General features: G+C 40.4%; 1 protein-coding gene across 2 annotated transcripts; it reads left to right on the forward strand.

Annotated features, from left to right (window-relative positions):
* Positions 1–31,265: 31,265 nt before the first annotated feature.
* LOC124798264 (putative phosphatidate phosphatase) lies at positions 31,266–117,961 on the forward strand. Of its 2 annotated transcripts, XM_047261588.1 has the most exons (7): positions 31,266–31,440; positions 36,230–36,381; positions 70,851–71,152; positions 88,380–88,437; positions 99,845–100,021; positions 112,551–112,638; positions 113,935–117,961. In XM_047261588.1, the coding sequence occupies exons 1-7, from the start codon at positions 31,377–31,379 to the stop codon at positions 113,958–113,960; spliced, it is 867 nt and encodes a 288-aa protein (XP_047117544.1). In that variant the 5' UTR covers positions 31,266–31,376; the 3' UTR covers positions 113,961–117,961. The 2 variants fall into 2 exon arrangements, with proteins under 2 accessions (XP_047117544.1, XP_047117543.1); XM_047261587.1 differs by lacking the exon at positions 113,935–117,961 and having other exon boundaries at positions 112,551–113,928.
* The last annotated feature ends 26,218 nt before the right edge of the window (positions 117,962–144,179 follow it).

The raw sequence follows: 144,179 nt of genomic DNA on the forward strand, positions 1-144,179 counted from the left end.
TTACAGTCTGTAAAGGCTTCAGTGAGACCTGAGGTATATTTCGAGAGGGACCACTTGCCACTGCAGACGCGATGGCCACTGGTGGCTAGGCTGTATGGAAGGGACTTCTTGGTATGGAATGGGTGGCAGCTGTTGAAGTGGAGCTATTGCTGGTGGTTGGTAGGTTTGTCATGGACAGAGGTGCTGATGTACCCATCTTTGAGGTGGAGGTCAACATTGAGGAAGGTGACTTGTTGGGTTGAGTAGAATCACGTGAAGTGAATGGCGGAGAAGGTATTGAGGTTCTGGAGGAATATAGATAGAGTGTTCCCACCTTCAATCCAAAACACAAAGATATCATCAATGAATGTGAACTAGGTAAGGGGTTTGGGATTCTGGGTGTTCCTCTAGATGGCCTATTAATAGGTTGGCATTGGATGGTGCCATGCTGATGCCTTCAAAGGCGAAGTAATTGTGTGAGGATACAGTTGGTCATGGTCACTAGGAAGGAGTTTGAAATCTGTTGGGTGCTGGGAAAAGTAGTGTTGAATAGCAGTAAGGCCATGGGCATTAGGGATATTAGTGTAGAGTGAAGTGGCATCATTAGTGACGAGGAGAGCTCTGTGTGGTGTGCAGTCTTTCATTCTGAGCAGTGAGCAGTTGTAAAATTGAATCCAGCTTTGACTCCCAGAAATATGGTCACCTAATTTAATCACATGCACAGTGACAGAAGACAAAGCTTTTTAGGCCATTGCAGTGAGTTTAAATTGAAGCTCGTTGGGCAGTTGGCATGGCTGCACTACACATGGCTCAGTTTTTTGAGTGCAATGGTTGTGGAGATTGGGTGAAGTGGCGTGTGTGGTTGGGGGGGGGGGGGGGGGGGGGGGAGTGTCAGTTTTTGGGTAGTTGTACCCAGCTGACTAAGTGACACGAAAAATTGGTGGATTGTTTGGCCAAAGTGCCTACATATGTCCAATGTCCAGTTGATGCATGTGTAGCTCCCTTCACCCACTTTGCCCTCTTACCTCACCTTCCCTATTTCAGTAACTTCATCAATGAGCACTCTACAGCAGTAACATGTGCCAGCCACTTAAAGGCCAATTCACATTAGCCATCATGCCACATCAGTTACCGTAGTTCCAATACCAAATGATGAAACTGAAGTCATGAGTTACCATCCACGGTATGAAGAATCAGTGTACATTATTAGAATTGAGGAGCCAGCAACAATAGAGTTTATTAGTGGCCAAAGCAAAGTTCATAACGTATGTCCTTGATAAATTTCGTGCTTCAAAGTGCTGAGAAGTGAAACAAAATTACAAAATATTGACATTTATTTGCTAACGAAAACATACACATACGAGCATGTCATACAACAAAAGGGAATAAATGAAACTTTTTCACTTCATCCTTTTTTCTCCCTTATGTAACCAGGAACATCATAAACAACTGTATTTTCTCCTTCTTTAGAACTGATTCTTTCACTTAGAATGTTATGTAATGTACATTTCGTAATCTAATTATATTCTTATGTATATACAGTGTGGGTGTCAGCTCTGCTCTCTTATTGTAAAATGTAACTAATTTTTCACCTTCAGATATCCATCTTAATTGTGGCAACCATGTCACAAAAATGCATGGACAGCCCAAACTACTTACAGCTGGCGTGTACACTTATCGATAGCCAAAATTCTGACAATGATTTGGCATGCAAAGGTGCACATCAGCAAAAACCAATGGCCAGCTTGAGCTGAATGATAATTCTTGACAGAAGTGTTATCTGGATTCCATTTCTGCTAGTCACATACAACATAGAATGGGCTTAACATGAGCTCCCCACCAATGTGTACAGATATTACTTTGGCACATTTTTGTTTGTCTCTTTCTTTGCATCTGCAAAGTACCTCACACCACATGGTCTGAGAAGAAAATCTTGCATTTTGCCCAGACATGCAACATTGTTTTTCCATGGCCACACATTGGGCATATCACTGGCAAGTGCATACCCTCTAGGATCAGTGTTTGACTGGAACTTGTGCTATCGCTAATTACCATGGTCACACAATTGCCAGTGCATAAACATTATGAACTGAAGTCACAGTCATTTGCTCAGCTAATAACTTTTTTTTTTCCTGTATTGAATTTCAATTCCCCCCGAAGGGGGCGGGCTGGCAGCAGCTTAGTATGCCGCTCTGCTAATAACTTGAGGCAAATGAAGTGCATTACTTGACAAATATGCTCTTCATCAATGACCATTATCATACCCTACATCCTGAACACAGTATTTGAGCAACTGTAAATCAAGATTGTAAGTGGCAAAACTGTGTGTTTCTGCTTCACTGGTGACTCCACTATGATCTGTGGGCTAAGCACGTAGAGACGAACTTCATCTATATGAGTGATGCAGAACTGCGAGTGGCCTAACACTTACATCCTCAAGTGTGAACTATAATTTGTTTGTGGACATACCATCAAGAACTACGGTAGGTGCAAAAGCAAGAAAGTGACTTTATAGGAACTATGAAAGACAATAGATGAAATGTTAGCGTGCAACCAGAGGCTGGAGAATGAGTTACAGGCACTTCCTACACACCCGGACTCTGTCCACCCAGAGTCAGCTCAGAAAGAAGGCCAATCCACAAAGCACAGCCTTACCAACACCTCCCACTTTTACAGGAGTGATGGCAAGCAGAGGACAGGTGTTGGTTAGGCCCCATGACCCAATCGTGCTCAGCCTAGCAGAGGTGGTTTTCATGAGCAATAATATTCGCTGCCACTGCATAAAAAAGGGGATATGTCTGATGTCAACAGCTACCGCCCAATCTCTCTTCTGACTGCCTTATCCAAAATTCATGAAAAAGTAATGTGTTGTAGAGTAGCTTCACACCTTTGTAAAAATAAAGTTTTAACAAAATGTCAGTTTGGTTTCCAGAAGGGTTCTTCAACGGAAAATGTTATATATACTTTCACTAATGAAATGTTAAATGCTCTGAGTAACCGGAAGTCACACGTTGGGATTTTTTGTGATCTATCAAAGGCTTTTGATTGTGTAAATCATGGAATACTTCTAGAGAAGCTCAAGTACTGTGGTATGAATGGGACAGTGCTCAAATGGTTTAAATCATATCTAACTGGAAGAGTGCAGAAAGTTGAAATAAGCAGTTCACATAATACGCAAAAACTGGTGATTTCTCAAACGGGGGAACGATCAAGAATGGGATGCTGCAAGGTTCGGTCTTGGGTCCTCTGCTGTTCTTAATATATATTAATGACTTGCCATTCTATATTAACGAAGATGCAAAGCTGGTACTTTTTGCCGATGATACAAGTATAGCTATCACACCCAACAGGCAAATTGTAAACGATGTTTTTCAGAAAATCATTAAGTGGTTCTCTGCAAATGGCCTCTCATTAAACTTTGACAAAACACAGTATATACAATTCCACACAGTAAATGGAATGATACCATTAATAAATATAGACTTCAATCAGAAATTGGTAGCTAAGGTAGAATATTCAAAATTTCTAGGTGTATGCATTGATGAGGGGTTGAACTGGAAAAAAATACACTGAGGATCTGCTGAAACGTTTGAGTTCATCTACTTATGCTATTAGGGTCATTGCAAATTTTGGCGCTATACATCTCAGTAAATTAGATTACCATGCCTATTTTCATTCTCTGCTTTCGTATGGCATCATATTCTGGGGTAACTCATCATTGAGTAAAAGAGGGTTCATTGCACAAAAGCATGTAATCAGAATAATTGCTGGAGCTCATCCTGCAGACACTTATTTAAAGAGCTAGGGATCTTTACTGTAGCTTCACAATATATGTATTCACTTATGAAATTTGTTATCAGCAATCCGAACGAATTCAAAAGTAATAGCAGTGTACATGGCTACAACACTAGGAGAAAAGATGATCTTCACTACTCAAAGTTAAATATAACTTTGGCTCAGAAGGGGGTAAATTATGCTGCCACAAAAGTCTTTGGTCACTTACCTAATAGCATCAAAACTCTGACAGATAGCCATATAGCATTTGAAAGGAAATTAAAAGAATTTCTTAATGGCAACTCCTTCCACTCATTAGATGAATTTTTGGATATAGTAAGTGGGTAATTTCCCCAACCCCCACAAAAAGAAATATTAAAAATATTGTCATGTAATATTTTGTGTAATGTAATATCTTGTATAGACACCTTTTATTAACCTGACACGTTCCACATAATTACGAAGTGACGTATTCATGATCTATGGAACAAGTACTAATCTAATCTAATCTAACCTGCAACCTCACCAACTTTGGATACATAATGAGCCAGCTAGACCAAGAGTATGTGGCCAAAGTGCAGAACATAATCACCATTCTGCTGATGCAGCCTTCACATTAGCGACTAAAAAAGGAGTTAACCCAGCGATTTTCATTATTGGAGGAACAATAGGCGCCATCAGCTACTGTGACGAGGCCATCTCAGTTCCTGTGCCATCTACAAAGCCCCGCACAGTCTGACTTGGCCAGTCGTGTGCATGCCCCACTGGTAACGGTACCCAGTATCACTGATGCGGCAGCCTACAATGCTGTAGCCCCACCAGCAAGGTTCACTCCACAGCAGCACATGTCTCCTGCAGTCACTGCCTCAGATGCTAACCTGCACATCCTAGTTCAAAGCTTGGACATTCAGGTGACAGCATTAAGCACACAGATCGACCAGTTGGCACACTCACGGCCAGAGGGCAGCAGGAACTCCAGCAGTAGCAGCCAGCTGAACTGGCTCGTGCAACCTGCAGTGCAGTACCAGCTGTTCTAGCACTGCTCTTGCATCCTCAAATCAGCTGCTGAGTGGCCTTTGCTGGTATCTTGCTTGCTTCGGCAACAAAGTAACAAACTGTCAGTCCCCCTGTTCACACACAAATGCCAGCTGCAACTGGGCCTACATGCACCTGGCTGCAGTGCAATATCCAGGCTCCTCTTCATAGCGAAATAGGTTGGCAGTGTGAAGTATGTTATCAATAGGGGTGCTGATCTGTATATACTCCCCCAATCTATGTGAAGAGACTACAAGCTATTAGCCAACATTGCAAATGCTCAGCTGATTGATTCAACAATGAATTGGAAAATAGCAGGACAGCAGTGGCAGGCTGCTTTCTTCGGCATAAAACCCCTGAAGTCCCCTGTACTATACCAGACATACTGGACAAATCTCCAGAGCTCATTCGCCAACCTAGTGCACTGAGGGATGTCAAATATTTGATGGTCCACCACATCCTAAATACACCTGGTGTACCCAACTTGTGCTGTCCAAGTCCACTTGTACCCAATGGACTCATAGCAAAGGCCACGTTCGAGGCCATGTCGTGACAAGACATTGTTCGACCATCAGACAGTCCATGTTCCTCTGCCTTGCACTTAGACCCAAAGAAAGACAATTTGTGGTGACCATGGAAGAACTATCGTGCCTTAAATTCATGAATAGTGCCAGACCAATATCCAGTTCCTCACCTCCAGAATTTTACCATGTCTTGGAGGGCTCAGTTGTATTTACAAAATCAACTTCACGAAGATGTGGCACTGCAAGACATTCATAAAATAGCAATCACCATGCTCTTTGGGTATTTCAAGAGCATGTATATGAATGTTCAGTCTTTGTAATGCTGGCCTGAATAGGCACAATTTCCTGGATGGCACCTTATGAGGCTTATCATGTGGTTTTATGTACCTCAACAACCTCAGGTTCTCAGTCACCCGAGCTCCACTGTTATCACAAAACGAGCTTCTTTTGAAACCTGAGTGAGGCCAGAATCATCATTAGCTTCCCAAAGTACACATTTGGGGTCATGGAAGTTGAGTTTTTAGGGAATTTAAACACCCCTAGCTACTACTGGACAATATATACAGGCGGTGTTGAACATGAGCACCCTCATGCGCACAAAGCAAAAAGACTTACACCACTACCTCGGTATGACAAACTTTTATCAGCACGAAATGCCTAAGGCCGCTACAATGCTTGAACATCTGATTGCAGTGCTATGCACCCTCACGTCAAAGGGAAGGGCTCCTGTTATTTTGTCTGCAACTCGTGGTCTAGTGGCTAGTGTTGCTACCTCTGGTTTAGGGGTCCCGGGTTCGATTCCCGGCTGGATTGTGGATTTTCTCTGCCTGAGGACTGGGTGTTTGTGTTGTCCTCATCATATCATCATCGTCATCATCATCATTATCATCATCATTCATGACTGGCTTGATTGGACTGCGTAAACACTGAACTGTGTAAAAAATTGGGACTTTGTACGGGCATTGATGACTGTGCTGTTGAGCACTCCACAAACCAAACATCATCATCATCATCATCATCATCATCCTGTTATTTGGGTGGACAAATGGAGCCTCACAGAAGCAATACTGCTTGCTCACCCAGTGTATGTCACTGAACTGGCCATGGTTGTGGACGCCAACCACACTGCCATAGGCACAGCACTTTGACAACATGTTGATGGTAGCTGGCAGGTACTTGGTTTCTTCCTACACAAGTTATTAGAGTTACAATGCGCCTGGAATGCTTATGACCGTTTGAGGCAGCGAAATACTTCTGCGACTCTGTAGAAGTCCATCCGTCTGTGATTTTCACCAATCACAGGCCTCTAACTAAAGCATTTCAGAACAGGAGTATGAAGTGTATTGCATGCCAGTTCCAGCAGTTGGAATATGTGTCACAGTTCTCTATGGACAGCTGCCGTATTACCAGAATTGATAATATCATCGCTGACTGTTTGTTCTGCACTTGTGCCATTATTTCTCCTCCTGTGAACTTTGAGGATGATACCCAAAAACAAGAGTGTGATAAACAACTGGACAACTTCTGCCAAGACACATCCAGTGGTCTATGACTTGCGCTAGTGCCCATTCCTTGTTCCACCAGTAAGACTGGTATACTGTCTCTAGAGGCACACACTGCCCATTTCTCCCAGGAGAAATTTCAGTGCAGTGCTTTCAACTGTGTCCACAAAATGTAATGCCCTGGTATCAACACCAATTGCCCTGGAAAGGCTACCATCAATAGGCATGCACCTGCACTGCATGTCAGTGTGCCAAAGTTGGGAGGCACACCAATGCACCTGTTGGTGCCTTTCCCAATGTGACACACAGTTTTGCCCACACCATATGGACCTTGTAGGACCACTCCCTTTGTTGCAAGACAAAGGCTGACTGTTGTGTATGAGTTCATATGCAATGGTAAGGAGAGGTAATGTACAGAGTGGTGCAGCAACTGTCATCATAGGAAAGCTGGATAGGAGAAGAAATGATTAGCGAACAAGTTAACACAGTAAACTGAAGATTTACTTAACTTGTGTTTCTCCAAATGTATGAAGCCTCATTACAAATAAAGTAGCAAGAAATAAAGCCCATCTATCAATATCAACAAGAATGAGGGTCTCTACTAAGTATGAACAATGGAGTCTTTTAGCGAAGAGGCTCCGAGTCTGAGTGGGCTGAGTGGCTCCCACAGGCCACCTCATATTGTGTTGGCAGAAGGTGTATGTAGTCCAGAGCTGCTAGAGTTGTTGCGCAGTGGGTATGCTCCATTGCGTCCACCAGATCCCAAATGACTGCTTTTGGTGATTAACAGAAACTTGCAATTCTGTTGCCAATTTTGACACCTGTGGTCGGCCGGAGGCAACACCATAACAGACATCATCACCACGCCCATTGCCACCACCATTTTTGACACCTGGGTGGCACACTTCAGCTGCCCCAATCATGTCATAATGGGCCTCAGTGGCCTGTTTGACTGTGTGTTGTTTAATTGTGTGATGTGCAGCTACACAGAACTTCCACCTACCACTTAACATCTAATGGTATGGTCAAATGGTTCCATCAAGCGCTGAAAATCTCACCTAACTTTCCCATATGCCACCTGGATGAAAGCACTCACATTAGTACTGCTCTGCCTGTGAGTGGCACCAAAGGAAAAGATAAATGCTTCACATGCCGACCTTGTCTACTGGCAATCCCTTGCCATACCTGGTGATGTAATGATGGAGGTACCACTACCCCATGATGCCTCTGTTCCCCCATCTCCAAAAGGCAGAATGTCTGCACACCCACATGGCCGGCTTTGACCTCATGCACCAACGTGAATGGCGCAGGCAAAGTATTCACACATGCCGATCTAGCCACCATGTCATGCTGTGCAGCAGTGTGGTACAGTAGCATTTCAGCCAACCTACTCAGAGCCACACTGTGTCATCTCCCATGATGAGAGAACCTGTGACAACGAGTGCAATAGCAAGCCAACCCAGGTGTCAACTCATAGAGTCAAGCTCGCTTATGTCTTGACTGTCCTGCAGCCATTCACTTCTTTGATCCAGCATGATAAAGTGGCATGTGATGTATGAGAGTCCATTATAAATTTGGATAGGATTTTATTTGCTTGGGTGATCATGACTGAACTTCAGAAAATTTTGACCAGTCATCCACCTGCATTCATCAACCACTCCCATGGTGCCTGGAGATGCTCCATTTAAAAAATTGGGATTCATCTTTATAGTGACAAAGATGAGAAAATGTGGAATGTAAGTCCCAGTAGCATTCATGCCACATAAAGACATGATTGTTACTCGTTGTTCAACAGAAGAAATTTTAAACACATAGCTGTAACCAATGGGTGAGATCACTTTAGAAGTTTTTGTTGACACTGGAAAACTCAGTTTCATCAATGTTGTAGATATTCTAGGCTTTGAGCAAATACTTCAATCTTATTTCCTTAACTGTTCCATAATATTGTTGTTGTTGTTGTTGTTGTGGTCTTCAGTCCTGAGACTGGTTTGATGCAGCTCTCCATGCTACTCTATCTTGTGCAAGCTTCTTCATCTCCCAGTACCTACTGCAGCCTACATCCTTCTGAATCTGCTTAGTGTATTCATCTCTTGGTCTCCTTCTATGATTTTTACCCTCCACACTGCCCTCCAGTACTAAATTGGTGATCCCTTGATGCCTCAGAACATGTTCTACCAACCAATCCCTTCTTCTAGTCAAGTTGTGCCACAAACTCCTCTTCTCCCCAATTCTATTCAATACCTCCTCATTAGTTATGTGATCTACCCATCTAATCTTCAGCATTATTCTGTAGCACCACATTTCGAAAGCTTCTATTCTCTTCTTGTCTAAACTATTTATCGTCCATGTTTCACTTCCATATATGGCTACACTCCAACAAATACTTTCAGAAACAACTTCCTGACACTTAAATCAATACTCGATGTTAACAAATTTCTCTTCTTCAGAAACGACTTCCTTGCCATTGCCAGTCTACATTTTACATCCTCTCTACTTCGACCATCATCTGTTATTTTGCTCCCCAAATAGCAGACCCCATTTACTACTTGAAGTGTCTCATTTCTTAATCTAATTCCCTCAGCATCACCCGACTTAATTCGACTACATTCCATTATCCTCGTTTTGCTTTTGTTGATGTTCACCTTATACCATCCTTTCGAGAAACTGTCCATTCCGCTCAACTGCTCTTCCAAGTCCTTTGCTGCCTCTGACAGAATTACAATGTCTTCGGCGAACCTCAAAGTTTTTATTTATTCTCCATGGATTTTAATACCTACTCCGAACTTTTCATTTGTTTCCTTTACTGCTTGCTCAATATACAGATTGAATAGCATCAGGGAGAGGCTACAACCCCGTCTCACTCCCTTCCCATCCACTGCTTACCTTTCATGTCCCTCGACTCTTATAACTGCCATCTGCTTTCTGTACAAATTGAAAATAGCCTTTCGCTCCCTGTATTTTACCCCTGCCACCTTCAGAATTTGAAAGAGAGTATTCCACTCAACATTGTCAAAAGCTTTCTCTAAGTCTACAAATGCTAGAAACGTAGGTTTGCCTTTCCTAAATCTTTCTTCTAAGATAAGTTGTAGGGTCAGTATTGCCTCACGTGTTCCAACATTTCTACCGAATCCAAACTGATTTTCCCCGAGGTTGGCTTCTACCAGTTTTTCCATTCGTCTGTAGAGAACTCGTGTTAGTATTTTGCAGCTGTGACTTATTAAACTGAAAGTTCGGTAATTTTCACATCTGTCAACACCTGCTTTCTTTGGGATTGGAATTATTATATTCTTATTGAAGTCGAAGGGAATTTCACCTGTCTCATACATCTTGCTCACCAGATGGTAGAGTTTTGTCAAGACCAGCTCTCCTAAGGCTGTCAGTAGTTCTAATGGAATGTTGTCTACTCCCGGGGCCTTGGCCGGCCAATGTGGCCGAGCGGTTCTGGGCGCTTCAGTCTGGAACTGCGCAACCGCTACGGTCGCAGGTTCGAATCCTGCCTCGGGCACGGATGTGTGTGATGTCCTTAGGTTAGTTAGGTTTAAGTAGTTCTAAGTTCTAGGGGACTGATGACCTCAGATGTTAAGTCCCATAGTGCTCAGAGCCATTTGAACCCGGGGCCTTGTTTCAACTTAGGTCTTTCAATGCTCTGTCAAACTCTTCACACAGTATCATATCTCCCATTTCATCTTCATCTACATCCTCTTCCATTTCCATAATATTGCCCTCAAGAACATCGCCCCTGTATAGACCCTCAACATACTCCTTCCACCTTTCTGCTTCCCCTTCTTTGCTTAGAACTGGGTTTCCATCTGGGTTCTTGATATTCATGCAAGTGGTTCTCTTTTGTCCAAAGGTCTCTTTAATTTTCCTGCAGGCAGTATCTATGCTATCCATCGTGAGATGAGCCTCTACATCCTTACATTTGTCCTCTAGCCATCCCTGCTTAGCCATTTTGCACTTCCTGTCGATCTCATTTTTGAGACGTTTGTATTCCTTATTGCTGCTTCACTTACTGCATTTTTGTATATTTCTCCTTTCATCAATTAAATTCAGTATCTCTTCTGTTACCCAAGGATTTCTACTAGCCCTTGTCTTTTAACCTACTTGATCCTCTGCTGCCTTCACTACTTCATCCCTCAAAGCTACCCATTCTTCTTCTACTGTATTTCTTTCCCCCATTCCTGTAAATTGTTCCCTCATGCTCTCCCTGAAACTCTGTACAACCTATGGTTCTTTCAGTTTATCCAGGTCCCATCTCCTTCAATTCCCACCTTTTTGCAGTTTCTTCAGCTTTAATCTACAGTTCATAACCAATAGATTGTGATCAGAGTCCACATCTGCCCCTGGAAATGTCTTACAATTTAAAACCTGGTTCCTAAATCTCTGTGTTACCATTATATAATCTATCTGAAACCTTCTAGTATCTCCAGGGTTCTTCCATGTATACAACCTTCTTTCATGATTCTTGAACCAAATATTAGCTATGATTAAGTTATGCTTTGTGCAAAATTCTACCAGGCGGCTTCCTCTTTCATTTCTTAGCCCCAATCCATATTCACCTACCACGTTTCCTTCTCTTCCTTTTCCTACTGTCAAATTCCAGTCACCCATGACTATTAAATTTTCATCTCCCTTCACTACCTGAATAATTTCTTTTATCTCATCATACATTTCATCAATTTCCTCATCATCTACAGAGCTAGTTGGCATATAAACTTGTACTACTGTAGTAGGCATGGGCTTCATGTCTATCTTGGCCACAATGATGCGTTCACTGTGCTGCTTGTGGTAACTTACCCGGCCTACATTAATTCGAGGCATTTATTGGAAAATTTTTTACTAAAGTAGTGTAATCATAACTTTCCCCTTAGGGACCACATCTCTGTTTCAAATATCTCTGTAGTGTTAGCTCTGGCATGTTATATTTCATTACTGCAACATTTACATCTGAGATTTTATCTCATACTTCAGCAATAGCTGCATCCATTACCTCTTATCTCACTTTCCCTTATCACTTTTTCTGGTGTCATTTCATGGCATTATAACACCTGAAAGGTTAACAGATGAACAGCCATACTTTTGGATTAAAAAATGAAAAAGTGCATCTAAAATTCAGTTTCAAAACCAATTCTTCAATAACAACAAAAGCTATTAATAAAAAATGGCTACTCCAAAATATGTTGGGTAAGATGGAAAAATAGCAAAGTTATTGTTATCTTACCCACCCTGCCATTCATCACCTTGCTCCCACAACACCCTTATGGTTTTGAATTTGTATATTACCCTTGTTTATCCTCAACAGCCTACTCCATGCACTGTTCTTTAAACTAAAGGTTTTATTTTGAAAATAGCTTATGCAATGGCAAAAACAGCTCACCATAGTTAAGTAATGCCTTACACTGTGAAGTCAAAAAATTACAAATCCATGCAAACAAAACACACCATTTTTGCTACCGCTCTGAGAAAAATCTAGTGCAACATCCCTTTTGTGAAATTCGTTACTCATCACCTGAAAATCAGAAACTGTTGGACTGGTGCTGCTATCTATGATGCATCAAGCTCTACATTTGCACTCTGGAAATCATTGTGAAGTGGATGGCAGAGGGTACATCCTGTTGTACCAGTTATTAGGGTTTTTCCTGTTCCTTTCATGTATGGTGTGATGGAATAAATTGCTGAATGTGTATGCTATAATTAAGCTGATCTTGCCCTCATGATTATTTTAAGAGAAATATGTAGGGGGTTGTAATGTACTCATAGCATCATCATTTAAGACCAGTTTTTGAAACTTTGTTGGTTGGCTTTTTTGGGATAGTTTCCATTTATTTTCAATAGTTGGGCATTTCAGTTCTTTGAACATATCTCTGACACTCTCCTTCAGGTCAAATAAACCTGCAACTATTCATGTTGCCTTGTGTATATTCCCCCATCAGTCTAATTTGGCACACACCCCACATGCATGAGCAGTATTTTAGGATGGGTCACATGAGTCAGTTGCTAGCAACCACCATTGTATATTGGTTGCATTTCCCCAGTATTCTGCCAATGAATTGAAGTCTGATATCTGCTTTGTACACAACCTAGTCTATGTGATCATTCCATTTCGTATCTCGAAATTTCATATCCCCACCCCATGAACCATGGACCATGCTGATGGTGGGGAGGCTTGCGGGCCTCAGCGATACTAATAGCAGTACTGTAGATGGAACCACAACGGAGGGGTATCTGTTGAGAGTCCAGACAAATGTTGTGCATATATATATGTAAAAAAAAAGATGATGAGACTTACCAAACAAAAGCACTGGCAGGTTGATAGACACACAAACAAACACAAACATACACACAAAATTCAAGCTTTCGCAACAAACAGTTGCTTCATCAGGAAAGAGGGAAGGGGAGGGAAAGACAAAAGGATGTGGGTTTTAAGGAAGAGGGTAAGGAGTCATTCCAATCCTGGGAGCGGAAAGACTTGCCTTAGGGGGAAAAAAGGACGGGTATACACTCGCACACACACACATATCCATCCGCACATACACAGACACAAGCAAATGTCTGCTTGTATCTGTGTCTGTATCTGTGTATGTGCGGATGGATATGTGTGTGTGTGCGAGTGTATACCTGTCCTTTTTTCCCCCTAAGGTAAGTCTTTCTGCTCCCGGGATTGGAATGACTCCTTACCCTCTCCCTTAAAACCCACATCCTTTTGTCTTTCCCTCTCCTTCCCTCTTTCCTGATGAAGCAACTGTTTGTTGCGAAAGCTTGAATTTTGATATATTTTTCCCACGTGGAATGTTTCCCTCTATTTTATATATGTGACTTACCATACGAAAGCGCTGGCACAAAATTCAAGCTTTCGCAACAAACTGTTGCCTCATCAGGAAAGAGGGAAGGAGAGGGAAAGACGAAAGGATGTGGGTTTTAAGGGAGAGGGTAAGGAGTCATTCCAATCCCGGGAGCAGAAAGACTTACCTTAGGGGGAAAAAAGGACGGGTATACACTCGCACACACACACATATCCATCCACACATACAGAGACACAAGCATGTCTTTAAATATGTCTGCTTGTGTCTGTATATGTGTGGATGGATATGTGTGTGTATGCGAGTGTATACCCGTCCTTTTTTCCCCCTAAGGTAAGTCTTTCCGCTCCCAGGATTGGAATGACTCCTTACCCTCTCCCTTAAAACCCACATCCTTTCGTCTTTCCCTCTCCTTCCCTATTTCCTGATGAAGCAACTGTTTGTTGCGAAAGCTTGAATTTTGTGTGTATGCATGTTTGTGTTTGTGTGTATGTGTGTGTGTGTGTGTGTGTGTGTGTGTGTGTGTGTTTGTGTTTGTTTGTGTGTCTATCGACCTGCCAGCACTTTCATTTGGTAAGTCACATCATCTTTGTTTTTAGATATATTTTTCCTACGTGGAATGTTTCCCTCTATAGATGATGTGACTTACCAAACGAAAGTGCTGGCAGGTCGATAGACACACAAGCAAACACAAACATACACACGAAATTCAAGCTTTTGCAACAAACTGTTGCCTCATCAGGAAAGAGGGAAGGAGAGGGAAAGACGAAAGGATGTGGGTTTTAAGGAAGAGGGTAAGGAGTCATTCCAATCCCGGGAGCGGAAAGACTTACCTTAGGGGGAAAAAAGGACAGGTATCACTCGCACACACACACACACATATCCATCCGCACATACACAGACACAAGCAGACATTTACAAATGTGATACTGTGTGAAGGGTTTGACAGAGCACTGAAAGACCTAAGTTGAAACAAGGCCCCAGGAGTAGATAACAGTCCAATAGAACTACAGATAACCTTGGGAGAGCCATCCCTGCAAAACTCTACCCTCTGCTGAGCAAGATGTATGAAACAGCATATAATTATTCCAGTCCCAGACCAAATAAGGCCTCATGAGTAGACAACATTCCAATAGAACTACAGATAGCCTTGGGAGAGCCATCCCTGCAAAATTCTACCATCTGCTGAGCAAGATGTATGAAACAGATTATAATAATTCCAATCCCACAGAAATCAGGTGTTTGCAGATGTGAAAATTACTGAAGTATCAGGTTAATAAGTCATAGCTGCAAAATACTAACACAAATTCTTTGCAGACAAATGGAAAAACTGGTAGAAGCTGACATCAGGGGAGATCAATTCAGAGTCTGTAGAAATGTTGGAACACGAGTAGCAATACTGACCCTATGACTTATCTTAGAAGATAGATTAAGGAAAGGCAAACCTATGTTTCTAGCATTTGTATACTTAGAGAAAGCTTTTGACAATGTTGACTGGAATACTCTCTTTCAAATTCTGAAGGTGGCAGGGGTAAAATACAGGGAGCGTAAGGCTAATTACAATTTGTACAGAAACCAGACGACAGTTTTAAAAGTCAAGGGGCATGAAAGGGAAGCAGTGGTTGGGAAGGGAGTGAGACAGGGTTGTAGCCTATCCCTGACGTTATTCAATATGTATATTGAGCAAGCAGTAAAGGAAACAAAAGAAAAATTTGGAGTAGGAATTAAAATCCATGGAGAAGAAATAAAATATTTCATGTTTGCCGATGACACTATAATTCTGTCAGAGACAGCAAAGCACTTGGAAGAGTATTTGAACAGAATGGACAGTGTCTTGAAAGGAGACTATAAGATGAACATCAACAAAAGCAAAACGAGGATAATGGAATGTAGTCAAATTAAATCAGGTGATGCTGAGGGAATTAGATTAGGAAATGAGACACTTTAAGTAGTAGATGAATTTTGCTACTTGGGAGGCAAAATAACTGATGATGGTGGAAGCAGCGAGGACATAAAATGTAAACTGGCAATGGGAAGGAAAGCGTTTCTGAAGAAGAGAAATTTGTTTACATCGAGTATTGTTGTGACAGTGCCATGACATTTAACGGGACTAGTGCAGCAGGGGATACAACCCGTCGGCTTTGAACAATGACGTCACAAGTCGCCAGAGAGCATGTATTACAGACATGAAAGAGCTGAGGAGAATGTTGAGAAACAAAGGAATGCGAGAGACATAAACATTGATCTTGTCAAAAGCATAAGTGTTTTTGCCTTTTTTTAAAAAAAAAATCTCACGAGATAGAATAAACTGATCCTACTTTATTAAGCAGCTCCCTTCAGTACCTAATAAGTGTTTTTTGGCTTTTTTAAAAAAAATCTCACGAGATAGAATAAACTGGTCCTACTTTATTAAGCAATATCTTGTCAAAAACCGAGAAGCGATTCTTCTTAGTGTTGTAGCTCCCTTCAGTAGCTAATAAGTGTTTTTTGGCTTTTAAAAAAAAAATCTCACGAGATAGAATAAACTGATCCTACTTTATTAAGCAATAGTGTTTTTTTGGCTTTTTTTTTAAAAAAATCTCACGAGATAGAATAAACAGATCTACTTTATTAAGCAATCAGTAAAAAAACGAAACAAACATAACAGCAAAAGCGAAAATGGTAAACTCTGGCGACTTGTGACGTCATTGTCCAAAGCCGACGGGTTGTATCCCCTGCTACACTAGACCCCATTTAACAGTGCCGCCACGACAGTACGCGCAAACGGCGTTAGAGGCGCTCCGCAGCTCGGCTGAGCGCGGGAGCGCCACCTAGCTACGAACGGCGCCGGCCGCATGTCACGGCACGGCAGTCGAATAAGAGATACTGAGTTGTTATCATGTAACGAGCTATTGTTTCTAAGTGAGTGTGTTTGAATATCCACGCAATTATTGGTGATTACAGGTTATAATACTTTTTGGCGACGAGGTCGGATATTTTCACTGCATTGTGGATTTGTGTGTTCGTGATGGGGCAGACATGGAACAGCTTATGCAAGCGCTCATTGAACAACAAACACAGCTGACGGCTGGTATTCAGACGTTGTCGACGTCGTTTACTCATCGTCTGTCTTCCTCTTCTCCACCTCCATTCCCTCCTTACGACGAGGCCACTGAAGACTGGGAGGATTATGAGAAGCGTTTGCGGCAACACTTCTTGGCTTTCGGCGTTGTCGACGCTCCTATGTGTAAGTCGTTATTTCTATCTTGGATTTCCCCACGGATCTATCAGGTACTATCTCAGTTAGCCCCTCTGCGGGAACCTGCCTCTCTGTCCTTCCAAGAAATGTGTGACTTATTGTCTAACTATTACCGAAAAAACACCCACGTCGTTGCCGCCCGCGTGGCGTTCTACCGGTGTCGTAAACAGCCCCATCAATCTTACCGGGCTTTGGCGGCGGAACTACACGGTCTGAGTAGGAAATGTCAGTTTGTCACGGACACTCATCATGAGTCTTATGCTGATTCAATGGTTAGGGATGCTATTCTACGGCTTGCTCCTGATAAATAAGTTCGGCAACGTGCCCTACAACTGCCAAACCCGTCGTTGTCGGAAGTTCTAAGCATCGCTCAATCCTTTGAAGTGTCTCACGCTGCTGGCGCGCAAGCAGACGCGTGGTGTGATGTACGCGGTGTACAGTCAACTTTCGACACGGACAATTTGCCTGTTTCACAGGAGAACGAAGATGTGGCGGCGGTTCACTCGCGTAAACAACGTCGCGTTGGGCCGCAACGCTCGCAGCGAAAACAGCAACCACAGAAGCAGGTTCGTTTCGCACTTCCTTCTTGTCCACGTTGTTTCGTACAGCATGACGGCCGCGTGTCCAAAACGTTGGGCCACGTGTAATTCATGTAGGAAAAAAGGCCACATTGCTTCTGTGTGTCAGTCCCCTAAAGTCCCCTGTCGACGAGGACGAGGCATCGGACATGGATGTTAACTGTGTGCTTTCTCAAACAAATAAGTTGTTTGTTACTGTTCGTGTTCTGGATAAAGACATTCGCATGCAAGTGGACACTGGCTCTGCAGTAACTTTAATTAATTCTCGCACGTATTTGGAGTTGGGCTCGCCTCCCTTGTCTCCAGTTACGCGAAATCTGAGAACTTACAATAAACAGAAAATTCCTATCGTTGGCCAGTTTGATACTTCCACTGCCTACAAGTCTGTTGTTAGGCCCCTCACGTTTTATGTGGTGGATCATGCGGGCACTGAAAACCTGTTTTGTTATGATGCTTTCCAGTTGTTCGGGTTCTCCATTGATGATGATGTGCACCTCATATCTGAGGATATTCCGTATCAACAGCTGGATGGATTGTGTTCTGAATTTTCGTCCGTGTTCTCTGCTGGTCTGGGTCGTGCCAAGGATTCTGAAGCCCACATTACTCTTAAACCTACAGCTCGCCCTAAGTTTTTCCGGGCACGCCCTATTCTGGTGGCGTTGAGTGCACCTGTCAAAGCTGAGATAGACAGGTTAACAGCTTCAGGGGTTCTCCTTCCTGTTACCTCCAGCGAATGGGCATCGCCAATCGTGGTGGTTTCCAAACGGGAGTCTGCGATTGTGTGGTGATTTGAAAGCCACTGTCAATGCTCAGAGCCTCATTGACACTTATCCTCTTCCCCGTCCTGAAGAGTTATTTACCAAGCTCGCTGGGGGCCAGTTCTTTTCCAAACTTGACTTATTGGAGGCGTACCATCAGTTGCCGTTGGATGCTTCTTCCAAGGAATGTCTCGTCATCAAAACTCCTTGTGGGTTGTATCAGTACCAGCGGTTACCATTTGGCGTCGCTAGCGCGCCGGCCATTTTTCAGCGGTTTTTGGAACAGCTCATGGCTTCCGTTCCTGGCTGCATAAACTATCTGGATGACATTGTTGTCATGGGAGCCTCCACTGAGGAGCACCTTCGCAATTTGCGTTCACTGTTTCGGGTTTTGCATTCGGCTGGGTTGAGGTGCAATCTCGACAAGTCACAGTTCTTCCAACCCGCCATTGTGTATCTTGGTTTCCACTTGTCCCGTAAGGGTATACGTCCTCTACGTCAGCACGTTGCGGCCATTAACGCTCTACCCCGGCCGTCTACGGTCAAAGAACTTCAGGCGTTTCTAGGCAAGATTGCTTACTATCACAAATTCACTCCATCCACGGCGGCGGTAGCTCATCCTCTGCATCAGCTGTTACGCAAAAACGTCCCTTTCTGTTGGTCCGACGAGTGTGAGCAGGCTTCTGTCCGCCTGAAGGCTCATTTGCAGTCGGCACCTTGTCTTGCCACATTCCGTCCGGGTCAGCACTTGGTTCTGGCGACTGACGCGTCACAGTATGACCTAGGGGCTGTTCTCGCCCATCGGTATGAGGATGGGTCGGAACGGCCCATCGCCTATGCTTCCAAGACCCTCAACGATGCGCAACAGCGTTACTCTCAAATCGAAAAGGAGGCGCTCGCTATCATTTATGCTCTAAAAAAGTTCAGCGTTTTTTTGTCTAAGTTTCACCTCATCACCGACCACAAGCCGCTGGTCTCTCTGTTCAGCCCATCGGCGTCGCTTCTGGATAAGGCAGCTCACCGCCTGCAACGTTGGGCCTTATACTTGTCTCGTTTTCACTATGAGATTCACTATCGCCCCACGGCCCAGCACGCCAACGCTGACGCATCGTCGCGATTGGCGATGGGTCCCGACCCGGTTTTCGATCGTGATGAACTACTCTGTTTCCACATTGATGAGGAAGAACGTAGTGCGGTCGAGGGTTTTCCACTTACAGGTTTGCAGGTCGCGTCGACTACTGCGCGGGACCCGGTCCTGCATCAGGTGATCGGTTTTGTTCAACGGGGTTGGCCGGACAGGACCAAGGGCCGGGCATTGGATCCCCTTCGCAACTACCATGCCTTGCACCTTCATCTGTCTGTTCATGATGGTGTTGTTCTTCTGGCCATGGATGACGCATCTCCACGGGTCATGGTGCCAGCCTCTCCTCGCAAAGATGTTCTCAACCTGTTGCATGAAGGCCATTGGGGTATTTCTCGGACTAAGTCCCTGGCCCGCAGGCACGTTTATTGGCCCGGTATTGATTCGGACATCGCCCACATGGTTGCTGCGTGTGGTCGGTGTGCTCAACAACTGGCTGCACCTCATACAATGCCCTCTCCATGGCCTGATCCGGCGCAGCCATGGGAACGGGTGCACGCTGACTTTGCCAGCCCCTTCCTCGGTACTTATTGGCTACTGTTGATTGACGCCTTCTCGAAGTTTCCGTTTGTTGTTCGATGTCCGTCGCCCACCACTGCGTCTTTGACCAAAATCTTTGAGCTAGAAGGTCTTCCATCCACGATCGTCACGGACAATGGCCCTCAGTTCTCTTCGCAGGCCTTCCGTGATTTTTGTACTAGACAAGGGATTCATCATGTTACAGCACCGCCCTTCCATCCGCAAACGACTGGGGAGGTCGAGCGCCTTGTCTGCGCTTTCAAAAGCCAGATGAAAAAATTCCTTAGTGATTTTTCCACAGATGACGCTCTGCTGTAATTTCTGAGTTCTTATCGCTTCATGCCTCTGGGTGATTGCAGCCCTGCTGAACTCTTGCATGGCCGCCAACTGCGCACTCTACTGCACCTGCTTCACCCTGTCAGGCCTTGTGCTGTGTCCCCTAGTGCGGGAAAATACTCGGTGGCCGCTGACGTGTGGGCACAAGGGTATGGATCTTGCCCTAAATGGATTCCAGGGGTGGTCAAGGCTCTTTGCGGCCGCCGGCTTTGTGAAATACGTACGGACGACGGCATGGTTGTTCGCCATTACGACCAGATGCGCCCACGAGTGGTGGCCACGCCGGTGCCACCGCCACTTTCTTTGCCTCCACCAGCCCGAGAAGCCAGTCCTGTCGCTGCTGCCGATCTACCGTACATGTTGATGCAGCCGACGTCGCTACCGCTTCCGCACCGCACCGGCCCCAGTCGCGACGCCGCCTTCTCCGGGACCCATCTCGCTGGAGCACACCCTCAGGTTCACGACACCTATGGATGCTGCTCCGGAGTTTTCACCCATCATATCGTCCAGGAGGCACGTTCCATGCACGTGCTTCCATCCTGGACATTTTCGACCATACTCTCGTGTCTCTCCGCGGGATCTTCTTGGGGCCTCACAAGAGGCCATGGATGTCCCTGAACTGTCCATGTCTCCAAGGAAGTGAGTGTTTTTTTTTCAAGGGGGGAAAAGTGTTGTGACAGTGCCACGACATTTAACAGTGCCGCCACGACAGTATGCGCAAACGGCGATAGAGGCGCTCTGCAACTCGGCTGAGCGTGGGAGCGCCACCTAGCTACGAACGGCGCCGGCCGCATGTCACGGCACGGCAGTCGAATAAGAGATACTGAGTTGTTATCATGTAACGAGCTATTGTTTCTAAGAGAGTGTGTTTGAATATCCGTGAAATTATTGGTGATTACAGGTTATAATAAGTATAGATTTAAGTGTCAGGAAGTTGTTTCTGAAAGTATTTTTGTGAAGTGTAGTGAAGCATGAACAATAAATAGTTTAGACAAGAAGAGAATAGAAGTTTATAAAATGTGATGCTAAAGAAGAATGCTGAAGATTAGATGGGTAGATCACATAACTAATGAGGAGGTATTGAATAGAATTGGAGAGAAGTTTGTGGCACAACTTGACTAGAAGAAGGGATTAGTTGGTAGGACATAGTCTGAGGCATCAAAGGATCACCAATTTAGTATTGGAGGACAGTGTGGAGGGTAAAAATTATAGATGAAAACACTAAGCCGATTCAGAAGGATGTAGGCTGCAGTAGGTACTGGGAGATGAAGAAGCTTGCACAGGATAGAGCAGCATCGAGAGCTGCATCAAACCAGTCTCTGAACTGAAGACCACAACAACAACAACAACAACAAACTGTTATGTCCAGGTATTTGTATGAGTTAACCAATTCCACCTGTGACTCAGAGATTCACAGAATTCTGTGTGTTTTTTTCATTTTTTGAAGTGCACAAATTTACATTTCTGAAGATTTAAAGGAAATTGCCAATCATTGCACCACCTTGAAATCTTATCCATGTCTGATCGAATATTTGTGCACCTTCATTCTGGTTGTATTTCATAGTAGATAATTGCATCATTTATGAAAGATCTGATGTTACTATCAATATTGTCCATGAGGTCATTAATACACAAAATGAACAACATGGGTCCCAGTAGAATTCCCTGTGATTCATCTGAAGTTACTTCTATATCCGTTGATGATTCTCTGTTCAAGGTAAAATGCTGTATCTCTCCACCAAGAAATCCTCAAAAATGGCTCTGAGCATTATGGGACTCAACTGCTGAGGTCATTAGTCCCCTAGAACTTAGAACTAGTTAAACCTAACTAACCTAAGGACAACACACACATCCATGCCTGAGACAGAATTCGAACCTGCGACCGTAGCGGTCCCGCGGTTCCAGACTGCAGCGCCTAGAAACGCCGGCCAAGAAATCCTCAATACCGTCACAAATTTCACTTGATACTTCATACAATCATATTGGTACTGAATCAAAGACCTTTTAGAAATAAAGAAATATTGCATCTAACATACTGCCTTGATACATAACTTTAAGAATATCATGAGAAAGAAGTGAGTGTTTCTTTTCGAAATGCATGCTGGTTGGCATGGAGAAGGCCGTTCTGTTTTAGATGCCTCATTATGTTTCAGCAAAGAGAGCATTCTAGGATTCTACAGCAGATGGATATCAGGTATATTGGATGGAAGTTTTCTGGATCACTTTTGCTAGCCTTCTTGCAAATGGGTGTGATCTGTTCTTTCTTCCAACTACTGGACACAGTTTTTTGTTTGAGGGATCTACAACAGATCTAATTCAGCAGCAAACTGGGTAGACAATCTGATAGGAAAGCCGTGTGGCATTGTTGAGTTTTAATAATATCAGGCACTTTTCAAGGTAACTGATACTAATATCTATTTAATTCATGTATTCAGTGGTACAAGGGTTAAATCAAGGCAATGCTTATGTGTGCCATTGTAAAGGAATGTTTGAAAACAGAGTTGATTGTTTCTGCTTTCGCAGTCTGTCTGTGAACTCTGAACAGTGTGACCCGTGAACCCTGCATCATCCATTTTATTTTCTGTCATTCCACACGATGTGCAACTCATGAATATTTTATTTCATTAACATGCATTAACTGTGCCTTATGAACGCCGTATTTTGTTACATTTTATTATCAGTTTTTTCAAGGCGAAATCTGTTCGAGTGACTGACGTCTTGAAGCTAACCACATGTTTCTACAGAAAGATTGCTGCCAGCACTGCCTGCCACTGCTGTCACTAGACAGCTATGTAAGGACATACTGTGCACCAGGCCAGATCCACATGATGACATCATGTGCCATTATGTAATCACCACAGCCTGGCTCTCCACCATCGTGCTTGTGCTGACATCAGTGTGAAGTGCACAAAACTCAAACATCTGCCACATAAACCAGTCGCAGGCTGGAAGTCTTCACTTTATCTCAGCTCTTGAACTCTTCTTTCCAAGGTGGGATCTGTGTTGCAGTCATGCCACAGAAATGCATGAAGAGATCAGAGCTACTCACAGGCAGCAGAAACTAGTGCTTCCCAGTATTCGCCACCACGCACACTTCCGAGAGGCAAAATTCTGGCAATGGTGTGGCGCACGCTGGCGCAGTTCAACAAAAATCAACGGCCAATGCGAAGTGAACTATTTTCTCGACAGATGAATCGCCTGGATTCCATTTCTGCTGGCTGCGTATCACATGGAACAAGCTTAACAAAAGCTTGTCTGTGAAGTACTTTATGCCCAATGGTTCTGGAGGAAATTTGTTCGTTTCATTTCATCCAGAAACACAACCATTGTATTTCCCCTGCCACGCATTCTCATATCACTGAGGAGTGTATACCTTCCTGGATATAGATGTAGACGTAAATCAGTAGTCAAGCAGAACTTGTGCTAATGCTAGTTACCACGCTAGTGCGATTGGCAGTGCATAAACATTACGAACTGAAATCACTGTTAGTTGGCCGTGTACTCACTTGTTGCAAATGAAACGTGTTTCTAGGCAAATATGCTCTTCATCAATTATTACCATAGACTACATCCTGAACACAGTGCGTGAGTGTAACAGCAAAGCCAGCTCTCTACACGACTGCCTTGTAAGCGGTGAAACCACGCGTTTTTCATCACACTCTATGGGAAAAAAATCCAATTAATCGTAAGACGTTCGCAATTTGCCACAAAGACAAAACTCAAAAATGAAATAAAGTTTAAGAAGGTACGCAAGCACGAAATCCACTAATACAACATAAGCGTTTGCGGAGAAAACAAGTTAATGTCCGATATTAGCAGACGATAATACTGTCATAACTTTCTACCCGAGACCTTGACGTGACGTCACAGTCCGTTGAAGGCCTATGTGAATGCATTTGAAATGCATTGCGGAATGCTTTGATGTGATGTCACGGCCAGTGACTTTCAGGTTTTGCGAACTCATTAATGTTGTCATGCCGTTTTTGCATTATTATTTTAGATTTATGAAATCTTGACGCAGTCGTAGTTGATCAATGACTTAGCATTGGCAGTAAATAGTAATAAAGTAATTATTACTGACATTACAGACGAATGTTTTCCTGTTGCAAAATGACACTTTCATCCATTCTGGTTAGAGAAGATTCTGACTGTGATGGGTAAAGGTGGTAGAATTTTTAATGTTCCACAACCGGTTACAACTCACCTGCTGCACAGTGTAGCATAACAGTCGCAACACTCCGCCTCGATTTTGTTGCCTACTGCGCCAGCAACGCGCCAAGCGGCCAGTAAGTCAAAATGTTGAGTTCGGCGCGATCGTGAAACCGAAAGTGAATAGTAGTTGTTTATTTTGATTTGTACAGGGGTTTTTACAAATGGGAATGCAGCGTAGTGCAGTAAATTGCAGCAACAAGAAGAAGAAGAGACCACATATTTCTTTTTTTACGTTTCCCAAGGACCCTGAGAGCCACTGTATGTACCATCATGTTACTGAACTGTATCGCCAGGATTCGCTTGCAAACTACATGTATATTGATGATTAATGATTAATGTTTCGTGTTAGGAATAGAAAGTGGATAGTGAATAGCAGACGAGAACATCTTATGGAAAAAGATCCTGTTCGGCTTGATAATAATGTTGTGTTTGCTACATGTCAAACAAAACCAGTTCATGAATGCAAACAAGAAGAAACTTGTATGGAATGCTGTTAATCACATTGTTTGACATTCCAAATAAGCCACCTTACTGACGATGAAGAGGAAACTGCCACAGACTTCCGACAATCCGTCTAAATCTGTAAAACACTCCTATTGCACAGAAGCAGCCAGTTCAACTCTCCATTTAAAAGAGCCAGATTCGTCTGAATCGTCAACACAGACCTGCTTTGACAATGAAGTGGTAAAATTGTGTGCAGTTATTCGAGTCTATAAAAAGCTTCCGGAGTATCAGAATGTGCAGACCGCAAGACTTCGTGAGAAACTGTTACACGACAAGGAAAATACATATCATTTTATGTACAGACAGCAAACTGTATCAGAAGGATCAATCGATGGAGAACAAACAAATTTTGAAGAGTATAGCATCCTGATATTTAAAAAAAAGACCCCCTTGACTTGTTATTAAGCCATATTAGCATGCCATTTGCGAGATGAAAAGACAAAAATAAGCTGTTTGAATTAAATTATATTACAGCATTCAGGCATACAGGTTTTGTCATAATATTTTGTATTTCCATCAGTGCACACATTACAGAAGTATGTGGAAGGCATACAAATAAAATGTGGGATAAGTGACAATATGTTCCACCTTTTAAAGCAGAAAGTACAGCATTTCTCTGATACTGATAAACTAGTGCATAAGTCATTGAGTGAATATACTGTAATGGCAAATTTAACATATGGCAGCACTTCTGATAGTGTTATTGGCTTTGAGGACTTGAGATTTACACTTACAGTATATTTCTCCCACTATTTGGCATTTGCTTGTCCCACTTAGAATAATATAAAGATAAAGCTCATACTTGTGGCAACAGGTGGCAATGCTGAAACACAGTAGGCCTATGGAACAACAAATGGGACATCGACCCCTTTTGCATGTAGAGGTACATATCTGTGCTTCTTATGTGTGAATCCATGTGTTTACATTCCTTTGATATCAATGTGGTAAGCTGCAGTTCTCTCCAACGTCACAAGTGTTCCTTCACGAATCCGTTGTGTAGCTTGCCACTGGTTTCATGATTTTTATCTTTGCTTGCGCTTATTTTAGAACCATTTTTAGAAAATTCCATGTCTTCTGATATTATACAAAGTCTTGGAGACAAAAAAATAATTCAAATATTTCGTAAATCACGTAGGAAACGGATGGAAAACAAACATTATGCTTACGACGCACCTGAAGTTCTCCTTTCTCACCACTTGAGGACTAGTGTCGCTCCAGCAGTCAAAGGGTAACAACTTTTAAAACAGTGAGTGTCGCGACTGTTATGTTAGGCTGTGCCTGCTGAGTCATCATGGCGTTCAAAACAAAGATTTCATTTCCATAAAATTTGTAGTTTATAATGTGGAATTATTCCAATCACCTGCAGAATTATGTCCAAAGCTATACTGAATAAGACAGAAGATAGAGCAGAACACCCAATTGGCGAGTACCAAGCAGGGTTCAGTAAAAACAGATCGTACCAAGAGCAAATTTTTAGCTTGAAAACTATCCTCAGGATCAGAACAATGCAGAACCTTAACAAACCTGTTACATTCATTGATTTCAGAAAAACGAACGATTCTGTAGACCAACAGCGTTCTTAACACTGGAAGGAGCAAGTATTGACAAAACCACCAGACAATTAGTCTATTGTATTGTATTGTATTGTATTGTATGTTAACTGGGGGCGTAGAAACGACTGAGAGGCTCCGTCCCCGCAGCAGCCGCAGTGGTCCACAACCCCACGATGACTACCGCAGTCCACTTCACCCCTCCGCCTCACCATACCAATCCATTGTCTCAGGGTTATTGTGCGGTTCGGCCCCCGGGTGGACCCCCCAGGGAACGTCTCACACCAGACAAGTGTAACCCCTATGTTTGCGTGGAGAACTTGTTTGTGCAGCAATTGCCGACACAGTATAGCTGAGGCGGAATACGGGGAACCAGTGCGCATTCGGCGAGGCAGATGGAAAAAAGCCTAAAAACCAGCCACAGACCAATTAGTCTAACGAACACTCATAGACACAACTTCAAAAATTAAATATCTAGGAGAAGTTTCTGAACCCTTCAGAATTAACACAGGTGTTTGGAGGAGTGATGGGCTCTCACCGATTCTCTTCAATCTGGTCCTAGACATGGTCATGAGAGAGTGTTATGAAAAACTACAAGAGGAAAACATTAAGGAATTAATCTAGGACACGGAAGTGGAAGATTTGAAGTGAAATGTCTCGCTTTTGCTGACATATGGCAGTAATTTCTAAGGGCAAACAGAGGCAACGATAAATATAGAAACACTTCTCAAAACTGCAGCTAAAACCGGATTACTAATATCATATGAGAAAACGAACATGAACACAACAGGGAAAAATATATACAAACGCAACACGGAAACATCAAAAGAGTTGATAAGTTTAAGTCTTTGGGAGGATTGATTCAATCAAATGAGTTAGATGCACTACATGTGAGGAAAGATCAAAGATAATGGAATTAGCACACGAAATCGCCCAAAACCGGTGTAATAAAAGATCAGACAAAAATTAAACACTGCGTAACAGTAATTAAACAGGAAACACCTTAAGGATCCGAATGCCTAGCACTGAATAAAAGAGGTGAACCAGAAGAACTGGAAAAGAAAGAATGGAAAATACTCACGAAAATTTTAGGTCCACAGAAGAAGAAGGATAACAACAGGATGAATAGAAGAAATGAAGATCTATACAGAAACAATCACAGACACAATAAGAAAGAGCAGATTAAAATTTTATGGTCATATGTACGAAACGAATGACAGTAGGCTAATGAAGAAAATTTTCAACTTCATTTCCAAATTAAAAAACTCCACAGGATAGCTGGAAGAGACAAGAAAGGACTTGAGAAAACTTAACATCGTAGAAAACACCATAGAAAACAGGGAAAGTTCCAGGCTACTGATCAATACTGCAAAATTTCCTGTCCAACAACAAAGTTCACAACCTAGGATGGTGATGTCAAATATAGAAGCAGGCCAAAGCCAACACATGAAGCTTTGGAAAGATAAGGCGAAATAGACTGTACCTTTATCTTATGTTCTAAGCGGTCTACAATTGGCCAAATTCTGTAATAAAAAAGTGTAATAATTGTAATTTATTATTTGATTGTTTTATACCTTTTTTTCTCTGTAGGGAATGCCTAAGCTTGTAATTATTAACACATTTTGTTCCTATACAATGCTACAATTTGTATCTACAATCATCTATAAAGTACTGTTCTCATGGATAATTATGACTCGTTCAGTATCCATGCAATTGTCTTGCTTACTGGATCAACGGAACACGAATAAATTAATGAAAGTGATTATTCCTGAAACTGAGAAATACTTAAGGAAAGTTCTTAGTCTTTATGGGAAGGTTAATTTACTTTCAATGTGTCATTTGTATTTAATCATGGAATATGGTGTGTAGACTAATATCCTAGGACTCGACAAATTTGGGAATTTCATAGACGCCAGAATGCACTAGTATAATAGTTGTGTTTTTAAGTTTCGTATTTTTTGCGTCATCAGAGTGCCTCTTTTCTATTTTGTAGAGGAGCTACACATACCCCATAACTTCTTTTGTTCAGATGTCAGGCTCCTCAGTTGTTGTGCTTTTTAGTGGCCATAATATGAATATACGTCCATAGTTTCATATAAAATTTTCGTAAAGTTTTGGCTTATTATTCTCAGTTTTCCTCCTTCGAAACTTACAGTATCGTTACAGAAATATGATCGGAGACTTTTTATCTAATACGTGACGCTCGGGGCAACATCTCGGATTTTGTTCAAACAGTCTTCAGAAGCGGCATTACACATGATTTTTTTGTTTGTCTGTAACCATCTATATAAATACTTTCTTCGTGCTTTCGTCAGTCAACAGACACCATTGCACATAAATCGCTTCACAACATAACCTCATCAACTGGAGCCTCAACACACTACACAATCAAATACATACGGTCCCCAGCTGCCTGTCGTCTGCTACATACGCAAAAGTATCCAGACGAAGGCGGGTTGCGATGCGCTTAAAGTAAGGCCTCCGAAATTACGCATGCACAAATCCGCATGCATAGTTGCGCTGTGGAAAACTGATGAACATGCTCAAAGTCGAAGATACACCATAAAGGTATGTCCACACGATGCCTCTTTTGTCGTGTGGAGTCACAGACACATGGAAACAAAAGGACATGCACAAAAATTTGTGGAAAGAACCCATATACGCATGGGCCTTCTCGTGTCTACACGTTGCCTCACTGTGCAAGCAGTGTGCTATGAATTTACATCTTTGCTTGGGAACTTCTTTTGCGTTTGTGAAAAAGGCGATGAAAAAGAAAATACAAAAGCGACTGTAGGTAAAGAAGTACCTAAATAACAGAGATACGAGAAATACGAACTGATGACAACGTTTTGTCCGCAAATTTCAAAGGTCACGGCGAGATTTTAGATTTTCTGCTTGGGAAACTGCAGCGATAAGGCTGGCAATAAAATTTAGTTAGCTAGTAAATGGCGACTTATATACCAGTTTGAACTATTTGTTCCTCATTTCAAAACAAAAACTTCAGCGATTTGTTCCTGAAACTGAGAAATACTGAAGGGACGTTCTTCCTCGTTATGTGAAGGGTACACAACATTAATCATGAAAGATGGTATGTAGATTAATATACTCACACTGGACAAATGTGGGTATTTCATAGACGCGAGAATCAACTAGAACACAGGCTGTATTTTTCAGTTTTGTATTTTTTGCATGATCAATGTACTTCAGTTTAATTTTTAGTTGTTTTTTGAGGAGCTAAACATATCTCATAACTTTTTTGTTCAAGTGTCAGGCTCCGCAGTTGTTGTGCTTTTAAGTTTCTATAGCATGAATATTGGTCCACAGTTTTCTTATAGGCCTACACTTCTCATAAATTTTTGGTTTTTTCTTCTCAGTTTTTCTGCTTCCAGACTTATGGTATCTTATTCTTTACAAAAATATGTTCGGAGACCATTTATAAAATACTTGACGATCAGGGCAACATATCTCAAATTTTTATTCAAATACTTTTCAGAAGGGCTCTTCCCCATCCTTGTCTGTAATCATGTATAAACTTAAGCGTGTTTCCTTCGGAGCCAGCATAATTCGTTCCACAGCATAACTGTACCATCTGACGATGAGTCGCTAGGCGACGAGAAACTGGTAACCGTAAAATAAAAATCTGTGATTTTAAGTCTGTCATTAGGTATGGTATAATTTTCTGAGTAGGTTCATAGAGTGTATCTCGAATACTGAAACCTCAGAAGAAACTTATTAGATGCACAGCAAAAAAGATTCTCGTCGCCCATTATTTCGGAAACTGCAAATCTCAGCTGTTCCCTCCATATACATTTACGAAATTGTATTCTTCGCACACAACAGACAAAAAATATTTGAAGCGAATCATTTTAACCACGCATACAACAAGAGAATAAAAAGAATTTTATGCTATCTACACACCAATTGAAATGATACGCACGGATTCCACAGTATCTGGGGATGACAGTATACAAACAATTACGGGCAAACACATATTTAATAAGAAGCCAGTGTTTCTAAAAAGAAGGCTACAGCAGACTCTGTGGGAGGAATTCTACTATTCGGTACGGTAAAATTCATAAAGCATGAAATGACAATTTCAACAAAGCTAGCTGTTATTAATCTCAGCTGTTCGGTGTTTATGGCGAAATTTTATCACAGTTTTGGCGTTTCTTCGGTACCTGAATCAAATGATTTAGATTATATATGTTATGAGACCAATAAACCACAATTCACATATCCTCACGAAAAATGACTGGTTGCGTTCATTTCTGAAATCCGTCACATTTCCGAGAGTTGTAACGTACACCTGTAATTCAAGGTGCTGGGATCAGTTGTGTTGCTGAAATCTGTAAACCAACTTTCGATTCTGTAGTTTCATGAATTCAGAAGCGTCCGCGGTACCTTCAAAGTAGTCTGGAGCAGCTGCTCTCATGGCAGTGTGGGCATGGAGGTTTCTGAGAGGGGCGGTGATGAAGTTTAGGAAAGCCAGACTCCACAACAATCCTCGGAAAATCGGACGAATGTATTAAATTTGAGCCCTCGAGAAACCGAACCAACAAATAAATCTGAGTCCTCAGGAAACCAAAACAGCGGTAAAAGCAAGTAGTGATTGGAATGTTTCTTCTGTATCATACACATTTCAAATTTATCGAAGTGTGCAAAAAATAATATTCGTAACAGCAGCGAGGCGAGGGAGCCTCATAGTGGACATTTTAAGAAGCCAATCTTGTATTGTTGAAGAGTTTCAGTGTTTTATCGCTTGCCTTATGTTGGCTAGCCTGCAGGCGCAGTAAAATAAAGTGAATGCAAGGGAACAAGTGACTCGTTTGTTGATAATTGTGGACTTGGGCTATATAAATGTTAAGTGATGAAGTTACACCATAACGCTGACTGAATCCAGTTAAGAACTGGATTGCGCCGACAGAAATGGATAGAGATACGAAATATTTATTACGAAGGGTTGTAATTGACGTTCTGTGCTTATTTACAGGTGTGTGTGTGAGAGTGAAAGAAAAGTAAAAATAACTTGTGGGCGTTGACAGTGAAAGGTGCCGTTATAATACATCCTTTAGGATGTAATTGAGTTAAGGGCGTGTTTGGGTACTAAAACTGTGGAAAAACGGCCATCTGATATTGCTTATATTGCTCATATTGCTCTTCATTCCCCAATTAACTATCAGTTTTTGTAGCATTCATTTGCACTTGCCCTACTTAAAAGTCCGTAAGTAGGTGTGACATTTTTTGAGTGACGCGCACCTAGAGTTGTGTCATACGTTTTTTTAGCCGAGAACCTTACATGCGTGTGTGGCAGATCCTATTCTGCCATTTCACAGATTTTTATTAGTATTATTTGTAACCGTGTTGCCCAAATCAACCCTTAATTAATACAATACGGGAGGCAACGTGTCGTGTTTGATGACTGGAAAACGGATGTTGCATTGGAAGACAAAAGAATTATTTTTACGTTACTGAGAAATAATGCAAAATAAAGATTTTTAGAAGACTCATGTCCAGTTATGCTTGTTCTTCTGCCCCCCCCCCCTCCTTACTTTTTCTTATTTTCTTTGATGTAATTCATCTGACATTTTTTGCTGCTGTTATTGTTTTGCCAACTTTCATGTGTGCTTTTATGCTGTCTTGATATATGTGCCAATTATAGTGGAATTAGGTGATTGCGTAGGAATTGTACGATATCAAAATATTTTCTGTCCAATGTTAAAGTTACTGCCAGCAACATATTCCTGTAAAGATTTGAGGGAGAAAGTGATTGGCTGTGATGTTACTGATTTTAGGTAGCCTGTTTACACGTAGAACAAGATATAATGGGAATTCTTGTGGAAGAACAAAAAATACTTTGAAATAGTTTTCAGTGCTGAACAATATTGTGTTATGGATAAAGTGTTCCTCTTAGCCAAACAACTGGATCAAATGTGCATAGAGAATTTTTTTAACATTATCAGGAAATGAAAATGCAACTTTGTACTGTGGAATTGTACATAAAAAAATTATTTGGAAGTAGACTATACAGTGCCACAGAGTTAAAATAAAAAAACTTCCCATACATGGGGTTCCTTCGCTGAAGGTGATAAACAAGAAAGAAGAAAAACCGGTAGACTGATTACTAGTAAAAGCAATTAAGAAAATTTCAGTGTCTTAGAACCCTGAGGCAAAAGGAAGAGACAAGATGAGAAGGGGAAGTAAAAGTAGACAAGTTGTATGTAACATTCTGAGAATTTCTACACTTTATCCTGTTTCTTTTATATATTTCAGGAAAATGCCTTCGGTTTAGTACAACTGGCACTGTGTAATTCTTGTTTTCTTTTCTCAGGCGAAATAAATTATTTCTCATGTTACTACTGTAAAACCAGGGATAAAAGGTTACCCTTAAGTAATTCATTGACAGTGATGCAAAATTATTCCAATGGATAACAGTTAAATGTGTAGCGCTATATTTTCGTGCCCATTGCAAAATCTATGGCTGACTAATCTCATTTATAGAATAGTCTCTGTATTCCATTGATTCATGAAAAGTAGAACAGATAATAATTTTTTCATGTATTACCTATAGTTTATTTGCTACGACCATATTAACGTAACTCAAAATGCTTCAATGAAGGAAGTTGTCAAGAAAAATAGTAGATAAAAATATTTCACTTGCAAACCGAAATAAAAAATTTTGAAGTGACTGAAGGTAAAAGTAAGTACAGTGTGTTGTTAGCAAAGTAATAAGGGCAGAGTCATAAATAAATTTCTAAACAGAAGTAACATTCATATATTACTTACAGAAGTTTTCCTGTGTTGACTATCAAAATTTAAAAATAAATGTTGACTAGTATAGGCTTGATTGAAGAAGCAGATGATAAAAACAGCAAGTCAAAAGCTTTGACAATGTTGGTTCATGTGATAGAAGTTAAATGTAATGTCAGAGAACTTAAATTCTGTAGTGCATAATAAGTGTAGCAGAAAAGTATGAGATAACCAGAAGAATAACATTGTTGAATGAAAATAAAATGTAAAGCTGATTACAGGCTAAGTAGGAAAGAAGAGCAATGTAATAATAGAACAGAAAAATGAAATTTGGAGGATTGGGGGTTTCAGGATCTTGGAGAGGGGTGGATATTCAGGGCTAAAATATTGCAAAACAACAGGACGTACTCAAGAAAGTTTCTGCACATACACAGTTCATAGGAAGTGAGTATGATCATGTAATGCAGTTGAGAAAGTGTACAGTCCGTGTTGGGAGAGAGTAAGTCTGATAGGTCATAGTAGGTCTGTGACTGGATCGAAGTGGGAGATGGTGGTGTGATGGATTGTGTAAGTTCCACATTAGGGGAAAAAAGGCAGGGATTACATTGGTTGTATGGGTGCAGGATTATTGCTCTAAAATGCATATGGAGGACCATGTGAGGTCACTTTTCATATCAGGACTCAAAAAGAGGTATTTGTCTAGGTGGAGGATGTAAGTCTGAGTTGTGAAAGATATACTTGTACGATTTTCCTCCTCAGCTTTGCATTTTTCTCTTTCTATTAATGATTTATTGTACCTTTCTTTCTTTCTTTCTTTCTTTCTTTGTGCTTTTAGCAGCGTTCTTCCCATTCTCTTTTTCTCAAAGCAATTTTCTAAAGGGTTGTTGCTACACACATAGCTGTGCCACTTTTTAAAGTTGTATTTCTCCTTATAATCTCATTTTTATTACTATATTACAAATTCTATGTTGTTAACCAGCCATGGGTGTACAGAGTGCACCAATAATTTAGTAATATTACCACAATACAGTATTGAAATTTGAACAGTGATACTGAAATATATACTATAAAGCATATTAAAGTTAAGGGCTACATTACAATATACTTTACAATAATAAGAAAACTATAAAATCAATACTAACCCATAGTGTAGTTAAATAGAAGAGTTGGTGTTGTCATGGCACTGAGTTGTGATTCAAGTAGACATTGTCCTATCACAAGAGAAAAATTCTTCAGTGCTGTGCAAAGGTTGCTCTTTCAAAAAAAAAAGAAAAAAAAAAAAAAAGTTCAAATTTCTCCAATGATAATGACTGAATATCTTTAGGTAGTGCATTAAATACACTGCCTGACAAAAAAAGTGAAGCGCCCAGAAGGGAAGGAGGAAACAAAATGAAACTTCATGGGTTGAGAGGATATGTAATGTTATTGCAATGATTACAAAACTGAGTCATATTTATAAAGAACTTAACAGTATGAGTCCACTTACCAGTACTGCATCCCCTGTACCATGGATGCATGCACCGATTCAATTGAGGAGGGTGTACCCTCTCCTGTGGTGAGCTGATCCACAACGGATATAGCAGTGATTACACAGTTGAGTCTTATTTACAAAGGACTTGGCAGTGTGAGCCCACTTATCAGTATTGCACCCTCACTGATGTGGATGCATGCACTGATTCAATTTAGGAGGGTGTATCCTCTCCTGAGGGAAGGTGGCCAACAACTATTGTAACTGTTCTTGATATCCTCAATACTGGCTCTGGGACAGAGCATGAGCATGAGCTAGTCCCACATCATGTACTGGGGACAGATCTGGGAATCTTTCTGGCTATGAGCATACCTCAACATCACACAGACAATTCATACAGACAAGTGCCATGTGTGTATGAACATTATCCTGTTCCTTTTGACACCACAGTACCATCGCATAAGAGGTAACGTGAGGATACAGGACATCTGTGACATATTGTTGTGCCTTCAGAATTTCCTTGATCACTACCAGGCATGACATGAAGTAATACCCGATGGCTCCATGGCACCAGGAGTAATGCCTCTGTACCTCTCCCAGGCCTTGGAAGAATGAAACCTCTCCCTAGGTCACTAGTGTACTTCTTGATGATGGTCATCTGGGTTAGTGCAGAACTGTGATTCATTGCAGAATACAACACCCTCCATTAGCAGTCCGTGCTCCCTTGTCAGGCCACCATTTCAAACACAACTATTTGTGTTGGGGTGTTAACAGCAGAATACACATGGAATGGCAATTCTTTAGTTCTGCTGCTGCTAGTCTGTGGACACCACAATGGTGCTGGATGACAAAGAACGTTGCAGGGAGTCCATTACTTGTTCTCGGATGGCAGCAGTAGATGTGAATGGGTTACGACGTGCTTGTTGCACAGTGCGTTACCTTCTTGTGGTGGTTACACGTGGTTGTATGGAACCTTGGTAACAAGTATGCCTGTCCTCATGTTTCCATGCATCCCAACAAGGGGCCACTGTCACTTCAAATGCCCACAAATATGGATATGGCATGATTTCACTAGCTGGCCAAATAGAGACCCACAGTGAGGCCTCTTTTAAACTCTGTCAGGTGCTTATGTCATCGTCTCACATGAGTATACAGCATCTCCATGTCCGCAGTGATCAGTCCATATATGACACTGTTTGGGCCCCTTGTATACCCTATCAGGCATGGTAACAGCATTAAACATAAAAAAACACTAATGCACTCAGGTGGCTGTTCTGCCTGTCTAATTGTTTACATACACACCAATGGTTTGTATCTGTATGAAGTTACATCGACATCTGCTGTCTTGTGGGTGCTTCACTTTTTTCGTGCGGCTGTGTCATTTTAGAGCCACCATTGGAGTTTTGATAGCACAGTAACAGTTTATTTCTAAATATTCTTGTCAATTATTGCTGTGCTGGTTATTGCAGAGCCCTATGTTATCCACTGTTTAATCTTATTTTCACATTTTATAATCCCCTTGGTGATAGAACATTGGAAATATTAATGTGTTGTCTTTTTGTAGTTGGTTTCCCAATTCTTCTGTTCTACTATTTTGGAAAACCCTTCGAGAGGGGCTTCTACTGTGATGATGAGTCTCTCAAATATCCATTTAAGCCATCAACCGTTACTAGTCCTATGCTATACTTGGTGGGAATGTTTTTGCCTATTACTTCGGTAAGTGTGCTTTGTTTTGCTTTACATTGTTTCTAGAATTATTTCCTAATTTTGTACCTTTTAATGAATTCAAAGTAGACTAGTTTTATTTTTCTCACCTTTTAAGAACAATCTGTTGTCATTGATAATAAGTGCGTTACATAACATTTCAAACTTGAGTTGTGTTGGGAAATAATTGAACTTAAGAAAAATTAGGTTTTGCCATTGTGTCATGAATATGTGTGAAGTAAGTGATTTCTACATAGAAACAGCCTTCCCAACATGCCAAGAAAGCTTAACTGGAAAAAAATTTTGGAAAACTTTCTTTTTAGTTCAACCATGTTCTCCCTCACTGATATTCATTTGTGGTGGGGTACAGGGTTAGCCAAAATCTAGAAAAATCTGATTTTAGAGAAGAACTAAAACGTAAACTCCGTAATCAGGTCCCAAAGATCACGTGATGTCGACTGGCTACTGTGTGAGCGTATGGCATGAGGCATCATGCACATGCAGTCTGGAGGAGCATGGGGTCAGCACACCACTCTCCTGGCCATTGTCAGCTTTCCAGACTTTGGAACCACTACTTCTCAATCAAACAGCTTTCCAGTTGCCAACAAGAGGCTGGGTGTGCCGTGTTCCAGTCCTTACCCAAAGGAAAACTGCCTGACAGTAATATACTAACCACTCGGCTAAGGAGGAGGACAGATTAGAGAAAACAGCCTTACAAGTAGTGGTATGATCTAGTCAATCTTCAGTAAAATATTCATGTAATTCCGGCTTTGATTCCAGTGATTCTGAAGATAATGCCAAGAGATACCTTCATTTATTTTGATCTAACATCTTTCCATGAGTTCCATATTGAATGTTTCATAAAACTGTGAAACAGAGATTCTGACCAGGACTTAACTTAATGAGAATTGTCAGTACTGACAATATATACATATAAAAATACATACATTGGCCTTGATTTTAGAATTAATTGGTTCTTTCTCAGTGAGGAGAGAGGGACAGATTGCAGAAGGTTTTTTTTTAAATTTATTTATTTAAAAAAGGGCAAATCTCCCAGACCCCAGGATGAGAGGAACCCACTTGTGAGGACTTACCAGCCATTATGTTTGATGAAATCTGGCACTGTGTACACGTAGTAAGTAAAATTTCATTATTTTCTATATGTCCTGGTATTGGACTACTAATGCCCAGCAGTGTAATAACCAATGTGGGAGCAAGTGCCAAGTCTTCCTTGTGGAACAGCAACACACAGAATGAGGCAATTATAATACTGCAGTATTTGATTGCAGAATTGCAAATATTTGTAATACATATTCCAGGGCAGCTTCCAACATTCTGTAATAGGAAAAGTGTTAAAACAAGCATAGATCTGACTCTTTTCAGCAGTTATGTATTTTGGTGGGAGAGTTATAAACGTGACTGTAGGTGATTACAACATGACAGGCTTCTAAATTTTTAATCCTATGTATTGTTTTTCCACAAGAATGTGGATACCATAGAAGCTATAACAGGGAAAATTGTAATCTTCTTAAGTGGCAACATAATAATCCAGAGCCCTCAGGGGCCCAGTATTCATTTGTTGGCTATGGGCTTGGCAACCCCAGGGTTCATGGGCTGGGGACTGGTAAGCACCACCAGTCCTCTGTCACCGTAAGCTCTCAGCAACCACTGTATGGTGCGGCAGTGGAACATTGTGTGTTATAGGGAACGGGGAACATGGCTTTACCACCAGGATCGTGGGGTTGATAAAATCCTCTATAAAAAAGCCCTGAATCTCAAGGTGTGCTGAACACTGGTGAGATGAATGGCTGTTGAGTTGGAAAAGTCATTAATGGGTAACCTCTGGGGAACCTGCTGCACCCCAGTTGTATAAGGTTTACCTAGGCTTTCGGGGCTCTGTCTAGGTAGTCTTTTATTTCCCTACCTGCTCTTGGGACTGATATAGAATCCTTGAAATTCTCGTTTTTTCCTCCCAGTGGAATACTGGTAGGTAAACCTACCCTGTCACTCAAGAGGGCTCATGTAGGCAGCCCTCAAGACTCAGGAATTACACAGAGTTCTTCATAGGATAGCAACAGAACGCATTCTGCTGCTCAGATGTGCTTTTGATTATGAAACGGGACAAGGACATCTTTGAGAAGGATTCACCCCTTTAGATTCAAAAAGGTTTAGAGGGCATTGCCTGTACATTAAAATAAGTGAATTGATTGTCAAAGGAAGACTGTTAATTGAAACTGCTAGTTCCCAAGACTCCAGAAGGCTAAATGCCTTTGGGAGTATGCTATAGAAATGGAGCTCCACAACATCATGAACTACAGCAAAGGTGTTGATCATGTAGAGATCTGGTCATTATTCCAAGAAGGAACTGAAATGGATTGTTGACGTGCAGAATATGTTGAAAAAGGTGAACGGTGCTCTGCTAAAATCTGACTCCTCCTTCCTTATCCTCAATAGTACGGCCCTCTCAGGGCATATAAAGGCAGGTTTTCTTTGCCTAAGTGATGGCCCTGTGTCCCCAACCTGACGCATTGTTTTAAATGCCAGCACTTTGGGTAGACCACCTTAGGATGTAAGGGTGAAGCCACTTGTGATAAATGTGGTAATGCTGCCCACGTTGGAGTTGGCTGCTCCTCCTCTGAAGTGTGTAAATTGTTCTGGGATCACCCTGTCTGAAGGAGGGACTGCAGGGTCTGCCTTGAAGAAAAGACTACATCCCATATGGGGAGATCAAGAAGATCTTTTATATACTTTTGGAAATGTTTGGTCACTGTGTTTGTTAGAGTTTTCTGTGTGTTGAAGTCGTTTAGTAAATTTCGTGTGGTGGTTTACAGCTGACATTTCTTATTGTTTCTAGTGAAATATTTCAGTGAAGTTATCATTCACTGTTTTAATGTCATTGAGTGTTCCAGTGGCCGCTTTAATTTTTGGTTTTAGCTAATAAATTGTGTGAAGTTTTGTTGTTATTGGTATTAGTTGTGGTTTAGTAGTATTAATAAAAGTTGTTGCTTTCTTAGTAGAGAGAGAGTTTTGAGACCACTATTGTTAGTTCTATAAATAGTTCCACTGTGTGATTGAACTTAGGTAATGTAGACGTTTAGTTTTTTTTTTTTTTTTTTTCAATAACTAAAATTTTTCCATGTGTGAGAACTGTGGGCTTTGCTGTAGGTTTGCGAGTAGTGGGTTAAAGTGTGGGATTTGTTCAAAGTATTTTCATTGGCGGGGGGGGGGGGGGGGGGTGAGGAGGGATGCAGTGGGGAAGCCAGTGGGCATTCTACTGAGATCCTCTCCTGGCAGTGCAGAATCTGTAGTAGAAATAAGTTGATAGATGAGCAGAAGCGTAAGATCTGTGCCATTCAGGTGCAGTTACAATATGCAAAGTAGGAACTAGATAGGTTGAGGAGGGTGAAGGGTGCTGGGGAATGGGAACTGGCAGTTGATAAGAAGGCAGCTAGAAGGAGGAGGTATTCAGACAGTTGTACTTTGCCTATATGCAATAGATTAGACCAACTGTCACAGTTGTAGCTGCAGGTGTAGGTGTAGGAAATATGCAGCTGTCCTCAGCAGCTTGGAGGCCTAAGTCTTACAGAAAGAAGAAGGTTCTGCTACTAGATAGTTCACATGGTCGGCCTGCAGTTGCAGGAAGTGTTGGGGAGTGAGTACCAGGTCACCAACATTGTGAAGCCAAGTGCAGGGTTGGCTCAGGGGAGTTAAATAAGAATTTTACGAAAGAGGATCAGATAGTGATTGTGAGATGGGGAATATGATGTAGATGGTGACCTGGTAAAGATAGCTACTCAAACTGGTGGCACTAATGTGCATTTCATGCGACTGTTTCAACATCATGATCGCCATCATCTTAATGCGACTGTTAGGCATGTTAACATGGGGCTGGAGAAGGCACTGATGGCAAAGGGCATGGGTCACATTGCAGTGGTGTCAGTTTAGTATATCAGTAGATCAGGTTTCACTAGGTTTGGCTTGCGCCTCAATAGATATGGGAAGGGGAGACTGGTAAAGCTTATAGGTGACAGTGCAGTGGGTGGTGGTGGGATCACTCATGGCAGAATTCCTGTAGAAGTTGATGTTAGAACACAAACTTTCTTAGATTGGAGTTAGCTGATAGGTATACCTGTTTAAAGAAAGTATCTCCAATTAAGGAATCGCCTGCAGAGGAGGTCAGGTATCCAAGTAATGAGGGAATTAGCATATTTCTTCAAAATATAAGAGGTATTAGAGATAAAGTGAATACGCCCGATCTATCACCATAGTGAGGAATCCCTGTAATAAGATCGATGAAATTAACGTACTGTTAACAGATGAACTTAAAGATATCTCAGTGTTATGCATTTCTGAGCACTGGCTTAACACAGAATTAATCCAGAATACGAAAATAAACAGATTCATTTTGTCTGCTTACTACTGCAGGAAAAACAGCAATCAGTGTGGGTTAGCAATCTACAAAAAGGAAAATATAGATTTTATTACTCTACCTGACTCAACTTGAACAAATGTCGAAAAGGATTATGAAACTGCAGCTATAAAAATTGCTCAGTTCAACCTGGATATTGCTACAGTTTACCAGTCACCATCTGGAAACTTTGAACTTTTCTTGAACAAAATGTAGTCATTGCTAAATAAAGTAGCTAAATAAAATGGATTGTGAGTTGATAATCTGTGGTGGCTTCAATATTGATTTCCTCACAAATAGTGGAAATAGGGAGACACTTTTGAAGCTTGCAACATGCTATAATTTAAAAGTTGAAATAAAAGCCACTACCTGAGTAACAGAAACTTGTCAAACAGCTCCAGATCAGTTTCTACTCAAGAAGAGTTTACACAACACTTCACTAAAAATTTTCAATGCAGGTTTTAGTGACCATATTGCTCAAATATTAAGCATAAAAGTAAAAGGCAGTATTATTAACAACATGTCTTTCAGAACCGCATGTAGAAGTTATAAAGAGGATAATGTAAACTACTTCAACAACTTATCACAGAAAGAACAATGGTCAAAAGTGTACAAAATGAATGATATAAATGAAAAATTCAACACTTTCATTGATACATTAACCCATTTCCTTGAAATTGCATTCCCACTGAAAACATTAACCATAGGGGGGAACTCTAGAACAAACAGGTGGATCACAAGGGGAATAAGGGTTTTAATGCCAGGGGAAAAGACTGCTACACTAAATATGTAACTCAGAAATTCCTCACCGGAAGTACATGCATACTATAATAAATACTCCAAAATATTAAGAAAAATAATAAAAGCAGCAAAAATAATACACAATGATGAATACATTTATAATTCAGATAATAAATCAAAGGCTATGTGGAGTGTTATAAAAAAAGAATCTGGAGAATAGAAACAATTAAAAAAAAAAAATAACACTATCACATAAACATAAAAAAGTAACAAACCCCATAGAAGAAGCCAACACATTTAACAACTTTTTCACAGGTGTTGCTGATATTACGTTACAGTCAAACTTTAAGAGCACCCAGGCAAATGAATATAACGTATTTTAATTGAATAAACTGTGGGTTCTTGGCGAAACATTGTAAATTAAATAAACAAACAGTGTTTTAGCCTTATTTCACAATTTATTATTAATGTTATTGCACAATCTAGGTTTCTGGTTATAAACCCATTTTCAGTTACATTACTGATTCCCAAAGATGATAATACACAGATAAAGATGATGACAAGGCAAAGATAATCTCAATTTCTTAGGTATTGATCCATAGCTTAATGTACCCTTACACCTATGACCATTTTTTAATAAATTACATCCATTACACCAATTACACTACAATGACCAGACTAAAGTTATGCATCAACTAAGATATTTTTAACTACAATGGACTGGGGTCCGAAGTGTTGCTTCTATCCTGGGGTTGTGATCTTGTCTAAAATAGGTTAATAATTGAACTGAGTTTGCTCATTTATTAATAGGTGTGGGGATATACACATCTGTTTTTAAATTTCTAAAATTTCTAATTGGTCGAGTTTGGGCCCCTTTTCCTCTGGGTGTAGGACTTGTACATCCGTTGTGTGTTTGTGATTATTGTTCAGGCAATATTCTGTAAAGGCTGAATCAGGCTGCTTCTTCATCTCCGGCTTCTGTGGTGTTCCTTAAGCCTGGTACAGATTGACCTCCCTGTCTGTCCAATGTAGCACAATATCGCAAGAGCAACAATTTCATAATCATGAAGGAACTTAAAACTAGGATTGAAAACAGTAATGTGATTGTGACTAGGGCAGATAAAGGAGGGACTGTAGTGCTATTAAATAAAACAGATTATACAAGCAAAGTAGAGGATTTTTTCCAATCAGTGCAGCTAAAAAAACTACAGAGAGACCCGACAGGTAGTTACAATGATCAGGCTAAGCAGATAGTAAACAAGTGCTCTGATATCTTATTCTTAATATGCCTTTAAGAGCATGCTGCAAATGAACCGTAGGGCACCACAGCTGTATGGTTTACCGAAACCCCAAAAACCAGAAGTGCCAATCCCTCCAGCGGTATGTGCAATACATGCTCCAGTACACAAGATTGCCAGGAGAATCAACACCATCTTGAAGAAGAAGCTGAACTTCAAAGCTCTAAAACAGCTAATAGCACTTTTAAATTACAAAAAAAGGCCATTAGAATCTTGTTTGGGTGCAAGCCTAGAGAGACTTCTAAACCTCTGTTTAAGAAATCTGGGATTCTTCTATTACCACGTGTATACGTTATGGAAACCCTTTTATTCTTTAAAATAAATGTAATAGGTAAGGACTGCAGACTGCAAGAAAACTTTGATATACATGATAACTTTACAAACAAAACAGTGACTTACATGTAACTCAAATCAGCACATCTCTGTGCCAAAAAAGTACTTTTCACATGGGAGTTAAGCTTTATAACAAACTTCCTGAAAACATAAAAGCTGTTGCTGAGGTCAATACCTTTGGAAAATCTCTAAAGTCATATTTACAGCATCAAGGCTTTTACTCCATTGAAGAATATTGAAATTTATGAAGTGTGTTGTATAAATACTTATGTACAAAGTGTATTATTGTAACGTTAAATACCTATGCCTAGAAATGACGTTCAGCTTTGTATTTATAACTTGAATTGTCCAGTGTCTTATGCATAAGCTGCTTTGTAGACAACAGGACCAATAAATACAACAACAACAACAACAACAACAACAACAACTGCTTATAGATGTGGACTCTGACATAATTGATATTTGAATGTTGTGCAGGAGCAGTTGAATTTAGTGCAACTTAACTTCTAATTGTTGGTGTTTATAGGTCTCCTAACTCTTGACTTCAGAGCATTTCTGGTCAAGCTAGAGAGGGTTCTTAGCTCACTTTATAGGAAGTACCAAAAATTAGTTATATGTGGTGACTTCAATATTAATTTTGTGTATGATTGTGCAAGAAAAAGGATGTTGGTAGATCTCCTAAACTCTTATGGTCTGATGCAGACTGTGTTTTTTCGTACTATGGTGCAGGGGAACAATAGCACAGCCATAGACAATAATTTTGTTTATTCTTCATTACTAGATGGGCATTCTGTTAGTAAAAGGGTGAATGGACTTTCAGACCATGATGCACAAATTTGAACACTAAAAGGCTTTTGTACTCAAACAAATGTCAGATATAATTAAAAACTGTAGGAAAGCTAATCCAATGGCAATAGAGAGTTTTTTAAACCTTGTTAAGGAACAGGAGTGGCAGGATGTTTTTAGTGCTGATAACATAGATGATACTTTCCTTAACATATTTCACATGCACTTTGAGAGTTGCTTTCCTTTAAAAGATTCTAAATGGGGTACTAGCAGTAAAAGGCAGCCTGAGTGGCTGACTAGTGGGATAAGGGTATAATGTAGAACAAAGTGGGAATTATATCAAAATGTTAGAAGCAGTCACAAGGTTCTTAAAAAATGTGATTAGGAAGGCATAGGATAAAATTAATACCAAGTGGTCAGTTGTGAAGGAAGTGTCTGGTCAGCACAAGGTCGATGATGTAAAGTCAGTTCATATTAAAAAAATATTTCTGTTACTGATAAGTCAGATATATGTATCATATGTAACAGTCACTTTCTTAGAATTACTGGTGAATTAAATAAAAACATAGTTTCTACATGGAATCACATAACACTGTTGGAAAATGCCTTTCCGAGACAGATGTCTGAAATACTCCTCTGTGATACTGACAAGAGGGAGATTGAGTTAATAATCAAATCACTGAAGATTAAGGACTCTCATGGATATAACGGAGTGCCTAGCAGAATATTTAAGTACTGTGCTGCACATGTTACCCTTGTACTTAGCCATATTTTTAATTTTTCGTTTAAGAATGGTCAGTTTCCTGAATGATTAAAGTTCTCGGCAGTAAAGCCACTTTATAAAAATGGAGAAAGGAGTAATGTAGACAATTTTAGACCTATTTCTATGCCATCAGTGTTTGCTAAAGTTGTTGAAAAGGCTATGTATATAAGAATAATTGATCATTTTATATCATATAATTTGCTATCAAATGTACAGTTTGGCTTTAGAAGTGGTTTAGCAACTGAAATGCTGTATTCTCTTTTCTCTGTGAGGTACTGGATGGATTAAAAGAGGTTTCAAACACTAGGCATATTTTTTTATTTAACTAAGGCGTTTGATTGTGTTGATCCCAAAATATTTCTCCAGAAGTTGGACCATTACAGAATATAGGGAGTCGCTCACAATTGGTTCACATCATACTTCAACAATAGACAGCAAAGTTCATTCACAGTGTTGAGATTGGCTGTGAGGTACAGTCAAATAGGGGGTGCCCCAATGATCAGTGTTGTGGCCACTCTTGTTCCTTAGTTATATTAATGATATGCCCTCTAGTCATACGGGTAGTTCTAAAATATTTCTGTTTGCTGATGGAACTAGCTTGGTAGTAAAGGATGTTGTGTGCAACGTTGGCTCTGGTTCAAATAGTGCATTTCATGATATAAGTTCATGGCCTATAGAAAATAAACTAATGATAATCACAATAAGACTCAGTTTTTACAGTTTCTAACATGCAATTTATAAAAACATTACATTTTAATTTCACAGAATGGTCATATGATTTGTGAAACTGAATAGTCCAAATTCCTAGGTGTTCAGATAGATAGTAAACTGAAATGGAAAGTCCACGTTCAGGATCTTATTCAGAAACTTAATGCTGCAGTTTTTACTGTTCAAGCAGTATCTGAAGTAAGTGATTGTTCAACACAAAAATTAATCTATTTTGCTTATTTTCATTCTCTTATGTTGTATGGTCATTCATTGATGCTGTATGGTACTATATTTTGGGGTAACTCTTCCCATTCTAAAAGGATATTTTTGTACAAGAGTTCAGGAAGTGAGATCCAAATGCAGCTCTGATTTCGCCGAGTATTAATTGAGTGAAAGCTGCTAATTCTTTCACTCAATTAATACTCGGCGAAATCAGAGCTGCATTTGGATCTCACTTCCTGAACTCTTGTACAGAGCTGCTAATTCTTTCACTCAATTAATACTCGGCGAAATCAGAGCTGCATTTGGATCTCACTTCCTGAACTCTTGTACAGAAAGATGTGCAGTATACTGCTGCATCCATTTTCAGTAAGCTACCACAAGAATTCAAAAATCTTAGCAGTAATCCACACGCTTGTAAATTGAAATGTCGAGTTTCCTCTTGGGTCACTCCTAGTCTGTTGAGGAGTTCCTTGAAAAATTAAGCTGATTCTTATGTTACATTGTTGATTGTGTTTACTCAAACTTATGGCTTGACATTTTTTGGGTTCATAAACATTTTATTTTATCTGCTATTACTTTTATGTTGTAATTTCATGTACTGGCACGTTCCATGACCTTGGTGATTTGCTCCTCTATTTGGTCCTATGGAACTAGACATGTAAATAAATAAATAAATAAATAAAAAAAGAATCAATAAGGCCATGCACCCTCCCACGTCCACTGTAGCATTTGCTTCTGCCTTTAAAAAGTTTGAAATGTGAAGTTTGCCCAGGGAAACCATCTTGCCCCTAGGCAAGGCAATTTTGGTATCTCTCCTCAAGACAGAAAAGGACTGCACTTGTCCGAGTAGTTACCGGATTGTTGCCTTAATGAGCTGTGTAGGAAAGATCGTTGTCTGGTCTGGATTTTAGAGACCAGGCAATTCCTTAGCTGCTCTCAGTGTGAATTCTGGCAGATTTTGATCCACAGTCTGCAACCTGTCCCTACCAGAGGCAACTATTCTGCAGGCTTTGCTACATTAACATCACCGTTTTGATATATTCTTTGACATCAGGAAAATGTACAATACAATTTGAAGACACAATATTCTCGTACAGCTCCTTCAATGCGGCTGTTATGGCTATCTCCCCATCTCCATACAGTCTTTCATGTCTTAGCGATTTTTTAGGTCCTGCATTGATGACACATTGTTGGATAGTTTTGAGCAGGAGGATGGTGCTCTCAGGGAAGTGTTTTAAGTGTTACCCTCTTTGCCATAGCCATAAACAATATCATCTACAGTATGGGGTCCTGTACAATGATGCTTATTTGTGTATGATTTTGCTGTTTTCTATTCCTCCTCCAGTGTTGTGACAGCGACTTGTCAGTTGCTGTTCAGAGGTTAGAGGAGTGGGGGTGCAAAGATGGGTTTTCAGTTTTCTGCAGATAAGTGTTGGTGTGTTCGTTTTAATTTTAATTTACCTGCATTGTATTTGAGGGATACCTTTCTATATTTTGAAGAGGCAGTGAGGTTTCTGGGCCTCATTTTTGACTCCAAATCATCGTGGTTATCCCACATGAGAGACCTGAAAGCCAGATCCCAGGAAACACTGAATATCATAAAGTACCTTAGCCACAGGTCTTGCGGAGCATATGGGACATGTCTGCTGAAGTTTTGTAGAGCTTTTGTGCATTTGCGGCTTGACCTTGGGTGCACAGTGTATGGGTCGGCGAGGCCTTCTTACGTGGAGATCATTGACACTACCCTCTAAGAGCTGATTACCCGGGCCACGTGTGCTTACAGGGCCATCCCCATACTCAGTCCCTGTGCTGATGTTGGGATACTGACACCCACCACCTGGTGGCAACTCCTCATAGTGAATCAGGCATGTAAATTCCTTGGAGCCCAGACATCACCTGCATACCACACAGTTGCTCATCTGCTTCTGGAATGCCTTTTCTCCAATTGTCCACATGCAACAATGCTGTGTGTGATCCGTGTGCAGTTTGTACTGTAGTTGCTTGGTGTGGAGCAAGTAGAACCACAAATCCATGGTTTTAACTGCCTGCCACCATGGTTACTGTAGAGGCCCAGAGTAATTTTATATTTAGTACAGTAGATGAGAGATTGCACTCCTAGATATGTTTTCAATGCACAGTTTAACTGAGCGCCACAACTCCACAGCTGTATTTATGGTTGGGTCGAAACAGGGTGACTCTGTTGGTAGCTCTGTTGTGTTCCATGACTGTTCTGTCAAGTTGCATTGCCTTGTGGCTTTCCTGTCTTTGATGTAGAATTATATGTGATCTTGCGGGCACTGGAGCAGATGAGACGTGCTTTGAATACTAAATTTCTTGTCTGTTCCAATTCGCTGAATGCCGTTCACTCTCTACAACGCTCGTACACAGTAAATAAAGTAATCCAGAATATCCAGGATGCCCTCCTCTAACTACAATGGCTGGGGAATGTAGTGTCTTTCCACTGGGTACCAGGGCACATGGCTATTGTGGGGAATAAAAAGATGGATGTAGCAGCCAGGGAGGTGTGTCGCAGTTCTCAGTTATTTTAGTGTGCCATCCCCCTGCATGCTATCTTGTCATTGTTGAGGTACAGAGTGATGCATCAGTGGGAAGACGAGTAGCTGGAAGTGACAGATAATAATCCGCATCTAATAAAGCCCAGTAGGTGGTGGTGCGGCAGTGGCGTACCTCTGCTCAGCCACGAAGATGAGATGAGGTCGTCCTTACTTGTCTTTGCATAGGCCACAGCCCTCTGACACATGGCTTCTTGATCCAATGAGAGGAGCCTCCAGATGTGTGGTGCTTGTAGCATACAGATCACTCTGCACCACATTTTACTGGTCTCTGTTTTATATGTCGACCAGAGGTCAGTGGCAGATTTGCCCTCCGTTTTAAATGACATTGAAATGAATGTGGTTAGAGTTTTAAGGTTTTGTGATCTGTCCAGCTTGTTTCCAAAAATTTAGGGAGATGATGTTAATGTGTTAACAGGGTAACTGGCTCATTTGAATTAATTTTTTTTGTGCTGTGTCATTTTACTTATGTTTTCATCCCAGTTGTGGCACCTTTCATAATTTTTCCTTTGCTTTATGGTGTGTGTTTTATTGTGTGTGGATCAATATTGAGTGAGGTTGGAGCAGGCAAGTGAGTGACTTGCATTTTTAGACCTTTTACCCACATTAATTTCTTTCAATGTTTGTAAGGGCACTGGTAACCTTGCCATTCAGCACCTGTAAATCCCCCCCCCCCCCCCCCCAAAAAAAAAAAAAAAAAAAAAAAAAAAAAATCACACACACACACACACACACACACAGTAATCCATAGATACTGAGGGTGGATGTATTACACAAGGTAATGTCCACCACAGTTTTAAATATTGCCGAGTATTGCTGTGCCATTTAAGAGAAGTACCACAGGCTCTAATTTAGAGTTGCTCAATGGATCCAGTTGCTGATGAAAATTCTCTCAAGATCCCCTGAGTGTGCAGCTGCTAAAGGTCAATAGTGCTTACAGCATTCAATGCTCCATATATTTTCTACCATTCAATCACAATAAAAAACTTATCCCATCATTCAGTGAGGAAATTGGGATTTGAAGGGTAAATGAATATGAAAGGAATCCAGGAAATTAGAGGTACCATGAGAGTTGTATCAAGGTAAACTAACATCAACTCCTTAACACATTTGTATAAAATTATGCCAACCATTAATTTCGGTGTTAAATTGACTGGAAAGTTATTTATTATGCAGCGTGAAGTTGGAGGTGCTGTGCTACCTGAAATTCTTTCTTGTGTGCATGATCTTGCAAAATCAGTGGGGAATATTTAAGTCACAGCAAACAAGAGTTGAGAAAGTGGCATAAGGGAACTACAACTATGGTATGAGCACTGCTTTTGGCCAATAGCTGGTCAAAATAACTTGTTTTTGCTTGATTCCTTGTCTGTGTGTAAAAGTCATACTCCTTTATAGCAAACTGTCCCTCCTGAAAAATGTGTGACATTGCAGTTCATAACACTTGGAACCACTGGACAAATTCAGCCTCTGGATGTTTGTTTTTTCCATGCCTATAAAACATATTATTGCGCTATTTAGAGCTACATCTTAAAGGATAGCCATTTTTATGATAAGCTCCATGATGGACCGTTTTGCATTTGACTACATGCCATCACATTCCATGAATTCTCGTCACCTCATTACACCAATATGATTCTATATGTGTTCTTTAAGAGTGATACATAGCTGAACATCGTGCATGCATTGTAACTCACAAGGACTTCACCTTCAATCCTGATGATGCAAATCTTTGTGATCACTCTGACATGCCATTTTTCATTCAGTGTTCGTGGTGCAGGTTAATGCTTTGTTTTGAATGTTGATGTTGTCCATTTTGTGAATTGTAATACATATATCTCGTAGGAGGTTGATCTCTGCACCACCCAGACATTCATTTGTATTGCCCTCCTGATGGACATAACGTGTCATTAGCAGCTAATATTTTTCCTATCAGAACTTTTAACACAAGACTTTCAAATGAGCCTTACTGAAGATTGAACTTGTGACATTGCACTCAAGGGATTCCTTGTGCAAAAATCAGATTGTGAATTTATCATATCAAAATAAGTCTGTGAGCAATGTAATAATAAAGGACTGTCTACTACTGTGTTTTGGGACATCAGTGTCGAAACACTGTTGAGGGCCTAAAAAAAAAAATGGAAGTTTGCTCTACATACTCTGCAAGTAAACTTGAGAGCTGTACTAGTATTTAATCAGTAAAGGATAAATTTATTTATTTAACGTGAATTCCTTGTGTGCCCAAACACAATTGCTGCCTCTTTGAAGTTGAAGTGTGCAAAGCAATACCCTTTCTTCAGCAGTGTTTAAGGTCAACATTTCAGCATGACAGAATTGTAGCACATAATGTTCCTGTGATTCTAAATTGCATAGCGAATAGCGTTTCTTACATGGCTTGGCTATTAGATTTGTTCATTCATTCATTCTTTCTTTCTTTCCTTTATTGTGTTCCTTGGATTCTGTATAAAAAATAATTTTGAGGAATGTAGAATGAGGCAAGCTACATATTAATAAAGAGAATCCGCTGTTAGAAACTGCATTAACAAGTAACTGTTATTAAATTTGTGTTGGTTATTTGCATCTGCACAAGCCAAGTTTAACACCGTAGAATCAGTAGGACAGCTGCTGCTTACTTGGCTACATTAAACAGCTGTCTCTTGCTTCTAGCTTATCATCTCCTCAATCACATTTGTATTTATAGTAGAACAACTGTTATCTTAATGTGTAACAATACAGGCTCGTTTACTACTAGTATTGCTACCCACCATGCAGTTAATAGAAAGTTTATGTTCTTTAATGCAGATTATCAAATAATTTGTAAAAGAACTGGCTGATAAAATTGTTTTTAATGTTCATTTTAATTTGTAGGAATTTCCAGTTTCTTACTTTTTTCTGGTGGAGTACATATGTGTAATAACTTGCCAAGTTGAACAAATATATTTCAAGGAAGACACAATACATGAAAGTCAGAGATCAAGTAAACAGAGTGAGACGTGTGTACACTTTAACAGTAAAATCATAACTGAGTCCAAGTCTAGTGGCTGCTGGCTGCTTAGGTGGCGCTGCTGCTGCTGCATGTTTGGCAGTCAGCGCCGCATGTAGAGGACGCGCATAACAGCGCGGTGGCACTTTGAAAGATCGTCGAGTCACAGCACTTTTCCCCCCTTTGAATTTTTTGCACAGGTCTCGATGGAGGTGGTCTGTAGATTGCTAATGTCCATAGGTGTTGTTTGACTGGCCGTAAAGTCTCGAGGAGGAGGCTTCCCGTATGGACGGAAGTGTCCCTAATGATAACGGGTCAAGATGACAGGAGACATGGGGGTCGAATCTACTGGGGCCCCGTGCATCAATCTGCCTGTTGTGGCAAGTCTGGTTGTTATAACAGGAGACATGGGCGATGTGTCCACGTCCGTAGGAGAAGGAGGCGAGTAGTGTTGCTCCGACAGATGATGGTCATCTGGTTCCTGCATGGGCATGTCTCCTGGTGGCATCAGTCCTTATGCTGGGACCGATATGTTGGTGAGAGGACTGCATTGTGAGTAATGAGAGAGTCCAGTATCTTGAGCATCAGGTAGAGCCGAAGGAGGTGTAGCGGCATCCGGAAAAGGCGTTGCCGGCACACAAGGCCGAAGCTGGTCCGAATGACGCACTGCAACACCCATGTCCATCTGTATTTCATACAGGCAATGGCCACGGTGTCGTAAGATGTGGCCAGGACACCATTTTGGCCACCTGCCATATCCCCGTACCCATACAAGGTCGGCGGCAGTGAACCGGCCAACCGAAGGCACCTGCGGCCGTGAGGTGGAAGGCCGCAGAAGATGAAGTAGCGTGTGGGGCTGTTGGCCATGTAAGAGTCAGCCGGGCTGTGGTCGCCCATGGGGGTGAAACGGTAAGAAGCCAGAAATTGGAGAAGCGCGTCATCAGCAGAAGAAGTCAGTGGTTTCGTCATCTGAGCCTTAAATGTGCGGACCAGTCATTCAGCCTCACTGTTTGGCTGTGGATGGGACGGAGGGGCCTTGACATGCATGACGCTGTGATGGGCACAAAAATCTGCAAAATCGGAAGAGACAAATTGCGGACCATTATCAGTAACAAGAGTAGAGGGAAGGCCTTCCAAAGAGAAAATGTGAGCTAGAGCATTGGTAGTTGCCGTGGTGGTAGGCGACGTGCAACAGTCAATGAAAGGGAAGTTAGAGTAGGCGTCAATAACGAGAAGCCAATAAGTATCTAAAAAAGGTCCCGCGAAGTCAGCATGAATATGCTCCCAGGGCTTCTTAGGCGAAGGCCACGGTGGCAAAGATGAGTTCGGGGCAGTGGCCTGTGACGCACAAGGGCTGCAGGCGATTTCAGAGTCGATGCCCGGCCAGTACACATGACGGCGCGCCAGAGATGTTGTGCGAGAGACACCCCAGTGCCCTTGGTGAAGGAGGCGCAAGACCGAAGCACGCAAAGACACAGGTACCACAACATGCAGCAAAGCATTTTCGGTGGAAAGGAGGATAACACCGTCCCTAGCCGTGAGGCAGTAACGCAAAGCGTAGTAGTTCCGCAACGGATCAGAAGTCTTAGCGGATGGACGATCTGGCCAACCCATCTGAATACAGCGTAAAACCCAGGAGAGGGTAGGGTCAGAAACTGTAGCAGCCGCCAGCCGGTCCCTGGTGATGGGGAACCCGTCCACAACCCGCTGCTCAGCAACATCCAGGACATCCAGGTGGAAACATAAAAGTTCGTCCCTATCGAATGCCAGATCAGGACCCATGGGAAGGCGAGACAGTGCATCAGCATTCGCATGTTGAGCCGTCGGCCGGAAATGAATCTCATAATTGAAACGAGACAAGCAAAGAGCCCAAAAACGAGACAAGCAAAGAGCCCAATGCTGGAGGCGTCCAATAACATTTGAAAATTCAATACTCCACAAAATTATGTAAGTAGAGAGGTAAAAATTCACGCATGTGCTTGAAATGACATGAGGTTTCATTGAAACCAAAAAAAGTGCACAAAATGACCAACAAATGGAGCTTTGTATGATACAAAAGGAAAAATTAGCATAACAGTTGATTTTTAGAGAGGGCGATGTTCTTTAATTGCTCATCATGTTGGCTGTCCTTCATTGGCAATACCTTTAGTCGAGGAAAAATGTTGTGAACAGCACTGTACAGCATGTCAGTAGGTGTGGTGAGAAAAAGCTGATGTATGGTTTTGTCTTTTAGCATCCCTCATGAGGTCGGATAATAATGGTAGACTTGTGACTTCAGGTAAACCCACAACCAAAAATGACATGAATTGAGGTCTGAGGACCTGGAAGGCCAAGCATGATGGAAGTGGTACCTCAGCACATGATCCTAACTAAAAAATGCATGCAAGAGATCTTTCAGACACGTAGCAGTATGGAGTGGAGCATTGTCCTTCATAAAAGTCGTACCTTCCAGCAGATGTTTATCAGCTAGGCTAGGGATGATGCAGTTCTGTAATATATCGGGGCATATCTCACACCCGTCACTCTATGACAGTTTGAAAAGCAGCACCCCACATTTTCTTGAGAAGAAAAAGGGTCTGATCTTGATTGATATGGTAAACCCATACCACACTGCGACTTTCTCATCACACAGTGGGATTTCCATGACAGTTCTAGAATTTTCGGTAGCCCAAATCCTGCAGTTGGGAGTATACACAGACCCTGGGAGTGTAAAATGGGTTTCGTTGGTCCACAACACACTGGGCAACCAGTCGTCTTTTTCCCCCATTTTTTGAAATGCCCACACCGCAAATGCTCTCTGCGTCACATAATCGATGGCTAACAGTTCATGAGGACACTCGATTTTATATGGATAGCATTGGAGGGTACACATTAGTGTTATCCAAACAGTACTGCATGGAATGTTGGTGCAACATTTGGCTTTCAAGAATACTGACTTCACCAGGAGGACATGAACCCATTAAGGTCTCCATTTCTTCCTGAACTGTCGTCCTAACCGCCGTCTGCTTCATGTCTGCTGTGCGGCAAGCTACCTTAATTTAAATATTAACTGTATTTTTCTTACTTGTCACTTCTTCTTCCATGTGTTTTTGCTTTTAGGAAGCTTTAATTGTCGAGTGCTATTAATAGTGTTCCATAGATTTCGTGTTCGTTTTGAATACAGTCAGAGAGAGTCCCTTTAGTCAACCATAGTGCCAGTAGTGCTAGTGTTTGGTTTCAATGCAGTCCAGAGACAGGTAGTGCTATTTTCATTGTTTTCTACAAGAAGTGGCTAGCAATCACAGTTAGTCAATAATCAGCCGCCTTTAGTGAATTAGCAGTCTAGTTAAAAGTTGATTAACTCTCTTCAATAAATTGATTCCTTAGGATGGATAGTCTGTGTGACTGCTGTGTACGGACACAGGAGGATCTGGCCACTGTTCGTGAACAGCTGAACGTGTTGATGGCCGCGGTCAGCCATCTTCAGGCTGCTGCCTCGGAGTGTAGCGGCAGTGGGGAGTCTGGTGTGTCGCAAGGTACACCCCAGGTGTTACATGCTTCACCCACTGTCCCTGCTGTCGAGACATCTTTGCGGGTACCGGGTGCGGTTCGGCCACCCTCTCCCCAAGGGGAGTGGCGGGTTCAGCGGCATTCGCGGCGCACGAAGCGGAGGGTAAATGTGGAGGCTGGCCGTGTGGCATCGTCCGCTCTGCCTGTGAGTGGACATGTGGCTGCTCCTTCAGCAAGGTCCGAGCAGGCACATGGGGGGAGGGGTTTATTAGTTATTGGGAGCTCCAACGTTAGGCGGATGATGAAGCCCCTTAGGGAAATAGCGGAAAGGTCGGGTAAGAAGGCCAGTGTTCACTCTGTCTGCTTGCCGGGGGGTCTCATCCGAGATGTGGAGGAGGCCCTACCGGCGGTGATAGAGAGCACTGGGTGCACCCGACTGCAAATTCTTGCTCATGTCGGCACCAATGACTCCTGCCGTCTGGGTTCAGAGGTCATCCTCAGTGCGTACAGGCGGTTGGCGGTATTGGTGAAGGCGGAAAGCCTCGCTCGCGGGGTGGAATCAGAGCTAACTATTTGTAGTATCGTTCCCAGAACCGATCGCGGTCCTCTGGTTTGGAGCCGAGTGGAAGGCTTAAACCAGAGGCTCAGACGATTCTGCGGAGATCTGGGGTGCAAATTTCTCGACCTCCGCTATCGGGTGGAGAAATGTAGGGTCCCCCTGAATAGGTCAGGTGTGCACTACACGCCGGAAGCGGCTACAAGGGTAGCGGAGTACGTGTGGAGTGCACATGTGAGTTTTTTAGGTTAGAGAATTCCCTCCCTAGGCCGACAAGACGCCTCCTCTGACACGGCAAGGTAGGAGTAGGCAAAATGCAACAGGGAATAACAATATTAATGTGCTAATAGTAAACTGCAGGAGCGTCTATAGAAAGGTCCCAGAACTGCTCTCATTAATAAACGGTCACAATGCCCATATAGTACTAGGGACAGAAAGTTGGCTGAAACCAGACGTAAACAGTAATGAAATCCTAAACTCAGATTGGAATGTATACCGCAGAGACAGGCTGGACAGTGAAGTGGGAGGCGTGTTTATAGCGATAAGAAGTGCAATAGTATCGATGGAAATTGACGGAGATCCGAAATGTGAAATGATTTGGGTGAAGGTCACGGTTAAAGCAGGCTCAGACATGATAATTGGATGTCTCTATAGGCCCCCTGGCTCAGCAGCTGTTGTGGCTGAGCACCTGAAGGATAATTTGGAAAATATTTTGAGTAGATTTCCCCACCATGTTATAGTTCTGGGTGGAGATTTTAATTTGCCGGATATAGACTGGGAGACTCAAATGTTCATAACGGGTGGCAGGGACATAGAATCCAGTGAAATTTTTTTAAGTGCTTTATCTGAAAACTATCTTGAGCAGTTAAACAGAGAACCGACTCGTGGCGATAACATATTAGACCTTCTGGTGACAAACAGACCCGAACTATTTGAAACAGTTTACGCAGAACAGGGAATCAGCGATCATAAAGCGGTTACGGCATCGATGATTTCAGCCGTAAATAGAAATATTAAAAAAGGTAGGAAGATTTTTCTGTTTAGCAAAAGTGACAAAAAGCAGATTACAGAGTACCTGACGGCTCAACACAAAAGTTTTGTCTCAAGTACAGATAGTGTTGAGGATCAGTGGACAAAGTTCAAAACCATCGTACAATATGTGTTAGATGAGTATGTGCCAAGCAAGATCGTAAGAGATGGAAAAGAGCCACGGTGGTACAACAATGGAGTTAGAAAACTGCTGCGGAAGCAAAGGGAGCTTCACAGCAAACATAAACATAGCCAAAGCCTTGCAGACAAACAAAAATTACGCGAAGTGAAATGTAGTTTGAGGAGGGCTATGCGAGAGGCGTTCAACGAATTCGAAAGTAAACTTCTATGTACTGACTTGGCAGAAAATCCTAAGAAATTTTGGTCTTATGTCAAAGCGGTAGGTGGATCAAAACAAAATGTCCAGACACTCTGTGACCAAAATGGTACTGAAACAGAGGATGACAGACTAAAGGCCGAAATACTAAATGTCTTTTTTCCAAAGCTGTTTCACAGAGGAAGACTGCACTGTAGTTCCTTCTCTAGATTGTCACACAGATGACAGAATGGTAGATATCGAAATAGACGACAGAGGGATAGAGAAACAATTAAAATCGCTCAAAAGAGGAAAGGCCGCTGGAACTGATGGGATACCAGTTCGATTTTACACAGAGTATGTGAAGGAACTTGCCCCCCTTCTTGCAGCGGTGTGCCGTAGGTCTCTAGAAGAGCGTAGCGTTCCAAAGTATTGGAAAAGGGCACAGGTCATCCCCGTTTTCAAGAAGGGATGTCGAACAGATGTGCAGAACTATAGGCCTATATCTCTAATGTCGATCAGTTGTAGAATTTTGGAACACGTATTATGTTCGAGTATAATGACTTTTCTGGAGACTAGAAATCTACTCTGTAGGAATCAGCATGGGTTTCGAAAAAGACGGTCGTGTGAAACCCAGCTCGCGCTATTCGTCCACAAGACTCAGAGGGCCATAGACACGGGCTCACAGGTAGATGCCGTGTTTCTTGGCTTCCGCAAGGCGTTCGATACGGTTCCCCACAGTCGTTTAATGAACAAAGTAAGAGCATATGGACTATCAGACCAATTGTGTGATTGGATTGAGGAGCTCCTAGATAACAGAACGCAGCATGTCATTCTCAATGGAGAGAAGTCTTCCGAAGTAAGAGTGATTTCAGGTGTGCCGCAGGGGAGTGTCATAGGACCGTTGCTATTCACAATATACATAAATGACCTGGTGGATGACATCGGAAGTTCACTGAGGCTTTTTGCAGATGATGCTGTGGTGTATCGAGAGGTTGTAACAATGGAAAATCGTACTGAAATGCAGGAGGATCTGCAGCGAATTGACGCATGGTGCAGGGAATGTCAATTGAATCTCAATGTAGACAAGTGCAATGTGCTGCGAATACATAGAAAGATAGATCCCTTATCATTTAGCTACAAAATAGCAGGTCAGCAACTGGAAGCAGTTAATTCCATAAATTATCTGGGAGTACACATTAAGAGTGATTTAAAATGGAATGATCATACAAAGTTGATCGTCGGTAAAGCAGATGCCAGACTGAGATTCATTGGAAGAATCCTAAGGAAATGCAATACGAAAACAAAGGAAGTAGGTTACAGTACGCTTGTTCGCCCACTGCTTGAATACTGCTCAGCAGTGTGGGATCCGTACCAGATAGGGTTGATAGAAGAGATAGAGAAGATCCAACGGAGAGCAGCGCGCTTCGTTACAGGATCATTTAGTAATCGCGAAAGTGTTACGGAGATGATGGATAAACTCCAGTGGAAGACTCTGCAGGAGAAACACTCAGTAGCTCGGTACAGGCTTTTGTTAAAGTTTCGAGAACATACCTTCACCGAAGAGTCAAGCAGTATATTGCTCCCTCCTACGTATATCTCGCGAAGAGACCATGAGGATAAAATCAGAGAGATTAGAGCCCACACAGAAGCATACCGACAATCCTTCTTTCCACGAACAATACGAGACTGGAATAGAAGGGAGAACCGATAGAGGTACTCAGGGTACCCTCCGCCACACACCGTCAGGTGGCTTGTGGTGTATGGATGTAGATGTAGATGTAGGTGTAGATGAACTGTCTGAGCAGCAGTAGCACTTCGACTGGTTGTGCACTATGGAGCTGCCTAAATAACTATTGGTGTCGAATTCATGAACATTTTCTTCACAGTGGCACTTGTCACAGGACAGTTACCCATTGGAATACACTTCTTATGAATATAGGATCGTAAAGCTGCAGTAGCGAATTCTGCATTCTGATTGTAAAGCTTCACCAATGGTGCCTTTTCTGGTAAAGTCAACATGCTGCAATTGCTGGCACTTCTGACTTCCCCTTTCACTGCAGCTCATTTTATACGTGATTCTGATGCGGTGTGACTGATGTGTTGCTGTCCAGCACCATGTGTTGGCCAGTTTTTGTGTTCGTTTTTAGTGTCAATAAAACTTCATGTCATTTCAGACAAGTGTGTCAATTTTTACCTCTCAACCTACATTACTCCACGAATTAGTGCATTTTCAAATGTTAACGGACTTTTGGGTTCATTCCAAACTGAAAGTCTCCATTAGTTAACATGTTTTCTCCATTTTAGCTTATTAACTGATTAAAGTAAGTCTTAAAATTTTTACTGTGAATCGGTTGTAGACCTGTAGTGTCTGATGTGGTTGAGTTTTGACCCTTGTTGATTGTTGTTCGTATCGTAATTTCCTTGCATGCTGTGGGGTTCCTTAGTGGACACAGCAGCTAGGAACAGGTGCTGTACACAAACAGAGAATTTAGATATTAATTTACTCTATATCTAATATGAAATAGTAAAAATAATAGGTAACTTTGTCGCTGTTGTTGCAGCTTGTGTCGCTAATGGCAGTTTGAATGCAGAACTATATACAGATACAAAAGACGTATAAAGCTGTCAGTTTTCAATACAATGTCTATTCAGAAGATGTTGAGTCCTGGCCACTATCTAGGTCTGTAAATGTTATTCAACTGACAAAACACACAAAATGGGCTCAGTGCTTGAATGTTTGAACTAAAGTACACCCACTGCTGGAGTTCTGTATAGGGGATGCTTTCATGTCATTGGCAGTGGTGTAATCATCAGTGGCAGCACCCTCGTGCTGCTGTGGTGGCTGTACAAGGTGTACAACTTTGCTTCCGCTGTTTGCCGATAGGTGGCGACAGCGGTGAGTAGCGGTCAAAAGAAACAGATCGCAGATGTCAGGCAGTTAGCTTGGACCTCGATCACCATAACCTCATTCAAACATTAGTCGATTTGTGTCTGCATCATAAAGTTGTTCTTGATTGAAAATGTCAGTTTACGAGCCTAATTCTCATCATTTGCGGGAAGTGTTACAGTTTTGTTTCAATATGAAGAAAACAGTGGCTGAGTCTCATTGAATGCTCTCGAGTACATACGGTAAGGGCGCTATTAGTGAAGGAACGTCTCGTGAGTGGTTTCAACGCTTCAAGAACAGTTATTTGAAAGTCGTAGACCGGCATAGTGATGGAAGAGAGAATGTTTTCGAAGATGAGAATTGGAGACATTGCCGAGTGAAGACTCGCGTCAAACTTGAGAAGAATAGGCACGATTAGTGGGAGTGACACAGCAAGCCATTTCAAAACATCTCAAGGCTGTGGGCATGATTCAGAAAGAAGTGACTTGGGTGCTGTGTGAGCTGAAACCGAGAGACATTAAACGGCGTTTGTGTATTTGTGAACAGTTGCTTCAGAGGCAAAAACGGAAGGAATTTCTGCATCGCATTGTGACCAAGGACGAAAAATGGTTTCATTTCCATAACCCTAAATGTTAAAAATCATGGGGATATCCTGGCCATGCTTCCATGTCGACAGTCAAACCGAATATTAGTGGCTCCAAGATCATGCTCTACATTTGGTGGGACCGGCTCGGCATCATGTACTATGAGGTATTGATCTCATGAAGAAGTCACAAATTGGATCAATTCGTGGATCGCTTCAAAGGATGATCAATTTTTTCAACATGGGGTTCATACACTGCCAAAAGAGCGGAGAAAGTAGTGGCCAGCGATGGAAAATACTTTGAATGATACATGTGTAACCAATTTGTTTCATTAAAACCTCAAATGTTGGGGAAAAAACGATGGAAATAAAGTTGTACACCTTATAGAAATCTCAGCAGCATGACTGGCAGTGTGCGTTTTGAAAGTGCAGCCGACTGGATAGCGGCTAATACCTGATTTTCCCCCCCCCCCAGCTTGAAAAGTACAAGGGAAGGGGAGGCTTGTCCCTTCGTTAGTGATGAAACTGGTTACTTGGATGGGAACAGAGCAGACCAACCAACGTCTCAACATTGCATCTTGCGAGTGCCAAGGAAACTGACCAGGAACACCAGGTGCTGGACTCATCCAACAACATAGACAGGAGCACGTAGAGTGCCGCAAAGCATGCTGGCAACTAGCTGACAGTGATGACATCGGTGTCCATGGGAGAGGCAAGATGTGGGGTTGACAGCAACGATGTCACAGGCAGGCAGGTGAAAACTTCCAAAGGTGAGCCGGCTGCGGGTGAAGGAACCCGCTTGATAAGCTACATAGGAGAATGCATTGTGGTGTACAGATGTGGCTGCATCATGGCAGCTGGACATCGTGCAGTGAAGAAATCTGAAACACTTTGATCTACAGCAGGATCACTGAATTCACAGAGCCATAGCTGATTTTGGTGGTGCAGATATGTGCCTGCACTGCCGCAAATAATATACTGTGCTCTGCCAGCTGATCTGAGAACAACACCAGATTCCCATAAATGTGGCTTGTTACATACTTGATATTGTACCCTTCATATTCAGGTGAAACTTCTTGGTGAAGTCTGAAGCTGGAGGAGAGCGGTAAGGGGGAAGCAAATGCAGCAAGGTCCGATGGTGTCTCCCACGCAAACATTCTACCAGCGAAATGTCAGGAGTGGGCAGAGTACAGTATGAACTTGGAAGAAAAAGGTGGTCCATTGCCAGTAACAATTGTTTGTGGCAAGCCTTCAAAAGAAAATTCAGAAGTGAGCACCACGATAGTGCTGGTGGCATTCATTGAATGCATTGGAATAAGAAAGGAGTTTTTGTTGTAGCTATCGATGGTAATCAAAAAGGGGCCAGCAAAGTCTATATGGGGGTGTTGCCATGGAGTATCAGAATGTGACCACGAGAAAAATTCCTGGCGTGGAGCAATGCCATGAGACTGCAAGCACAAGTGGATCGAGCAGATTGTTGTTCATAAGGCAAGGTTGATGAAGCATTGCATTTTTCAGTCTTTGAACAGCTTGGTCACAGTTCTTGGTCCAATGGAATGGAACATTTTTACATTTGAGATGTATCAGAGGCCCAGCAATTTGTGGCACATTAGGAATGAATTTTATGTAGTAAGTCAATTTTCCAAGAACAGCTTGCAGTTCTAATAAACTATTAGAAGATGGCAAATGCTGAATTGTTTGCAAATGTTTCGTCGAAAGATGAGCACCACCGGCATCAATGACCTGTCCTTAGTACTCAATCCTTGTCAAAAATCTGCAAGTTACAATTAAGGCCTGCCTTGAAGAAGACAGACCACATTTTTAAGTTGTTGTTCCGGTGTTTGTCTGCAGATGATTATGTTGTCAAAACAATTAAAACAAGAATGCACCTTGAATGTTAAGTTGTTTGAGAAATTTTTGAAACAACACCTGTGCGGAAGCACTTCCAAAAGGTAGGTGTTTATATTCAAACAAGGCAACGTGAGTATTCACAACAAATATTTTCTCCATCTCTTTATCCAATGGTAATTGAAGATAGGTTTCTGTAAGATCAATTTTTGACTTTCCTCCCACTAGGTAATCCAAAATTTCCTCAGTACGTGGAAGTGGGTAGGAATCAATGACTGTATGTGAATTTATCATGCATTTGAAATCTGCACAAGATGAATTTTCCCATTTGGCATACAAATGATGATTAAGGATGACGCCCACTGACTTGCTGAAATAGGTTTTAAGACACCAACAGATTCCAGTCTCTGAATATCTGTAGCCACGTCATTGTGTACTATATGAAGCTCAGGGTGTGCTCAGCAAATTTGTTTTGCACTTTAGCTTTCAGTGTAATGTGAGCTTGAAAAACTTTTGCACATTCTAGAATACTGTTGATCAAACGTTGGCACTTGTTGCAGAGTTGTTGAATTGCTGCGTGTGAAACTTTTGTGTCAATGGTATGTACATTGTACTGCATATCTAAACCCAATGAGTCAAACCCATCCATGCCAAAAATATTTGGGCTCATGCTTGAGCAGACTACAGTGAAATGAACTTCCCTAGTCGTGTTTTTGTATTTTGTAGGTAAGTGGCATTTTCCAATCACTGAAGTGCTATAGCCATTACAGGCAGTGAGATGCACACTTGATGTTTGCAAAGGTGATTGGCCAGTATTTTTGTAGGTATCTATATTAAGCATAGTGACGGAAGCTCCGGTACCTCGTTGAAAAGGTGCTGACTGGTTACAAATTTGCAATGTAATCCACAGTTTGTGGTGTATTTGGTGAATAAAATTTCCCATTCCATGTTGTGAAAAACTGTTCTCTGTTTCCACCTGTGCACTGGGTCACTTAAATGAATTTTGAGATTGGGAGAGCCTTTTTGAAATATGTGGTATTTACATTAAACGTATGTGTGTGTGTGTTTTCTGCATTTTCGCTTGCCTGATTTTTGATCAGGGGGATGTGCAAAATCTGAAGATGAAATGATATTGATTTCCATCCGTTCCTGCTCTGCATTATTCCTGCGTGAAACAGAGGAGGCCTTTCTAGTCGTTTGCAGGCAGAGTGGTGTTGTATGCCTCATGCGATGACAGAAATTGCATTCAGTTTGTCTAAAGAAGCAGTATTTTCGATCATGTGTGACATAGCATTTCACACATGACTTTGCTTTGCACAGAGCTGGGGCAGTGTAATTAGTGTTTCGCCAGTGTGGAAAACACTGTATGTAGTGCGTCCAACTCTGTGCACGCAGTGCTGACTTATGAGTGCTGGGGTCAGGGCTGTGGTTGGGGCACGGGTTCTTTGTCTCAAGTGGAGTAATAACTGGTAGACAGAAATCTTGCTCAGCATAACCTTGAACTTCGGATTCATCAGTAACTTGAAGCACTTCACTGAGGCTAAGGTTGTGATGCTTTAGAATTTTGGCCCTCAATCTCTGATCTGATAGATTCTGAAGACTAGCATCATGAATACTGTCTGATGAGTTGCGCCACAGACACAATTGAATTTATGGTCTCTAGTCATGTCCTGCAATTCTCCAATCCATTCTTTATACGATTGATCACTCTGCATTGTATGCAGAAAAATTTATACTGTGCAGCAGCAATCTGTATTTGACTCTTAAAAAATTCATCTAAACTTGCAATTTTGATCTTTCCATGTTTCTTTCTTCTCATCAATCTGTCGGAGTGGTGGAAGCGGCAGCTGAATTCCTTCTTCAACTTCTGGTGCCTTTTGCTGCTGGGCTGCTAGTCCTTGTATAAGGCAAGAAACTGCTGACAGCAGTTCTGTTATTTGTTAACTCTGAAGCTGAACAAGATATGTTAGACACTGCTTGGCACTTAGATGTTGCTCTCCCTGTTTTGCCATGTTGCTATCCCTGGTTTGCCATGATTCCTTAAATTCTCGACTTAAATATTTCAGCTTATATACTTCAACTTGCAGGTACACAAAAATAATTCAGTGGAAAGAAAAAAATTGTTTTACTCTGGTGTCCAAAGCTTCCTGTTCCACTTCCTTTTTCTCGTCGCCAGTCTGTTATAACTTCCTTGCAAACTGTGTGCTTCTTTAGTGAATACTGGAGCAAGGAAAATATACTGTTCATTAACAGAGAATTCAGATATAATCCACAGTTTCAGTTGCTTGAGACTGCAGTCGTGTGTGCGAGCAGCGCGCGCGTGTGTGTGTGTGTGTGTGTGTGTGTGTGTTTGTGTGTGTGTCATCTATTGTTGATGAAGACCTTAATGGCTGAAAGCTTTAATTGTGAGAGTCTTTTTGTTGCACCTATCTGCGACTCAGCACCTCCACTATACAGTGAGTAGCAAATTTCCTTTTCATAATAATGTTACATTCAATCCTGGATTTTCCATTGTTTAATAGTAGATTTGGATGTAGAAATATTCACAGATACAAAAGACATACAAATCTGCCACTGTTCAGTACAGTGCCTATTCAGAAGCTGTTGAGCCCTGGACACCATGAAAATTACTAAATATTGTTCAACTGGCAAACACAAAAAAAGGCTCATTATACGAATGTTCAAACTGAAGTACATCTGCTGCTGGAGCTTTGAAGAGGGGATGCTTGCATGTCATTGGCAGCAGCATAATCGTTCATGGCTGTACCCTCGTGCCACAGTGGCAACTGTAGGAAATGTGGCATTCTTATTTGAAATTGTGGGCAACCAGATAGTGGTCATATGCAGTTCGTTGGTAATTTATATAGGTCAAGGACAAGAGTGTACTCAGTTTTGAAGCATGTGGGAGACCACTTATTATGTTCCCCGATTGTGTGATTACGTTTATTCCTCTGGCACAGTTGGTCAGTGTGACTCCTTGCTTTCCATTATTTAGAAAAGACCTCTAAATATCATTCAAATGTGACCAACCTACATCTATTTCCTGCAGAAATCAATGCCATTGAATTGCCCCTTTGGATCAAGGGAGTGTGGTGAATAATACAGTCGAGTTATAGCTTTCATTACTGCAGCAGCGCATCATGCTACAACATTTTCATCTGTGAGCTCACACAGCTTCTCATAAGAAGTGACTTATTTTAGATTCCCTCTGTGCTCTTTAGTTTAAACTCCTGTATTTCGCACGCGTTTCTGTATTTTCAAGCACAGTTCACGTTTCATTAACTGTCCAGAGTGTATTTCTCCCATATTTAGTATGGATAGAAACTATGACTGCTGTGTTCAGATGCGAATTGAGTTGGAGACACTTTACCTACAGCCACAGGTACTGCTGGCTTCTGTCACACAGCTTGTGGTTGTTGCTAATGGGCATCACTGTAGGGTGCTAGACATGGGGATCCGAGGGATGTCGAGCATGTCCTGTGTGACCCTCAAACAGTCCAGTACTGTGGCCACCCTGGTACTGCCGGCACTAAGGTTGACCCCTCATCCGTGTTTGAGTGGGAGGGTGTTCCAATATGTGGCAAGCAGCAAAAGACTTTCCAAGGGAGCTGATTGGGAGGCCTCTCCAGTTTGTCTGACAAACAGGGTTTGGGTGCTGTCTGTGGCTGACAAAGAACCTGGGCTGATGCACTCACTCTCCCTGTTGGCCCACCAGGTCTGGGTATTCACAGTCAGTGGGATTACTGGTAGTTGTGAAGTTCAACATCGGGCACATAATGGGGCCACATAGGGATATGGTTGCCAAGGAGAGGAAGGAATCCAGTGTATGGATACTGGGAGGAGTCTTTCCAGATGTGGAACGATTCCTTCCGAATGCCACGAAGAGCACAGGATGCAGCCAACTCCAAGTGGTGGCCCATATCAATACTAACGACTTGTGTCGATGTGGATTGGAAGTAATTCTCTCTGGTTTCTGGCAGCTACTGAAGTGATAAAAACTGCCAGTTTTTCTTACGATATGAAGCCAGAGTCCCCCATGTGTAGCATCGCCACAGAACCAACTGTGGTCCTTTGGCACAGAGCTGAGTTGAGGATTTGAATCAGAGGCTCAGATGGTTCCTGCAACTTTGTAGGCTGAGGATTCCTTGACTTGCGTGATAGGGTGCTGGGTTTGTGGGTTCCGCTTAATACACACATCAAACAAAGTTTTGCATCGCTCCAGTTCCCAGAACTCCTTAAGATAGAGGTTGATTGTGAATATTGTATCACAGACGCAGTCCCTTTGACTGTTCAAAGATGTCACAAAACCTGGCCAAAGATGTAAACAACGATGCATGAGCAGCACCTATTAGACGGAGAGGGTCCATCAGGGAATCAGTTCTAGTCATTCCACTAGGAAGGAGGTACACAGCTCGTGTTGTCTGTATTTCACCCATGCCTAGACGGTCAATACCACAGTTCGATCACATCTGCACTGTTACTTTGTGCCAGGAAAGGCTCTCAACAAGAGAAATGTCCAGGCGTCTCAGAGTGAACTAAAACAATGTTGTTCAGACATGGAGGAGATACAGAGAGACAGGAAATCTTGATAATGTGCCTCGTTCAGGCTGCCCAACAGCTACTATAGCAGTGGATGACTGCTACCTATGGATTATGAACCAGAGCAACCCTGACAGTAACGCCACCATGTTGAACAATGCTTTTTGTGCAGCCGCAGGACGTCATGTTACAACTTAAACTGTGCACAGTAGGCTGCACGATGCGCAACTTCACTCCTGAAGTCCATGACGAGGTCCATCTTTGCGGCCACGACACCACACAGCGCGGTACAGATAGGCCGAACAACATGCCGAATGGTTGGCTCGGGATTGGCATCATGTTCTCTTCACCGATGAGTGTCGCATATGCCTTCAATCAGACAATTGTCAGAGATATGTTTTGAGGCAACCCGGTCAGGCTGAACGCCTCAGACACACTGTCCAGCGAGTGCAGCAAGGTGGAGGTTCCCTGCTGTTTTGTGGTGGCATTATGTGGGGCCGACATACACCGCTGGCGCCATAACAGCTGTACGATATGTGAATGCCATCCTCCAGCTGATAGTGCAACCATATTGGCAGCATATTGGCAAGGTATTCGTCCTCATTGACGACTATTCGTGCCACCATCATGCACATCTTGTGAATGACTTCCTTCAGGATGATGAAATCGCTCAACTAGAGTGGCCAGCATGCTCTCCAGACTTGAACTCTATCGGACATGCCTGGGATAGATTGAAAAGGGCTCTTTATGGACGATGTGAACCACCAACCACTCTGAAGGATCTACGCCAAATTGCCATTGAGTAGTGGGGCAGTCTGGACCAATAGTGCCTTGATGAACTTGTGGGCAGTATCCCACAACGAATACAGGCATGCCTCAGTGCAAGAGGATGTAGGTACTAGAGGTACTAGTGTGTACAGCAGTCTGGACCATCACCTCTGAAGGTCTCGCTGTATTTTGGTACAATATGCAATGTGTGGTTTTCATGAACAATAAAAAGGATGGAAATGATGTTTATGTTGATCTCTATTCCAATTTTCTGTATAGGTACTGGTACTCTCAGAACTAAGGTGATGCAAAACTTTTTTTGATGTGTGTAGTTCAGGGGTCCACTACACATGGGTAGTTGGGGATGTGTGGAGGAGAGTGAGCTACTTACAGAAAGGACACCAGGCTACAATTGTGCATGGTAGACACAGGACAAAGGTAGACCTAGCAGCAATTGGTAACGTAGTTGCAAATTGTCGTAGCTGTTTTGGGACAGAACCAGAGCCCCTGGTGCTAATAGATAGCACTGAAGTTCAAATTGTTATATGAATGGAAAGCTGGCTAAAGCTGGAAATAAGTTCAGCTGAAATTTTTACGAAGGACCTAACTGTGTTCAGAAAGCTCAGATTAAATACGGTTGGTGCTGGAGTGTTTATTTCTGTTCAAAATGGTTCAAATGGCTCTGAGCACTGTGGGACTCAACTGCTGAGGTCATTAGTCCCCTAGAATTTAGAACTAGTTAAACCTAACTAACCTAAGGACATCACAAACATCCATGCCCGAGGCAGGATTCGAACCTGCGACCGTAGCGGTCTTGTGGTTCCAGACTGCAGCGCCTTTAACCGCACGGCCACTTCGGCCGGCTGTTTATTTCTGTCAGAAGTAGTTTACATTGTAGTGTAATTGAAGTAAATATTTTCTGCGAGTATGGGTTTGGGTAGAGGTTATACTTAACAACTTGAATAACTTAGTTGTTAGTACCTTTTATTGACCATCGACCCAGATGATACAGTTGTTGAACAGTTCATAGAAATTTAGATTGACTCTTACAGAGAAGACAACAGCAACTTTTTACAATGCTATTTATTTATTTAAATAGTGCCATTACCTGTTTCGAACCAAAAGGTTCATCTCCAGATGGCTAGTTCATGTTAAGATACATTTTACATTAGCTTTCACTTCTTGTATTCCCAGGTAATGAAATTTCCATGGGGTGATGGTATCAAAAAAACCAGGCCATTATGTTCCAGTGCTGACTGCCTGTGATCATGCAGCAGCAAAGACTGTATGATGCACTTTTTTTAAGTATATTTATACACGTAATCCGATGCACCACTCACACGCCAAGAATGGTTGCAATATCACCATCTTTGTGTACATACTTCCATGTGGTGAAATTTCTTGGTGTGTGAGTGGTGCTTGAGGTTATGTGTATTAATACACTTACCCACATGGCACCATCCTACACAAACCTTTTCATGTACCATCTAGAGGAATCTTTGTGACCTGGATTGAGGGTGAGGTCGTTCTATCCACATTCCTCCAGAGCCTCAACACCTTCTGCTTCATTCGCTTCACCTAGTCCTCCTCAAGCCAACAAGCCACCTTCTTCGATGTTGACCTCCACCTCAGAGATGGCTACATCAGTACCTCCATCCATATCAAACCTACCAACTACCAGCAATACCTCCCCTCCAGCAGCTGCCCCCAATTCCAGATCAAGAAATCCCTTCCATAAGGCCTAGCTACCCATGGGCATCACATCTGTAGTGATGAGCAGTCCCTCTTAAAATATACAAGGATCTCACTGAGGCCTTTGGAGAACGTAATTACCCTCTCAACATTGTACAGAAACAGATTTCCTGTGCTTTGTCTCTCCAGTTACCCAGCACCTCCCATAGTCTCACTGTCCTGCACAGAGGATCTTTCCCTCATGACTGAGTACCACCCAGGACTGGAGCAACTGAACCACATCCTCTGCCAGAGTTTCGGCTTCCTCTCGCCGTGCCCTGAAATAAGGAATGTCCAGCCCATTGTCCTTCTCACGACCTCCCACAGTGGTATTCCATCATCCACCAAACCTACACAATATCCTTGTCCATCCCTACACAACCTCTGCTCCCAACCCTTTGCGTCATTGCTCATATCCCTGTAACAGACTTAGACGGGATACCTGTCCCATACATCCACCCACTAACACCTACTCCCGTCTGGTCACAATCATCACCTATCCCACCAAGGGCAGGGCTACCAATGAAAACAGTCATGTGATCTACAAGCTAAGCTGCAACCACTTTGTTGCATTCTTTATGGGTATGATAATCGACAAGCTGTCTGTCTTCGTACATCGCCATCGACAAACTGTGGCCAAGAAATGGCTGGACTACCCAGTTGCTGAGCACACTGCCCAAACAACATTCTTCATTTCAGTGACTGCATCACAGCCTTTGCCATCTGGATCCTTTCCTCCAACACCAGCTTTTCAGGATTGTGCAGATGGGAATCCCCCCTACAATATATCCTACATTCTCCTAACCCTCCCGGCCTCATCTTCTCCTGCGTCCGGCCATCCTGATTTACGTTTTCCGTGATTTCCCTAGAATGCTGGGATGGTTCCTTTCAAAGGGCATGGCCGACTTCCTTCCCTAATCCGATGAGACTGATGACCTCGCTGTCTGGTCTCTTCCCCCAAAACAACCCAACCCAACCCAACCCTCGTCTTCATTAATCAGTGTTTTTTAGCCACCTATCCTCTCCCCTGTTCCCATTCCAGCGCTGCACAGCTCTCTGTTCCACCAAAGCACCCACAGAGTTTTTCCTTCTCCCCTTTTCCACTGACCCCCCTCCCCCCGACTGCACCTAACCACCCTACCCCATCCCCACCCCGTCCATGTATGCTCCCACAAGCACCGATTCACTGTCCCTCACCCCTACTCTACTATCCCTCCCCTTCCCCAACCAGTGTCCTTCTTATCCCCAACGCCCAGCTTGCTTCTCCCATTACATGCTGCTACTCACAGTCTGACATTGGCAGCCAGAGACTTTTTTCACGTGTGTGTTAGTTGCATTTGTGTGAATGTGCAAGTGCATGTTGTCTAATTCTGATGAAGGGCTGTTTGGCCAAAAACTTTGTTTGATAGTCTTTTTGTTATGCGTATCTGTAACTTGGTGCCTCCGCTACATGGTAACATCTTTCCTTTTCATAATACTGTCATTATTCCATCCTGGATTTTCCACTTTTTAGTAGGTATGTTATTATTTAGTATCCTGGATTTTCCATTTTTAGTAGGTATGTTATTATTTAGTAATTATTTAGTAGGTATGTTATTTATTACTAATTAGTTGTGTGAAGTGCATGTTTTGGTGATTTGTTGATAATTACATTAGGATATTCCAATATTTTTGCCAACAATATTTTTCATGGGAAATTTCGTGAGAGATGAGAACTGTATTTCAAACTGGAACAGCTGAAATGTTCCCAAAAATTTAATAAAAGTAAACTCTGCTCCAAAGTCAAAGAATCATGTTTCAGACAAACAGGCAGCTTTCTGAGTTGATACATAAACTTTTTTCCTTATAACTTGTATATTGTATATTTATTTAGTCTAACATGTATTTCTTTTGCTTACATTTTCTGGTCTATAATTTCAGTTTGTTGTTACTGAATTCATACACTATAGACAGTCAAATGGACAAGTGGCAAGAACATTCTATGGCAGAGCAATTCCACCCTGGATTTGGTCATCATATAAAACGATAGGAGTGTTTGGATTTGGCGTTGCATGTTCCCACTTGACAACAGACATCGCAAAATATGTTATAGGACGTCTGCGGCCGCATTTCTTTGCCGTATGTGTGCCAAATATTAACTGTACAGAGCCGAAATATATGCACAAATACATTGAGGAATTTACTTGCACTGGTGACCACCCAGAGTTATTCAAAGAAGTCAGGTAATTGCTTATTTTTAATCAAATTATTATACTTTCTGTCACAGGTTTTCAGCACAAATTGTATAGACTCCATCTAAATGTCAGAATGGATATTTGTTTCAGTGGAAGGAAGTTGACTGTAAAATACTATGAATTGGATGTTAACAGTTGTCACTGCTTCCTTCATATTTGAGAAGGCTAATGGCACAAGAACTTATGGTACTGTATATTTCTTTAGGTGCAACATATCTTTAATCTGGTGGTGTTTTTAAATGCTAAGCAGAAGTTATTATTATTGTTTTTAAAGGAGAAATGGATGCCATATCTCCTCATTTTAAGGGGATGTTTGAATGTGCAGTGAACAACTGGCTCTTTCCATTTCTTTACTAGTAATCACCTAGCCGCTTATAACAGAAGAATTATTTTAGACCAATATTTTATTGTGAGCTATGTTAATTTTATTTTTTTTGGGAGAAATGTTGATATTTTGAGATGCAGGAGGGAGTCTGAACAGCAATTTCAGCAGTTTCTTTGAGTGTGGCTTATTTTATTCTCCTAAACTGCATTAAATGCTTCTTGATTGATTGATAATTGTTAGATAATAGCATATGTATTGTGCCAAGTCGAGGGTCTGAATCAGAGGGTCAGATGGTTCTGAGACCCTGTAGGCTGTAGATTCCTCGACTTGCGCCAAAGGGTGGTTGGGTTTCGGGTTCCACTGAATAGGTCAGGTGTCAAGTATGCGCAGGAGGCGGCTACATGGATAGTGGGGGCTGTGTGGCATTGACTGGGCAGCTTTTAAGGTTAGAGGGTCTCGGGAAAACCCAAGAACGGCTTAAGTCACAAAGGGAGCAGGCTGAACACAGGAAGAACGTAGATACAAGAACCATTGGTATAACAGTTGTAAACTGTTATAGCTGTGTTGGGAAAGTACCAGAGCTCCAAGCGCTAATAGGAAGCACTGATGCTCAAATTGTTATAGGTACTGAAAGCTGGCTAAAGCCGGATATAAACTCAGCCGAAATTTTTGCGAAGAACCTAACAGTGTTCTGAAAGGATAGACTAAACGCAATTGGCGGTGGCGTGTTTGTTGCTGTCAGAAGTAGTTTATCTTGTCGCCAAATTGAAGTAGGTACTTCCTGTGAGGTAGTATGGGCAGAGGTCGTTGTTGGCAACCGGGATAAAATAATAATTGTGTGTGTAGACCAGATGCAGCTTGAATTTGAAAAAATAGTATCAGCAGCAATTGAGAGATTTATACCACATAAATTAACAAATGACGGAGATTACCCTCCTTGGTACACAAAATGGGTTAGAACACTGTTGCAGAAACAACAAAACAAACATGCCAAATTTAAACAGACGCAAAATCCCCATATTGGAAACCTTTACCGAAGCTTGAAATTTAGCGTGGACTTCAATGCGAGATGCTTATAATAGTTCCTAAGATGAAACTTTATCTCGAAACCTGGCAGAAAATCCAAAAAAGATTCTGGTCATATGTGAAATATGTTAGCGGAAAGACACAATCAATGCCTTCTCTCTGCGATAACAATGGAGACACTATCGAAGACAGTGCTGCCAAAGCAGAGTTACTAAACACAGCCTTCCAAAATGCCTTCACAAAAGAAGACGAAGTAAATATTCCAGAATTCGAATTAGGAACAGCAGCCAACATGAGTAACGAAGAAGTAAATATCCTCGGAATAGTAAAGCAACTTAAATCACTTAATAAAAGCCAGTCTTCTGGTCCAGACTGTATACCAATTAGGTTCCTTTCAGAGTATGCTGATGCAATAGCTCCATACTTAACAATCATATACATCCGTTTGCTCAATGAAAGATCCGTACCCAAGGACTGGAAAGTTGCACAGGTCACACCAATATTCAGGAAAGGTAGTAGGAGTAATCCACTAAATTACAGGCCCATATCATTAACATCGACATGCAGCAGGATTTTGGAACAGATATTGTTTTTGAACATTATGAACTACCTTGAAGAAAACGGTCTATTGACACACAGTCTACAAAGATTCAGAAAACATCATTCTTGTGAAACGCAACTAGCTCTTTATTCACATGAAGTGTTGAGTGCTACTGACAAGGGATTTCAGATTGATTCCATATTTCTGGATTTCTGGAAGGCTTTTGACACTGTACCACACAGGCAGCTTGTAATGAAATTGCGTGCTTATGGCATATTGTCTCAGTTATGTGACTGGATTCATGATTTCCTGTCAGAGGAGTCACAGTTCTTAGTAACCGACAGAAAATCATCAAGTAAAACAGAAATGATTTCTGGCATTCCCCAAGGTAGTGTTATAGGCCCTTTGCTGTTCCTTATCTATATAAATGATTTGGGAGACAATCTGAGCAGCCGTCTTCAGTTGTTTGCTGATGACGCTGTTGTTTATCGACTAATAAAGTTATCAGAAGATCAAAACCAGCTGCAAAACGAATTAGAAAAAACATCTGAATGGTGCGAAAAGTGGCAGTTGACCCTGAATAATGAAAGGTGTGAGGTCATTCAGATGAGTGCTAAAAGGAACTCGTTAAACTTTGGTTACATGATAAATCAGTCTAATCTAAAAGCCATAAATTCAACTAAATACCTGTTGTTGTTGTTGTTGTTGTTGTTGTGGTCTTCAGTCCTGAGACTGGTTTGATGCAGCTCTCCATGCTACTCTATCCTGTGCAGCTTCTTCATCTCCCAGTACCTACTGCTTCCTACATCCTTCTGAATCTGCTTGGTTTATTCATCTCTTGGTCTCCCTCTACGATTTTTACCCTCCACGCTGCCCTCCAATACTAAATTGGTGATCCCTTGATGCCTCAGAACATGTCCTACCAAACGTTCCCTTCTTCTAGTCAAGTTGTGCCACGAACTTCTCTTCTCTCCAATTCTATTCAATACCTCCTCATTAGTTATGTGATCTACCCATCTAATCTTCAGCATTCTTCTGTAGCAAGTCATTTCGAAAGCTTCTATTCTCTTCTTGTATGAACTATTTATCGTCCATGTTTCACTTCCATACATGGCTACACTCCATACAAATACTGTCAGAAACAACTTCCTGGCACTTAAATCTATACTCGATGTTAACAAATTTCTCTTCTTCAGAAATGCTTTCCTTCCCATTGCCAGTCTACATTTTATATCCTCTCTACTTCGACCATCATCAGTTATTTTGCTCCCCAAATAGCAAAACTCCTTTACTACTTTAAGTGTCTCATTTCCTAATCTAATACCTTCCGCATCACCCGACTTAATTCGACTACATTCCATTATCCTCGTTTTGCTTTTGTTGATGTTCATCTTATATCCTCCTTTCAAGACACTATCCATTCCGTTCAACTGTTCTTCCAAGGCCTTTGCTGTCTCTGACAGAATTACAATGTCATCGGCAAACATCAAAGTTTTTATTTCGTCTCCAAGAAATTTAATACCTACACCGAATTTTTCTTTTGTTTCCTTCACTGCTTGCTCAATATACAGATTGAATAACATCGGGGATAGGCTACAACCCTGTCTCACTCCCTTCCCAAACACTGCTTCCCTTTCATGCCCCTCAACTCTTATAACTGCCATTTGGTTTCTATACAAATTGTAAATAGCCTTTAGCTCCCTATATTTTACCCCTGCCACCTTCAGAATTTGAAAGAGAGTATTCCAGTCAACATTGTCAAAAGCTTTCTCTAAGTCTACAAATGCTAGAAATGTAGGTTTGCCTTTCCTTAATCTAGCTTCTAAGATAAGTCGTAGGGTCAGTATTGCCTCACGTGTTCCAATATTTCTACGGAATCCAAACTGATCTTCCCCAAGGTCGGTTTCTACTAGTTTTTCCATTCGTCTGTAAAGAATTCACATTAGTATTTTGCAGCCGTGACTTATTAAACTGATAGTTCGGTAATTTTCACATCTGTCAACACCTGCTTTCTTGGGGTTGGAATTATTATATTCTTCTTGAAGTCTGAGGGTATTTCACCTCTATCATACATCTTGCTCACCAGATGGTAGAGTTTTGTCAGGACTGGCTCTCCCAAGGCCATCAGTAGTTCTAATGGAATGTTGTCTACTCCCGGGGCCTTGTTTCGACTCAAGTCTTTCAGTGCTCTGTCAAACTCTTCACGCAGTATCGTATCTCCCATTTCATCTTCACCTACATCCTCTTCCATTTCCATAATATTGTCCTCAAGTACATCGCCCTTGTATAGACCCTCTATATACTCCTTCCATCTTTCTGCTTTCCCTTCTTTGCTTAGAACTGGATTTCCATCTGAGCTCTTGATATTCATACAAGTGGTTCTTCTTTCTCCAAAGGTCTCTTTATTTCTCCTGTAGGCAGTATCTATCTTACCCCAAGTGAGATAAGCCTCTACATCCTTACATTTATCCTCTAGCCATCCCTGCTTAGCCATTTTGCACTTCCTGTCGATCTCATTTTTGAGACATTGGTATTCCTTTTTGCCTGCTTCATTTACTGCATTTTTATATTTTCTCCTTTCATCAATTAAATTTAGTATTTCTCCTGTTACCCAAGGATTTCTACTAGCCCTCGTCTTTTTACGTACTTGATCCTCTGCTGCCTTCACTACTTCATCCCTCAAAGCTACCCATTCTTCTTCTACTGTATTTCTTTCCCCCATTCCTGCCATTTGTTCCCTTACACTCTCCCTGAAACTCTATACAACCTCTGGTTTAGTCAGTTTATCCAGGTCCTATCTCTTTAAATTCCCACCTTTTTGCAGTTTCTTCTGTTTTAATCTACAGTTCCTAACCAGTAGATTGTGGTCAGAGTCCACATCTGCCCTTGGAAATGCCTTACAATTTAAAACCTTGGTCCTAAATCTCTGTCTTACCATTATATAATCTATCTGAAATCTGTCAGTATCTCCAGGCTTCTTGCATGTATACAACCTTCTTTTATGATTCTTGGACCAAGTGTTAGCTATGATTAAGTTGTGCTCTGTGCATAATTCTACCAGGCGGCTTTCTCTTTCATTTCTTAGCCCCAATCCATATTCACCTACTACGTTTCCTTCTCTCCCTTTTCCTCCTACCGAATTCCAGTCACCCATGACTATTAAATTTTCGTCTCCCTTCACTATCTGAATAATTTCTTTTATTTCATCATACATTTCCTCAATTTCTTTGTCATCTGCAGAGCTAGTTGGCATATAAACTTGTACTACTGTAGTAGGCGTGGGCTTCGTGTCTGTCTTGGCCACAATAATGCGTTCACTATGCTGTTTGTAGTAGCTTACCCGCATTCCTATTTGCTTATTCATTATTAAACCTACTCCTGCATTACCCCTATTTGACTTCGTATTTATAACCCTGTATTCGCCTGACCAAAAGTCTTTTTCCTCCTGAAACCTATCCATTTCCCTTTTTAAATTTTCTAACCTACCTGCCCAATTAAGGGATCTGACATTCCACGCTCCAATCCGTAGAACGCCAGTCCTCTTGAGTAGTCCCCACCCGGAGATCCGAATGGGGGACTATCTTACCTCCGGAATATTTTACCCAAGAGGACGCCATCATCATTAACCATACAGTAAAGCTGCATGCCCTCGGGAAAAGTTGCGGCTGTAGTTTCCCCTGGCTTTCAACCGTTCACAGTACCAGCACAGCAAGGCCGTTTTGGTTAGTGTTACAAGGCCAGATCAGTCAATCATCCAGACTGTTGCCCCTGCAACTACTGAAAAGGCTGCTGCCCCTCTTCAGGAATCACGCGTTTGTCTGGCCTCTCAACAGATACCCTCCGTTGTGGTTGCACCTATGGTACGGCTATCTGTATCGCTGAGGCATGCAAGCCTCCCCACCAACGGCAAGGTCCATGGTTCATGGGGGGGACTAAATACCTAGGTATTACAATTACAAACAACTTAAATTGGAAGTAACACATAGAAAATGTTGTGGGGAAGGCTAACCAAAGATTACAGTTTATTGGCAGGACACTTAGAAAATGTAACAGACCTACTAAAGAGATTGCCTACACTACGCTTGTTCATCCTCTTTTAGAATACTGCTGTGCAGTGTGGGATCCTTACCAGATAGGACTGATGGAGTATATAGAAAAAGTTCAAAGAAGGGCAGCATGTTTTGTATTATCGCGAAATAGGGGAGAGAGTGTCACAGAAATGATACAGGATTTGGGCTGGAAATCATTAAAAGAAAGGCATTTTTCGTTGCGACGGAATCTTCTCACAAAATTCCAATCATCAACTTTCACCTCCGAATGCGAAAATATTTTGTTGACACCGACCTACATAGGGAGGAACGATCACAATGATAAAATAAGGGAAATCAGAGCTCGTATGGAAAGATATAGGTTTTCATTCTTTCCGCGCACTATACGAGATTGGAATAATAGAGAATTGTGGAGGTGGTTTGATGCAACCTCTGCCAGGCACTTAAATGTGATTTGCAGAGTATCCATATAGATGCAGATGTAGATGTAGAAGCACAAAAGTTCCTCCATTGCTAAACTTGTTTATTTGCACCCTTTGAAAAACCCTCTTTGCATGAAAATGCTGCGTCACTACACATTTGTTTGAATTTATATGACTTCCCTGTCACCTATTTTCAGTATTAGTTTTAGAGAACCATTCATTGGAAGTTTCCAAAATGTTCTGCTTTTGTTGTTAACCATAGTCTGATCTCAAGAACAAATTTAAAAAGCAATGTCAGTCCCTGTATGGGTTACGTCCAGATAATTATCTAAGGAAACTTTAGGCAAATTTCCAAGTGTGAAAGTAACTTACAGATACTCATTTAAGATACAAGTAAATAGTAAACAAGATACCGTGTATAGGGCTGCGGACTCCAGTTGGCTGCTCTCAAGAATACTAGTACTCTACTATGAAAGGGTGGTCATACTATAGTGGTGTATGGGTCTGGCATTGTCTTACATAAATTGTTGATGTGCCAGTGAGAAAACTGACAAATTACGGGGAGATAAAGTGGCTAGATGGTACTTTGAGAGATAAATTTCCTTGTAGTGCTGACAGAAATACTAAAAGGAGAAAATATTAACTTTAGAACTTAGATGTTCCTTCCTCTAAGAAAGAGGAATCTGTCTTTCTTGCCTGAGGAAGGAATATACAAAAATGTGTTGTTCTTATAACCTTGATCCAAAATGAGGATAACTAACATATATGTATTTGATAAGTTCTTCCTCTGTCTGCTTCCAGTGATCTTGCTATCAACCCACCGCTCTTTGCAGCACAAATTTTTGTTTTTAAGTAATAAGTATGGATGTTCATTTCATTGACATGATTCTATTTTTGCTTGATATCTTTATGAGAGAATCTTCATCTTTCTTGTTCCTCGTATTATGAAGCAGCTTATAAACATATTTCTTTTCCTCTGTTTCTTGCAAGTAAAATATCTGACTGCCTTTAACTAAGGATTTCTTTCATGTTTGAATTTTTAATCCTGTTGATAGTCACGTGAAAGCACATGGTATGATATTGTTCTTTGTTGACACATACTGAATGTAGAAATTAACAAGCATCTGTTATTCATTAACTTTTTGCTTCTCATCAATTTTCTGGCTGATTTGATGTGACTCACCGTGAATTCCTGTCTTTTGCCAACTACTTCATCTCAGAATAGCACTTGCACCCTGAATTCTTCATTATTTGTTGGATATTTTCTAATCTCTACCTTCTCCAACAATTTTTACCCTCTACAGCTTCCTCCAGTTCCATGAAAATTGTTTGTTAATGTCTTGACACATGTCCTACCAACCTGTCCCTTCTTCTTGTCTGTGTTTTCTGTAAGTTTCTTCCTTCACCGATTCTGCAGAGACACACCTCGTTATCATATCATTGTACCAAATTTTCAACATCCTTCTATAGCACCTCCTCTCAAACACTTTGATTCTTTTCTTGTTCAGTCTTCCCACAGTCCACGATTCACTTCTGTACAGTGCTATGCTCGAGATGTACTCCTCAAATTAAGGCCTATGTTTGATACTAGTAGACATCTTTTGGCCAGGTATTAACTTAAAATACATTAAAAAGGATAGTGCTGTCTGTTCCCAAACTGTCAGTGGATAACTTTCATTTTTTTTCTTTCAGTTTGTATAACTGGTGCATATGTTTCCTGTAAAAACCATAAAAGCCAAAAATGCCTTTAGCTCGTTTTTATATCAAGACACCAGAAAATTTTACCAGGCGTCCAGTGATAATTGTCATAATATGCATTTCTTTCTTTCTTTCCAAACTCTGATTTTTCGAGGTTCATGGTAACCGTCAATCTTCTGAGTTCTTGGAATACTGTGCTCATAATCTACAAGGTAACTTCAAAAAGTAAGTTGCTCATTATTTCGTTGTTACGGCAGGCCACATAACTTTTACTTTATGCTGCACTACACTTCAAAACTACAAAGATATACACCACTGTTTCTCAACACAATTACCAAATCCTGGTAAACATTTTTCAGAGCACTATACCAGTTGTTCAATACCACAGTGGTAGAAATCAAATCCTTGGTCACGAAGCCATTTGAGAATTGCTGTGTGAACATCCTAACCATTTCAAAAATCTGTGACTGCTGCGAATCAGTTCCCCAATTGCCTGGACATTGTCATCTTTGGTTAATGTCAGTCACTGTCCTTTCTGACCAGCATCACCCATGTCTGTGCACCATTCATCAACTTGTTGGCACCATTTCACTACAGCTGTATACAATATTGCATTTGGTTCATAATCTCAGAATCTCACAGTGAATGTTTGTGCAGTTCAGATGTTTTGCTCAAAAGAATGGTACTGTTGAGTATACTTCAACTTCGGAGTATGTTTCCATTTGCTGCACAATTTCACTCCCACACTGTTTATCCATACTTTAGCAGAACTGTCTGCAGGAAACCCAGAACTTTTGCTCTCTTCTGGCAATGCACCACTCTTATACAGTGGTCTTAGGTTGAGACAACATTGCAACTTATTTTTGAAGTACCTTTAGTATACACACAACAATAAGAGTTAATGTGCAACTAAATACAAATCAGATGTTAAACAGTCCTGTTTGACTTTGCATTCTGAACTGTACCCTACAATCAGTACTGTATGCCGTTTGTAGCTTCTCTTGCAACAGCTATTATCAAGCCTAAGTATTACTACGTAGGAAGAACAACAGTAGCAGTAATATTATATATATCAGACTTGCAAGAGCAAGTAAAGGGGAGACATTTATCTCACAAGTTGATACATACACAAACAATAAATCTAAAAGCTTGTGTATCTTCATTAAATTGGGAGTTTTCATAACTGACTACAGCTATGTGTGCAATTAAAAGAAAATTTGACAACAGTTGCAGAATTCAGCGTATTGCTTTAATGACTTTATGTATATGGTGACTAAATGTGGCAGTATTTGGTTTCTGGCCATAAAAATAAAAAATAAGCCCAGAAATAAGTATTATACATTATAGAATGATTCTCATCTGTTAAACATTATTTATTTTTGTACAGTGGTCTTGAAAACATGACATTAACAAAGGCTGATATTTCATTCTTTACACTTCTACCTGCTTTCTCTTCTTATACATTTACCAGAGTCTTTCTACCCACGATCTGAAAAAAACTTTGCAGTATCAGTAATGAGTTGCATTTATTTTGTTAGCTATAGGTGGAACTTTTTCTAGGAAATGATGTGCAAATGATCTGCCACTCTTACGAATGAAGTAGATTGATGCTAGGTATGTAATCTTCATGTTTTACCCAGTTTCTCTGCCCTTTTCTTTACCAAGTCAGCAGGGAATATATTTCTGCCACCCTTTTCTTGTGTAAAATAAATTTGTTATCTGTTGATGTAATAAATAAATGAAAGAAAAATCCTTCCAGCACTACACAGTTTTTTGGGTAAATCGATAATATGTGTACGGCTGATCTGTTCAGTCAACTTCAGTTTTGACGATATTATCAGTAACAGGTTTCACGAATTCTGTTGTTCCTCTTTTTGCCATTACTAAAATTGAAATATTTAGTGGCATCATGTTTTGTGAAAAGATAATAGCTGCCTCATTTGGATTTCCACATCTTATTTTGCAACAATTCTGAATTATAAAACTGCCCTTTCTCTATGTGGGAGCTGTATTCAACACTATCTGAGGCTTGTCATACTTCATCTGGTCCTGACCAAATGTGATGCAGTGTGCTGTGAAACTTGCAGATGGCATTAAAGGAAGTCCTCTTAGAATGTTTTAATTTGATATAGCAGACAGGACAATTTTCTAACACGTGGAGGGAGGTAATTTTGATACCTTTTCTGAAACTGGAAAAAGACTCAATGGATCCCAGTTGTTATTGGAGTATTGGCGTAAGGAACTTTGTAGAAAAGACCTTGGAGCGAATTGTCAACCATTATCTGGTCTGGATATTAGAGAACAGGCACCTCCTTAGTCACTCTCACTGCAGATTCAGGAGATGTTGATCCTCTGTCAACAACTTGATTCTGCCAGGGGTGGCTATCCTGCAGGCTTTGCTATGTAAACAGCATTGTATAGGGATAGTCTTTGACATCAGTAAGGTGTATTGCACTACTTGGAGGCACAATATTCTTTTGGCAGCTCCACCAATGGGGCTTTTGTGGCCACTTCCCCATCTTCATTTGGCCCTTCTTATCTGAACACTTTTTTTTGTATACTGAGTTGTTGATGTGTTTTCAGATAGTTTTTAGTAGGAGAATGGTGATCCCCTGGGAAGTGTTTTGAATGTCATCCTCTTTGCCATAGACATTAGCAGTATAATGTCCACAGTAAGGAGTCCTATGCAATGCTCCTTATTCATGGATGTTTTTGCAGTTTTTTCTTCCCAATCCATTGCTGCAACAGTATCTCATCAATTACAAGTTGCAGTGAAGAAGTTGGAGTGGCTTGCAAAGATGGGTTTTTGGTTTTTTATAGATAAGAGTGTGTGCACACACACTTGTGTGTGTGTGTGTGTGTGTGTGTGTGTGTGTGTGTGTGCGTGCGTGTGCGTGTGTGTGTGCGTGCATGTGTTAGTTAATTTTAATCTTTCTCATCATGTTTTTAATTTACCTGCTTTGCATGTTAGGGACACCATTCTACATTTTACAGACTCAGTGAGGTTTCTGGGTCTCATTCGTTATTTAAAACTACCATCGTAACCACAGCTATAATACCTGAAGGAAAGGACCCAGGAAGTGCTGATTTTTGTAAAGTGCCTTAGCCTCAGGTCTTTGGGAGCTGACAGGGTGTGTATGCTCCAGTTTTATAGGGCTTTGGTACGATTCCCACTGGAATAGCACACAGCCCTGTGGTGCTTGACTTCTTGATCAGGTGAGAGGACACTCCAATGTGTGATGCTCGTGGCATACAGATCATGTTGTTCACATTTTAGTACACTGTGTTTTACTTTCAGACCAGAGGGTAATAACTCATTTGCCAACAGGTCTGCCCTCTGCTTGCACAGGATAGAGTAGCCTGGAGAGCTGCATCAAACCAGTCTTTATACTGAAGACCGCAACAACATATTCTTTTTGTACGTCCTATAACCAACCATAACATGAAGTAATCACGTGGCTTCATCTGTTGTCACATTATTTATGCAAGGGTGAAAACTACTGCATTTATGTACAGAATATTTGAAGAAAGGCCTTTTTTATGAAGTCTGAAATGTAAAAACCTATCCTGTCAGTATCTGGTATTTTTGATTCCAAAAACCTGAATAAAATTTTTGTAAGTCCTTATTTCATTCTATGCACATGTAGCTGAATATGTAGCTGTAATAAACAACTGGCATCTTCCATTGTAATTTTATGATTTGTTGCTAGAATGAAACTGTTAAAGATTGCTTCTGCTGAATTCCTTAACAGAAGGAGAAATACACTAATTCAACACTAGTGTCATATCAAATGCCGATATTCTCACACCTATATTTCACGGAATCGTAGAGTCAGAAAAGTTTTTAAAAAAAAAGCTTTGATGTAAATTCATAGTGAAGTCTGACCTTTTTTTCCTAGGCTTATTTTGAATAACTGCTGAACAGGCTTTACACTGTTTGTATTTTTTTTAATACATTGCTCAAAAGAAAAACATTTGTATCAATGTCTGGTGTGTTAAATTTATTTTGATATGGGCAGTACCTGTGGTTTTATTGCGTAACTTGAGATCTGTGCGCACACATGTGCGTGTGTGATTGGGTGCCAGAGTGCCCATGATTTTAACATTATATTCACTAAGTCAGCAATTCTTGTGTAATTCTAAAGTTTCTAAATTCAACCATGAGCACCAAAATAATCCAAAAAGCTAGAGAACCATCCAATCAAAGATTTAGAGGAAACCAAAATATTCAGGATAAACAGAGCAGCATTTGATATTTCATAAATTTCAAAGCAGGAATGGGCTTGTTACAATGTGCAAATAGTGTGGTTAGCAGCATTTGTAATTGATTTGTAGTGCCATGAAGGCCATGATATAGCGATTTTGACATTGTTCTCCCACTCTTTTTATAGGACTATCAGAGCTTCTGATCAGTAGTATCTGATAGCCTTTATGTTGTGGGAGAAGGTCTAGATAATGTAAAATGCCTCAAGAGTTGCGAAATGGTGCTGACCTTTGAAGAGTGATACAATTATTTTGGTGCTAGAAAAGTCAAACATATCATATCAAAGAAATTGCCTGAACATATGATGACAGATGTGAGTCAACACATATATTAAAATATGGTTTGCACATACACTATGTGATCAAAAGTATCCGGAAACCCCCAAAAACATACATTTTTCATATTAGGTGCATTGTACTGCCAGGTACTCCATATCAGGGACCTCAGTAGTCATTAGACATTGTGAGAGAGCAGAATGGGGTGTTCCGTGGAACTCACGGACTTTGAACATGGTCAGGTGATTAGGTGTCACTTGTGTTACAGGTCTGTACTCGAGATTTCCACATTCTAAACATCTCTAGGCCCACTGTTTCTGATGTGATAGTGAAGTGGAAATGTGAAGGGACATATACAGCACAAAAGCGTGCAGGCCGACCTCGTCTGTTGACTGACAGAAATTGCCGACAGTTGAAGAGGGTTGTAATGTCTAATAGGCAGACAGAACAATTTGAGGATGGCGATTGAATCTTTCAACACAATCAAGCACCTGTTCATAATGCATGGCCTGTGGTGGAGTGGTTACATGACAATAACACCCCTGTAAAGGACTGGCCTGCTCAGAGTCCTGACCTGAATCCTATAGAACACCTTTGGGATGTTTTGGAACGCCAACTTTGTGCCAGGCCCCACTGACCGACATCGATACCTCTCCTCAGTGCAGCACTTTGTGAAGAATGGCCTGCCATTCCCCAAGAAACCTTCCAGCACCTGATTGAAAATTTTACCAATAGATGGTGCTTTGAGCATCTTAATGTGAATGGGGTCAGCTACAAATAACAGATGAATTGCAATACTACGGCTGTGGTTTAGAGTTGCACATTACACCATCTGTACTGTTTCACACACATGACTGCACAAGGTCAACAGTCAAAAGTTGTGGCTCTGTTAGTTAGGTAGACCCATCCACCATGGCAAAGTTGTACTACATCAGATGAGAAAAATCAGCTTTTAATTGGTCTGAGGCCAAAAACCACATGAAAAGCAAAATAGCATCAGTTTTTCATTGTTCTGGGACCAAACACTGCATAAAATGCAAAATGTCATTGGCTTCTAAGTTTTGTGAGACTTGCATAAGACATGTTCAGTATGCTGACCACTGTTTTCTGCCACAAGTTTAAATAAAAAAACAGTGTGTTCTACCACAGATCAGAGTATTTTGAGGGCCACATACAAAATGTGTTGTGCAATGTATGCCTTCAGCTAAGTTCCTAACTGGGGCACTGAACACAACGGGTTTCAGATAACCCACAGCCAGAAGTCACACAGATTAAGATTAGGTGATCTGGACAGCCAGGCTGTAGGAAATGACAGCTGATAATTCTGGCATTTTCAAAATATTTCTGCAACAGCTGCTTCACTGTCTGTGCAATGTGTGGAGGAGCTCCACCTAGCATAAAATTTATCCTACCCACACATTCATGCTGTTTAAGAGTTGGAATGACTTGGTGCATGAAAGGCTCTCATGTTGTTTACTGGTGACATTGTAGGTAACAGGACACGCAAGTCTCATTTCTTAGAAAAAATACGGACCTTCGATAAACAATGCTGTCAACCCTCACCATACAGTCACCTTGCAAAATGAAGTGATACCAGTTGATGTTTGCGTGGATTTTCCATTGCTCATATTCTGCAATTCTGGCAAGCCAGCAGGAAGCAACTCTTGAGCATGGATGATTTTGTATGGATAGCAATGCAGGATGTTTTGTAGGATTTTATGCTCCATGCTCAAAGGCATGTCCAGTATTCAGGTAACTCCCCTTGCACTGCATATTTGCACAACACCTTTCAAATCCTCCTGCAATGCTGTGGCCACATCTTCAACAGATGTTGGATCAACTACTTTCCTCCCTCTGCCACATCACACTTCAAACGAACCTTTCCTTTTGGATTTTGCAATCATTTTCTCCAGACCCTTACCAGACATCGGACCAGTGCCTTTTTTCATACTCTTGAATATTTGAAGCTTTTGCATGGCTACTGGCACACAGTCACCATTCTTGTAAAAGAGCTTTACCAGCAGCACATGATCCTTCATAGGGACAGCCATGTTGGTTGTCTCAGAGGCAAAATGAAGAACAGCTGTGTTGTTGTTGGTGTGCATATTCTGATGCTTACAGCACCATCTAATGATCAAATTTTTGTCATGCTTTTTCCCCCATGACATTTCCCCATGCATCAGTAATGTGCTGTTCAAATTAGAATCTCATTCTGAGCAGTGCTTCTCTTCCTACAGCATTTTGAAAATTGAACTTTCGTTATTGACACCTTGTAGATGAATTAAATAAGACTAATGGAGAAGTCATTCACTGAGACAATAAGTCCCTTACAGACAGAGTACACCAAGTCTGACAGTACTTGAAATCTCATTCATAGGAAGCAATTATAATATGTCACTCTCGTGAACTTTACCTTCACTTCTCACAACTACTGCACCAATTGTGAAGTCTGTAAACATTGTACACCATTATCAATAGAAGGCAATTGTTGATAACCTTTTTAGGAGTGTGCAGTATCATTGAGAGATCAGCATTCTTTTCAGTGTAAAGAAATCCCCTTATTATTGTTTGAGAGAAACTGTATTTGTCACACTATTCTGTCAACGTCTTTGAGGATCATCTTTTTAAAACATTTTTCCACTTCAATGATGAATGATGTTTGGATTTCATGATGATGTTCATTGCACATTCTTTAAGTTCATTTAATTAGTAAGAAACTACTTGCATCAGAATTAATTTTTTAAATGTATGATGAGCAAACTAAGGTCCTAAAGAAATTTTCAGTGTATGCTCAAATCATAAAAATTAAATTAATGTTAGCATATGTATTTGTAAATGTTTTCATAAAAGTCTTGTTCTGGAAAAAATGTATAATTATTAAATTTTTAATTAAATGCTGCTTCACTTTTAAGTAATGCTCATACTTCACAGTATTAATTGTGCCATTTTATTGCCTGAGAGACAAAAAGGTCCACTATATTTAAAGCTATGGATGATGAATTGAAAAATTTATTATGTCAGTTATTTGGGCTTTTTGCAATTTGGATGAGTCAAACAATGTTACTATTTTCTTAATTGCATCATAATCAGCATGTTGAAAATCTACTGTCCTTGAAATAAGGTACTGGACTTGTGAAATCATTTCATGGACCATGTTTTGGGCAGTTTCAGAGGTAATGTCAAGACTTGCCAATTGTATGTACATGTGTAATGCTTGTAGAAAAGAATTTTGACATTTTCAGTATCTGTATATATATATATATATTAATTATAGCAAGTCATTATGTACAAGTTTATGATAAGTGACTCCTGTAACCTTTCCATGTGAAGAAAGGAACAAAAGATAGATCAATGCAGACTGTGTGACTTCAGTATTTGAAAGCTCTGCTTGCACAGTTTCTCATATATCTCCTGTATTTATTTTTTTCCAGTTTGACTGATTATCATTTTAATTTTTCTTGTTTGCAGCATCAGCTTCTGCATTTATTCCTGAATTGCCATTCTATTTTCTTCACTCTGTCCCTGGTGTGCCTATTCTATTTTCTTGTATGCTTTTCTTTCATAATTGTCTGTTTTTTATGGTGGCCATTTGGCATTACACAGTGAAGGGACCTCATTCCCCCTTCCTCAGGTTTTTCATGTATTTTCTTCATATGACAATTGGAGAGAGGAACTCAATTTTTCTCAAATTAAACAAAAAATTCTTTGCGAAGCACCAAAAGTAATATGAAAACTTTCCAATTTTGCATTTATGTGTTACGTTTGTAGAAAAAGCTTTTACGTTTTCAACATATGTGTTTATGTTAGTTATTGCAAAGGATTGTGTAAAAGTTTCTGATAAACTACTGAAGCAATCTTTCCACGTGAAGAAGAAACATAGTTAAATTCTGAGATTGCCACTTCAGTATCTGAAACATCTACTTCTTTATTCCTATTTTGACTTGTCTTTCTGCTCTTCCCTGTGCTGCTTCAGTAGTTCAAATACCGTTTAGTTAATTTATATCTAAGAGAGAAAAAGTGGTTGAGTAAAGCTTTGCTCAGATATTTCAGATAAATTAAATGGCATAACACCAAACATTTGAGTTACTGTCAAGTGCATTATTTTAACCTGTTATACTGGTTTTACATCAGTTGTCAGATTAATGCATAACTATACCAAATGCAAAAAATGATACTATGATGAAATTTGATGGAAGTTACCTGTGCATAAATTTTATACACTTGGCTGAACAATGTTCTAATTGCTCCATATTTATTTGACATTCATAATCCCCAAGCTTTTTGTATGGATCACTGTTTTTCATCAAACATTAAGTCCTTTCCAGCTGCACATTTTTTTAAGCTCACTACATTTACTTCTTAACTTGAAACATCTCACCTTTAATTGATGAAACATTTACAATGACTCTTGTTTCCTCAAGTATCTCAATATTTGGTATGAAACTCTGAATCAGTGATGTATTGCATTCACCTTATTGTTCATATTGATTTCTTCGCAGCTATTTTGCTGTTTTAAATCTTCACATTTTGTTTTGCAATTTTGACTTAAACATAATGTTGTGGAGTTCTTGTTTTTAGATGTGTGAATAACAGACTATTTTTTGCTAACTTTCAGGTTGTCTTTTCCATCAGGACATTCTTCATTTTCAGCATATACAATGATATATTTAGTAGTAAGTACCAGATACATATGTTCTAAATAACAAGGGAATGCAAATATAGAGCATGCGCCTGGTGATGGAGTGTTCCCGTAGTGTTCAAATAGAAGACGGAATTTAAAATTCAGTCCACTGTGAAACACACTGCTTGTTTTGCTGTCTTCCTTTCTAAATATGCCAGTGATACCCCTTTTGGTGTTGAGGACATTCTGCTCTGTCCATTCCACATGAAATCTCAAAACAGAGAGCATTGTAATGCATCATTGTTGTTTCTTATTCTCTGTATTTTCATCATTGTGCCATCAAGGTTTTCTGTTTTTGTATGCTTTAATTAGTAGATTATCCGCTGTGAAAGTATAATCTCTGTCAAAGTTACACATAACATTAGTGTAAGTTAAATGTAAGGTGTGACAACAAGCATAACCTTATAGAGAGGAAAATCTTCAATTCTTGATTAATTTTTGTAAAACCTTTGTTTCTCCTCCTCTTCTGCAAGCTTTTAATATTGATTGGATATCTAGCATTAAAGTGTAATTTGCCATAGTCCTTGTTTTCTTTCTGGGATTAGCCTTGCATATATACCTTAAACTAAGAGCAGGGAATAATACTTTCACTCTTAGTGCACCAATTATCGGCTGATCCGTTATTTCATTGCTTATGGCTTATTGTATGGGAAAAACTTAAATACATCTGAACACACACAGCATACTCATCACTGCAGTATAATGTCACTTTCCTGTCATAGTAACTGATTTTTGTCTTACTTTATTCTTGATATTACGTTGGTGGCAGTTCCGAATGCTTTGTGCAGAGGGAAGAGCATGTGCACAGAAATTGTATAGTACATTTAAATACACGAAAAGAACTGTATGCGTTGTCAGCAGGTGAAAGTAAATGAAAGCTGATGTGACTAATTTCCATAGCTTTGACCATTATTACTACATCTACTGCTACATGGATACTCTGCAAATCACATTTAAGTGCCTGGCAGAGGGTTCATCGAACCACTTTCACAATTCTGTATTATTCCAATCTCTTATAGCACGCGGAAAGAATGAACACTATATCTTTCCATACGAGCTATGATTTCCCTTATTTTATCGTCGTGATCGTTCCTCCCTATGTAGGTCGGTGTCAACAAAATATTTTCGCATTTGGAGGAGAAAGTTGGTGATTGGAATTTTGTGAGAAGATTCCGTCGCAGCGAAAAACGCCTTTCTTTTAACGATTTCCAGCCCAAATCCTGTATCATTTCTGTGACACTCTCTCCCCTATTATGCGATAATACAAAACATGCTGCCCTTCTTTGAACTTTTTCGATGTACTCCGTCAGTCCTATCTGGTAAGGATCCCACACTGCACAGCAGTATTCTAAAAGAGGACGGACAAGCGTAGTGTAGGCAATCTCCTTAGTAGGTCTGTTACATTTTCTAAGTGTCCTGCCAATAAAATGCAATCTTTGGTTAGCCTTCCCCACAACATTTTCTATGTGTTACTTCCAATTTAAGTTGTTTGTAATTGTAATATCTGTGTATTTAGTTGAATTTATGGCTTTTAGATTAGACTGATTTATCGTGTAACCAAAGTTTAACGAGTTCCTTTCAGCACTCATGTGGATGACCTCACACCTTTCGTTATTCAGGGTCAACTGCCACTTTTCGCACTGTTCAGATGTTTTTTCAAAATCGTTTTGCAGCTGGTTTTGATCTTCTGATAACTTTATTAGTCGATAAACAACAGCGTCATCAGCAAACAACTGAAGACGGCTGCTCAGATTGTCTCCCAAATCATTTATATAGATAAGGAACAGCAAAGAGCCTATAACACTACCTTGGGGAATGCCAGAAATCATTTCTGTTTTACTTGATGATTTTCTGTCAGTTACTACGAACTGTGACTCCTCTGACAGGTAACCATGAATCCAGTCACATAACTGAGACAATATGCCATAAGCACGCAATTTCATTACAAGCTGCCTGTGTGGTACAGTGTCAAAAGCCTTCCGGAAATCCAGAAATATGGAATCAATCTGAAATCCCTTGTCAGTAGCACTCAACACTTCATGTGAATAAAGAGCTAGTTGCGTTTCACAAGAATGATGTTTTCTGAATCTTTGTAGACTGTGTGTCAATAGACCGTTTTCTTCAAGGTAGTTCATAATGTTCAAACACAATATCTGTTCCAAAATCCTGCTGCATATCGATGTTAATGATACGGCCCTGTAATTTCATGGATTACTCCTACTACCTTTCCTGAATATTGGTGTGACCTGTGCAACTTTCCAGTCCTTGGGTACGGATCTTTCATTGAGCAAACAGTTGTATATGATTGTTAAGTATGGAGCTATTGCATCAGCATACTCTGAAAGGAACCTAATTGGTATACAGTCTGGACCAGAAGACTGGCTGTTATTAATTGATTGAAGTTGCTTTACTATTCCGTGGATATTTACTTCTTCGTTACTCATGTTGGCAGCTGTTCTTGATTCGAATTCTGGAATATTTACTTCGTCTTCTTTTGTGAAGGCATTTTGGAAGGCTGTGTTTAGTAACTCTGCTTTGGAAATACTGTCTTTGATAGTGTCTCCATTGCTATCGCAGAGAGAAGGCATTGATTGTGTCTTTCTGCTAACATATTTTACATACGACCAGAATCTTTTTTGGATTTTCTGCCAGGTTTTGAGACAAAGTTTCATCTTAGGAACTATTATAAGCATCTCGCATTTAAGTCCATGCTAAACTTCAAGCTTCGGTAAAGGCTTGCAATATGGGGATTTTGCGCCTGTTTAAATTTGGCATGTTTGTTTTGTTGTTTCTGCCACAGTGTTCTAACCCATTTTGTGTACCAAGAGGGTAATCTCCGTCATTTGTTAATTTATGTGGTATAAATCTCTCAATTGCTGCTGATACTATTTCTTGAAATTCAAGCTGCATCTGGTCTACACATACATTGTTAACTTGGAATGAGTGAAGATTGTCTCTCAGGAAGGCTTCAAGTTAATTTTTATCTGCTTTTTTGAATAGGTATATTTTCGTTTATGTTTGGCAGATTTGGGGATTACAATATTCAATCTTGCTAAGACAACCCTGTGTTCACTAGTCCCTATATCCGTTTTGATGATGATTAGTAACTCAGGATTATTTGTTGCTAAGAGATCAAGTGTGTTTTCACAACCGTTTACCATTCACATGGGCTCATGAACTAACTGCTCGAAATAATTTTCAGAGAATCCATTTAGCACAATTTCAGATGATGTTTTATGCGTACCTCCGAAATTAAACATATATTTTCACCAACATATTGAGGGTAAATTAAAGACACCACCAACTATAATCATATGAATCGAGTACGTGTTTGAAATCAAACTCAAGTTTTCTTTGAACCTTTCAGCAGTTGTATGATATGAGTTGGGAGGTTGCTAAAAGAAACCAATTATTATTTTATTCCGGTTGCCAACAATGACCTCTGCCCACAGTAACTCACAGAAATTACCTACTTCATTTTCGCGACAAGATAAACTACTTCTAACAGCTACAAACACACCACCGCCAACTGTGTTTAGCCTATCCTTTCGAAACACCATTAGGTTCTTCACAAAAATATCAGCTGAGATTATCTCTGGATTTAGCCAGCATTCAGTGCCTATAACAATTTGAGCATCAGTGCTTTCTATTAGCACTTGAAACTCTGGTACTTTACCAACACAGTTACAACAATTTACGACGGTTATACCCATGGTTCCCTTATCTACATTCTTCCTGTATACGGCTTACACCGTTTGTGACTGAAGCCCTTTTTGTGTGTCTTGAGACCCTCTAACCTAAAAAACTGCCCAGTTCACACAGCCACTGCTACCTGCATAGACACCACCTGCGTATAGTGGACTCCTGACCTATTTGGCAGAATACCCCAACCATCCTTTGGCGCAAGTTGAGGAATCTGCAGCTTACATGGTCGCAGATCAGTCTGAGCTACTGATTCAGACCCTCCACTTGGCTCTGTACCAGAGGTCCGCAATCAGTCTTGTCAACTATGATGTAAATGGTCAGCTCTGCTTTCATCTCGCAATCAAGACTGGCAGCCTTTATCACTTCTGTCAGCCAGAATCTCTTCTGATCCAAAGTGACACACATCATTGGTACCAACGTGAGCCACCACCTGCAGTTGGCTGCACCCTCTGCTCCTTATGGCATCTGGGAGGACCTGTTCCACATCTGGAATGCCTCCACCCGATATGCACATGGAGTGCACATTGGTTTTCTTCCCCTTCTTGGCAGCCATGTCCCTAAGGGGCCCCATAACACGCCTAATGTTGGAGCTCCCATCTATCGAAAATCCCACCCTCTGTGATTGTCCAGATCTTGCAGGCCGAGAGGTTTCCTCTGAAACAGGACAGGCGATGGCATATGGCTCAGCAACAGTGTCAGCCACAGACAGCACCTGGAGCCTGTTTGTCAGACTAACTGGGGAGGCCTTACATGCGGTCATCTGGGAAGTCTTTCACAACCCGCTACGCCCAGAGGCAACCTCTCTCTCAACCACAGGTGTGGGGCCAACCTCAGTGCGAGCAGTAACTGGGCAGGCCATCGGTGAGAACCGATCAGAGGATTCAGACGTGCTGGACATCCATTGGATCCCCACAGCCAGCGTGTAACAGTGGTGCCCATCCACTGTAGCCTCAAGCTGTATAACTGAAGCCATGCTAGCCTGGAGCTGAGAACGAAGTGTCACCAACTTGGCTCACATCCGCACACAATAATCGCAGTCATACTGAAGACCGTGGAAAACTAAACTATCCAGCTAAATGGACTATCAGCACGTGCTGCGGAACACTACTGTAGACACTGACAAAAATGTAGGAACTATGTCTTATAAATTATATTAATATGCAGAGATTCAAAAACCTAACTACGGAAGCACTAAGGTGAAACTAAATAATTTGCCCCTGATTAGGAACTTGTAACAAAATCGGTTTTCTTTCCAACGCAAACGAAAACATAAGAACTGTGGACATTAGATATTAAATTAACACACAGAAACTCAAGAAACTAAACTATTAAAGCACACAGGTGATATTATAAAATTCTCTCCTGGTTAGGAACTCGTAAAATATCACAAAATTGGTTACTTCCCTGTTGCTGCGTGTGTCTCGGCCAGCTGCTGCTGTCTCACTTCTCCTCCAAAGTCCAGTTATAACTGGCAGATGTTAGGCCTATGATGAATATATGTGAATAATGTTAAGATATGAAGAAATGACAATGATTGCTTGGTTTAGCATCCATTTTTAGCATCCATTTACAGCAACTCAAGACACCTGTCGAGTTTTGAATGTGCAATTGGAATTGTCTTACAATTGGACCGTATTTGTTATATTAATCCATAGTATGAACAAATATTGTGAATGGTCATTGAAATTGTGTACACAGAAATATTAGACAAGCAAAGCAAAGCAGAGGTTAATAGAAATTCACATGTGTGTGAAAAGATGTATGCATGAAGCATACAACTACTACCAGCATCATACGTTAGCGAAAAATGTGGCAGAGAACCTGAGAAAATTTTGTTCCTATGTAAAATCGCTAAGTGGGTCTAAGGCTTCCATCCAGTCACTTGTTGAACAGTCTGATTGGCAGTTGATGATAGCAAAACAAAAGCTGAAGATTTAAATATCACATTCAAGAAGTTGTTCACACAGGAGAATTGTACAAACTATCATTTGATCATTGAACAAACTTCCGTATGAATGACAGTAATAAGCATCCCTGGCATAGAGAAGCAACTGAAAGAATTGAAAACAAATAGTCACCAGGTCCGGATAGAATCCCAATTCAGTTTTTCGAAGAGTATTCTACAGTATTGGCCCCTTACCTAGCTTGCATTTATTGTGTATCTCTTGCCCAATGCAAGGTCCCAAGCAAATGGAAAACAGTGTAGGTGAACCCTGTATATAATAATGGCAAATGAAGGACAAAATTACAGACTAATATCCCTAACACTGGTTTGCTGCAGTATCCTCGAAATATTCTCATTTCAAATATAATAAGTTTTTTAGAGACCAAAAAGCTTATGTTGATGAATCAGCTTGGTTTTAGAAAGTGTTGCCCATGTGAAACTTGGCTTACCCTTTTCTCACATGATATACTGCAAACTATAGATGAAGGACAAAAGGCAGATTCCATATTTCTAGACTTCAGAAAGCATTTCACATGGTGCCCCATTGCAGGCTGTTAAAAAAGGTATGAGCATATGGAATAGGTTCACGGATATGTGGATATGTGAGTGGCCGAGGGAAGTGTGATAGGACTATTATTATTCTCTGTACACATAAATGATACGGCAGATTTAGTAGGAAGCAATCTGCGGTTGTTTGCTGATGGGTGATGTGGTATACGGTAAGGTGTCGAAGTTGAGTGACTGTAGGAAGATACAAGTTGACCTAGACAGAATTTGTAGTTGGTGTGATGGATGACAGCTAGCTCTAAATGTAGAAAGATGTAAGTTAATTCAGATGAGTAGGAAAAACAAGCCCCTAATGGTCAGATACAACATTAGTAGTGTCTTGCTTGACACATTCACATCATTTAAATATCTGGGTGTAACACTACAAAGCGATATGAAATGAATCGAGCATATGACAATTTTAGTAGGGAAGGTGAATGGTTGACTTTGGTCTATTGGGGGAATTCTACGAAAGTGTAGTTCATCTGTAAAGGAGACCGCATATAGGATGCAAGTGAAACCTGTTCTTGAATACTGCTTGAGTGTCTGGGACCCATGCCGGGTGGGATTAAAGGAAGACATTGAACCAGTTCAGAGGTGGGTTGCTAGATTTGTTACTTGGTAGGTTTGAACAACACCCAAGTGTTACAGAGGTGCTCTACTTCCTCCAGCATACGTTGCATGTAAGGACCACGAAGATAAGCTACAAGAAATTAGGGCTAAGATGGAGGCTTATAGACAGTCGTTTTTCCCTCACTCTATTGTCAAGTGGAACAGGAAAGGAAATGACGAGTAGTGGTACAGGTGCTCTCTGCCATGCAGTGTATGTTGGGTTGTGGAGTATCTGTGTATATGTAGATGTAGAGAGGCAGGTAATGGTTTGAAAATGAACACAAGTGTTCGAAACTAGTCAGCAGTGAAAAGAATTATATGCAGCTGTGATAGAAACCTTACTAAATTATAAACAGATGAAGTGCTACTTTTGGACAAAATTGTTGGGATCAAATGAGAGTGTTGCAAAAATATTCAATTGGCCAGTAGTGCAAAAATGTGAATTGTTTTGAAGAAGCATGTAAAATTCAAGGACCTCATTGGTAGAGTCCTAGCAGTAGAAACATAATTATAGCAGTGAACTGCTTCGGTATTTTATTTCCCCAGTAAGAATTTCAAATTTGTGTACAACAAGCAGATTGATTTTTGTGGTGCAACATTAGATGATTTAAAAAGTTTGGCACATTGTATTTTTTGCTGGTAACAAATGCATTAAAACTGAAAAATACCGAAACACTTGATTGTATACTCACCTGTCTTCTAGTGTCATGTTACATGGAATACTAAACTTTTTCACCCCAGGGAGCTTAGCCAGTTTCACTTAGATCCAGGTTTCGTGAACACGGGATACTTGAATGGGGCTGGGGAGTGCCACTAGCCCTCGTCTAGTACCCATAACCTGTGTTTATAAGCTGGAACAAAATGTGTTATAGAGAGTAGGTGGACTGCGTCTTTGCCACCAAGTTCAGGGAGAACATCACCTTAGCTTATTAATGGTAACATACTGAGTGGACGAGTGGATGCTAGGCAAAATAACCAGCAACGTGAAATCTCCAGCACACATGCCACATTCTACTTATATCAGATATATGTGAATTCTCCTCTTGAGCAGAAAACCACTTCACTAGCTGCTCATAGGTGTATTCTGATGTGGCAATCAAACCAAATTTACAATTAGTAAAAAGTCACAAACAGCTTGTTAGAAGTTCTTTTATTTTAGAAAACATAAGAACATTTTGAGGAGAATTCGCTCTTTATCATCTAAAGGCACTTCAGTGAATTGCTGCTATGTGATAAACAACACATTCATTAAGAAATGAGTATCTCATGATAGAGGCACTGAGTTTACATTTTAAAACCATGGAATTTCGAGCTGATCCATCTTAAGGTAATTGAAGCATATTATTAAAGATGAATCCAATGCCACATTTTAAATGTTGTTAGTTGTCTTATGATAGTGATATGCAAGTGAAAGGTGATGGTCCATAAACACAGCAAAGTTGCTCATTGTGGAGTTACTCTGTGGGTTCAGAGAAAAATGGTAAAGACATTGAAAGTAACGAATGAAAATCCCATGCAACATAAAAAAAAAGGTTGTAAGGCAGCACAATCTTCCTTGTCCGAGCCATCATTAGCTTTTGATCTTAGAAAATTTGCTTAGTGAGTTCAAAAGTAGTAGCTTTTTTGGTAGTTTGATAAGTTCCTTTATAGCCTGTTTAAGTGCCAGTAGATTATAGTAAATTATTTTTAATGCTAGTTAATTGTTAGTATATTTTACAAAGATATTTTCTGATGGTTAGTTTTTTTTTAATTGTATGTCTCGACTTATTCCACATAGCTAAAAGCTCCTCATCATGGTCCAGTCTGTGGAATGTAGTTCAGTTTGGAATAAATTATGCTCCTCAACAGATCCAGGCAAGTAGTGTTAGGAGATTTATGTACACTGTACAACTACTAATTTACACATACAATAAAACTGTCATCATCTGGACATCCAGCACACTTGTTGGATTCAGTAAGACATAGCTTTTCATTTTGTTCAAGAGTCAAAACAATCTCAACCGTTGCCTCTTCAACAGAAAATGGACCTCTATAACCCTGGGAAAGACATGTGTGGAATGAAAATAAAAAGCTTCAAGAAACATGGCTTATGATGTCAGACTGTGCAGCACTGATGTCAGATTATGACCCTTGAGCAGTATTTACGAAGTTTGTGCCTATCTGTGGAACCAGAAGACACATGCAAGAATGGAATAACACAGAAATAAATGTTCTTGCATACTTCCTGCATATTTCAAACTCTCTCTGTAAGCTGACCATCATTCTCGGTGCAGAGTTGGATTTACTGCCCTGTGTGTCTGCTTACCCAATGCAGCATTTTGGAAGTGAAGCATTTTGGGAATGCTCATTCTCAAGGTTGTCTTTCACTCAGATATAAACATTTTGAGACCGGAAGCAAAGATGCACTGCACTTTTTCATCTTGCATCGTAACCTTATGGCGAGCTGATAATGTTAGAAAAGCTGCAAGTAACTGTTTGCATGAATCATGCGATTTATTCAAGAAAGAGGCCCCAAAGGAGGCCAATCTTCGGAAACTGGAAAGAAAGGCCTTTTCAACTGGGTCTCTGACAGATGCACCATGTAGTGGAAGACCAAGAACTATGACAACAGTAATGGAGTCACTGAATGCTTAAATGCATCACTGCTTCACTCACCAGCAAAAGCAACAAGGAAGTGGTCAACAGAAAAGAACATTCTCAGAACCTACACGCATTGTTGGATGAAGAAAGAAGATTACCGTTCATTTTGATCAGGCTGCATCAATGAACTAAGTGATACACAAGATGATGCAATAAGGCAAAAGCAAGTCAGGTGCACTTCAGGACCTGTTGAGCAAGTCATTGATTACATTCTGGCGCAAACAACTATGTGCATACATACTGGGCTTCCAGGTGTGCTAATCTCACATGGGACATAGGAGAACTTCTGTGAAGTTTGGGAAGTGGGAGGGAGGAAGAGAGAGAGAGAGAGAGAGAGAGAGAGAGAGAGAGAGAGAGAGGTGGCAGAAGTAAAGCTGTTAGGGTAAATAGTGAGTCATGCTTAGATAGCTCAAGGCTTGCCTGTGAAAGGCAAAGCTCTCATGTTCGAGCCTTGGTCTGTCAAACAGTTTTAAGATGCCAGAAAGTTTTGTATCAGGCATATTTTTAGTAAGTTTTGTGCCATCAACAAATTAAAATAGTAACTGTCTTCCAGTTGTAACCAAAGTATTGTGAACAGTTATTTTACGTCTTTGGAAACACAATGTGTATGAATGCAACGTATCAGCAGTAAATTTTTACTGTCGACAGGGGACGTTGCATAACTTTCTCCGCCATGAAATGAAATGGTAAAATATTGAGGGGGATTATGTGTCTTGCCCTGGTTTCTGTGCTGCACACATCAGTCTGTCTGTCATTTCATCTCATTGCAGATGTACAATTTAATTCTCAAAAATTTCACTTCATCAGTGGCTTACTGTATGTAAAATTTTATTGTATTTATTTAAGCATGCAGAGTATATTTTATCTTCTGTATTTATGATTAGTTGAAGTTATGGATTGTGCTTATTTTATCAGTTACAGTGGTCGTTCTTTCCTGTTGTCAATGTGCAATTTATTCTGAACATGAACTGTGTAATGTTAAAATCTAGTTTCTGGCAATATGATTCTCTCTTTTTTCACCATAAATGTTATCAGTCAACCAAACACTAAATTTCTACTTTGTAAAATACTTAGTACCAAATAATTTCATTTTCTCCAACCCTCTCCTTTCTTCTGCTTAAAAAAAAAAAAAGTATTAGTATCACCTCTTGTTCCTCTTTGTGCATGTATCCATTGTGACTTGATAAATAAAAAAAGTGTTTCTGTTTATCAGCTTGGTTGTAGTGTGTACTGTGGGCTTTTCCCCTTCAAAATGGTTTGTGTATTCCAGGCAGACTGACTTATCATATTTCACAACTGTAATTCCATATTATTGGAAATATTAAGAGTAATTTATAGACATTAAGGAGACTCATAAGCAATGAGTATGTATCACTTTGTTGTTGTTGTTGTTGCATTGAAGTATTCTGCTTTTGGAGCATTCACTCAATGGACATACTTATTGGTTTTCTGTAGTTAAGTTTTTTCTTTTGCTCATTTTCTCTGAATTCCGTAGTGATTACAGTGCATATTTCACCTACAATGTATAGTTAATGTTCTGGAATATTAATCTGCTGTCTCTTGGGTATTATATCACTATATTTAACAATATAATGAAAAGGATAGTTGCTACTCACCATATAGTGGAGATGCTGAGTTGCAGAAAAGCACAAGAAAAAGACTTTCAGAACGTTAGCTTTTGGCCAACAAGGCCTTTGTGATAAACAGACAACATACACATACAGACACACACTCAAGCAAATGGAACTCTCACATACATGACCACAGTTTCTGGCAGCTGGAGTCTGGCCTTGTAGGCTGAAGTCTAATGTTCCTACAGTCTTTCTGTTGTGGCTTTTTGCGACTCAGCATCTCCATTATATGGTGAGTAGCAACTATCCTTATACTGTTACATTCCATCCTGGGTTTTCCATTGTTTGATATCACTATATCTCGTGCTTTTTTGTTCCAGTTGTACCTGCAAGCCCGGATGACATGGAAAGGCTCCAAACTTTTGAAACACTTCTGTCAGTACATTTGTTTATTAATAGCTGTGGGCACAGCCTTGTCTCGCGTTTCTGACTATAAACATCACTGGAGTGATGTACTCGCTGGGTTTCTTCAGGGAGCTGTTTTTGCAGTGTCTGTGGTATGTTTCTCGACACTATGTAATGATACACCTGTGTGAAATTCACAAATATTACTTTTTTTTTAAGGAAAAGTCTGTCAAGATAACTAGTAACTCATGAGTCATCCTCTTGGACAGTTTCTAGCCTCTGGCCGGGTCTGTATGGATCATAGGGCCTCTCCATCGTCTTCTGTCTTGCCTCCATCTCTCCGTCTTCACCTCATTCCAGTCTTCTCCTTTCTTCTATCCACATACTTCTACTCCTTTCAGCCATCTGTCTCTTGGTCTTCCTCTTGGTCTCTTTCCTTCCAGTTTCATCTTGTGTATCCTCCTGGGTATTCTCTTCTCCTCCATTCTCTTAACGTGTCCATACCATCTCAGCCTTGATTTCTCTATCTCCTCCTGTAATGGTCCCCCCTTCATTAACTCTCTGATCCTCTCATTTCTTAACCTGTCTATCTCTGTCACTCCAATACTATTTTTCAAGAACTTCATCTCACTACCTTGTACTTTGCTTTTCCCTCTTCCTTTCATACCCCAGTTTTCTGAGGCATATGTCAGGATTGGAACATAGTATGACTGATATATAAACTTTTTACTGATTTGGGGTACATCCTTGCTCCACACGAGACTTCTGACACTCTTCCGAAATGCTTTTGCTTTTCTCACTTCCCTGCCTCAAGCCATTCTTCTGTTCAATCCAAGCTGATCTCTCTCCTCCCACTTTCACACAGCTCACACTTCCATGGTACATGTCCCTTATTCCCCAAATAATCTGTTTTGCTACTCCTCTGTTCTCCAGGGCTTCCCACACTTTGCTTCTATGTATGCTGTCATACACTTTTTCAATGTCCAGGAAGGTCATTAGTAGATCTATTCCATATTCATAATGCTGTCTTACAGCAAAAATTAGATCTGCCATGGACCTTCCTGTTCTGAAGCTATGTTGCTCTTCTCTCACTCTTCCTTCGAATTTTGCCCGAATTCGTGCTTCCAAAATTTTTTCAAAACTCTTTGCACAATGACTCATCAGTGTTATACCCTGATAGTTCTTGCACTCTTTTCTATTTCCCTTCTTAAAGATCAGGACAATTACTCTCTACTTCCAGTCTTCTGGGATCATCTTCTGTCTCCACACAATTTTCGTTACTCGATATAGTCATTGTATCCCCACCTCTCCTGCTTCTCTCACCGTCTCTACACTTAGCTCATCCAGACCTGGTGACTTCCCTCCCTTCATCTTGCCCAATGCCTCTTCCACTTCTCCCTATGTAAGGTCTTTTTCTATTTGCTGTTCCTCCTCTTTTTTTCTCCTTGGCTTGTTCCTCCTCATTCAGGTCTCCTACAGACTCAGGAGTTCTTCAAAATACTCTTTCCACATATTCTTGAGTTCCTCCTTATTTTCTACATGTTGTCCACTTGTGTTCAGCCCGCATCTCGTGGTCGTGCGGTAGCGTTCTCGCTTCCCACGCCCGGGTTCCCGGGTTCGATTCCCGGCGGGGTCAGGGATTTTCTCTGCCTCGTGATGGCTGGGTGTTGTGTGCTGTCCTTAGGTTAGTTAGGTTTAAGTAGTTCTAAGTTCTAGGGGACTGATGACCATAGCTGTTAAGTCCCATAGTGCTCAGAGCCATTTGAACCATTTTGAACTTTTGTTCAACATTCGAGTATAATCTGTTGTACCGTTCTTCCTCTTACTTTTAATCATCCCATATAACACCTTTTTTGAATCGTCACTACACTCCTCCATCATTCTGGTCCACTGTTCCATCCACTTCCTTCTTTCCTCCACCACCACTCTTTTTGGTTCTTTCTTTCTTGCCTGATACTTTTCTCTTGTCTCTTCTGTTCTCTTCTGGAACCATACCATAAAGGCTCTATTCTTCTTCTGTACTATATTCTTTGTTTCATCATCCCACCAGGGCGTTTCTTTCCATCTCTTTTTGTTGCTTGTCCTCCCACATATTGTTTCCGCCGCACTTACTAATGTTCCCTTGAATCTACCCCATTCCTCTTCTACTGCTTTTGGTTCATCGTTTGGGATGCTTTCCTTTACTACTTGTACGTACTGTAGCCTGCTTTCTTTCTCCTTCAACTTCCATACCCTTATATGTCTTTCCTGGTTTTCTGTCCCTTTATTATCCTTAGTCCCTCTCAGGTTCATTACCAGCAAACGGTGGTCACTATCCAAGGCCTCTGCTGGTATTACCTTAATGTCAATTATGTTCCTATTTATCTCGCTATCGTACAGGAAGTAGTCAACTATCGACTTTCTCATTAAGTCTTGACTGTACCAGGTAATCCTGTAGCTCTCTCTTTTCCCGAACCAGGAGTTCCCAACCATCAAGCCATTCCTTTGACAGAACTCCAATAGTCGTTCACTTTCCTCATTTTGGTGGCCCCAACCCTATGGTCCAAGCACACTTTCGCAGTCTTGTATTTCTCTTCCAACATGTGTGTTTAAATCCCCCATTACTATCATATTCTTCCTTCCCATCTGCTTCTGCATTTCCTCTTCAAACTCTTGCTTCTCCTCAGAAGTGCAACCCACCTCCAGCGCATACACTTGTATTACCTCTGTGGTCAGCCCCGTGAGTGATATTTTGGTCTTCATCATCCTATCATTTCTTCTCTTCACTTCCTCTTTTAATTCATGTCTTACTACTATTCTGACTCCATTTCTCCTTCCCTCCTCATTTCCTCTCCAGTACAGTCGGTAGCCTTTCTTCAGCTCTCTCCTTCCTTCTCCTTTCCATCTCATTTCAGCTAACCCCAATAGTCCAACTTCCTTCTTTCCATCATGTCTACCATCTCCTCCGCCTTTCCAGTCAATGTTTGTATATTTAATGTTCCAAATCTTTGTCCTTGTTTATAGCCAGTTCGTCGTCGATTAAATCTGTCCTTTCCGAGGCCCATTCTATTTTTGAAAGCAGAAATCATAATCCACTACTGGCTTGCTGGGCCTATCGTAGCTTCACCAGAGCCTCGTTAGCCATCACTTTTCAGAGTTCCTGTAGGACTTTCACAGCCACCGTAGCGGTCCGGGGCACACACAGTCCCCACTGTACCTCACTCCTACAAGCAATCCCCTACTTCATGCTGGTGCCCATCTCCAACTTGGACGAGTGGTTGGACTTGTGGGAGTAACTATGAGATGGAATTGCTATCCAGTACTTACCTTCAGTAGGCAATACATTTAGTGTTGTCAAAGTCACACATAAAAGTAAAAATGATGACATTATCTTAGCTTTCAAAACTATTAGTTTCTCTCTCTGGGGGAGGAGAGGAGTAGAGTGGGGAATGTTAAAAAGGAAAGGCCCCAGTGTGAGAGGGTCCCCTTGATGAAATTGCATACCAAAAACTGCATCTCTGAAAAAGGGAAACTGTTGTTATAAATTTAAATACCAGGAAGTCTTTGGTGAAGTATTTGTCTGGAGTGTAGCCTTATACAGAAATGAAACATGGATGATACACTCTTCAGACAAGATGAGAATAGAAGCCTTTGAAATGTGGTGTTACAAAAGAATGTATGGATCAAATATCTGATAGGAAGGTACTGAATCAAATTGGGGAAAAAAGAAATTTATGGCACAACCTGACTAAGATAAGGGATCTGTTGATAGTATTCATCCTGAGGCATCAAGGAATCATCGATTTAGGTAATGAACAGAAATGCGGGTAGTTGAGGGGAGATAAAATTATGAAGTGAGGCCAAGGCTTGAGTATTGTAAGTAGGTTCAAATGGATGCAGACTGTACTGTATTTAAATTTTTTTGGTCCTAAAGTCTTCCAAAAAAGCTTATACATAAGACATTGGCATTGGACACATCAGTTTATAAGCATAGAGGTGAAAGAGTTTTTTGTGCATACATATTTAAATATTTTTATAACATAGTTTGTACTGTTAAAATTTCTTTTGTGGAATAAAAGCAGTGATGCTGTAAATATGACTTCTAAGATTTTCCAATTGTTTTGACTTTTATTTTTGTGGGAAGTTTGTTATAAAATTTAATTCCCATGAGGAAAGTACTGATTTGGCACAGGACATGTTGATTTGAGTCATTTGCAAGTTTTTCTTCTGGTTGGTAAAGTGATCATAATTATCACATTTTTTTTTGCACTCAATTGTCCTTAGCTATTACATTAACAATGGAAAATCCAGGATAGTTGCTATTCGCCATATAGCGGAGATGCTGAGTTGCAGATAGACACAACAAAAAGACTGTCAGAAAGTGAGCTTTCGGCCAACATGGCCTTCATCGGAAAGAAACAACATGCACCCACACTAACGGAAATGCAACTCATACACGCATGATCACGTCTCCGGCTGCTGAGGTCTGCTGCCTGGCCTCAACAACCAGAGACTGGCATTTTTGTTAGTATATATGTGTATATTGTCTATTTCCAATGAAGGCTTTGTTGGCCAAAAGCTCACTTTCTGACAGTCGTTTTGTTGTGCCTCTCTGCGACTCAGCAGCTCCGTTATATAGCGACTAGCAACAATCACTTTCATATTATTGTACCTGTTGCATTTATTTTCAAGGATATGATGGTTTCCACAATAAATAATGACAATATTTGAAAATGATAAATTGCCACCCACCTTGTACCGGAGATGTTGAGTCCAAACAGACACAACAGAAAGATTCCTAAATATGTGAAGGTTCCACAATGTAGATAAGATTTCATACCCATGATCTTAACATGAATCTCTAGGTTTCTATCCGTACATGATTCTAATGTCCCTTTTTTCTGTTTGAATGAGCTAATAACTGTTTTAGAATTTCCCCAAAATCTGACCACATTGCACTATTTGCTGACTTCTCACTGCAGCAGGATTTTAGTGAGCAAAGAAAGTATTCTTTGATTAAAATAACAGATTACAGTGGTGGAGGTAGTGTTTCTGGCATGCAGCCAGCCGTGCTAAGTGAGGCTCTGCATGTAACTGCAAAACTAGTAACACAGTGAGCACAAGGTGCTCGAGAAAGCTGGCAGCTGGGCGCTACCACTCGAGTTGTTGAGACATCAATCACAAAGTAATTTTAGTCTATAGTAGATCTTTCTCAGTTTTACTTTAAGATATTTGATAGGCTTATTCCATTTTTCTTTGCTTTGCTGATCTAATTGTAAGAATTTGGTTTCTGTACTGTTATCAGCTGGTTAACTTACAAACTTGTGGCATGCTGCAGGTGAAAAATAGGTTTGCAATTGTTTCATAATTGAAATAAATAGTTGTAGCTCCATCAAAAGTTGCATTCAGAAGTCTCTCTTTTTATATCTTGATGATGGTTAGTTTTGGATACCTGTGTTCATTTTCAAACCACCCATATAGTAAGTGTGACAGCACAGGTGATAGCGTATGTACAAAAACTGCCCCTTGCAGTGATGATCAAAGTGGCACTATGGCTGACTCGACAATGGTAAATAGACCACATAGGACGGACATTAGAAAATGTGTCACTTCGATCGTCACTGCAGGGCAGTTTTTTACATAAGCTGTCGCCTGTATTGTTACACTTACAATGTGGATCATTTGAGAATGGATGCAGGTGTCCAGAACCAGTAACCATCAATAAATAAAAAAAAAGCTACTTCTCAGTGCATCTTTGGCTAATTGTTGATAGAGAGAAATGGGGTGTACCTATCCTTGTTCAGAGCATTGTGAAATTTTACAATAGTTTTATTTTATTATTGGTTAAAAGGTGATTATTCTGTGCCCTGCTGCTAAGTCGTTTTGTGACAAAATTTACTGATTGCTGTAATTCTTCTTTACTTTCCCCTTTCACTAGAATTGTGGTGTCATCTCTAAGTATGATAATTTTATGTGCATCCATGGTGGCCTGAGTAGTAAGAGATAGTGATCGTGTGTGTGTGAGGTGTGCATACTTCATGTGAATGAATTTCTGTTTATCTTTGCTGATGAAGGCTTTGGTCGAAAGCTAAATGTGTCTGTCTGTTGTGCCTGTCTGCAGTTCAGTCTGTCATCTTACAATGGGTATCAATCTATATTTTCCATAATTGTTCATGTTTAAGCTTAGATGCACAGAAGGAACAAAAGTGATGCATTATTGATCCTTGGGGCACATCAAATTTAATTACATTATGCATTGACAAACGTTCAGACATTGTTTTAAGGTTGACATTAGTATTCTAGATGTTCACTGCTTCCATAAGATTGCTGTGGAAGGAACTAATCCAACTGTTGGGCAGACCTTGAATAGTGTACTTTTCAAGCTTTGACAGCAGCATCTTATGTTCCACCGTGTCAGAAGCTTTTCTTAAGTTAATAAATACTCCAGTTGGTTCCTGTTTCTTATGCCTCATGTTTAGTGTTGTGTCTGACTTCTTGGACACGAAATTGGCTAGTAATAATACAGCCAATTAGAACACTCTGACTCAGTAATACTTTATTAATCACGTCAGAACATTTCTTTGCTTGCCAGGCTCACCTGTCTCTGTGAAACTGCACACATGGACTTGCAGTTCAGAACACAACAAATGAGCCACAGTTACTGAGTGGTGAAAGGATACAAGTTCAGAATGGCTGTACTGTGACTTCACTACAGTCGTTAGAAAACACAAATTCGAAGACACTTGTTGACACAGTTGTGATATTGTTGGTGCTTGAGCACAATTCACAGGAGATTCCCCAGTGTCTGACGTAGGCTGTGTCATGGCGAGTAGGAAGCACAACAACATTACTCCAACAGGAACTGCCTGGGAGTTTTTATTTTTGTATGTTGAATTAATTCAAGATTGAGCCAGTGCTCGTTAATGCTATTACTGAGATATCCCTTAGCTCATTTTTTAGTAATACATTAATTTTGTCGCTCTTGTTACATGAGGATTGTACATTATGGTGATAAATTTTTAGATCGGCTTCATTGATCTTTTGGTTGTTGTGTGTCATATTGACAGCATTACATATCTTTTGTGTAAATTCACATCACCAGTAGTATTGGATTTTCTGTATTATTTTTTGTTACTGGTCGCTCTCTTGTCCATAGCTGTTTCACTTGGGGTATTTTGAGCTTGTAAATAAGAGATGAGATTACTGGAGCCATTTAAAGGGAGTAGGTTCCAAGTGTATGATTATTTTGTTTACTTCTTCCATAACTGGTGCATTAGAAGGGTACATAACGCTTTTTTCCCTGATTTGTTCAAGTACATGCCGTAGTTAGTATACAATATTAAAATAACTTACACCTATAATACATGTATTACTAAAATACTTCCAAGTCTTTGTTAATTCATAGTTCATTTGTGAAATAGCCTCATTTACACAGAACTGGGGTATGAAGTCATGTCTCTTTGGAATGTTAACAAAAAGTACCTTGCAGTGATGAAGTGCCAGAAATTTCTTCTTGAACATTTGAATAACATCATAAATTTCATTGCAGACTACGTTGCTAACGTCACCTATTATAATCAAATAACGGTCTTTTACATTTTGAGGATTGTAGCCTACTGCAACTTCTTGAACTTAAGCACCAGGTTTTACGATACTACATACCTCAGCATCTAGTTCATGGGCTTTTTTTTTTTTTTCCAACTTCAGATGCCTACTTTCTCTGTTACTTTCTCTACTTAGACGTTTGACTATACACTGAAACTTTAAATGCATTCGCTTAACTTTGAGAATTCACTTTTACCCTTCTCGTACACTACCTTTGCAATATTTTAACAGTAAATTCTTGCACACCTACACTCACCACCATCTTGTTCAACTACAGTAGTTATATGGAGATGAATTAGTCTTTGAACTGAAGACCGCACAAGGCGGCCTTGGGCATTCTTATGCAGAGTTAATATGTGGTTCATGATTGAGTAAATTGGTTGTATGTTAAAATCAAGCAATGGGAAGTCCAGGATGGAATAATAACAATATTGAGAAAAGGGTATATTCCTAATCCCATATAGAGGAGACACTGAGTTGCAGACAGAGACAACAAAAAGACAGCTATGCATTTAAACTTTTGTCCAAAAGACCTTCTTTCACAGTAGAAAACACACAGACATTCATAAAAGCACAACTCACACCATGGTCACTGTCTCTGTTCACTACGGCCAGGTTTTGGACTGCAATGTGCCAGAAAAAGAGAGAAGTAGAGAAGGAGAAAAATGTTAGCGGATGCATTGGCGGAACAGAAAACTTTGTAGTGTTGGAGAGGGAGCAGGTAAGTGGAGGACAGGGTCTAGCAAAGTTTGAGGCCAGGGTGATATGGGAATTTTTTGCAGGGAGGGTCCCCACCTGCGCAATTCAGAAAAGCTGGTGTTTATAGGAAGGGTCCAGGAGGTGCAGGCTATGAAACAATTATTGAAGTGAAGCACATTGTGTTGTATAGCGTGTTAAGCAACTAGTTGGGCCAGTTTGTCAGTGGCCATTCATGTGGACAGACAACTTGTTGGTTGTCGTGCCCACATAGAAAACAGCACAGTGATTGCAGATTAGTTTATAGATCACATGGCTGCTTTCACAGATAGCCCTGCCTTTGATGGTGTAGGTGATGCCTGTGACTGGACTGGAGTAGGTGGTGGTGGGAAGATGTATGGTGTAGATCTCACTTCTGGATCTATTGCAGGGATATGAGCAGAAGTTTGGGAGCAGGGGTTGGAGTAGGGATGGAAAAGTACAGGGCGTTTATAAATGAATATCGGGGGTTTTAATGCTCTATAATATTTATTATATTAAACTTACAGTTATAAATGATATGTCAAATTAAAGAGCAGCTCAAACAGTTTTACCAAGAACCTTATAAATGTTCAATTTGAGCACCATTTGTCACATGGCACACATCAAGTCTATAGCTGAGTTCTTCCCAGATGTTGATAAGTGTGTCTTCAGTGATTGTAGCAACAGCTGCTTCAATCCGGTTATTTAATTAAGGGAGGTCTGCTGGTAGCGGAGGCATGTACATGCGATCCTTGATGAAGGCCCAAAGGAAAAAATCGCATGACGTTAGGTCACGTGAATGTGAAAGCGATGCGAAGCAAGCCCTGTTATTGGGCCTCTTGCAGCCTATCCAGTGCTCAGCTATAGACTTGATGTGTGCCGTATGACAAATGATGCTCGCATTGAACATTTATAAGGTTCTTTGTAAAACTGTTTTGAGTTGCTCTTTCATTTGACATATCATTTATAACTGTAAGTTTAATGTAATAAATATTATAAAGTGCTAAAACCCCAATATTCATTTATAAACACCCTGTACATTGCGTAGGTTTGGTGGACAGCAGAATACCACTGTGGGAGGGCATTACAAGAGGAAGTCAAAACCCTCGAGGAGAATGTGATTCAGTTGCTCTGGTCCTGGGTAGTATTGAGTCACAAGGGGAGTGCTCCTTTGTGGCCAAACAGTGGTTATGTGGGTGATGATAGGTGGCTGGAAAGAGAGAGAGAGAGGGGCATGGGAGATCTGTTTCTGTACAAGGTTGGGAGGGTAATTTCGGTCTCAGAAGGCCTCACTGGGACTTCTGGTATAATTCAAGAGGGACTGCTCATCACTACAGTAGTGATGGCCATAGGTGACTAGGCTGCATGGAAGGAACTACTTGGTGTGGAATGGGTAGCAGCTATCAAAGTGGAAGTGTTGCTGGAGGTTGGGAGGTTTAATATGGATGTAGATACTGATATAGTTATCCTTGAGATAGAGTCCAACATCAAAGAAGGTGGCTTGTTATGTTGAGGAGGACAAAGTGAAGTGAGTGGGAGAAAAGATGTTGAGGTTCTGGAGGAATGTGAATAGGGCATCCTCACACTCGGTCCATATACAAAGATGTTATCAAAGAATCTAAACCAGATAAATGGTTGGTATTTTAGATGATTAGCAAGGATTCTTCTGGATGGCCCATGAATGGTTTGGCATAGGACGGTATTATGCGAGCATCCATTACTGTACCATGGACTTGTTGATTTTGATGATGCCTTGAAAGGAAAAGTAGTGATGAGTGAGGACTTAGTTGGTCACGGTGACCAGGAAGGAGGTTGTAGGTTTGGAGTCAGTCGGGCATTGGGGAAGGTAGTATTCAGTAGTGGGAAGGCCATGACCATTGGGGATACTATTGCAGAGAGATGCAGCATCAACAGTGATGATCAGTGTGCCATTTGGTAATGGAACAGGAACTGTGGAGTGTTGGTTGAATATATGGTTTGCACCTTTTTTTATAGGAGTAATAAGGTAATAGGCTGAAGGTGTTGATCACAAGAGCAGAGAATCTCTCAGTGGGGACACAGTAGCAGGCCACAGTGTAGCAGGGCATAGTGGGGTATCCTGGGTGGTTGGGTTTATTACTTTAGGAAGCATATAGAAGGTAGGAGTGTGGGAAGTGACAGGAGTGAGGAGAGAGTGAGACGGAGAGAGTCTCAGGGGAGAGGTGTATTGTGGTTCTTTCTGTTGATGTAAGGTTGGCTTCCAAGTCAAGGGATTTGGGGAATGATGGTGGGGCTAGGTTTGTGGTTAATAAATACTGGAATGTTACCACTAGATGATATAGGGGTGGATCATGGTTGGATGGAGGAATGAACTGAATCAGGCTGGGTTCAGTATTGGTTTTGGGCTGAGTCTGATTGGTAGGGTAGGTGGCGAAAAACTGTTTCAGCTGTACAGACCAGCAGAAGGAGAGAAGGTCTTCAGTAAGTCCAGCAAGATCAAATTTGGGAGTGATTAGGAGCAGTATATTATTTGGGACACCAGTACATAAGAAATTTTGGCCCATATACATGAACAATACAGTATAGAAACATGGTCAGAGATGCTTCTCACATTGTGAGATCCTGTAAATGAACAATAAACATGATACTGACATATCTTTACAAATTTCCATAGATACCGTATTTACTCGAATCTAAGCCGCACTTTTTTCCGGTTTTTGTAATCCAAAAAACCGCCTGCGGCTTAGAATCGAGTGCAAAGCAAGCGGAAGTTCTGAAAAATGTTGGTAGGTGCCGCCACAACTAACTTTTGCCGTCAAATATATGTAGCGCTACACAGGCATGCTTTGTAGGCACAAAGATAAATACTGGCCCCAAAACCTCTGCGTAAGTAAATAAATTAAAAAAAAAAAAGGTGGAAGACGAGCTTTTTTTCTCCGCCCCGAGTTTCGGCCACTGCATTTTCATACTTTATCCAACGAAGTAAATACAAATTCTGTATTGTTCATCTTCGAATGTAGCACAATTTCAATGTACTACTAAAATCCAACTGGCAAGATTGTTTGGGATGTTTGTCAATATGGCCAACTCTACGTTCTGAATTTTTTCCTACCTGTGAGAATAGATGGTTGCTAATAGGAACCTGATGAAATGTGAATCACATGCAGTATTCTCTTCACCATAAGAATAATACGAATATAAACATTTTGCGATGTATTCTTTCGTGTTTGCTGCTATCTCATTTAAATCCTATCTGCCTAATAAACTACGATACTGGAGTGAGACAATAGCAAACGCGGAAGAATATACGTATCGTGTCATGTTTATATTCGTATTATTCTTGTGCCTAATAGTGATACAGTCAGAAATGAAGCACGGCAACTGACTAGATTTTTAAATCTAAGATGACTAATTTCTGTGCAGAATTTGATGTACTAAAGAAGCGGATGCAAAGATTTTCAAACGGAGAAAAATTTTCGCCTAACTCTCGTTTAGAACATGTTCTATCATACGCAGTCTATTATTTGGTTCTTGTTGATCATTATCAAAGAAAGCAGCAGTGTAAGCAACAACAAATAGCAGTCTCTTGCCATTGTTTCGCTAATGAGACGATTCCTCTCTTTTTTTAAAAAAGCAAGCCATGCCGCGAGCGGCGACAGGCCGTAAACACGCACTATCAGAATGCGACAAACAATGCATGACACTGTACAGTAATGCATTTTCAGCTTAGAGTGACGTAAACACCTATAACAAAGAAAACGGCACTTATCGGATCAAAGCAAAATAAGCAAACTATTCAAACTAGACGAAGCACGTGAAAAAGGAACGGTACCCATATAAATACGGACGGAGAGCCTGACGCATAGCAATGGCTACCTGGTAAAGCTTAACTGCTAAGCTTACGACTTGAACCAAACTACTGTAGCTGTATCGTCATTCATTCGACCTAAATTGTGTCTCATATCACAATGGACCAACTTTGTTTCGATTTGGAGGTGCAGCCTAAAACTTTTCTCTCCCCTTGAATTTCGAGTCGCAAATTTCAGGTGCGGCTTAGATTCGGGATCTTTTTTTTTTTTCCCCCACCCCTTTATTTCGAGTCTCATTTTTCAGGTGCGGCTTAGATTCGAGTGCGGCTTAGATTCGAGTAAATACGGTATAGTATCTTCCAGTAAAAGAACAAAGTAGGTATCATATTCTCCACTGAACTGCCTATGAAACGCAATATATATTGCTTGGTAACGGGAAATATTATCTATTTTTATTTAGTTGTGATTTCTGTTTTAAATTCCTCTCTTGTCCCCTCCCCTCCCCTTTTCCACATATGTTCCATGTAGACGTTTTCTGTTCACGCTAAATTCTGTCAGCAACATGATTATTTAAAGTACATGTTTGTTTCAGGTGCTGTTCATTTCTGACTTGTTTCCAGTGAAACACAATCCAGCACTTCCTGTACCAGATATGGATATAGATCCTCCAAGCCATACAGGTAATGGAAATACTAACCAAATATGTTGAATCACAAGTTTTGCAGCCAGCGTTTCTCTGTAATATTACCAAAACAAAACTGCCAATTACACATGTACATTTGAAGGAAGCTTTAAAATAGTATAAACTGTCCAGAAATGTTGTTGTAAGATATTTGTTACATTTTTTTTATCAGGATACAGGTATCTCCATATGTATTGGTGGAATTTTTATATGAGGGTATGTGGTTACATTTGGCTGGCACTAATACAAATTGTTGACACCAAGCCTGAATATATTTTGTAATTTTATATATAGAAGCAAATTTAAAATGGTAACATTCAGTGTAAGAATCAGTATGTGCATTTTTATCACACTAAAACAATACCAACTAATGCAGATTGAACTCAGTACATTAATATATATTTGAAACTAGCTGCTGGCCTTTTATCTTAGTGCTGAATGATATTCTGTACTTTTTACTTTAAAAGAGTGTACGTATTCTTAGTATACTTTATTTTATAATTTGTAGAAAGATGACTAAGTCTGAATTCATTAATGTTGTTTTTGTTTGTGCTAGTAAGTAAATTCTCAAATTTATTTGTTAGAAGTGAAACATATTAATTATCACAATGGTTGATGTCATCTTGTAACAGTAGTGCACAGTGATATAATATTTTCTGAAATTCTCGTAACAAATAATCTTTGAGAATTTTTATGAGATTTTTCAGTGTCCAGCTGTTCAGTAGGAGAGAGTTTTGTGCTTCCTGTTTACTGAGCTCAGTTTTAGTTTTCAAATTCTTCATTTGATAATTTTACCACTTATCGTACTGCAGAAAAATACATCCCAGTCACAAAGGGTAAAATAAAGGACTAATTAAAGTGCACTAACTTATCGAAAGTGCCTTTTACTGATCAGTGGTGTGTAAACTTATTTTTAGGTCCATTATTGTTATTAAAGGAAATTGTCCTTACCTAATTTTAAGTTATGAAAAAGTTCCATTCTCGCCATAAACAAAGAATGAAAAAAGCCATGGCAAATTGTTTGTCACTGATATCACTGGAATAAAACTTGCAGTGCCTAGTAAAGATGTAATTAATTGTATAAGCAAATGCTAATAGAAAGTATTTCTGTAGGCAAGTCTGTTTTAGATCTGGTATAAATGGACCAATTTCTGTTTCAATTCAAGAATGACAATAAGGATTTCTTTTTCATGTACAAGAATAGTTGTCAGCTCTTGTAACTATTTGATTACTGAACATGTTAATTAATGTTCTCTTTTTTATCTTTCATTATTTCTTGCTCCTGTTTTTTCAGGAAATGTTTCAGTGAAAGTAATATGAGACGTCTGATTATTGTCTTCAAAATGACTTACTATGAATTAGCAGTGGGCTTCCAAAATTGTATGAAAGGCTACATATATGTACATTGTCAGTTCTATGGGAATAGAGAATTACCAATGCTACAACAGCAATAAAAATAAATGGGAAGAGTATATGTATGAACAGGTGAAACAATGATCTGGCTGCAATATCAAAAGTGACACACACACACACACACACACACACACACACACACACACACACAAGCAATCAGTGAATCTTGAGCTTGAGAACTGGAGGTGTCTTCCTGAAAAATCTTTAGACTTTTTCTGAAGGAGGAGCAACATTGGGAGTGTGTGAAATAGATTGTGTCACTCAGACTACTGTGCCAAAGACTTCCAGAAATTGCTTCCCCATTGCATGTCCTAACTCCTTGGCTTTTATAACAATTATGTTTTCTTACATTTTGCAGAAGATACTTTCTACCCTAAAGCTCAAGATTTTATTATTTTAACAAATGCAGTGGATCTGTATAGTTTTTTTATTGTTATTAGACTCCATTTGGCTTAACTGTTTCTTATTATGAATACAATATGTTGAACTTTAATGTTAAGACAGGATATATATCTTCACCATGTATCTTTGTCATATTGCATATGTTGGTAGCAACTTTTAAGTTTCATCCACAAAAGAAACTACTGTCTAATAGGGATGGGTAGATTGTCAAAAAAATTACTGTCTAGTTCAGATCATTCTGTTCTGTCTAGTGATTTACTTCCACAATAGCTTTTTATAGAACTACATAATAATTCTAAGAGCATTTGTTGCAAACTGTTATAAAATGTAGTGCATTTTGTTCCAATTTGTGACAGAAGCAGTACAGATTACTAATATTGTTATTATTATTATTATTATTATTATTATTATTGTCATCTTATTTAGGGATAATTTTGGGCAATTAATATAGAATTACCAAATATAAAAGAGCAATTGTACCAGCAGGCTCAGAGAAAAGTACAAGTGAAATTGGTTACAAGTTCCATCCATCCTCATGACTCTGTTGTTTTTCTCTTGCAGCTCCCATAGTTGTATGAAAACTAGGTCAGTGGTAGAATTCAGTATTAAGCAACCTAGAGAGAAAATGATTGCAAAGATCATTCGATTTTATGTGTACAGTCTATTACAGAGTAGCCATATGTGACTATGTGATAAGTATTATTAAAATGGTGAAGGAAGTGACTACTGTGAACTGATAGATACACCAGAATTGCAATGTTTTGGTGTTGTATGTACATATAATACAAAAGACATACTTGTACAGAAGAATGTACTAAGTTTTATATAATATTTTAATTTCATCCACTTAGCTTTTTCAAATTTTTGGTGGTGAAAGTTTAGTTATAGCAAAATGATGTCACTTTTCAGCTCTTATTTCAGTGTAGTTCATTTGATATCAGTATGAATAACTTTTATATTTTCATATTTCTTCTGGAATTTATTTTCTAAGCTATACTTGAACCACTGCCATGTCATCTTTTACATCAAACTCAAGTCTTTCTGAGGTGATATCGTAACTGAAATTACACTTTGTATTGCTAGATTAAAAGTATGTTTTATTTATTTTATTTGATAGATATTCAACATTTCATTCAGGCTCTTTCTCGTAGTGTCATTAACTGTTTCAGCATTATGTGGATTGTTGCACTATGAAACACTTCCGACATCATTGTACTGTACTTAAAAAGCTCACTGGCAGACTTTTGGCATGTGAAACTCTTTTTCTATGTTCAGGTAAAAATATATGTAAATTGGTTTGTTTTTATACATTGCTTTCACTGTGGTATTGAAGTTGGTCAGCCACATCGAAATAAGATTGTGAAGGAACAGTGCTATTTTCTGACTTTTGTTTCAGTCTGTTATATTGTTTTCGCCTAGCAAAAACTTTCCAATTAGTTTTTGTATGTAGCTTGTAATAATTTCAGACTTAACAGCTGTGTTTTCTGTTGTGAGTAAAAAATTCATTCAGTTTGCTGTAAATATTTCTTCACATTTGAGATACTTACCTGGTCATACTGTGCATTGTCATAGTTTTGTTCACTCAAATTCATTTGAGTTAGTTGATGTCTTAACAGCATACACAGAATGAAGAAAGAACACTGTTGATTGTGGTAACATGCGTTGAGCCTGTATGTGATTTATTTATGTAAATATAAATTGTCAGATGCAGTAATTTCCTAATGACAAACTTTTTATGTCATGTGTAGCTTAAATACAAAATGTAATTGTGAGATATGTTAGTAACATAAAGTAATTTTAATAACTGTTTAATATTAGTGTAATTCAGATCAGAATTTATTCTATAAAAAAGCAATTATTGTGAAATAAAATTTGTGGAAAATCTGTTGAAGGACAGGTTTGTGTTACATACACTCTTTAACAGTAATGTAATAGTATTAACCATACTTATTATTAACATATGGCTATTTTTAAAATAATTCAATGACAGGGTAAAGAATAATTTCTGTATTGCTTTAAACACATAACAAACATGTTCCTAAATGTTTATTTACTTTTTTTTGAACTAGTGACAGAGAGAGAAATTAATTAAGCAACAGTTCATATTTCGGGAAGTAAAGCTGCTGGCTTTTGTAAGCTGAACGTGTATCTCCATTTTGTGGCATTCTTTTATAATTTATAGTTAATATGGCAACATCCTCCAGGTGCCCTCCAACTTGTAGGTACAGGTTTGGTGGAGTATTTATAGGTTACAAGTTTTATTGCTACATAGACTTCACTGTTATTATTTGAGGATTTGTAGTGTTTATTTTTAAATGTTCACCATCTTGTGACATAAACACTAAGTAACATGGGATTCCATTTGCTGAAGTATTATCTAATTAAGTGAAAAACGTTTTTTTGTAAAGAATTTTTTATTAGTATAGATCTCTTCTTAATGTGTTAGAACCACGTTAAATGTCTTTTAAGTAACTGTTAGTATTACAAATGACTGATTAGGGTGTTTGGTTGTGAATTGTAGCGTTCTAACACCTTCAGCAGCCTAATTCAGATGTCAGTTATTTAAATAATTCACAGTATGAAGAACTGAAAATATTTTGTGATGGTCTGATTATCCTGTACAATTGTACTGGTACAGCTATTTCACTATTAATAAGTTTTCTTAACATTTTTTAAAATGATCATTATATGTTATTTTATATTTATAACAGGGCTAGTGTATGGTGTTATATCTTGTCACTTTTATGTGACATACCTTTTTATGTTAATAACTGTGAATGACCGTTATCAGATAATGAATTGCAATAATCCAAGATACTGTGAAAGTGTATTAACTGTAACTTAAGTCCCGCTTTTCTGCAAGCAGTGGTGCTCTCTTCAGAATATTTTAATAATGTAGGCAATTGTTGTATGCTTTTAGTTCTTTTTAATGAAGAAAGACACACATTCTGATTGAAAGTATGTTTTATAAGATATTGCCTATCTAGCATTTCAGTAAGTAACAGTAACTAAACAAACAGATAGAAGCACTTTCATTCACTTATAAATTTCTAGCAGGTTAGCTTGTTGATGAACTTATATATGAATTAATTTTACAGAAAACTGAACCATCTGTTCTAGTCTGAAACTGTGTGTGTATATATTATTATTGTACACAAAGAGTGGTTGTTGTGAAAAAATAATGACTTAGAAATTACAATTATTGTGCTTTGAAGTGGACAAGGAAAACCATTTGACTTCCATGTAGTGTATTACTAGTTTTTGTAAAAGAAAGTTCTATTCAGATTGTTATATCTTGTTCAATAAATTCTTCATTATTTAGAATATCTTGTTCTTTGTGAGTGCCCTGTTGTATTGAAAGAAGTAATAAATGATAACAAGCACTCATGTGCATCTCATTAACAACATGGAAACAGGGCTTTAGGAGGATTAAACATTCAAATGGGGTGATTTCTTTGATAAATAAAATAAAATAAAAACATTGTTTTTCTTTTCCATCCTTTATGCTGTATTGTCTTATTTTCCATCTCAAATTTGAAGTAATTTTTTTTTGCTTGACTTCCAATTTGTCAATAACCACATTTATTTTCCTTTTACTGTATTGTATGGTTACAACTGCAAAGAAGAATCAACTTAATTTCCACTATTCCTCATGGTTTAACTTGTTTCCTTCTTTGTAAATAATTTAGGAGTAAAGGAAACAACCGACCATGCCTGTACATGATTCTGAACTGTTATTATTTGGTGAGTTGTTTCCCTCACTCCTAAATTATTTACAGTATGCCAGAATTTTCCACACTATATTTATTTTCTACTTTGTCTTTGTATTTTACAAGAAATGAGACTTCTAGTCAGTAGCTAACTCTTGTAGTACTTCTACATCTACATGGATACTCTGCAAATCACATTTAAGTGCCTGGCAGAGGGTTCAATGACCCGCCTTTACAATTCTCTGTTATTCCAATTTCGTATAGCACACGGAAAGAACGAACACCTATACCTTTCCGTGTGAGCTCTGATTTCCCTTGTAGGAAAATGCTCATATCTATTGTAGTTGACATTTCTGTGAGACACATCATCTAATGAGGTGTTTCTTCCACAATTCTGGAAAGTATTACATGATTATCAACCAAAGAAATTATATTTTTGTGTAATATCCAGTCATATACAAAAATGATGTGAGAATTCATAATTAATGGTATGATACCTATCTGAGGTACACACCTAATCCAAGCATCCCCACAGAATTGTACAAGGGCAGCACTGCCTTTGATTACATTTTATTGAAGTATGTAAGAAAGGTTCTTCATCTACATCTACATCTATACTCTGCAAACCACTGTGAGATGTACGGCAGAGGATATGTCCATTGTACCAGTTGTTAGGGTTTCTTCCCGTTCCATTCACATATGGAGCAGGGGAAGAATGAATGTTTGAGTCCTTCTGTGCATGAGTGATACATAGGGGCTTGTAGTATATTGCTAGAGTCATCATTTAAAGTCCGTTCTTGAAACTTTGGTAATAGACTTTCTTAACTTGGGACCATTCGTGGTGCTCTTCTCTATATATGTTCAATATCTCCATTTAGTCTTATTTGGCTTGGGCCCCACCCACTTGAGCTATATTCTAGAAGCAGTGACATTAGTGATATTTAAACAATCCCCTTTGTAGACTGATTGCATTTCCCCAGTATTCTACCAATAAACTGAAGTCTACCATCTGCATTACCCACAACTGAGCCTGTGTGATCGTCAGGATGAAACTGGGGGAAAATAAAGACGGAAAAGACTTCCTGTTATCAAGTGATAATAAATTGACAACACACAGATGACAACAGTAAAGTTACCTGGAAGTGTAGAGGTTGCCTTAAGCCAAGCCACCTGAAAAAGGGTAGGGTGAAGCCAAGGCACCTGGAAAGGGCTAGAGTAAGTAGCATTATTATAAGGTTATTCAAGAAAGTTCTTGTAAACTCAAGCAAATGAGAACAGAGTTGAAAGAAATGCCAGCAAGAATATGTTGGCAACACTGATACTGTAAACATCCGTAAAACTTTTGAGGGCTGCTAATTTTTGATGTTAGTGATTAAAAAGCTGCTGTAGAAGTGACAGTTAATTATGAGTTTAATTTTGTGCATCTGTAGCTGTTGTGTTAACATATGCGAGTTTACAGTAATTGAGATTCAGATAGTGAACAGATTCATCTTGAAAGATACAAGCTAATGTCATACATAAGTTAGAACCAATAAGGAGAAAGTCCCACACCTTTCAAGTAAATGTATATTGTGTTGTTGCATGCAGGAAACACACAATCTTGCAATGCTGACAGTGTACAGACCACTAGCAGGAAGTATCTTAAGATTCATGCTGCAGCTAGAAACAGTTTTAATAAGGTCAGAAAAACAACAAAAGGAAAAGGATATATTACTACTGACCATATATAGAAGGCATTGCATCGCAGACAGGCACACTGAAAAAGACTGCTAAAATATTAAGCTGAAGCTACCGGAGACAGTGGCTATGTGCACATGAGTTGTGCGTGTGTGAATGTGTGTGTGTGTGTGATTTCTATTTTGGAAGGAGGACTTTGCCTGAAAACTGAATATTTTAGCAGTCTTTTTTTCATCATGCCTGTTTGTGACTCAACGCCTCCTCTATCCTTTCCATATTGTTATTGTTCCAAACAGAACTTACCATTGCTTTTGATAAGGTTTTGCAGACTTAACTGGTAAGCCAATGTTTGTGGAGAATTAAAAGCTGATTTTTGGCCAGATAGTATTGACTGAGATCATCTAGAATTGTTGTTGTTGCTCAGCTTGGGGCATTTTCCATTGTAAAATTCTCCATGAGGATTGAAGGACAAAGTGCAAGTGTCAAATCTGCTTTTAGACCCACCAACCTGTAGTTATTTAGCTGTAAAACTAATAGACAGTGGTCAAATTTTAATAAAATATTCTGACCAGTTAGGTACAGATCATAGAAGAAAAGCATTGTATTGCTGAATCATAAACTGTGATTTGATTGTAGTGTTTGAATAGAAATTATAGGAAGACAGCATTAACTGAAAATTGAACTCTTTCTCAAACATATTCCTACAGCACTTTGAGTCTTGTTTCCCCCTAAAACAAGTAAGTGCAAAATTGAACAAAACAAAGGATAAAGGGTGGATAACTCCCGGGATTAAAGTATCTTGTTCTAGGAAGAGAGAACTCTTTCTACTTCAGAACACAAGCAATAATTAAGTTTGAAACTCCCATTACCATCAGTATGATATAATTGTCCACTTTGTCATTCAAAAAGCAAAATTTGTGTACTGTGCTAAAAAAAAAAAAATACTTGCAATGTTCTATCTTTTAGAAATGTATATAAGTTTATTTAGACTGAGTGCTGTTATCTTCAACTCAGAACATTTGTACCAATAAAATATATTTCTACATTGACCATGTTGGTGTTCTTTTATCAACTTTGCCACCATAGGAGTTGAATCTTGTGCTGAAAACGTGTAAACTGTAACATGTTTTCAACTTTGTACTAAATATTAGAAATCGTCTTCTTGCACACTTATGTTAGGTCTTCTGATTCAGTTATTTAATTTAGAACATTGCTTGTACATTTAGTGTTCATACTTTCAACTTGACATTAGATGAGCGAGTGCCGATATGAATGAATAGAACGATTTGACACATAACTCATTGTTATCTGCTCACCGTGGTGTTGCCCACATTGTCATGGCACTCTCTTTTCTCAGTGGCATGCCCCACCTCTCCAAGTCAGGATGTTGAAGCAAGAAATAAATTCAGAATCCAACAGGTACAACAAGTTGTGATAATCTTGCAATTTGCCGTCCCAACTTGAAGATGCGCAGGGTCCATCCATATCAGTTCACCAGCATAAACAATGATAAAATCTCCAAAAAATTTTGATTCCAAACTGTGTAACTAATTAATAATTTCAAGAATCACAATCATCATTCATCAACTAGGTAGCCATTGAGCAACACACCATAGTACAGAAGTGATGTATTACACCACACACTCCAAGAATGAGTCAAAAACTATGCAGAACTTTTCAAAAATATGAAACAAATTAAACTAGTCCCTCAATTAAAACTGAGCCCCCACCAAATAGTTCTCACAGGAATGGCAACATTTTCAAATAATTGACCACCAGATTCAATGATTACTTCCTCACAATGGCTGCAAACACTGTGCCTAAATAAACAACCAAATACGTATGCATTAGTTTTACTTGTGCAGGTACTGCATGTATCACCAACAGACATTGGTTTCAAAAATATAAACGCTTAAAAGGTTACAAAATTCATCAGGCCACTAAAGAGTAGTAATTCTGATGGCTATGTTGGTGTTTCTAGCAGAATATTAAAATCTTGTGCCGATTTAAGAGGATTATCCATGAGCTATCTTTGTAGTCAGTCCATGACTCAGTGCATTTTTCCTGGCAGAAGTAAATATGCTGCAGTAACACACATCTACAAAACTGGAGATAAGCAAACCATTTGTATTTACAGACTAATCGCTCCTTCCAATCTTTTCAAAAGTGTTTGAGAAAGTTGCTCCATTGCCTGCTAAACGTCTCCACAGCACCAAGTTACATCTTTAGCTTTTCTTGTGTTTTCCTAGGACCATATTTCGTAAATTTTGTGTGTCTTTTTCTGTTTAAAAGGTTTCATCTCACACTTTTGACTGTAAGTGTAAATTCAGATAGTCTGTAGCGCAGTTTCCATGTCTTTTGAACAGCCAGCTACACAGTTCATTATGGCATCAGCATCCGTTAGTGACCTATCAAGAGAGTAGCAAGTTGCATATTTAGGTTTCTGTCTGCTTTTATAATTTCCTTCTTCAGTTTGTCTTGCTAGGATGTGTGCAGGCTGTGTGTAGATGTAGGAAGAACTGGTTGCAGTTCACAAATAGTTGCTATGATCAGAATGCCTTCAAGCTGCTGCCGCAGGGTGTAGCCGTAGCGGAGAATCTGGTGTGTTGCATTGCACACCACAGATGTTGCTTGTCTCACCCACAGGCTCTGCTACTGAGACACCTCCTAGTGCACCTGACATGTTGGATCTGCCCTCAGACCAGCGTGAGTGGTGGGTGGTAACGCATTTGTTGTCGCTCGAGATGGAGGGGCAATTTGGAGGCTGGCTGCTCGGCCTCGCCTGTTCACCCTGTGAGTGTACAGGGAATGTCCAAGCAGGCACACATGGGGAGGATTTGCTTGTTATTGGGAGCTCCAATGTTTGGCGCTTTATGACAGTCTTCGGAAGACACTGTTCAGGGCTGGCAAGATAGCCAGTGTGCACTCAGTACATCTGCTGACTTGCCTCATCCAAGATATGGAGATCGTCTTTCCAGCTGCTATCGAGTAAAGGGGCCAGTCATCTGCAAATTGTGGCTCACATCGGCACATGGGTTCTGAGGCCATCCTCAGTATGTACAGGCACCTGGAGGAGGTGGTGAAAGCTGTTATCCTCATGCTTGGAGTGCAAGCATAGCTCACAATTTGCAGCACTGTTGATCGGGGTCCTTTGGTTTGGAGCCGAGTGGAGGGCCTCAACCAAAAGCTTCGTTGACTCTATGACGGTCTTGGGTGCATATACTTGGGCATGCATTATCGGGTGGAGTATTGTAGGACTGTCCATGATAGGTCAGGGGTGCATTACACAAAAGAAGCAGCTTCTTGGGTAGTAGAGTACTTGTGGAGTACACATGGGTGTTTTTTAGGCAAGGCAGTAGTCTGAGCAGGGTGTATACGACCCGGGAGATTCGGGAAAAACCCGGGAATTTTTTCGTCCGGGAGAAAACCGGGAAAAACCCGGGAATTTTTTAGAATTCCGGGAACTTTTCCTTGTTTTAGTAACCAGTTAAATTTTTGTGATTTTGACTGGTAAGAACCAATACTCTAACGAAGGATATTACTGTATCCTGCTTCAGCAGAATAATTCTGCAGCCAAAAAAACACGAACGAGGAAAAAAAAAGGAAAACGGAAATAAAACTTAAGTCGCAAAGGAAATGCGCCATATACAACAACAAAACACAGTGCTCATACAAGCGTCTGCCAACCAAAGTGTGTCAAAGGCCTTAGGAAGAATATGCAGTGCTTCCTAACAATAAATTGCCTCCGATGAGCGTGACATGACAGCTGTTTACATTTGATTCATGTGAGCAGTTGTGGGCGGGCTCTTGCGCATGCGCAGTTGAGTCGCCTATGAGTAGTACCTTCTCCCGCTTCTGGCGACAGATGTGTGGCTGGGCGCCACTATCTAAATTGCTCCGGTTCGGAAATATCGTACATCCAGGGCTGATGCCCAGAGCAGTCTGAGTTGTAGTGGGGAGGTGGGTAGTCTCCACGTAACCTGTGTTTACGTTTAGTGATTTTGCTGTTTCCTCTTCGTTTATTGCTCTTACATTTAATAAAAACAAAACAGATTTCTGTGGCCGGGAGCTACCAAATGAATTAAAGTACGTTCGCATAATAACGGAAGGCTAAAATATGTTGTTAGTTTCAGGTTTTATTTCCACTTTTCTGACAGTCAAGCATTAATCACCTTGCAGAACAATGAAGTTATTTTTGTCGGTTTGCTAAAGAGATTTGGCTTTTATTAATATTTTGCGCTGAGGCAGTCAATTTATTTGAAACGAAGTGTTTAATTTCACACTGTTGGCTAGTTTCAACTGTTCGCTGCATTTCAAGTGCACGTTTTCCATCTTCTAGCTCGTATGGCATTATGCCATAATAAAGAACCAGACATGAGATAATACAGTACTGGTACTCAAGAAAATTTACATCCGAATCTGGACATACGGTTGTGCACTTTAAGCCGAATTATGCCTTTTAGTATAGTTCACGAAATTCCGATGCTCCTGAAATATCCTTTGATGTCTTGTTTCTTTTATGACATAATGCAAGATCTTTTAATATTTTACACGTACAAACATGCGGGCTTCCTGCAGTGACGCCTGTTATCTGGCGCTCTCTGGCAACTGCTGAAACGAACCAATTTCTAACAGGCCAAGGGAAAATATTGCGAATGATGGTTTGAAAGTGTTACTTTCATAGTAAATTTCCTTTTACGCAAGATGAACTATGTGCGAGAATGTACGATGAATTTCTTAAATCACACAGCGTTTGACTCTCATTTAAAAATAAACTCTTTGAGGACGACCATCTAGGAGAATTTTGAGCCCAGAAGATCAGACATTTACGTCGTTATTAAAAACTCTACTGCCACGTTTGTGTGATGTATCTTAAAGTTTAACACGCGCAAAATGATCAGCATTATACGTGGAACCTTACCTTCTCTTGCAGCTTATTAATCTTAGAGACCAATATTATTTGTGAAAGCTTTGCTTTTCTTCTAGCAAAACTATGTATATTAATTTAAACCATTAACTTTTCCTTTTGTGTGTTCGCGCTACTCAAGAGTGATCTTGCTATTGGTTGACTACACTACGTGTCCTGTGCTGTCATCAGCTGCCGAGATCACGTGACATGAGCTATGACTGGCTTACAAAAGGGCGTCGCAATCTCGATTTCATTGCTTAAGAAAGTAACGTGCAGTGTTTGGTGGAATTCGAATTTATACCTCCGTAAAACGAAGAAATGCAGCGTACATGTTGCTGCACATCAAAGATCTTTCCAAAACATGTTTTTTCCTCCTGGGTTTCGTTTTCTAAAGAGCCGGCAAATTCTACGTCTGTGTAGAAAACGATAAACATTCTAAGGATTGATAAGTTTTACAGTGCCGAGGAAAAGTATACTGTCATTTAACACGGAAAAAGTGTATTTTCATGCGGGAGAAAGTGTATTTTCAACCGGGAAATCCGGGAATTTCTTTTCCTTGTCCATGTATACACCCTGTCTGAGGTACCTGATCAACACTCACTAGTCGATACGCAGATACTGAAATCAGACTGCATTTGGAGTAAAGGTGCTTTGACTGTTAAAATTTTATCAGTAAATGGAAATACGGAAGCGTCCGATCTAACCCGTCGGCTTTGACCCATGACGTCACAAATATAGCGGAAACGACAATTCCAATATGGCGGATATAGAAACGTTGCATACGTATCACAAAGACGAAAACACACAGAAAAACAACACACACAAAGGTTTCACAAGAACAATCTGCTAACATTGATAGCAAACAAAGATGATAATAATAACCAAGTGGTACTCAAGGCCAGGCAGGGGGGGGCTGCGCCCCCCCTGACCCCCCCCCCCCCCCCCCCCGCCAAAAAAAACTCCCAACCTAACATCGTATTCAGAGCTACGCTACAGATCAATGTGTAGGTCAATCAAAAGATAAAAAAAGAAACAAATAAAAAAAAAAGAAAAAAACAATATTGATTCATTAGACATAACGAGTAGCGACAAAACATATAGACCATAAAGATTGAACAATCTAATGGCAAACTGATAAAAGCCTCATAGACGACGTTAAAACAAAAAGTACAGTAAAAAGGTAAACTATATATTACAGGCCCTAAAACTCCTACTAAGGTAACGTCAACGAGGCAACATCTACAAACACGCCACACTCACAAACCAAACTCCACGCCGTAATGACGTCACACACCACAACACCCTTACGTCACGGGTCAAAGCCGACGCGTGAGATCGGATGTTTCTGTTGACCCCAGTAAATGGCCAAATTATTCGTAACAAAGTTTCCAAATTTACTGCCATCCAGGAAAGTTCTCATGCTCAAATTATTCTTGGGACCAAGAGCTGGCTGAAACCGAAAGTGGAAAGCTCTGAGATGTTTAGTGAATCCTGGAACATATATTTGAAAGACAAGTTTGAGGCCATAGGAGGGGGAGTGTTCATTGCAACTGACAAAAATATTGTCTCTATTGAGGTCAAAGCTGAGTGCGACAGTGAAGTTATCTGGCCACGTATAAAACATGTAGCTGAAACAAAGTGAATTGTTGGATTATTACCATCCACCTGATTCCACTGTGACAGTTCTAGAATCATTCAAAGAAAGTCTATGGTAAGTAACATGTAAATATGCAGATCATGCAATTCTAGTTGGAGGCGACTGTAACCTATCAAATATAGACTGAGACATCTATAGACTCACTGCAGGGGTAAAGACATAGTCTTATGAAGTACTTTTGAAAGCATGTTTTTCCAAAAACCGTCTTGAGCAGTTCAGTTGCCCACACCCAATGGAAATATCTTAGACCTTGTAGCTACAAATAGGCCAGACCTTAATGATGGTGTCAGTATAGGGAGACAGATTAGTGATCACGATCTTATCGTAGCGACTATGGTTGTTGTTGTTGTTGTGGTCTTCAGTCCTGAGACTGGTTTGATACAGCTCTCCATGCTACTATATCCTGTGCAAGCTTCTTCATCTCCCAGTACCTACTGCAGCCTACATCCTTCTGAATCTGCTTAGTGTATTCATCTCTTGGTCTCCCTCTACGATTTTTACCCTCAACGCTGCCCTCCAATACTAAATTACTGATCCCTCGATGTCTCAGAACATGTCCTACCAACCGATTCCTTCTTCTAGTCAAGTTGTACCACAAACTCCTCTTCTCCCCAATTCTATTGGATACCTCCTCATTAGTTATGTGATCTACCCATCTAATCTTCAGTATTCTTCTGTAGCACCACATTTTGAAAGCTTCTATTCTCTTCCTGTCTAAACTATTTATCGTCCACGTTTCACTTCCGTACATGGCTACACTCCGTACAAATACTTTCAGAAACGACTTCCTGACATTTAAATCTATACTCGATGTTAACAAATTTTTCTTCTTCAGAAACGCTTTCATTGCCATTCTACATTTTATATCCTCTCTACTTCGACCATCATCAGTTGTTTTGCTCCCCAAATAGCAAAACTTCTTCACTACTTTAAGTGTCTCATTTCCTAATCTAATTCCCTCAGCATCACCCGACTATATCGACTACATTCCATTATCCTCGTTTTGCTTTTGTTGATATTCATCTTACACCCTCCTTTCAAGACACTGTCCATTCAGTTCAGCTGCTCTTCCAAGTCCTTTGCTCTCTCTGACTGAATTACAATGTCATCGGCGAACTTCAAAGTTTTTATTTCTTCTCCATGGATTTTAATACCTACTCCGAACTTTTCTTTTGTTTCCTTTATTGCTTGGTCAATATACAGATTGAATAACATCGGGGATAGGCTACGACCCTGTCTCACTCCCTTCCCAACCACTGCTTCCCTTTCATACCCCTCGACTCTTATAACTGCCATCTGGTTTCTGTACAAATTGTAAATAGCCTTTCGCTAGCTGTATTTGACCCCTGCCACCTTCAGAATGTGAAAGAGAGTATTCCAGTCAACATTGTCAAAAGCTTTCTCTAAGTCTACAAATGCTAGAAACGTAGGTTTGCCTTTCCTTAATCTATTTTCTAAGGTAAGTCATAGGGTCAGTATTGGCTCACGTGTTCCAACATTTCTACGGAATCCAAACTGATCTTCGCCGAGGTCGGCTTCTACCAGTTTTTCCATTCGTCTGTAAAGAATTCGCGTTAGTATTCTGCAGCTGTGACTTATTAAACTGATAGTTGGGTAATTTTCGCATCTATCAACACCTTTGGGATTGGAATTATTATATTCTTCTTGAAGTCAGGGAATTTCGCCTGTCTCATACATCTTGCTCACCAGATGGTAGAGTTTTGTCAGGACTGGCTCTCCCAAGGCTGTCAGTAATTCTAATGGAATGTTGTCTACTCCCGGGGCCTTATTTCGACTTAGGTCTTTCAGTGCCCTGTCAAACTCTTCACGCAGTATCATATATCCCATTTCATCTTCATCTACATCCTCTTCCATTTCCATAATATTGTCCTCAAGTACATCGCCCTTGTATAGATCCTCTACATACTCCTTCCACCTTCCTGCTTTCCTTTCTTTGCTTAGAACTGGGTTTCCATCTGAGTTCTTGATATTCATTCAAGTGGCTCTCTTTTCTCCAAAGGTCTCTTTAATTTTCCTGTAGGCAGTATCTATCTTACCCCTAGTGAGATAAGCCTCTACATCCTTACATTTGTCCTCTAGCCATCCCTGCTTAGCCATTTTGCACTTCCTGTTGATCTCATTTTTGAGACGTTTGTATTCCTTTTTGCCTGCTTCATTTACTGCATTTTTATATTTCCTCCTTTCATCAATTAAAATCAATATTTCTTCTGTTACCCAAGGATTTCTACTAGCCCTCGTCTTTTTACCTACTTGATCCTCTGCTGCCTTCACTACTTCATCCCTTCTTCTTCTACAGTATTTCTTTCCCCTATTCTTGTCAATCGTTCCCTAATGCTCTCCCTGAATCTCTCTAGAACCTCTGGTTCTATCAGTTTATCCAGGTCAAATCTCTTCAAATTCCCACCTTTTTGCAATTTCTTCAGTTTTAATCCACAGTTCATAACCAGTAGATTGTGGTCAGAGTCGACATCTGCCCCTGGAAATGTCTTACAATTTAAAACCTGGTTCCTAAATCTCTGTCTTACCATTATATAATCTATCTGATACCTTCTAGTATCTCCAGGATTCTTCCATGTATACAACCTTCTTTTATGGTTCTTGAACCAAGTGTTAGCTATGATTAAGTTATGCTCTGTGCAAAATTCTACCAGACGGCTTCCTCTTTCACTTCTCTCCCCCGATCCATATTCACCCACTATGTTTCCTTCTCTCCCTTTTCCTACTCTCGAATTCCAGTCACCCATGACTATTAAATTTTCGTCTCCCTTCACTACCTGAATAATTTATTTTATCTCATCATACATTTCATCATCATCTGCAGATCTAGTTGGCATATAAACTTGTACTACTGTAGTAGACATGGGCTTCGTGTCTATCTTGGCCGCAATAATGCGTTCACTATGCTGTTTGTAGTAGCTTACCCATACTCCTATTTTTTTATTCATTATTAAACCTACTCCTGCATTACCCGTATTTGATTTTGTATTTATAACCCTGTATTCACCTGACCAAAAGTCTTGTTCCTCCTGCCACCGAACTTCACTAATTCCCACTATATCTAACTTTAACCTATCCATTTCCCTTTTTAAATTTTCTAACCCACCTGCTTGATTAAGGGATCTGACATTCCACGCTCTGATCCATAGAACGCCAGTATTCTTTCTCCTGATAACGACATCCTCCTGAGTAGTCCCCGCCCAGAGATCCGAATGGGGGACTATTTTACCTCCGGAATATTTTACCCAAGAGGACGCCATCATCATTTAATCATACAGTAAAGCTGCATGCCCTCGAAAAAAATTACGGCTGTAGTTTCCCCTTGCTTTCAGCTGTTTGCAGTACCAGAACAGCAAGGCCATTTTGGTTAGTGTTACAAGACCAGATCAGTCAATCATCCAGACTGTTGCCCCTGCAAGTACTGAAAAGGCTGCTGCCCCTCTTCAAGAACCACACGTTTGTCTGGCCTCTCAACAGATGCCCCTCCATTGTGGTTGCACCTACGGTACGGCTATCTGTATCGTTGAGGCACGCAAGCCTCCCCACCAACGGCAAGGTCCATGGTTTATAGGGGGGTGACTATAGTTACAGAAGTTAATAATCAGTCGACCAGGATAGTGTTTGTGGTAGAAAGAGCAGATGAGCAGTTGTTAGCATCTCACTGAGCCAGTGAACTGACATCATTTAGTGCCAGTATAATGACATAGAGGAAATATGGACAAAGTTTAAACAGACTGTAAATCATGCCCTGGACAAGTATATGCCTGGTAAGTGGATTAAGGGTGAAAAAGACCCACCATGGTTTAACAACAAAATTCAGAAAACGCTGAGAAACCAAAGGCTGTTGCACTCTCAGTTCAAAGAGAATGCACATATGACGATAGGCAAAGGTTAGAAGACATTTGTGTGTATTTGAAAAGATATTTATGCATACCTTAGAAAAAGATCTGGTCAAGAACCAATGAAAATTCTGATAATATATACCAAGAATTCCATGCAGTCACTCATTGACCAGTTTGTTGGCAGTAGAAGATGGCAAAATGGAACACAAAATTTTAAATTTTGTGTTTAAGAAATTGTTTACACAGAAGTATCATACAAACATACTGTCATTTGAGTATTGCAAAGAGTCATATATGGAGAACATAGTAATAAGCATCCCAGGTGTAGCGAAACAACTGAAAGAGTTGAAAACAAATAAGTTGCCAGGTCTGGATGGAATCCCAATTCTATTTTACTAAGAGTATTCTACGGCATTGGCCCCTTACTTGCCAGCCGCGGTGGCCGAGCGGTTCTAGGCATTTCAGGCCGGAAGCGCCCGACTGCTACGGTCGCGGGTTCGAATCCTGCCTCAGGCGTGGATGTGTGTGATGTCCTTAGATTAGTTAGGTTTAAGTAGTTCTAAGTTCTAGGGGACTGATGACCTCAGATGTTAAGTCCCGTAGTGATCAGAGCCAGCCCCTTACTTAGTTTCCAGTTATCACAATTCTCTCACCCAGTGCAAAGTCATAAGCAACTGGAGAAAAGGACAGGTAACTCCTGTATATAAGAAAAGTGAAAGAACAGACCCACAAAATTACAGATCAGTATCGTTAACATTAGTTTCCTGCAAAATTCTTGAAGATATTCTGAATTCGAATATCACAAATTTCCTAAAGACTGAAAAGCTTATGTCCACGAATCAGCAAGGTTTTAGAAAGCATCGCTCATGCAAAACTCAGCTTGCCCTTTTCTCAAATGAGTTACTGTGAATTACCAATTGAGGGCAACAGGCCTACAGTCCACCACTCACCGTTTGGTGGCTTGTGGAGTATGTATGTAGATGTAGATAGAGAAGAAAAGAGTACAATATTTTATTCGTTTTTTAATATTTTTTCATACAATAAGCTTTGTCAAACTTGTGGCGGAGTCAAGATTTATTCAGTAACCAGTCAAAAACATAGGAAACAACTAGCTTATTTAAGAACTAAAAAATTTTCTGTATCACTTAAAAGACATATATTTATTAGTTTCTGGGAATTCCTCAATTGAATCCACTGTATTTTAGCCATGTTTGTAATATGCTCTTATATTTATTTAGTGGTGTTGTATGAGTTCGGTATGCTAACTTACTGAAAAATTTTACGCTCATGTGGTTATAATTATTAGGAACTACAGCACATATCGAGGAACACAAATCCAAGTGACTGTTTATGGCATTGTGTACATGCTACATTACATCTCATGTTGAAATTTTCCAGATTAAAGTAGATTCTGCAGGACTCCCTGTGCCATAATCCTACTGAACATTTGATTATATTTTTATGCCATCTGAAAATACATTTAGCTCCTGGGAAATTGTTCCAGAGCAAAAGTCCATATTGCAGATTGGAAAGAAAGAAAACAAGATGGGACTGGAGTAACAGCTGTTTACTCACACTGTTCCTTAATCCATACATATTATAAAGTGTGTATTTGTATGTGTGTTTTCCACATCTCCTCCTAAACACCAGGTCCAATTTCAACCAAACTTAGTACACACATCCCTTACTGTCAGGCAACTGTTGCTGTGGGGGGTAAGAATCACCTACCTATCATAGTTAAGAGGATATGACATCATAAACAATGAGGTGCACGATGTTTAAGTGTGTTAATTCTTTGCTACTAACCGTATTCAAATAAGTTTCACAAGCAGTATCCATATGTGTGCTAAATGCGCCTAGAAAAGTATATCATACTACCACATATAGTTCAGGATATATGATGTGAACACCAAGATGCATGAAAAACTACCACATTGTATGTGCCATTAAATTATTCTTTGCCACCAGCCCCTCCAACCAAAGCTAATCCATTCCCAACATCAAACCCTGTCTGCCCCAGTTCATACCACCATCCAACCAGGACACTCCCACCTAACTGTATTCCTAACTTCCAACCTGGCCTCACCATCCTTTCCCAGGTCCCTCCCATAAAGAACAACAACCTTTCAGCAGAGGAAATGACTGCCCTAAATAAACTAAAAACAGATCCCGATTTGATCACCCTCCCTGCAGACAAAGATTCCTTTATTGTTGTGATGAACCAGTGTGACCAACTAGCAGAGGGCCTCTGCCAGTTGTCTGAAACCTTCACCTACAAGCTCTGCCAAAATGACCCCATCCCTAAAGTCCAATATAACCTCCACTCCCTGCTGAAATCCTTGGGCTTAGGCCCTTCTCAGACTTCTCCCCTGAATCCATCTCTCTACTCACCCCAACAACAGTCTGCATACCCACCTTCTACATGTTTCCAAAAATGCACAAACTTAACAATCCCGGATGCAACATTGTGCCTGGTTACAGTTCTCCTAATGAAAGAATCTTGGCTCTTGTTGATCAACATCTACAACCAATTGTCCAGAACCTAGCCTCTCACGTTAAAGATACCAACCACTTCCTGCATTGGCTCTCCATCATCCCCATACCCTTATCTACCATATTCCTACTAGTCACTTCTGATGCAACCTGCTTACATACCAACATCCCTCATGCCCATGACCTGGCTGCGATTGAACACTACCTCTCCCACCGCCCAGCAGATTTCAGATCCACCATTTCATTCCTTGCACTGTTAACCAACTGCATCCTAACCCATAACTCTTTCATCTTTGGAGGGCATATATACAAACAAATTCATGGCACAGCTATGGCCACCCACATGGCACCCTCTTATGCCAACCTCTTCATGAGCCACCTAGGGGAAACATTATTAGCACCCCAATATCACAAACCGCTGGTCTGGTTCAGGTTTATTGATGACATCTTTATAACCTGGACCAAAGGCCAGGGCACCTTACCTTCATTCCTCCACAATCTCAACACCTTCTCTCCCATCCACTTCATTGGTCCTCATCAAGTCACCTTCCTAAATGTCGATCTCCTCTTCTCAGATGGCTCCATCCACACTTCAGTCCATATCAAACCCATTAATCACCAACAGTTCCTGCATGTTGATAGCTGCCACCCCTTCCACACCAAAAGATCCCTCCCATATAGCCTGGACACCCATGGTAAATGCATGTACAGTGATGAGAACTCCCTCATCCAGTATGCTGAAGGACTCACAAAGGCTTTTGCAGACAGCCAATACCCTCCAGACATAATTCACAAACAGATCTCCTGTGCCATATTCTCACACTCACCTGATCCTCACAGCCATCCGAAAAACCAGCCACAAAGAAGCACCCCCTCCCCCCGTTTCACCCAGTACTACCCTGGACTCGAACAACTGAACGATGTCCTTCGTCATGGCTTTGATTACCTATCATCATACCCTGAAATGAGGGACACACTACCCGAGATACTTCCGACACCTCCCAAAGTGGTGTTCCGCCGCCCAACCAACCTCCACAACATCCTAGACCATCCCTATGCCACTCCCACCTCCGTCCTCTGCCACAGGAATCTTATGCCTGTGGAACGCCCAAATGCAAGGCCTGCCCAATCCATCCACCCAACACTACCTACTCCAGTGATGTCACAGGGTTATCGTACCCCATCAGAGGCCATGCCACATTACAAACAAGGTCTGCTGCAATCACTAAACAGCATTTTAGATTGGTATGACAACCTGTCAACTAGAATGAATGACCACCACCAAACTGTTGCCAAAAACAAAATGGACCACCCAGTGACACAACATGCAGCAGAGCACAACATGTGAGATTTCAATGGCTGCTTCACAGTGTGTGCCATATGGATCCTCCCCACCACCACCAGCTTTTCTGACATGCATATATGGGACTATCCTTATAGCACATCTTTCACTCCCATAACCTTTCTGGCCCAAACCTAAGGTAACTCACTGCCCTCAGACCCCCACCCAATAGTGTGTGTGTGTGTGTGTGTGTGTGTGTGTGTGTGTGTGTGTGTGCACGTGCGCGCACGCCCACTCTTCCACAAGCCGCTTGTTCCGATCCCTCCTACCTGCCTCCCGCCTCTCTCCATTCCTCACCCCACACCCCCACCTCACCCCAATACTCACCGTGGGCCAGGAAAGAGCTGGAAGTTGACTGAGCACAATGTAGGGAGACAGGCATGTGCATATGAGTGAAAGTGTGTGTGTTTGTGTGTGTGTTTTTCCTACAAGCTTGAAAAAGGAAGTGCACTCCGAAAGCTAGCTAAGCTCTGTACCTGTTGTTCGGGTACCTGTCGACGAAACAGCACTTCCGCCTTTTGGTGAGTCATCTCCTTTCTTCCTAAATAATACACAATTCTCAACCAGAACTTTCTGTACATTATTAAAACACAAAATATTACATACATACAAGTAAAAGCGAAAGATACTGTACTAAAACAACATCAATACACAGTCTCTCTTCAAAAAATTCAGTGCGCAAGAGTATCATGGACTAATGCTACTTTACTCCAGTACAACAAGCTATGGTGTTAGATGGAACTAGTGTAGACACACTATCGAATGTAGCATCTAAAATTTTTATGGGATTCATACACACATTTTCCATAAAATTATTCAAATCTATAATCATAATTAAATGTACTATGGATTAATGTTACAGCGGAAGCACTTTAACAGAAGATGCAAAATTACAAATGCAAGCATAAGATCAAATAAAGAAAGTATATGAATGCTAAATTTTCATAAAATAGTGACGGTATAACATAATTATGATTTTATTGTTAGACATATAGCAAGGTCGTTAATTAAAATTAAAAAGAAATGTTAGACATTACTATAACTGCCCTCTTTGACTATTGTGTGTACCTGGAATATTTACGCTGGAGTTGTGACCAGATAATCCACAACTTGCACCTGAACATGCACCTGTTGGGAGGACAGGAAGGCAGCAGCTCCAACATAACCCAGCATTTTTTGAATTGCTACACCAGCCGGTCTTCAGATACATCAAAATATCAGTTTAATCTGAAGTAGTTTTGTTCATTAAGCAAACAGTATGGATTTCTCTTAACATGAACAAAGATTTCTATTTCTTCCAGTATGTTTAAATTGTAGCTTCTCGGTGGCTTGTATAAAATTTCCAGATTAAGAACTTACAAATATGCTCACAATTAAAAGTCTAAATAATAAGTCGGAACAGAATAAAGCTAAAATCACAAAGGCAGTTAAGAGCAACTGCATTGTCATCATTCAGGATTATGGCTATGCACAAAAAAATGATGTAGTTTTGTAATTACAAGAATATTAAAGAGGTTAAAAAGCATCCAATCACTGAATTTCAGAAGACAGTAAACAGAAACTTTAAATTTTTTATGACAATAAATAAATGAAGAGAATGATCATGATGAATCTGCCCATTTCAGAGATAAGTGCAAAAATTGAACTGCATAAAGCCAAGCATCTGATTAAACTTATTTTTAATAACGTGTCCCACCCTAATTATGAAATTAATAAAGAATGTGATAAAGGAATTGAAGCATCTTATAGTTTTAGCAGATTGTGTAATATGAATAATTGTTTTGTATTCACTAAGGATATTAAGATTCCAAAAGGAGTGGCACTTACTTCATTCAATATTGAAAACTTAAAATGTAAACTTAGCTGTCAGTGAAATTCTAGACATTATAAAGAAGAATCTCTTGTCACATAGAAAGGTGAGTTGTGGTGAGTGTGTTAATCTCATAGAAATTTTAAAATTAGGTCTATCCTTTGATTAATTCAAACTTAATGACAGAATAGTTTATCAACATGACAGGTTATCCATGGGGAACAGTTTGGCCTAAACCATGGCCGAGATTTCTGTCAAAAAGCTTGAGAACAGTTTTTTCCAATGTGAATCCACTAATATTAGATATGGTTATTTATTAAAGATGATGTAGATGATATTACTGTACTAATTTATAAAGGTGATAAGGGTTAAGTGTCTCCAGTAGCAGAAAAAATCAGCACACTGCAACTGAAAATTTGCCTTTCTTGCTGGCAGAAATGCTACTCCATGTCATGCAGAACTACAAGCAACTGTGGGTGACAGAGCATTGCCCCATTGAACAGCTGCATGTTGAGTGGAGGCTAACCGACATGGACATGCAGTATCAACAGACTTGCCACAAAGTTGGGAGCCCATGTCTGCCCATACTGAGCTGTCCGTGGCTGTTAGTGGACTGTGTTCAATAGACAACCAATGTTAGTCTGTGCAAGACTTAACAAATGAATGAGAAAGCTGAGGACAACAGTGTTCCACATTTTATAGCAGGACCTGAAGGTGTGCAAGAAGTGTTCAAAATGGGTACCACATTGCTTACAAAGATGTTGAAGTTGACACAATTTGAGACCGGCCGTATCAACCTGGATTGATTTGAGCTGAAAGGAAATGACGTGCACAGTCGCATTATTGTGATTGACGAAATGTAGGCACGAGTGTATAAACCAGAATAGAGTTATGTAGGTTCATCACAATGCCACAAGGCGTAACAGAATCCATCACTCATTAAGGTCATGCTCAGTCTGCTGTATGTCAGCCACAATATACCGCAACTTTCTGCTGTACCTTCTGTGATGTACACTTTGGTGAAAACATCTGGCACTCGTGGATAATGCAGTGATCTCCATGGTAATGCTATAGCCCCCTCTGCAGACGTTATCAAGAATTGTTTGTAGCGGTGCACTCTGTTCACCAGACCTCAATCCATGTGACTTTGACCTCATTCCACAACTGAAGAAACTGTTGTGTGGGAGGTGCTTTGCAAACAGGGTGGATGCTGTTGTTGTGGTCTTCAGTCCAGAGACTGGTTTGATGCAGCTCTCCATGCTATTCTATCCTTTGCAAGCTTCTTCATCTCCCAGTACCTAATGCAACCTACATACTTCTGAATCTGTTCAGTGTATTCATGTCTTGGTCTCCCTCTACAATTTTTACCCTCCACGCTGCCCTCCAATACTAAATTGGTGATCACTTTATGCCTCAGAATATGCCCTACCAACCGATCCCTCCTTCTAGTCAAGTTGTGCTACAGATTTCTCTTCTCTCCAATTCTATTCAATACCTCCTCATTAGTTCATTGTGGTCAGACTCCACATCTGCCCCTGGAAATGTCTTGCAATTCAAAACCTGGTTCCTGAATCTCTGTTTTCCGATTATATAATCTATCTGAGACCTACCAGTATCTCCAGGCTTCCTCACAGGGTGGATAGCCTAATGGAATTTTGACAACAGGTGACACACATTGATGACAATGCTAATGGTGTTTAGTGCCCTCCCTATTGATAGCAATGCTGTGGGGATGTACTGGGGGACTATTTTGAAGGATAGTAGATGATTCTGATTCATTTTTGTTCCATTTGTACTCGTGCACAATAAATTTATGCAGAGTTCCAGTTCATTTCACTCTTTGCTGTGATGTCCTCTACTGGAATCCTATTTTATTTAGGTGTTTATATAAATTATGTAGGTCATTTATTTTTTATTCAACAAAACCATAAAAAATAGTGTAATCACAATTTCTCATTAAGCAGCTGGTGCTGAGTAATTTTTCTAGTAAATAAAATAAAATAAAATAAAATGTCATCACACTGGACATGTGTGGAAACTGTGACAGAATAGCGAGAAATGTTTAACAGTGTGAAGACTGCCAACACTTTTTTCATGTTGGGTACTGTGTAGCAACCAGCAAGGATAGAGATGTGGTTAGTTTTTGGGATTGATCTGGCAGTAGCACAGGAAGAACTGAAATAGTTGAGAGCTGTAGTGCAGCAATAAAGTTAGGAATAGGAAGATGACTAAATTGTGGTCAAGCAGGCCAGATCAGGCAAGAGGTTTAAGAGATGCTGCTAGTCTACTAGATTTAGTTTAGATGTCTCCGACAGCAACATTGCTCTGGAAATCATAAACAGAAGCGGGCAGACAATCCAAGGAATTTAAGATCACTGACAAGACAGGGGAAAAAGTGCAGTCAAAGATTGGTAGTAGTCACATAGATTTTTTTTTTTAAAAAAAAAAAAAACCACAAAGGTTCTTCTGCTAAGGATTAGTTCTGGCAGGGGCATGTTTGAACTAGTACAAACATCACTGGTTAGCAAATGCAAGTAACTAGTATTTACAAACCAAGTGCATGTCTTAGTGATATCATCTGTGGTTTACATTCTTGGGTGAAAGATATTGGTAAAGAAGGTCACGTAGCAGTTATTGGAGGGTGCTGGGAACATTTTGAACCTTAACCACAACCAGAAAATTGAGGCTGACATCAAGGACATAGCTGGGATGCTCCTGACACAAATGTGAAGATGGTGTCACTCTTTGAGTGATATGACAAATTCTGGATGAAGCTATCTGCTGAATGTGTTTAATGGTGAGCTTCAAGAGTCTCTCAGCAGAATGAGGCAATCACATGTGGTTGTGATTAATTTGTCACTTCTTGCATAGTCACACTAAACTTAGCATGGTCTACATATGAATGTTTCTGGTAAGAGGTTACTTGCGTGACTAATTTCCAGAAGCATTCAGTGTTCAATCCCTGTGATATGTAACATTTTCACAAGGTGTTTTTAGGATAAACGTCTCTAAAAGACGGAGCTGCTGAATAACTGTGGACACACAACAGTAAATGGAGGAAAAAATGGCAGTTTAGACAGTGCAAATGTTAACTATCATAATACAATTTTGACATTTCTATCAAAACATAGGAAGCTTGTTCAGAAAGAAAAAGAGCTTCTCATATCATACCAGACATGGAGAAATCTAAACATATTTCCACAGATATGTTATGCATAAAACATCATTTGGAAGTCACGGGGATTGAACACACGCATCTACATGGATGCAAGTTAGTATCACATTACTGTAGGTGTAACAAGAAGAAAGGGCTAATGTCTCCATACACAAAAAGCGATATAAAGTCCCAAGCCATAGACCACTGTGAATATTGAATTGAACAGCTATTTGAGAGCTGTATTTCAGTAGTAAGCTTCGAAACATACAAGATAGTAGGTCTATTTCAGTTCTCGATTAAATTTTACTTTGATACACGATAACAGTTCTGACAGTCTATAGGCCCCCAATAGGAAATGTTTTAAAAGTCATTAAGCAATTAGAAGTGGGCACTAATAGTGCTAATTAGAAATAATTGAAAAGTGATTTTAATATAGATTTCATCTAGGATATTTCAGATATATGGCATTCAGAGTTACTGATATCCAACATTCATTTGACTTTTGAAGTAACATTCCCAGCAAAGACGAAACAGTGACTGATAATTTCTAAATCTATCTTTAAGGACGAAGTTACTATCCACGTCCCTTCAGAACCTCACCACCTTTCCACCCATATGCTTCACTGAGTCCTCCTCAGCCCAACAAGTCATTCTTCAATGTCAAATTCCACTTCACAGATGGCTCCATCAGCTACCCTATTCACATCAAACCTACCAGCCATCAACAATACTTCCATTCTGACAACTGCTAACCATCCCACACCAAAAAGTCCTTTCTATAAAGCATTGCCACTTGCAATCGGCACATTAGCTGTGATGAGCAGTCCCTCTCCAAAAATGCGGAGGGTCGTGCTGGGGTCTTCACAGCTGGAAATTACTTTTCACATCTTGTCAAACTGAATGGTTATAAAGGAGCAGCCCCTTGTGACTCTGTAACAGCCAGAATTGGAGCAACTGGACCACGTTCTTCGCCAGGGTTTCAACTGCCTCTCATCATGCCATGAAATGTGAAATGTCCTCCACACATTTCCCACAGGAATATTCCACCACCCAGCCAACCTACACAAAATCCTCGTCTGCTCTATTCCACTCCTGCTCCAAAGCCTTTGCCCCATGACTTGTATCCATGTATCTTTGTCTTGAATATGAGAACTGTCTGATGCATGCTACCAATATCACCATCTCCATTCCTGTCACAGACACATACTGTCCCATACAGTGCAGGGCTACCCCTAGAAGCAGCCATGTAATCTACCAACTTAGCTGCAACAACTGTGCAGCATTTTATGAGGCATGTTCAGAAAATACTGTGACCATAATGTTAATTAGCTACACTGAGTGGTAGAGAGGGGATATCCTGACCAGAGCGAGCATTGCAGAAACATGTAGTACCTAACTCACCTTGTAGTGTCCAGTTCCATGCAAAATGTCGGTAAAGAAATCCTGGCAAGTGCGAGCCACATGCTGTGATCTGCCTCCTACTCAAGGAAGGAATAAGACCTATCAAAATTTTTCGGGAATCAAAATGATTTACAATGAAGGTTTTATGAATGGAATGAGTGTGTTTAAGTGTTGTAGGAAGTTTAGTGGAGACAGAACAAATGTTCATATGAACAGGGGAGCCAATGGCCTTCCATTTTAACTGATGAGTTGGTGCAAAAAAATCTAGGAAACTGTTGGTGAAGACTGCCAGTTGACATTGGATGAAATTTCTGCAATGTTTCCACAACTCTCCAGAATGCTCATATACAAAACACTCATAGAAATTCTGGGATACTGGAAACTGTGTGCAAGATGGGTCCCAAAACAGCTGACAGAGCAGCATAAGACAAACCAAGTCACTTTCTAGAGTGACTTGAATTGGAAAGTGAGGACTTTCAGAGCTCTATTGTGGGTGGAGATGAAACACGGGTGGCTCATTACACACCTGAGACAAAAAGACAGGTAACACAGTGATGTCACACCAATTCCCCATGTATCGAAAAATCCAAAGCCACACCTGTGGGCAAAAACATCATGGTCTCAATGCTTTGGGACAGAAGAGGCATCATTTTGGTCAAATTTCTGCCTCAGGAGGTGACTATCAATGCATGACAATATCAAGAGACCCAAAAACTCAAAGGAGCATTTAAAACAAAGGGAGAAGAATGCCAACCAGAGGAGTGTTCTTGTAGGATAACAGCACCAATCCTCACACGCCTTAGCCACAAAGGCACTCTTAGACTCATTTAGTTGGGATGTTTTGAACTGCCCTCTGTACTCTTCTCTGTTCCCACTCCAACCTCCCTCATCATGTCTTCTGTCTCCCCCCCCCCTCCCCTCCTTCCCCCAGCACACCTGCATAGATCTTTTCTTTTCCCTTCTCTATCTCTCTCCTCCCCCCCCCCCCCTCCCCCTCAGCACAGCCTCCCAATGCTGCACCTAGCAGCCCACCATCCTGCCTCACTAACCTTGTACACACCCATAGGCACCACTACAGTGTTTTACCCCACACCCACACTGCTGCCCGTATGCCTTTTCTGCCCCACCACTACCCACATTAGCTGAGATTGCCACTCATTGCAGTTGGGCTTCAGTGCCCAGAGATGGCAGTGGTGATGTATATGTGCACATTGTGCTTGTGTAAATGTGATGAATGACTATGTCCAATTGATTAGTCTACTTTTAAATTGTTTGTCTGCTGATTAACAGACACTCTATGCGGTGAATAGCAATTTGTTCTTATTCACGTTTTTATCCCTAATTAAAAAAAAAGTGAGCCCCATAATATATAGTTTATCTGACTGAGATGATCAAATAGCATCAATGAAGCATCTCCATCAGTCAGGTTTCGCTCAGAAAGGAAAATTTCCACAGAATTGTAAATGCTGAATCAGTTACATTATTAAGAGAGAATATACTGGATGAAAACTGGGTGAAGTTTACCTAGAAGACCCATTAGATGATAAACTCTTTCCTAAAAATATTCTTACAGCATTACAAATCCAGTTTTCCTTTACAAGGGGCCAGGGGTGGAAACTGAGAAAATGGATGGCTAACGTTAGGGATCATAATCTCATGGGCTAGGAAGAGAGAACTTAATTTAATAAAAAGAACTAGCTCTAATCAAGACTTTCAGATGTACTACAAGCGATATTGTAAAATTCTATCACCAAAAAGGCATGTGCTATGGACAAAAGATTCAAAATTCCAAGGGCAGTTTGGGGCACTATTAAGCAAGAAATAAACAAATTCAGCAACAAAAATGGTACTGAATTTCCAGATGAATAGTGGCAGTGAGACAGATGATATGAAATTCAAATCATTGACTACTGGCTACTAAATTCAATAAATGATTTCTAAATGTGGCTGAAAACATGAGGAACAAAAAATGGTCCTTTGGAAGCATATCCAATAAAACTTACTTAGACAGGCAATGCTAATTCCACCACTGGACAGCAGTGATGACTGGGTGTTGTGTGATGTCCTTAGGTTAGTTAGGTTTAAGTAGTTCTAAGTTCTAGGGGACTGATGACCGTATATGTTAAGTCCCATAGTGCTCAGACCCATTTGAACCATTTTTGAACTAAAAAGTAGTAACTCTTTTGACTATCATGGTAGCTCAGCCATAGTGCTAAAATCATGTGCTGGAAACTAAATTACAAATCAAAGTAACTTCTATTGACAGAGTAATTATAATTAAAGTTAAATTTTCAAAACACTATAGAAATAACACCACTGGTCATAGTGATGTCAAATTGCAAACGAATATTATTGGAGAAAGGGGAAAATGTATGGCAGAAAAAAATAGTGTGAAAATTGATCAATAGATGGCCCTGTATGTGTCAGAATATGTAACTGAAAACACCTGTCATGCGCACGACCCATTGAAGTTGGTATAAACACGCTGGATATACGGCTTTTCCTCCTTCCATATCTGCTACCTTCGCCATGATTGTCTCAATGCAGGATCGCGCTCTGCTTGTAAAGCTGTAGTACAAGAATGATGACTGTGCACATGCCACTCTGCAGAAGTTCTGGACACTGAAGGGTTTGAAAAAAAGCGTTGGCCTGATGACTGCTGTGGGTTTGGAGAAAAAGATTTGGAAATTCGAGAAAACACATTCTTTTGTGTGCAACCTGGTAGAGGGAGGAAACGAATTGATTCAACAGCAGTGGATGCAGTGGCCACAGCAATGCAGGAGGAGGTGAGTGGTAATGTGCAAACGTCTAGTGCACGGAGAATTGCCCGACCATTCGGCATACCCGTGAGCGCGGTTCGTAAAATTCTACAGAACATCCTTCTTTGCTATCCATTCAAAATTACCCATGTGCATGAGTTACTTCCTGTTCACCCACCAGCATGAGAGAACTTAGCTTTAGAATTTCTTGCTCGCATGGAAGTGGACAACTATTGACTGTGGAAGATTTTGTGGACAGACGAAGCCCACGTCCATCTGACAGGATATGTCAATACACAGAATTGTCAAATATGGGCAATGGAAAATCCACATGCAAATCAACCAGTACCACTTCATCCTGAAAAGGTCACAGTGTGATGCGGGTTTATGTCATCATTTTTTCGAAGAGACAAGTGCTTCCAATCCTGTTGCCTGTACCATCACTGGTAAATGCTATGACTGTCTTTTGCGCAACCATGTTATTCCAGCTCTCCAACTGTGTGGATGGGATCATTTTTATGCAAGATGACAAACCTCTGCACATTGCAAATCCCGTTAAGCAGCTGCTGAAGTGCCACTTCGGAAATGCTTGAATATCAGCCGCCATTTCCCTACAGCCTGACTGTCCCGATCACCTGATCTTAATCCCTGTGACTTCTGACTGTGGGGCTATCTGAGAGATGTTGTGTTCAGTGTTCCAATTGCAAACTTAGCTGCATTGAAGGCACGTATTGCACAACACAGTCTGAACATGGCCCTGGAAACACTTCGATCAGTTGTGGAACATGCTGTTTCTTGATTTCAATTTATTGCAGAACATGGGGGACAGCATATTGAACATGTTTTGTGCCAGTCACACAGAAATTAATAATCCGATTTGCTTTTGATTGATGATTTTTATGCAGTTTTTGGCCTCAGGACAGTTAAAAACTGATGTGGTTGATGCTTT

Source organism: Schistocerca piceifrons, chromosome 5 (genome assembly GCF_021461385.2).
Source record: "Schistocerca piceifrons isolate TAMUIC-IGC-003096 chromosome 5, iqSchPice1.1, whole genome shotgun sequence".
Classification (NCBI taxonomy): Eukaryota; Metazoa; Arthropoda; class Insecta; order Orthoptera; family Acrididae; genus Schistocerca; species Schistocerca piceifrons.

Bases quoted from the DNA above. Each gene is read 5' to 3' on its own strand.
- LOC124798264 (XM_047261587.1), top strand. From the start codon at position 31,377: ATGGATAGAGATACGAAATATTTATTACGAAGGGTTGTAATTGACGTT. The intron at 36,382-70,850 runs GTAAGTGTGCTT...CTATAATTTCAG, and splicing joins TGTTTTTGCCTATTACTTCG to TTTGTTGTTACTGAATTCAT. The intron at 71,153-88,379 runs GTAATTGCTTAT...GCTAACTTTCAG, and splicing joins GAGTTATTCAAAGAAGTCAG to GTTGTCTTTTCCATCAGGAC.